At 37.5% G+C, this 144,179-nt stretch overlaps 2 protein-coding genes across 2 annotated transcripts; both read left to right on the plus strand.

Annotated features, from left to right (window-relative positions):
* The first annotated feature begins 271 nt into the window (after nt 1–271).
* dgkb (diacylglycerol kinase, beta) lies at nt 272–63,500 on the plus strand. Its single transcript, XM_088013917.1, has 24 exons — nt 272–439; nt 4,535–4,611; nt 4,919–4,939; nt 5,683–5,830; nt 8,559–8,696; nt 12,064–12,113; nt 14,414–14,488; nt 15,606–15,725; nt 17,562–17,679; nt 18,935–19,023; nt 19,312–19,428; nt 19,701–19,799; nt 21,178–21,279; nt 23,522–23,595; nt 24,116–24,190; nt 26,466–26,551; nt 27,967–28,056; nt 29,237–29,397; nt 37,811–37,875; nt 50,442–50,532; nt 52,224–52,419; nt 58,148–58,268; nt 59,307–59,367; nt 61,515–63,500. The coding sequence occupies exons 1-24, from the start codon at nt 370–372 to the stop codon at nt 61,620–61,622; spliced, it is 2,352 nt and encodes a 783-aa protein (XP_087870043.1). The 5' UTR covers nt 272–369; the 3' UTR covers nt 61,623–63,500.
* Nucleotides 63,501–66,307: 2,807 nt separating this feature from the next.
* On the plus strand, nt 66,308–98,663 carry etv1 (ETS variant transcription factor 1). The gene is made up of 13 exons (XM_015000950.2): nt 66,308–66,802; nt 67,009–67,083; nt 67,777–67,867; nt 68,134–68,181; nt 73,347–73,400; nt 85,029–85,158; nt 86,055–86,231; nt 87,135–87,382; nt 93,129–93,200; nt 93,301–93,369; nt 93,446–93,615; nt 96,187–96,288; nt 97,008–98,663. The coding sequence occupies exons 1-13, from the start codon at nt 66,656–66,658 to the stop codon at nt 97,227–97,229; spliced, it is 1,605 nt and encodes a 534-aa protein (XP_014856436.2). The 5' UTR covers nt 66,308–66,655; the 3' UTR covers nt 97,230–98,663.
* Nucleotides 98,664–144,179: the final 45,516 nt, after the last annotated feature.

Consider the following 144,179-nt stretch of genomic DNA (forward strand, 5'->3'; position numbering starts at 1 on the left):
ATTTAACCTATGATAAAATGTTGTATCTTCTTTGTTTTCTCCTGGCAGAAAAGGTTGATGAATATTAGTAAAATCTGGCAGAAATGGATGCTGCAAAAGGAAATGAATTGCAGGAAAAATGTAGAAAGTATGCTCCTTTAAAATGAGTGAGCCTCCAACTGTTGCTGCCTTCAAACAGAGACAATGAGATTCTCTGTGGGCTGAACAAAGCCAAAGAGATGCTGCATCTGACCTGCTCTGCCATTTTCTCTGACCTTTTCTTCAAAGGAAGCAAAGCAGAAGGGTAAGAAGGTGACTGCAGCCGGTGATGGAGCTGGTCGTCTGACGCGTGACGTCCTGGGAAGGTTTGAAGAACAAGGACCGAGCACAATGAGCGGTCAGGACAAATGGGTCACACTGACCCCGGCAGAGTTTGCCCTGCTGCAGGAATACACTCAATGTGAGTAAATTATGTTCTCATCTTAATTTGTCTGTGTTCAGGACAGTCTTACAGATATAATTCTGACATGTAACTATTGCACGTGACGTCACGGTCTCCAGAACCATAGACGTGATTACGTCCAGAACTCCGACCGATGTCAAGTAAAGCCTGTCAAAAAACGGACATCTTGTAGCCTAACCTAACAACGCTGTTATTGATTTGACTTTTAAACATAGGATGCTGCGCGGTCGGCTGCACAAACCGCAGCTGAAAACCTAACTTGTCATTTTATTTGATAACTTTTAATGAGGAACGATATGGCGGCAATAGCTTAATCATAATGACTGGTAGCCCTCAGTGTAACCGCGGGTTTGCAGCTAACACTTTTTACCAGGTAAGAAAATTAACGTTTATAAGTAAGTTTGATTATAAAGATATCAAATATCGCATTAAGGTACGTAACCATTAGTAACCATGGAGACAAGGCCGAACCGTCATGTAGCCTGGCTAGCAGGTATGGAAAAAACTGGTTAGCATCTCGTGTTTTGTACGGGTTTTAATGCTGCTCCGGTGTAAAGAGAAACGCTATTTATGACTAACATTTAGTGAGTCGGGATGCCTCTGAACAAACATTTCTCTTTTTTATTTGTCACTTTCTGCTCTCTATATAAATATATCACAGTGCCACCTACTGGCAGCACCAAATAATTACATTGTTTTTTCAATATACATCACATCTCCCTTTCTAAAAATTTTTCTTCGTGTTTTTTTTTTTTTTTATAAAGTTCAATTTAGTTTCTATCAGTTAAATAGTTAAATAGCAATAACAACATTTATAAAATACTGATAAGTGGAAATACAACATTGTGTTATTGGTTCTGCATTTCCATTTTAGCATTTGGTTAAAACACACCACTGCTCTCCTGGTGTGGTCTGCTGATTTGCTTTAGTTATGAAATCATGTTGAAACACCAAGGTTGTACTTTGTATTTTTTTCATAACTGTCTGACATATCAGGTTCTTGATCACGAAACATGATCAGTAGTTAAGATTAGAGAAGATTAAGAATAGCTTCTTCTTGAAAGCAACCTTCCTAGCTGACTTATAACGTCATAAATGAACAAAAATGGAACTGCTTAAAGTTGAAAAAGAAATCTCGGTAGGGAAGCAAGGTGTTTGATGGGTGCTTAACTCAATCAGTGTTTTATTAGAGGAAAGTTGGCAGAATTTCTGCTTCGCTAATCCTCCATAGTAAAACAAAACATTTACAGAGGTCGCTGCACCACAAGCATAAACAAAGCTTCTCAGATTGCATCAAAGCGCGGACGTAACTATAACAAAAGTGTTATCTGTAAGCTGACAGTAACATCACTCTGGTAACACCAAAACATAGTGTTTGGTAAAGATTTTGACATGGCTTGCTCCAAAAGGACAGGTTAATTTGTAGATTAATTTGCTGCGCATAATGTTGTTTTCCTTCTCTGGATGTTTATATTATGCTTCGGGGTGTTGGCATAGTTTATTACAGACCATAAAAGATTTCGACAAACGGTCACTGCACACACACTGGGGTTCTGGATTGGCCATCCAGTTTGGTGCTTCAGTCCAAGATCTGCTCTGTATCCTTTATTACGTGAGCGTGCAGTGATTTATTTTAGCTGACAGCCTTAACATTCAGGGTAATATCTGTTAAAATATTTAAATTGTAGCGCTGACTGAAACGTTTCTGTAGAAAGACAAAACAATGTTCTTCGAACAGAAAGAAGGTTGGGTAAATGTCCAGCACTGGACTACAAATCTTTTGTTGCTGCCTCAGGGTTGCATTTCAAATGATTACAATGCACTTTCAATGGTACATAATACAACTCACAGATGTTTGACCCATTATCTTTAGTTACTATTCAGAGCACACACAATGAGTCTGAATAATGAATGTTTGTCACCATAAATGCCTTGTAGCTATTTGTGTTGAAAATAACAACTTTGCTCTCGAATTGAATACAAATCTGGACCAGTAAACAGACGAGGGAACTCAACTCAGACTTTGTACTATAAAATCATTTCCAGTTTCTAGTTGTTTTTATTCATGTTTGTAAAAATTGGTCTAGCACTTGGTTTTACTAACTCTGAATTAAAAGTGCAGTATGTAACTTTTATAAAACATTTTTTTTTCTTTTTTTACATATTTGTTAAATTGCAACCATGTTATGAAGCAGATAATCTGTGAAAAGATCAATTTCCTCCACTTTCTCCCTGAACTCTTGACCAGAAACAAGCAATCAGAGCCAGGAGGAGCGTCTTAGGGCTGTCAATCAAACTGATGTATTCGCTGCTCAACGTGCTAATGGCTAAAAAAATACAGAATATCTGTTTATCTGCCATCATTTGTGACCTTGCTAACTAGCTCTAGCATCCATAACAGGCTACGTCAAAAACATAAAATCTTACTAATTAATTTTGGTCTAGTTTCTAGTGCAAATGTCTTAGCAAACTTAATTTAAGTTTATCTTAGCAAACTTAAAATAAGACAAAACCAACTTACATTAACTTTTTAGCAAGATATATAGGCTTGTTTAAAGTAAATAATTGGCAGATTATTTAACTTATAACAAGACATTTTCCCATTTTATAGGTTAATTTATCTGCTAATGGAACAAGTTCTTTTTCATCAATATTAAGGAATTATTTAGTTAAAACAAGCCTCAATATCTTGCTGAAAAGATACTTTTAAGTTAGTTTGTTGTATTTCAAGTGTACTGAGATATTTGCATTAGAAACTAGACCAAAATTACGTGATAAAAATTTGCATTTTTGCAGTGTATTAGTTGCTAGCAGAGAGCAATGAGGGCAGGGGGAAGAGATGATGAGCAGCACCACTCAGAGGATGATTGACAGCGCTAAGACCCTCCTCTTGGCTCTGATTGGTTGTTTCTAATTAGCACTGTGAGAAGAGGAGTTTGATTTTTTTCTCTCTTTTTTTCCCCCAGATAATCTGCCTCATAACATGTTGACATGACAATTTAAACAAATATTGTGATAAAAGTTACATTCTGCAGCTTAAGTGCAAATATATTGTATGTAATTGTAATGAAGAAGTACAAGTTAAAATAGCAACTATAGTTAGAGGAGAACTAATCTGTGTGGATGTGCATGTGGAGCAAAGATGCACAGCTGACAGATTTCAGATAATCATGTTTCCAGAAGCTCCTGGCTGCTCTGCATGCACTCTGCAGCTCCTGGTTATAAAACCTCCTGTTTGGTAACAATAGGGATTTCATCCTCCATCTCCTCTCCTCTGCATCTCCCTTTCCCCTCATTAAAGTGAGCTGTGCACACTTTCATAACATTTTAATAGCTGTGTGCCTCACCAGGTCTGACAACAATTAGAGTTACCCTTTCAGCAATATAATTGCTTATGTGAACATTCACAATATGCTATTCAATAGAGACGGATTTAGGTTGCTTTTATAGTTGGAGAACATAGCTTGTGTTTATGAACCTAAATCCTGACCATGACTTAATTGTAAATTACTATTTAGTTGTGCCTGGAGAATGTGGCAGACCAGTAATTAGTGGATTTATTATCACTCTGCTCCTAGATGTTTTTTCGTCGATGGTGCATTAATAAAGATGGTCAGTAATAATGACACACAGTCCACCGTGAGGCATTCATTTCTTTTCACTGTTGGTGAAATGGATTTGGATTAAAGAAAAGATTCAGAACAATTAGTGCAGCAGACAAAAAAGAGGCAGCAGAGTTAGAAATCTTAGCTATTGTAATTATAACAACATGAATCTTTAAGAGGCATTTCTTCTATCGTAGCATCAGATTAATAAAAAATTATGTTACAACATGGAGCCCTGTTAATCCATATATATGACCTCTTTTTATGCCATTATATAGCTTATAACCTCTCTTTATTCCTCACAAGTTCTCAGTAGAGACCAAAACATCTGCAGCAATGGCTGCCTGAAATGCAGATTTTCTGGAGTAATTCAAATAATCTGCTAAAAGTCCTCAACACAAAGCTAATGCGGAGTGTGAAAACAGATGTAAGTTTGGCTATAAATGAAGCTGAAAATGGTGACATGTTGTAAACATTTCTCCCTCAGACTCCACCAAGAAGCTGAAGGATGTGTTGCAGGAGTTCCATGGAGACGGAGTGTTGGCTAAATACAACCCAGAGGAGGTGTGTGTTGACTTCACACTGCATTACATAACCAATCCTTTATAGTGTAGTTTCTTCTCCACGTGCTGAAAAAAAATCCTAACATGGGTAAGTTATTTAAGTGAGTGATTTTAAACAAACACTGAAGCGACAGCAATTAAACCGAAGATGGTATGAAGTCAAAACTCTGATGTGTCTCAGGTTTGACTCCAGTTAAAACAATGAAAGTGTCTTTCTGTATGTTTATGTGAATGGTTGCTGTATACAAATGTATTATACAAATATAATTTAAACTTGACTTATCTCTTCCTCATGCTTCCGGTTAAAGAAGCAGGAAATCCTCAGTCAGGTAACAATTTTATATTTTATTCAATTTATATGTAGAATTGAAACCAGATTTTTGCAAAACGCGTTTTTTCTCACTGTCTGAAGTTAAATCAAACCAAACTTTTCTTATTTTAGCTTAGTTGGAATTATTAATTATAATTGTACATTTATGAATTGATATGCTATGTTTTTAATATTATGTTAAGTGTGTGTAATTGTTTATGTAATAAATGCTTTTGTACGACTCGGGACACCAGGAAGAGTAGACATTGTTACGGAAATGGCTTGGCGATCCAAATAAACTAACAAATATCAGATATTCAGATCTGAATCATTTAAGGAATGTGAACAGTCAGCACCAAGTCATAGACCAATCCCCACTGGCTCTACAATGGGGAATACTAAGGAGGTTCATCACTCTGTGGAACCAGAAGCAATCAGCTTCTATGCACTATAAATCTGGAACAAACTTCCAGAAAACTGCAAAACAGCAGAAACACTGAGTTCCTTTAAATCTAGACTAAAAACGCAGCTGTTTAGAGTTTCTTTTGAATTATAATAAATGAAACATTAGTCAACGTTTTGATTGGAATGAGCACTTGGAAAAATACAATGCTTCAGTTGTTAAGTTTTGTATTTTTATGACGAAAAGCACCTTGAACTTCCTTGTTACTGAAATGTGCTGAACAGATAAACTTGACTGATTGATTGAGACTTGATTGTGGGAGGATCCTGACCATTCACCTGTTTCTGTCTCGGCTTTAGGATATTGACTTCGAAGGTTTCAAGGTCTTCATGCAGACGTTCCTGGAGAGTGAACTCCCTGAGGAGTTCTGTCAACATCTCTTCATGTCGTTTAGCAACAAGGGACCCAAACCCAGTCCCTCATCTGCTGACAAGCCCAGAGTCTCTGGTAAGTGTGGAAAGAAACCTCCGTCTCCCTCCCAAGGCAAACAGTCAGTTGTAAACCCAGCAGATGTTGGTGTTACGTAGATACTCGTATATTTGTAATCAGATGTTATAATTCTGCTGCAGCAACCAGCCAGGTGGCATGAAATGTAAATCGTAGAGGCTGCCAATTCCCTTGGCAGGGGCTCTGTTTGTTTTTAGCATTTACGCTAAATCATTGTTGTGTAATAATGCCAAAGACACCAAAATGGAACCATAACTCATTACAGCAGGTACCGGTTGTTTTGTAGTGTCATAACCATCTCACACTGGTTGTAGTGGCTGAATTAGCTGCAAATTTTTATGATGAGTAAAATAGAAGTGAAATCTCAATTGTAATTATAGCAATAATTAGGGTACTAAAGACTAGATGTTAAAGACCAGGGACGACTACTGGATCTAATGTCAGTAATTAATAAAAACAATGCAAAGAATGACTGCTTTCAGTACCATATATCTAGAAAAACAAAGTGAACACCACAAAAACAAAACATACATAGAAGAACTCATAAAATAAACATAAATAATGCAGTTAGCTTTCAAGATAAATGTGCACACTGTATTCAGTCACAGATTTCCCCACTAAAAGGCGCCGGTCAGCACAAAGTCCAACTGACACACATCGAATAAGGAATCCATGATTTTATTTGTCCAACTATTTGAGGGGAAACTGTCTAAGCGCAATTTGTCCTCAAATTGCGCTTGGACAGTTTGAGGACAGATTGTTCCTTCTCATTATTTGGAGAAGGAACAAATAATGATTTGTGTGTCAGCATGGTGCGATGGAGGGACCGTCACAGACTGGCATAAAACTAAGAGAGAATTTTATAAAACGGTCAATTATCATACCAATAATCAAACAGGGTGGTGGCAGGTTGATCTGGGTGAAAACAAGATGGATAGCTTTAACCCTTAATGTATGAAATATTTGTTTGAAATCTGCTCTTTGCATTAACTCAAGCTATATGTGTCCGAACATTTGTTTGATGATCTAAAAACATTTAATTGTGGGGGGGGGGGAAAGCAAAAAACCAAGAAATCTTAGGAGGAAGCAAATCATGTTGGGTTTTTATTACTGGTACTCATTGTCTTCTACACATTGTTTTCATACTCTGACTTTTTAGTATTTCCAAAGTCAGAGATTTTTATTGCCATTTTCTTCATTAGTTTATTACATACATTGCTTTAAGTTTAATTTATTATGCATTTCATTTATTAACATATTGACTGGTATATTTTTTGGGTGACATCTTTGCCACGGTGCTGAAGTGTTACCAAGCAGTTGTGCTCTTGAGATATTTAGCAACATTGTTAAATCCAGTAGCTGCCTTGCCTATTCAAAAGCAACAGTAAAATGTTTTTCTTTGACTTGTGGGAAGTGGAACATTGATCAGCATATTTGATGTACATTAGATTGATAATTGCCATAATGTGATGTTTATTACTTGTTTCACTTTGAACTGCCTTGTTGCTGAAATGTTCTAATAAATTAACTTTGACTTAAAAAAAATAAACAAAAAATATTTGTTTGCACTTTTGAGGATGTTTTTTGCCTTTAATGGGACGTATTATGCAAAATGTACATTTTGAACATTTTGGCACTTTCATTTGGATTTCTACAAAAATCATCAACAACTGCTATTCCTCCTCTTTAACTGTCCAACTTCTCTCACCTTGGACTCTGTGAAATGCAAACATCTGTTATGACCTAAAATCCCTTCAGCTTTTGCATTAAAAAACGTTCTCTAGTATTAATAATGATCCCAATTCTTTGTCAAATCCTTATTGGAAAAAAAAAAAATTCTGCCTCTAACGATTTAGGTTTATTTGTTCTTTTGTGGTAATTTTTTCCATGAATGAGAAATGTTTTTGTAAAACTACATAATGTAGCTTGTACTTTCTCAAAATATAGGGAGCGCTTTGCAGATATTTGGAGAATAATCTCAAAAACTTTCTCAGAACTGTTCTTGAACCTTCAACGAACGTAGAAGGTTCTTTCTTTGCAAAGAATTTTTTTCACAGTTTTTCCCTCAAACTAACAGACTGAGTTGAGTAAAGCTGTTGGATGCAGGTAAAGTTAGTTAAAAGATGACTAGCTAATATCAATACAGAACCTTAAGCTTGTTACCAAGGAGCTTGTAGGCTACTGGTGTTGTTGTCTACATTCAGCTACGAAGTTGATTCCCCCCCTCTGTTAGTCTGGAGCCAGGGCTGAGTATAACAGGGAGTCTCTAAGTATCCGCCCCCACCCCTTTGCTCACACACATCGTTCAACCAGACAGCTATTTGTAAGCCGTAGGGGGGCCCAGAAATAGTTTGGAAACCACTGGGGGCGCCCAGGAGAAGAAGTTTGGGAACCACTGAGTTAGTTTGTCTTTTTTCAAGTGTAATACGATATTTACACTAGAATGTAGACCAAAATTACTTGGTAAGACTTTGTGTTTGTGCAGTGCATAATGTAACTTCCAGGTTCTGAGAAAGTTTAAGAATTTTATTTATTTATTTATTTTTTTTTTACATAATTTCCTCATTTTTTACTCCTATCTCATTAGAAACAATAAGGTAGGAATAACATTAGCCTGTTTCTATCCATGGATCAGTTCTGTGACGATAGGCACCCTCACCAGCAGGTATTTGGGGTAACAGAGGCATTGTGGAGGATGTTTTGACCTTTCGTTTGTGTCCCCCTGCAGGCCTTAAGCTCATCAAAAGCAACTCGACTCCTCTGAAGACCCCCGCCCCGCCCGGTCCTCTGGATACGGTGCAGCTGAAGGATATTGTGTTTTACCTCTCGCTGCTGGAAGGCGGGCGCCCTGAGGACAAACTAGAGTGTTAGTATCATCCTATGTCTGATTCTGTTATCATCATGAAGTCAGAGGCAAAGGTACATTGCATGAACCAGTGACAAATAAGGTTACATGTTCAAGCTGTAGTGGTTCACAGGGAAGCATTTTGACTGATTTAAACTCTATTTTAGGGCTGCTCCTGTAGCTGTGGTTGCTAAGAGATGCTCCCTGTTTTTGTCAAGTTAATTTGTGGGGGAATTTTAGGCTACTTAATACTCTGTAGGTATCACCTAATACTAGGAGGTATTAGTTAGGGGGTTTTGTAGTTAACAAAGCATGCTAACTACAAGTGCTACTCCTGTTAGCATGACTTTTGTTTGGCTAAATTAGCACTAAAGAAGCCCTGACCACTTTAAACGTGTTGCAACATTTTGGTAGAAAATGGGTGCTTCTATTTTAAATGTTAAATGTATGAATTGATTCAAACTGAACTGAATGATTCTCACTTTAAATCAGGTCCTGATTGAAGTTAAAGCTGGACTGAATTATGCTGCAATGATTACAGATGATCTAAAATAGTTTGTGATTTGAAGAAATATATTCTTTTCAGACACAACATGGTTGTGCTAAACAAAAAACGTTTAAATCTAATCTCATTAGCTAATTGTGTTATTGAACTGCTGCTAAAAACACTGATTAAAGTGTTTTATACTGGTTTTGTTGATTCGTTAGTAGGTTCTGATCTTGTAACATTGATTTTCCTATGAGAACTATAACGATTTGTTTTACAAAATGGCAGTCCTTCTAAGCTAGAGTCATGTTTTCGTCAGAAAAGCACTTACTTTGGAATGTGGTTTTTCTATTTCAACACATGACCACCCAAACAGACCACTTCAACTTTTCCTTCTGTAAACAAGGTCAAGCAAACACATTTTTGTCATTTAGTAGACACAGCAAAATCTGAAGAAGTGTACAAACACAATGAAAAACGAAGTAAAAACAGTAAGATTAGATCATCTGCATTAAAACAACTCCGGCAATGACAACCAAAAATGAAAAAATCTGTCAATGATCTATCCTTGTGTCCACAAAACCGGTCCTGTTTCTGAAGAACAAACCTTGTGAGCCAAAACCAGACAGCTGTTTCAGACTCAGAACTATAAACATCTGATAAAAGACAGGAAAAAATAAGGTTCTACATCCATTTAATAAAATCTACCTGAGATAAATTTATGCTGCAGGTTATTTATACAGAATTCACACTTCTTAATTGGGATGAAGTGAGTCTTTATTCAGTGATGTTTCACTGTAATTCTCAGTCGCATGTTGAATAATTGAGAGGAATGACTATCGTTAAGCATAGAGATTACTAAATAATTTAATTCACTCTTCCTTCATGACTATTTCTGAACACTAACACCAAGCGATATCTCATTGAACCTGAGGTTATAGTCTTGTTACTTCATTGGAGGAGGACTCCCTCTGCTGGCTTGCTGATGACTGCTAAGCTGATTTACATAGTTTATGTTATATATGTTTTTATGTATCCGCTTGTCCTGTTGGATTGTGAAGTGTCCTTTCAGTCTTAAGATAATTATTATGTAAAACAGAACACAGTCTTTCACTACATGGTAATCTTACTCTGAGATTTTTTGGGGAAAGTAATGAGCAAAAGATTATTGCCAAATAAGGCACCGTTGGTAAATTCAAAAATATTTTCTAGTTTACTTTCATCTGTCCAAAGGAAGTCTTCTGATTGAGTTATGCAGCTGTCTCCTGAGCATGCAGTCCAGTTACGCAGAGTCCTGCTGATGCAATAAATATTTGATGCAAATGCAAAGCAGAAACATGTAGATTTTACATTGACACCAACAGGCAACCTTTCCAAACCAGCCATTGGTGTTCAGTGTGTTTATAACTTTGCTATCAGTAATCCTAACATTTTACCTAATAGCTATCGTATGCAGAGTGAAATGGAGCTTTGGGGTTTTTTGGTAGCTTCTTTGAAGAGTTTGATCTCAGAGAAAAGTTTTCACTTGACTTTAATGTTTTCTACACGTGAATAATTGTTTCTTACTATTGCATTTCTAACATCCCTGTTGATTTTGTTCCTTGGCAGTGTGTTAACACACACACATCTTTCTTGCTTGTCGGTTTTAGGCTCACATGATGTGCAGCCTTGGGTCTTTCTGCAGCCATCACACATCAGATAAACACATCTTTATCAATCTGACAGGACCTGCACCTGAGTAACAGCAACACCTTCTCTAAAATAAACGTCTCTGACAGATCTGCCTATTCACGCTGTTTTGTTACCATGGTAACAGGGACTTGTTGGTTGTGTAACAGAAAGGCCCAGGTCACAGCATTTAAAGAATAGACGCTACTTCTTCTTGCAAAAATAATAAATATGTGAGATTTTCTTACTCCCTTTTTAAGAGACACAGGAAGGTGCAATCATACGTTGAATATAACTTTACTGTCGATGTTTAATTTAAATGCAAACAGCTTACAAAGGTAATTTTATTTTTATTTGAAGCCACTAGAAAACATCAAAGAGTAAAATTATGTTTTATTCCACAGTTTGTCTGTAAATGTTCACTTTAAAGATTGAGGAGGTTGAGCACAGATCTAGAACAGTCTTTCTGAAACTGTGGTTCCCAAATCACTCGTGGTCCGCGGCCGGCCCCTGGTGGTCATATAGGTACTGCATGTAAACGACCGTTTATTTGTCGTGACGTCAGCTCAAAGTGCGACGCTACAGCTAGCTTAGCAAAGCATCGAGTTTAATAATGAATAAGTGGCTTAAAACCGGGTCACTCAAAAGAAAAACTGAATAGAAAACAAGTCTAGGACAATTTGTACGATCTGAGGAAGCTAAGTTATACCTCCTGGGAGTTTTGATGTGTCGTTTACGAGCGATTCGATTCTTTTGAACGGCTCTAAGCCGTTTACGGTAGGACTCAGTGGGAACTGTTTGTTTATTTATTTATTTATTTTGCTTGCTTATAATGCTCTGCTCACGCCTCAACAGCTATTGTTTTTATTTAATTGAAGATTACTAAATTAAATTAATTAAATACAATATATAAATAAATGGGTGAATATATTTTTTATATTAAATGGTACAGGAGAGGATTTTTGTTTTTGCCAAATAAAATTTTTAATTGTACTTCTAAATTAGGAGCTTAGAAAACCACACTTTTCACAATATGTAAATAACTCAAAATGCACCGAGTGGAATTGTGTTAAGAAACTAATATTTTTATTTCTCAGTTTAAGATGTTATTGCGGTGGAATTTCAAGTTAGGTTGTCTGCGAGTGTTTGTTGAATGTGTAAAGTGGTCCTCAGGCTGAAAACGTTTGAGAATGATCTAGGACTAATATTTGGCTGTGTTTTTCATTTCCACAGTTATGTTTCGTCTCTACGACACAGATGGAAATGGATCGCTGGATAGCTCGGTGATTATTTTTACCTCTTTTCTCTTTCAAGTCGAGCACATAAATCTGTGTGTTTTTATTCCCCACTCAACAAAGAGCTGGTTTGGATCATCCAACATTTGTGCACAGAGAAAGAAAGGCCTGTAAAAATCTCATTAAGTGTGACCCAACATCTGGAATCTTACCAGGAACACAGGTCGTTCAGAGCAAACAAAATCACTAAGATGCCATTATGAAGCTGCAAAAATGCAGTGAAGTAATAAAACACTTGCTAAGAACATATTGGCTTGTAGTCAATTATTGTGCAACCCCCTCAGTTTAGTCCTTACTGCCTGTTACTGCTGCATGCACAACTGTGCTCAGGTGCAAACACCCACACAAACACACCTGATCCTGCCCTCCAGGTGGCGCAATGTGGTCTAAATGCATCTGTGAAGGGACGCCTCACTGAACTGCAACAACCAAATCAAATCTGGTTCATTTAAGGAGAAAGTTGTTTCTGTTTTCTTTTTCCCTCATGCAAAAACAGATGACATTTCATGCTGCTTTTCCAAAATGGTCCAATTATTTGATGAATGAATTAAAAATATATTACACTTATATAAAGCTTTTATTATATGGAATCCTTACACATATAGATAGAAATTTTTTCTTAATAAAATCTGAAATTTAGTTATTTACAATTATGGCCAAAAAATTGTGTCCATATTCTGCAAAGTATATTTCAATCTAAAGTGTAAGAAAAAACTGAAAATGTCCTGGGATTTTTACTGTAACTTAACATTTTATTATGTTAAATTTACTTACATGTCTGTATGTCCAAATTTGTTGTTTTATTTTGTTTTTTTACAGTATATTTTGTCACATTTTCAATTATTTTTTTGTCATCCAAAAACATTTAAGTCTGTGTTATATATTAGATGTGTTAAATATATTGTAGTTATACTGTAAAATATCATATTGTCGCCTTCCTAAAATAATGGCTTAATTTTATTTTATTTTTTTGGCAAAATGTGATGGCAAAAAAACAACAACAGACCACTTTTAGGCAGGTGACAATATATGAAATACAACAATCATTTTCATGCAGCTGATAACTTAGCAGTCTGTTTTCTCCTGACTGGTCATTGTGGTAATAAATATATTGAAAGGTTCAGATATTTTATTGAATGAATTTTATTTTTTATTTTTATTTTATTCATTTTAATGAATCCAATATACTGACAAGGATTTTTCTATCGATCTAACTATATTTAGTCGTGTTAGTTCTTCAACAAAATAGTTTCATAAGTTGAAGTTTCCTCCTGTTAGCTGTCTTATAGACTAACATAATAAATTATAATATTGAAAATCTGCTCATCAAGTCATTTCTGGAAACTATCTGCTTTTTAGAAACATTCTCTGTTTTGATACCTGAATAAGTTTGTTTTTCTATCTTTATTGCTGCGGTTAAAATAATTTAACATGTCTTTAAAAACACTCATTGCTGGAAGTGGGAAAAATTAGAGAGTTTTTCCAGTAAGATCCATATTAACACCAAAACATGAACCCATGATTCTTCTCTACCAGAACATGAACCCATGATTCTTCTCTACCAAAACATGAACCCATGATTCTTCTCTACCAAAACATGAACCCATGATTCTTCTCTACCAAAACATGAACCCATGATTCTTCTCTACCAGAACATGAACCCATGATTCTTCTCTACCAAAACATGAACCCATGATTCTTCTCTACCAAAACATGAACCCATGAATCTTCTCTACCAAAACATGAACCCATGATTCTTCTCTACCAGAACATGAACCCATGATTCTTCTCTACCAAAACATGAACCCATGATTCTTCTCTACCAAAACATGAACCCATGAATCTTCTCTACCAAAACATGAACCCATGATTCTTCTCTACCAAAACATGAACCCATGATTCTTCTCTACCAAAACATGAACTCATGATTCTTCTCTACCAAAACATGAACTCATGATTCTTCTCTACCAAAACATGAACCCATGATTCTTCTCTACCAAAACATGAACTCATGATTCTTCTCTACCAAAACATGAACTCATGATTCTTCTCTCTCCACTTCAAAAATGTCCTTAGCGTCTTGATAATCCAGTGTGGCACCAGACACAAATGTCAGACTCTATGTAATTAAACCATCAGGCGAGGAGCTCTTCCCACGCCGCCTTTGTTTCCCGCTGTGCAGCTCTTCTGCACGTGTTCCCAGCCTGCTATTACCAGCTGTTTATCAGTCTCCATACGGGAGGGTAAATACTGTATTTCTGTGTCTGTAATGACCGTCTGTGATGCAGGAGCTGGAGCACATTATCTCCCAGATGATGCACGTAGCAGAGTACCTGGAATGGGACGTGACGGAGCTCAAACCAGTAAGAACGACATTTTGCCAGGAAATACATTACAAAACATGCTTCATTTTAGAGGTATTCTGATAAAAACTGAGGCACTTCTGGAAAATGCATGCAAAATTGAGCATTTTTGTTATATTTGCAAGAATATACCATTTAATTTCTTGCATATACTCACTGGGAAAAAAATTCCAGAATAAGAATATATTGTATTCTACAAAACATGTACCACAATTACTGCTTTTTCAATTAAATTAGTGTAATCAAAGGAATTTAATAATTTATACTTTAAATTTTTTAAGTTGATCAGTTACTCAGTACCTTAAATTAGTACCATATTTTCTGTATTGATGGATGAATATGATAAATGTGAATATTAAGAACATTTTTACTGGAGCAAAAATGTGAATTATGAGCGTGATGTGTAAGGTTTGTAGCTGCTGTAAATTAAATAATGTGACTCAAAATATTACTCTATTGTATTCTACAAAATTATATAAACACAAAATCATACCAAGTATTTTTTATCTCGTTTCTAGTACCCTTGAAAGAGGACGAAACTAACTTTAAAGTAACTTTTCAGCAAGAAATATGAGCTTCTTTTAAGTAAATAATTCCTTCATATTGATGAAAAAGTCTTAGTTCCATTGGCAGATTATTTCGCTCATAACAAGACATTTTTTCCATGTTGTAAGTGAAAAAATCGGGCAAAGGAACCAGGACATATTCATCAATATTAAGGGAGTTTCTACTTAAAACAAGCTCCTATTTCTTATTAAAAAGTTACTTCTAGGTTAGTTTTGTCTTATTTCAAGTTTACTAGAAACTAGATCAAAAATACTTGGTATGGTTTTGTGTTTTGCAGTGTATGTGCCACAATTATTGGTGTTTTCAATGAAATTAGTGTAACAAATGGATTTCAGTAAGTTATACTTTATTTATTTTTTAAAGTTTATCTGCTTGTTAAACCTTAATCTGTACCATGTTAGTAAATTATTGCATTATCTGTGTTGTTGGATGAATATGAACTATTAAACATAGTTTTAATGGCTGTGCCAAAAGGTGTGGAGCAACAGTGTAAATTACCATTGTGATGCTTCGGTTTGTAACTGAAAATCCAAACTGTTTTATGTCGCAGATCCTCCAGGAAATGATGCAGGAGATCGACTACGATCAGGACGGCACAGTGTCCCTGGGGGAGTGGATCCAAGGAGGCCTGACCACCATCCCGCTGCTGGTCCTGTTGGGCCTGGAGACGGTGAGGTCACACAGAAACCGCCTGTGTCTGCCACTTAGAAAAAAATTAAACAAACCTGAAAGAAATCTGCAAAAGCAGGTAAAAAATACCACTTCTTGGTTACCAGGTGGAAGCTGATATTCAAACATACTGAAGTTTTGCTTCATTTCTTAAATTTTTCGTTTTCATTTGACATCATAAAGGCGCGAAAAGAGAAAATTACCTCCGTGGCGTGTCATCAAACCTTTTAATTGTCAATCAGTGTTTAATTGTTGCTTTTAATTTATTGCCACAGCTACATCAGATATTCTGTTTGTTGCAATAATGTAAAAACTAAAATTAAATAAACAGTGAAACGTTTCACACCGTTGTAAAAACACATTCATAAGACAATTTAACACTTTCCTTAAGAGCTTGTGTATATATAATGTCTTACACCTTACAAGTGTAAATTAGCTTTATTATCCTCACCTCTCCTCTCTGTTTAACCTCAGTTCAGATCCGTCCTGCAAGGTGATTGTTAATTACTCTAAATTTGACACATCCTTTCTCTAATTACATCATGTAAATAGTAGTAATAAAAAGAATAAAGAAAATTAGTCTTAAGCAAATGTTTCTGTTGTAGTAGCTTCGTGTTTGTGGTGTTTTAGTGGGTTTTTCCACATCTTTATGATCTATTACTCTTAAAGTTTTTCCCAGCAACATAGTGGAGTCTATATTTATAGTTTACACACTTCTTTTCTAGTTTCTCTCCAGATCAGATTAGATTTTCTGTGTCTCTGCCTACTTTCTGAACCTTCAGTTCTGCTCTGTCATGCTGTAAAATATTAAATAATCATTGCTGAACCGTTCCAGGATGCCTGATGAAGTTTGAATTTGTTTCTTTCTTTAGACTTCAATCTTCTTGGTGAAGAATTGCAAAGAAATTGACTCTTAAATAAGAAACAAGCCTATAAACTACATTAGGAGGCTTCACTGCTGTGAACTTTTAACTTTGTTTTTCTTCCACTTGTTCCTAACAATAAGGGAAGATTCATCACAGTAGTGCAAAATACATTTGCAGTATACATTGCAATATAAGTCCACCTGCTGCCTTGAAAAAGCAATTTAAGTCACCAAGAAAATTGTTTTGTTTTTAACTCTGAAATTAAAGGTCATGAAGTCCATTTAACAAGAGACAAGTCGTCTAAACTTGTTTTTAAAGTTCATTAATCTTGAATTCTGAGTTTTAACTTAATTAATTTAAACCAATTTAAACCAAATAATTATTTATTAATAATTGTTAAAAGATGGTTCCAGTTCTAGCTGGTGTTTTTTTTTACTGAATCTTCTTTACTGGAGCTGAAACATTTTTGATCATTTGAGAATCTGCAGTATTCTGAGTAACATTTTGCTGCATGAGAGGTCATTTTCATGCTAAACAGATGATGGCTACACACCCTTTTCCTCGTTTGAGTGATTGTCTGCTTGCCATTGCTTTGTTAGCTAACCAGAAAAGCTTTTTATTGAATCTAAGAAAAGAAAAATTGCATTAGAGAACAACTTTCTCATACTAACTCTGAGAGTGTAATTCTTACATCGTCCACTAGATGGCTGCATTTCTCTGTCCCAACCAGCGTTGGTTTTCTATTTATGAATGAATTAATGAATGAAATATTTCTAATAAATGAACTGAAACTGAATTCAGAGTTTCCTACAGAATCCCTCTCATTGTTCCTATAACAAAAATAATAACATAATAATAATTCTTCACTGTCTTCCACTATAAGAAACACATGGAATCGTATGAAGCTCCTAGTTCCTAACGCTCCTAACAAAGTTCATGATAAAAAGTAATGGATGTTTCTGTTTGTTCAGAATGTGAAAGACGATGGGCAGCACGTGTGGAGGCTGAAGCACTTCAACAAACCCGCCTACTGTAACCTGTGTCTCAACATGCTAATTGGGCTGGGGAAGCAGGGACTCTGCTGCTCATGTGAGTCTGACACTCTGCATTTCATCTCTAAATACACAAACAATCATCCACTGTTTGTGTATTATCGACATTTTTATTTGGTTTCTAATGAACCATCTGAAAACAATGTTTAGTAGCGTATTCTCACGCTGATGTTTATTCAGAGGAGAAAGTTTATGTTTGGATTTTTTATTTTTATTACATGAAACCATGCTTTCATTTTGTCAACATTTGTCAAGAATGGATCAAACAGAGAGAAGGATTTCTGGATATTATAATCTGTTTGCAGAGTTCAGGATTCTTACGGATTCTCTCATCTGTTGAGGTTTTCTAATCATTTATGTACAGGAACTAAGGCTGCGTTCACACTGCAGCTTAAACTGACCCAATTCCAATTTTTGTTTTGCTGTAATGCGACCCGTATTTGATATTTTCATGACAGTCTGAACACAGGCCAGATTTTTTTTTGAATGCGACCCAGGCCACTTGGGTATCCGATTCAAATGTGACTTGAATCTGAACGTCCAGGTCGCATTCATCCGACCTAAACGTCATTGATACTCTACAGATGTCACTGTTCTGCGTCCTGATATGCACAAGCAGGAAGAAAATCAACAACATGACGGACTATAATGAGGATTAAGTTGTTAATGTGCTGCTCCGGTTGGACAACAACTTCAAATATGTAAGCTAAGCTCCACCGTTAGCCTCCATGTTTACTTCCGCAAACACTGAGCACTTCTTCTTTTTTATGGCGGTTGGCAAAACACTGAGCATACTCTGTATGTGTGACCTTATTGCGCCCTCTACTGCGCATGCGGGTCACTTTCAGGTCATTTGTTGTTCACTAGATATCACAAACAAGCCTCATATATTTGGAAGTGTGAACAACAACGCCAAAAAAATCAGATTTGATAAAAAATTGGATTTGGGTCACTTTAGGCTGCAGGTGAACGCAGTCTAAGGCGGTTGATTTTGATGCCCAGTTAGCCATTTATGTGTTGATTTAGCAGCGCGTTTGGATTGTTTAAATTTAGTATTTATTTGCAGAAAAATAAGGAAAAGATGCTTTCAGACCTCAAATAATGCAAAGAAAACAAGTTCATATTCATTTAGAAACAACAATACTAATGTTTTAACTCAGGAAGAGTCCGGAAATCAATGTTTGGTGGAATAACCAGGAGGTTTTCCACCACCAGAGTGCAGTGGGCTCTTCATTTTTACCATAGATGTATATATTTTTATGGATCGTTTATTTTATTCTGCCTTTTATCAGTTTGCAAGTATACGGTCCATGAGCGCTGTGTGGCTCGCGCTCCGCTTTCTTGCATCAAAACCTACGTGAAGTCCAAGAAAAACACTGAGGTGAGTCCTGACAATGATCTTCTGCTACAACAAATATTACTGTTATTAAGCATTACTTATTACCAGGATAATATTTGGACTCTAAAACACATGCATCATCACTCGTTTGGCCTCTTGTCTTTCTTTTCTCTCCTTTATTTCTCGTTTCCTCCTGATTGTTTTCTTTCCTTTCTGCTTTCTTTAATTGTCGTGTCACTTCTACCTTTGTATACATCTTGTTTTTCTGCACCGCGTTTCTTTTTCTCGCTGCTTTTCCACCCAGTATGCCGTCTCTCCTCCTCTCTGCAGGTAATGCATCATTTCTGGGTGGAGGGGAACTGCCCCACCAAGTGTGACAAGTGTCACAAAACCATTAAGTGTTACCAGGGCCTGACTGGGCTCCACTGTGTGTGGTGTCAAATCACGGTAAGCCACCCCTCGCTGAGAGGCAGCCACCTCCTCATTATATTCCCACTGCTTCTTGTTGTTTAGGCTTTCATTTTGGCACCTCTGATACCTCACAAGTCATTTCGCCAATTTACACTCAGAAAACACTTGTTTGCAGCTCTAAGATAATAGAAAATAAGACGGAGATGGCGACGCGTGCATTTGCAAATAAACCCTGAAAACGCAGCTGAAATATTTATTTCTGTTGCCACTAGTTTGAGGTTGTTAATAATAGCTTCCACCTCCTCCAGCTCCATAACAAGTGTGCTTCCCACGTCAAACCTGAGTGTGACTGCGGACCCCTGAAGGATCACATCCTGCCCCCAAACTCAATCTGCCCCGTCGTCCTGGTAAGACTTCGCTTGTTCTGGTCAGCGGGCCTCGAGGCAGAGAGAGCCTTCGAGACCTGATGATCCAATCATCAGTCCTGAGTTCTCCTACTGTGCTTCGAAGTGGCAGCAATTTATTTTTTAGAACTTTATTCTGAAAATTGCACAAGTGTGTTTGAAGGGGATAAAAGTGTGCCACCATAACGCAACTTTCTTTCTAATCAGCTGCAGATTTTTCTTTTATTTTGGGGGAAAAATAGTTATTCTTTCAACTTTGAATTGGTTTATAATAGAATAGAATAGAATAGAATAGAATAGAATAGAATAGAATAGACTTCATTGATTCCCAGGGGGACATTGCTTATTCGTTGAAAAGCTACTCCATCTATGGTGTTAAATATTAATAATACAAATACAATCATAAGAGATAAAGTTTGTAAAATATACACATATACCCAAGAGCGATGTAAGTAATTCAACATAAATAATAATAAATAGATAAATAAAAGTTAAATAAAAAAAGTAAAAATTAATAAATAAATACATTTAATTCATCTGTACTAGATTCACAAAGCCAATTGTTCTAAATTCATACAGATTCAACTACAGCAGCAAGAAGGAATTTGACAATAATTTGAATAGAATAAAATATACTTTATTGACCTCCAAGGGAAAATTGCTTGTATGCTGACAGCTACTCCATCCAAAGTGTTGAATATCGGTAAATACAGATATAATATTTTTAATATCAGGCTTCAGTTACCTTTATTGCCACAAGCACAGATGTGACTAACATTAAGGAAATGTATTTGATTGGTGATTATCTGCTAATATAGCTGTGACTCCTTATTGAGGAAAGTATTAAGCCCCTTTGACCTCTGTGGCTATTTTCTATTTAATTTTTTTGAATTCAGGTCTGTTTTTATCCGTTGATCTGCACCAATATTACCACCAGCTTTCAGCAGGGGGTATTTTTTCTGTGTGATCTTGCACAAATTGCTATGGCTTTCAAGCAATGTGTCAGAATTGTTTCTGACACATTGCTTTCCTCAGAATTCTGACTTTAATCTTACAAAATGAAACGTTAGTATTCTGAGAAAAAAAATCCAGATTTAAAATTTTCTTTTTTGTTTTTTAGTGCTCTTAATCCTCTTCCACATCATTGTGTTAAACTCCTTAGAAAGAAAATTTAAAACAGCAGGTCAGAGTTCAAAGAAAGATGGACGTGTCAACTGGCCAGAAAAAGTGTAATTGAAAGCTCAGGAACTAAAACCGTGACAACATAAACGAATAACTACAGTCTGACTCCTCCTGCATCTTGCACTTTTCTGATCTCTGGATCTTGTTTTGTGCTGCTGTTTGGAGTCAAACCTCGAACCGTTTTGCTGTGTCACTTCAGGAACGACAGTCCACTCTGAGGAAGGACTCGCGGTCCAGTCAGTCGAGTCGAGGAAAGATGCAGAGAGCGAACTCGGTCACAGTGGACGGCCAAGGACTGCAGGTTAGCCGCACAGCGGACAAATGTCTTGGCTGTTACTGACATTTCAATACATAAGTACAAAGAAATTCACACTAAAATCACACAGTAAATACGTGGCGATCAATTAGTTTCATTATTGTGTCAAGAATTTGTTATAAAATGGTTGAAAATGAAAAACCATATATTTTACCAAAGGAAATGAGGCTTATTACAACTCAGTACCACCGTATGCATTCATTGGGAGCTCTTGTAAAGATGTGCTTTCTTTCATTGCAGCACCTTAACTGCCTTGTTGCTGAAAAAGTGCTATACAAATAAACCTTCGTCGTCTTCTTCTTCTTCTTCTTCTTCTTCTTCTTCTTCTTCTACTTTTTCTTCTTCTTCTTCTTCTTCTTCTTCTTAATTTTCACATAAAAACATATAGAAAAACCCAACCTTTAATGTGAAAAATGCTCTTTCGGAAGGGAAAAAAGCGCTCTTCTCACTAACTCACTAAAATTCCCACAATTAATCTAAAATAAAGTAACTGAGGCATGTTTTAATATATACTTTACAATTTTTCAGCGGAGTAATTGAAATGATCCCAGTTACTCTTTAAAATGGGAAGGGACATGTTTTATAAGTCAGTCCTACATCTTATTAAATCAGGAAATGGCGACTGGAAAGTAGCTAAGCACAAAATTATTTCTATCATTTTATGCATCTTTACTCAGGTAGCTGATAAAAGTAAAGAGTGTAAAACAGATGACGTCTTTATAACCAACCATATGTCACCCAAACTCATCTGAACTTCTGATCCAGGCAAAGTTTTAAATCAGTTAGTTTGAGAAGCTACAGGTGGTGTAAAGACAGCGATATCGCCTCTCATTATCAGCATATCAGGCCAGTTTCCTGTCGAATCTTAAGATTTGACGTGAGCCTCTGCAGTTGGTGAACACCGCCAGTCCTGCTGGTAATCAGCATCATCCATAATCAACATCCTGATCCTCTGCCAGCACGCCGCCGATGGAAAACCTGCCGCCGTCTGCGGCGAGCGCTCGTCTGCACGCGGCTTTAGGAGAGAGAAATACGATGAATCAAATCCCGGCCACATCCATCTCTGCCTCTCGCTGGCTAACCAGCGTAATAATCAAGATTATTATTTATAATTACAGGAAGTAATGGATCACTCTGGACGGGACAGGGAGCTCATTAATTCACCCTCGGCATGCTGGGATAGCAGACAGGGGGAGTTAAGTGCTTCATCTGTGTCAGGCAGAGCGCTGGGCGAGTTGTTGCAGGACAGTTCAAACGGGGCGCGGGCCTGAGGCTCAAACCGGGTCCAGAACCTCAGGCAAACTGGGAGATTATGTCTGATCATATATTTGAGACAAGGTATCGTCATATTATACCCACGACCTCTCACCTATGACGTGTTATATTTCCTTGATCTGGTCTATTGATCAGGGGTGCCATTTTTGTTGTGGCCCAAATCAAGATCACGAATGCTGTTAAAGGGCCGGTTGTATCAGAATACATTGATAAAACCTGTTCACAAACTGTTGAACAACATCACAGAGACTTAGAAACACAGCAGAGAGCAGATAGATTCTAAAATTATTCCCAAACTCTGAATAAATGAAAGAATTTCAGCCATCATACAAAAATAGAGTATTGCACAAGCAGAAACCTACCAAGTCATATGCATCCACCTAAACTGACAGACTGGACAACCAGGAGGTCCATGGTAACTCTGGAGGAGCTGCAGAGATTCACAACTTCTGCCTGTTACCCAGAATCCACCATTTCCAGGATGAAATGGTCTGAAAAATCTGCAAGAGGCTGACGGGAACTCTTGTAGGTTTTTATGTCCTTTTAATACTATAACAATATTAAACATATAAAGTACAGTAATGTTTGTGGCTCTAATTTAGGGTCAGGGTTTCTCCATTTTCAAAAGGTTTATATTCAGGTTCATTCTTTTGAGCTTAACCTAAAACCCATTGACAACTTTTTAAAACATCCTTCTCTTTTAAATGGACCGTATAAATAAAATTTCAAGGGAAAAGTTTAGGTTTCCACTTAGAAGACTATAGAGCGCTCCCGTTCCCGGCCTGGACCGGTTCACAGGAAATCTGTGCAGATGGCAGGCAGGCAGTGCAGCGCTTGGAAGTGCCATATATACTTGATAAAATGTCTGAGGGATATGGCTTGAAAGTGAATTCCTGTGAAGCATCCTGCAGTCTCCAAACACCGAGGCTTTGTTTTGACATCTTCCACACAGATCACAACAATAGAGGGCACTCATCCTCTGCTGGTGTTTGTCAATCCGAAGAGCGGGGGCAAGCAGGGGGAGAGGTAAGTACACAACCTGTCTCAACATGCTACAAGGGGCCTCTGAAGCCCCGCTCCGCAGCTACAGAGGGGAGGAAGCAGCATGGCCGCTGGGCTGACGGCTGCTTTTTGACTTAGTCAAATAAAAACACAATCTGATTTACCTAAAGCGCCGGCCGCCTCGGAGAGAAACTCCTCTCACTGCCGGCTTCAGTCCCTTTCTGTAACCCAAGGCTAATTGGGTTATTACTGAAACATATTCATTCACTTCTTATTATGCCGGCCCTCATCTGTTTAAATTATGAGATCAAAATATGACTTCAGCCAGTTGATATAATGAAATTGAAATTAAAATGAATTAGTCTTTCTAATGGTTTCTCCTCAAGGGGACTTCAGACATTTTTCCGCCTTGCTGCCCAGTCCGCTGGCGTGTCGGTCTGATCGGAAACGGCTCTGTGTTTCCCCCCATTCACCAAGTGACAGAGTCAGCTATTACACTTTCACTCACTGCTTTGTTTCCTGACTTTTTTTCTTTTTCTATTAGGATTTATAGAAAGTTCCAGTATCTCCTGAACCCGAGACAAGTGTACAACCTGGCCAAGAGTGGACCAATGCCGGGGTACGTTGGAAAAAACCTTGTGCTAAATCAGTTAGCGTTGACATTCATTTCCATTTTGGAAAAAGAAGCCATTGTGGGACTAACTCTGAAGTTAATGCTAATGCAGATTTTAATTGCTTTTGACAACCAATCCAGGAGCGCTATTACTGTCTTTTGGCACTGATTGGCTACATCCCCAACAGAAAGATAAGAAGATGGTGAATGTTAGCTTATGATGTAGTGCTAAGATGATTTTCTCTGTGTGTATTAACAGATATTAAGGTATATTTGATGTTACAACTAACAAAGTAGGCAGATATAGGTGGATTTTTCACTGCAAGAACACAAAATCTGAAGTATTTTTGGTCTAGGTTCTTGGTACACTTGAAACACGACAAACTAGCTTATAAGTAACTTTAAGCAAGATGTTGGAGCTGGACTTAAGTCAACAATAATATTGATGAAAAAGATTTGGTTCCATTGGCAGATTGTTTGACTTAACAAGACATGCTCCTCATGTTGTAAGTTGAATAAACTGCCAGTATTTTTCTTCAATATCAAGGAATTACTGACTTAGAACAAGTTTTCATATCTTGCTTTTTGTCTTATTTCCAGGATACTAAGATATCTGCACTAAAAACTTGGTAACATTTTGTGTTTTTGCAGTATTGTCCTTAAATGTAGATGCAAATACCATTTTAATATTATGAATTACTTTAAAATGGTCTCAAAACAATATTATCGTATATTGCAATAACTTCTGGGATAATTTATCATTTGGTTTGTTATCCTGTCAGGCCTAACTAATTATATTTTGAGAAATGACACATTTTTAAAAAATATATTTGTAATGGCATTTAACTAAAAAAAAAAGCTAAGACAATTCATTTGTCATTCTGTTTACTCTCTGTTGCTCACACATAATGATCCCATCACATGCAAGAGAGGCCTTTAGCATTACAGCCTCCACTTTCTCCTCCCTCACACATCACACACCCAAATGAGGTGAGTTCACATATAACACATCCTGGAGACGACCGCACCGAGCCGGATCCGCAGACAAGTAGCGGCTCTGTATGCATAAGACTATATGAGAGCTCATGACACAAATGACTGACGGATGCAGAGTGGGTGAAGCTCTTGCCACGCAACATGTGATCGCGCATGCAGACAAGCAGATCGCCGCAGCCCGGCGGTGTGGACGGCACCGGGTCCCCCACAGTTCATGGTTGTGATTAAGAAAATGAATGGATCATTTACATGCAAGAGGCTCCTTCAGTTTGCCGCCTGCGTCCAGCAGCGTTCGGGACACGCAGGAATTTCTCGCCGCCGTGCTGCCACGTTGTTTGGCTTTGATTAGACCTGAAAAACAGCATCTTTTAGACTTATAAAAAATAAATAAACAGCAGCACACCCCTGCTTAAAAAAGGATCCAAGAGGTTTGAACTGCATGTATGAGAAGACAGCCGAGCTTTCAGCAGTTTCATTTTGTTAATTTTCCTCTGATGAGAACCAAAAACGTCATCTGGTTCTGGATGCAGAGATCCTGACAGCATACGCGATAACCTTCCCCAGTTATAACCTAGTTAATATTTTGCCAAGTGAACTCACCGCAGCTCACATTAGCAGGGTGAGCAGTCACCATCGGACACTGCAGGCCCAGGCAGCCGCGTACACTGCTGTCAATTAGCTGCCTCTCTAATCAAATTACAGCAAATTAAGTGTTTGTTTCTTGGTATTTAAATATCCCCAAAGTTGCCTTTCATGTTCACGGCCGTCTGTTTTTGTGTCTAATGTGGTTTGCGGCCCCAGTTGGAGAGTAATTGAGCGAGTCATTTACCCGCCATACGAGGCAGCGAGGCTGGCTCATTCAGTTAGGGCTTTGTTATTGTGAAGGAACGGAGGAAGTTGGACTGAACATTGCCTGTCATGATCCAATTAGTCCCTGAACAGACAGTGTACCTCACTGAATGAATAATATCAATGCGACATGTGTTTTCTTTTTTCTTTTTTTTTAGTGAGATTACGTTCAGTTTACAGTAAAGTAAAATGCTATTTTAAAAAATATGTTGTTTAACATCTCAAATACAAGAAACTAAGAAAAACTAAGATATTAATAGGAGAAATCTTAGGAATTTTGAATCATTCTTTAATGTAAAAAAATTGCTTTCCTGCTAATCACCTAAATAAAAAGATTAGGTTCAGTTTACCACTTTGTCTTCTAAAAATTAGAGGACATTTTTTTTAGAGGGCAATATAAATTTCTGTTTCAAAACATTAACTTTTATCATTGCAGTTTGAACTTCTTCCGAGATGTTCCTGATTTTAGAGTATTGACCTGCGGAGGAGACGGCACTGTGGGCTGGATCCTGGACTTTATTGGTACAAATTGCTTATTTTCAAATATTTATTTGAAAATCCACGGAACATTTTCTTTCAAGCATTTTCTGTTATTTGGAGGAACACAAGAAATATTGGTAAATTGTCATTATAGGGGGAAAGGAATGCTTGATCTTTAAATATGTTGTAGTTCAAAAGTTGACCTGATATTCATTTTTCCCTGTCACGTTGTGCTTGTGCAGAGCTCCAAATGAAATGAAAAAGGAAATGAAAACTATTGACTGAATTTTAGCTTTGCACCCTATTTTTCGCAGCATAAGTGTATATTTAACAGTTTTGGACACCGGCAATTAGAACAGTTAGTTGCTCTGACCGTAAAGCACCTTTCATAAACATTATGATATTTAGCCGAAGATGCTAACTGCTAAATTCTAGCGCTAGGCTAAAGTGCTAGCTTCTATTCTGATTTGATTTGTCCTCGAAAGACTACTACCGTCAAGCACCAATTTAGTTTCGACGTAATTTATATGTCATGTAATTCGCTTAGATGTTGTATTTATCTTTACACCTTGTTCTTTTACGGGCAATGTTTTATTTTGTCCCTGCATGGTTCTTGTTTGAAATAAAGTTATTGGTGAAAAAAGAGCACGTAAAGAGAGGAAGCGGAACTGCTGCGGGTACATTCTTCGCCTCCTTCAAAATAAGAGCATGAATATAAACAGAATTCTTACCAGAATTTTTTTCAGAAAAATTTAGTAACATGTAAATGTTCAAGTACAGCACACACTGTATGTTTTTTCTTTGTAATTTTGTGTTTTTATTATTTAAAGCAAATAAACTTAATTGATTGATTAAAAAAACACTTGACAGCAATTATACACAATGAAAACAATGCACCTTATACTTGAATTTGCCTTACATTTCTATAAGAATGTTAGTAACCTATGAAATAATAGCACAACAACTGTCCATTTCCTTTATTAGACACATTTCATTTGTTTTTATTGGTTTTTGAAGTCTCCATCATTCCTGTTGCTCAGCCTTCAATGGTAAAGCATCATTTATTGGTCATATATAAACACCTTGAACAAGCTCTGTGCTGTCAGTGGTGGCCAAATAGGATGATTACGTGAGAGAGGGAAAACAACATATTAGTCATCATTTAGAAAAAAAAATCTCTCCTCTGTTTGGACTTGAAGGTGTGTTACTTCTTCATTCTCTCTAAAAATTGCCTCAATTTTTTTTTATCAATCAAAACAATGGTAGGTAATAACCGTCAGGCAAAATGTGGGTTTTGAAATTGGCTGCACAACTGAAAGTCCATATTGACTTGTTTTTACAAGCAAAGGTGCAAAATGGATTTGATTTGTTCGTTGCAAGTTTGTGTTGTGAATTTGCCCTCTGGGTTTGACCCCCTTGTTTGACACACTGTTGTGATTTTTGTCCCACTGCTCCAGATAAGGCCAACCTGGATAGGAGCCCCCCTGTATGTATACTTCCTCTTGGCACGGGCAATGACTTGGCGAGATGTCTGCGATGGGGAGGAGGTACTGGATACATATCAGGGAATAATTCATTTGGTTTCACCTAATGCACTTTTTTAAATAGAGGAGAGATTTGTACTCTTGATTTATCATATAAAGATGTTAGGAAAAAAAGGTTCAGAGATTGGGAAATACAATCAAAGTTAAAACTTTCTGTCATGCACTGAGCAGTCATAACCTGATAATTATAGATGTGTTTTGTTGATTTATGCAGAAATGTCTGACCATTCAGGTCACTTAAAAATGTAATTATCACTTCAACAATTATCTTGTATGAATATTTTAAATCAGTTTTGCAGTTTGTTAATTAACAATGTGAGTGTTTATGAGGGAGATGCTTTTTTGTCCCTCTTAAACAAAGCACTTCATTTTAGTCATACACTTTGGAAGTTTTCACATTTTCTCACATTAAAATCGCATTTTAATGTATTTTATCTACTTTTTATTTAATAGAGAAACACAAAGTAGTGCAAAAATCTGAACCGGAATTAAACAGATTTTGTTTTTTTATTCCATAATTTATACAGACAAAAATGTAAAAAGTGTGGCACCTATTTGCATTGTGCCCTGTCAGAGCCAATACTTTTTTTACTGTAACCACAGTGGTGAGTCTCTTACAGCCTTGTGCTTCTCGAGACCTGATTTTGTTTTTTTTATTTTTATTTTTTTTCCAAAGTCGTTCAACTTTAGATTCGATGGGCAATGTCTATAAACATCAGTTTTTAAGTCTTGAACTTTGACTGGGCCGTTCTGACACCATTCAGTTGCATTGCTGACTGTATATTTAGGACAGTAACCTTCTTTTAACATTGTCTGCATATTTGTACCTTTCCTATCTGCTGTGTTCCTGAGTGTTTGTTCTCTAATTCTCTCTAACAAACCTCTAAAGCCAACACAGAACAGCTGGACTAAATTACAGAGAGTGTTTTTATTTCTGAAGGCATTTGACTGCACTGGATTTTATTTAGCTGCATCTGATAAAAGGAAGTTAAATACAAATGAGCAGAAAATCTCTCCGAGTTATTTTTGTTAAAAGTTGTGTCTTTTGTTCTTCCATTTCACATTTATGCACTACTATAAGATGCTCTTTCTTTCACATAAGATCCTGATAAAATGCATCCATAACATGTGAAAATGTTCCTTTACCTGTTTTAATCTCTCATCTGTCTTGTGCTTCTCTGAGGCTATGAGGGCGAAAACCTCCTGAAGATCCTTCGGGACATCGAGAACAGCACAGAGGTGATGCTGGATCGCTGGAAGATCGATGTGACATCTGCTGACAAGGAGGAGCGAGGGGACCCGGTGCCTTACAGCATTATGAACAACTACTTCTCCATAGGAGTGGTGAGTCTTGACACTCAGACTGTACATACGTTTTATTTTAACAACTTCCACAAAAAAAGATTAAGATGAAAATCAGAAGATCAGTGGTTTTTGATTGAGATTAATTTTGTTTTTGATGGGTGAGAATGAAAAGTGATGAAGAAAAGGATGAAAAATAAATAATTGATCTCCTAAAAAATTTGTCAAACCTGAAGAAATGTTTTAGACTTGGAAGTTGTTCATATTTACACTAAAACCTGTGTTTTTCATAGGAGTTTGGGACCACAGCTTTATGTGTATCAAATCAAATTGAATTTTAGTAACAAGGAAGGTCAAAGTGCTTTACATCACAAAAGTGTTGTCATTACACATCAACATGTTGGTCAGTGTTTTCATTTATTATGGTTCAAAAGCCACTCTGATCAGGTGGGTTATTAGTCTTGATTTAAAGGAACTCAGTGTTTCAGCTGTTTTGCAGTTTTCTGGAAGCTTGTTTGAGGTTAGTCAATCAATCATGTTTTGTTTGTGTTACACATTTCAGCAATGTTTCAACATTCAGCAGTTCAATGTGTTTTACATCATAAAACACAAAAATACAAAGTCAGAACACACAGTCAACAACTGAAGGATTACATTTTGTTGCCGTTACACATCAGATTGTAACGGCAATAAATGATTAATTTTTCACTTATAATGTTTTAAAAGTTACTCTAAACAACTGGGTTTTCAGTCTAGATTTAAAGAAACTCAGCGTTTCAGCTGTTTTACAGCTTTCTTGAAGTTTGTTCCGGATTTTTGGTGCATAGAAGCTGAATGCTGCTTCTCCACGTTTGGTTTTGGTTCTGGATCTGGATGCAGAGCAGAACCAAAACACATGAAAGATCTAGAACAGGGGTGTCCAAAGTCGGTCCTGGAGGGCCGGCATCCTGCATGTTTTAGTTCTCTCCCTGGTTTTACACACCTGCATCAAATGATGGCTCATTAGAGGCCTAAGGAGAACACTGACTTGCTGAGGAGGTTGTTACTACCACTAGGGAGAGAACTAAAACATGCAGGATGCTGGCCCTCGAGGACCAGCTTTGGACACCCCTGGTCTAGAAGGTTGATACAATAACAGTGGATCTTTAATAGGGAAGCACCAATTTACCAGCGGCGATTTCCTTAATTTTGAGAGATTGGTGATCAGCTGATACTTGAAGCCGATCTTATCTCCCTCTGCAAAAGTCTGAAAATCAACCACTGTCCTCTTCTGCTCTGCTGTGAGAGAAGTTTTACTGACAGACGAGGTCATGTCTGCACATTTGCAGTCACCCCACTCTTACCAATTCAGCAACTTTTTTGCTATAATTAAAAACATTTCAGACAAAAAATTGGTATCGGCCAAAATCGGAATCAGCAGGTCAGGCTTTTTAAAGATCAGTTATTAAGCTGTTTGGTGATTTATAAACTAAGAACAGTATTTTAAAGTCTGTTCTCTGAGCTACAGGGAGCCAGTGTAGGGACTTTAGAACTGGGGTGATATGCTCTATCTTCCTGGTTTAGCTAAAATTTGCAAATATCAGCTTTTCAAGACTGATTCCTATAATTTTATTGCACATCTTTAGGATGATGTGACATTTTTTATATCTGAGAGAGACTAAAAAATGTCAGTATCACTTATAATCAGGGATGTTTAAAAAAATGCAGTCATTTCAACAACAATCAAGGTGATAAAAACACATTAGTTTGTAAAATAGTCTAACATTGAGAATGAGTTTTTGCTAAAAATAAAGTCCAACAATGCTTTTATAGACATCTTATAGGTGAAAGGTCAAGGTGTGTGTGTGTGCGTGTGTGCGTGCATGCGTGTGTGTGTGTGTGTGTATGTGTGTGTGTGTGTGTGTGTGTGTGTGTGTGTATATCTACTTGCTCTGCAGAAGTGTAACTGAAGCAAACATTAGTAAAGTAAAAAATAAAACTGCCTCCATCAATATTTGCATCTGCTATTAAAGATAGAATTTAAAAAGTAATACATCCTAGCGCACACAGCAACAGCATAATCATTTAATTTATTTGTTTTGAGCACATCGTGGTTAGGCCTTTATTGAGATGTGCTCAAGCTGTAACCACCTCTGATCGATAAATAAGCCTTGTTTTGCATCTGCGTGGGGTTACGGAGCCGTCGGCACCTCCTCTGTCCATCTCTGGGATAATGACTCTGATTTCACGTAGCTCATGTTAGCCATTACCCATAAATGTCAGGGGGAAATATGGTAATTGACATTTGCAGGTGTCTGAATGGATCCACTGGGGGTTGTGAGATTTGTACGGACTGTGGCAGGGACATAAGTGATGCATGGCCTCACAAATGTTAGTTGAATAACACCTCCATCCCAGGCCCATTAATGACCGTGTTTGAGGATAATAAAGGACAGGTCTAGTTAACATTGTGATAGAGGAGACCAACGGTTCCAATCTGTCTTAGGAAGAAAACATATGGTAGTGTCTGCAGGGGGGAAGTGTTTACAGCATTTTCTGAGGTTTTATTGCAATAATTTCCTCCTGTAAATGCCAAAAGTTACTCATTTCTGACTGCACTTTACAGTAAATGGTTGACATGAATGAAAAAGGTGGTTCAGCTGGAGAAGAGAAAGGGCATCAAGCCAACTACAGATTGAAAATATTAGATTTAAAAATTTTTAACATTAGAAAATACATACCATAATACAGAGGTTCCCAAACTGTGGGGCGCGACCCCTGGGGGGGCGCCGTGCCATTGCAGGGCGGGCGCAGGAAGTGGTATGCATGAATGGAAACAGAAAATATTTTGAAACCACTGGGGGGATCCAGGAGAAAAAGTTTGGGAACCACTGCCGTAATAGATCATACAAAACACTAAAAGTTCTTTTAAAACAGTATTTCTCAGGCTGAGGTCCACTTAACCCATTTAACAAAAACTCACATACCATCTAACTTTACATTGTCCCTCAGTAACACATATTAGGATGGATTTGGTTAAAATAAAAGAGCTCATGTAGGTTAAAGGTCAAATTAAGTTGGTCTCTCTGGTTCATAAAGGCTTTCTAAACTCTGTGGCTTTAGCTCTGCACTGCAAAAACACAAAATATTGCCAAATAATTTAGTTCTAGTTTCTAGTGTAAATATCTTGGTACACTTGGAATTAGACAAAACTAACTTAGAAGTTGCTTTCCAGCAGTATAGGAGCTTATTTTAAATCAGTAATTTCTTAATATTGATGAAAAAGTCCTAGATCCACTGGCAGATTATGTCTTGTTAGAAGTGAAATAATCTGTACTATTTTATCAATATTTACTCAAAACAAGCTCCTATATATTACTGAAAAGTTGCTTGTAAGTTAGTTTTGTCTTATTTCATGTGTACTGAGATATTTGCACTAAAACTAGATCAGAAATGAGACTTTGTGTTGGTGGGATCAGGACCCAGCAGGCGTAATGATGACAAATGAAGTTGTTTGCGGGGGATTAAGAAGACTTTGAGCTCTCTATGGATTTGGGTGTGATATAATATTTTCTATGCATCAAATTTTCTCCTTTTTATTGAATGTGAAAAAGACTACAATAAAGATTATGAGGCAAGTGAAGCTAATAATTACTTTAGAGATTATGCAGATGAAGAGAGAATTGCTTCTGCTGGATTTCAACACATCAGCAGAACCAGCCAACATGGACGCCGAAGGTTTCCAGTTTGGTGAACTGATTTCAGTCTCACACACTGTAAAACATGGGAAGGCGATTTAACTTAAAAATGCAATTAGAAAATCATTTCAGTTTTAACTCAGAAATTAAAGTTCATGAAGTTGATTTAACAACAAGAGACAAGTTGTTTAAACATTGTTTTTAACTTAATGTCTTAACTTATAGCTACAATTTAACACAAATAATTAAATTTCATAATATGGAAGAAAAAAGACTGTCCTCACCTTGTTAAAGAGCCACATTTCTCCATTATTTTACTCACAATATCAAGTTAAAATAACTACTTATTTTACTTTAGAATAATTAAAATTCTTGTTTCAAAATTTCTGATCTGATAATGAATTTTACTAAAGATCGCAAATAATTCTAAAATTAACATTTGCCTTAATAAAACACAAGAGTCAGGTCAATGTAACGCACTTCCATCTCAGGATACAAAAACATGCCGCAAAGCATTCTGGAAAATAGTTCCCACTCCTCTTTTTCTTCTTTCAGTTTTTTAAGTGCAAACCTAAAAACTCTACTTCATTCAGCTCTAATAAAAAGTTAATGCACCTTACTGCTGTGAGTTTATGAGTTTACCTCTCTCATACTCACACATTCAGGTTCAGAATCTAAAACTCGCTAAATTTAAACTTAGAGTAGAAGGTAGTAGACACAGCTAAATGCAGCTCAAATGTTTTACAGTGCACCACCTTTCTTTCGTACGGAGAACCGTCTTTTTTTTGTCTCCTTTATGTAAATTCCTCCACCCCAACCTGCCACAGCCCAGTGGGACGGGGAATTAATGGCGCCATCCCTTTGGGAGGATGTGGAAGTGACGTGAAGTGTAATGATCTCAATCAGGGCCAGGGGTGAGAGACAGAACTAATCACTGAGCGCGCTCTGCTACCATAATGCAGTCAGGCCCCTAATGACCGCGGCTCTGCTGTCAAAGCCATTACTCTCCACTGTGGTGAAAGGCACATCAAACCGCTGGGGCCCACTCATAATTGGACTAAACTTTGAGCTATGAGAGGACATTACACATGTCCTGTATTAATTTGGGTGCCAGACCTTTACATTGGTAATTATTTGAGTGAATGAGTGAGATTCTGACGTCTCACTACGGCCCTACTGGAGCTGACGTGGAGTCCAGAGCGGATAAATATAACTAAAATAGTTGATAATCTTATAAACTATTTTAAAATTGACTCACTCGACTGTGTTTACGAAGGCTTGGATCAAATTGTATGTTTTCTGTATTTAAATTCTTGATTTATTTATGATCACTTTCTAAGTTTACATTTAATCATTTGAACAGAAAAAAATATTTTGAGTACAACTAAATATATATACTAAAATAGTTCCAAGTTTATCTGTTCATTTACTTACATATTAATTGTCCCATTCTTTAGTAAGGAAATTAATAAATATAACATGTTACAATGTTATAAATTATTTTAAAGTTGACTCACTGGGCTGTGTTTACTATAATGAAGTATTTAAATTCTGGATCATTTTCTGAGTTTAAATTTATTCATTTGAGCTGAACAGAAAAAAATTTATATAATTTATAATTATATAAAAAATATATATTTTCAGTACAGCTATATATATACATTTTCCATGTTTCTGTATTTATTGACATACATATTAATTGTCCCATCACTATGTGTAAGTTAATGCATTGAATTCAACTTAGTTTTGTGTTTTATAAATGTTTTATAAATTTTATGAATTGTATTTTCTGTTGTATTATTTATTTATTAATGTATTGATTGTATATTCCCCAATCTTAATTTGATTAAATTCTGTATTCTTCTTAATGAAGATCTTAAGTTCAAGTCAGTCTAAAATATATTTAGTTAGTTATTAAGTCATTGAGTTATCCACAATTAATTTGATCTATTTTCAGAGGTTTTTTCTCTAATATATATGATGATTCATTTGTATTTATCTTTTTTAATTACATAATCTTTATTTGTCACAGGATGATAAACAAACCTTATATTAATGAAGTTACTACATTAGTAGCTCTTCATAAACTGTATTTGATTGGTGAGCTTTTGTTTTTGGTATCTATTATATTTGTGTCTGAATTTAAAACCAAATTAGCAGAAAACGCAGAAAGGTTATCACTCATTTTTGCAGTTTATTGCATAAACATAAATTTATAAATGCTGTATTTCTAAACGCTACTGTAAATTACAGGTATTCTTTAGCTGTTTTTTTCTGTGTTTATGTGGCATTAAATGTTTATTAATTTACCTCAAAAGCGCAGTGAGATGACAAAATCAGTGGTTAAAATGAGTGAGCGCTGCTGCAGAGCCACAGCTCTGCTTGTACACATCTCAGATAATAGACCTTAAACCAAAGGGGAGACATCCTCTCCAAGCTTTTGCTCTCTTGTTTGCAGCTATTGTCCTGTTTGTAAGAAAATCGAGTTACAATCTCTCAGATACATCCATCACTTCACCCTTCTGGCTCGCGTTGGAAGCGTGAGGCGAGTCTGCAGGGATCTTGAAGAAATCTTTTGGTCTTCTGCTAACAGCGTCTTGAAAAGACATCAAGAGACGCCATTGATTTTTCTCTTTTGGCTTCTCCTGAATTTCTGTACAGAGAGCTAGCAGGGGGTCCTCCCTGTAGGTGCAGTTTCAATAGTGCCACTCAAAACGGAGCGGGTCAAAACAGATTGCTTTAGCAGAGGGGGGAGAGGGAAATAAAAAAAAGACCAAAAAGTTTACAGGAACTTTTTTATTCGCTTTGCCTTGAACAAGTTTGCTCCATTCGTTTTTCCACAAAAGGCTGTGCCAGCGTTTTTCTGCTGACACGGACTTGGAAGTGTGAATTAAAGGAAATTTCTGGTATTACCTCCTTGAAGCTAATTATATTTGGTTTCACACCGTCGAGGGCTTCTTATGAATTAAATAAACTGGAGTTTTTCCATCTTATGTGACTGACTCCTTGTTTCCACTCACAGAAGCTGTTTGTACAAACTTTTTAAGGCTCATAAGAAGTGTTTGTGTGTTTACAGTCTTAAAATCTGCTTTAGTGGATCTGTTTTCTGGTCCAGCCTCACACCTGAGACTCGTTTCTACATGAATTAAGTCAGTTATTAGTTCCTCAGAGTTCAGGTTTTGACCCTTTGCAACTATGTCACTTAATCGTTTCAGGCGCCATGATGGACGTCAGAAGTGAGACACAGGAATACTGAACAGAGCTACTGAAGTTGTTTTCCAAAGATGTTTTTGTCAGTTTATTCGTGGTTTCTACTTGTTCGAGTCAATCTAATTCATCTCTGAATGCAACACACCTGGTTGGGGCTCATAGACGGTGGTATTTATAAAAGTTGGAATAAATACCATCATTTATTCCAATGATGTGTTTCTAAGCTAGCTTTCTTCTCTCACGTGTTCCAGAGTAATATCAGTAGTTCATGTTTATATATAATTTTTTTTTATTTTGGTAAGAAGTATACCATTTATTTTACAGTCAATTTTGTCCTTTATCTGCTTTTTGCTCCTCCATCAACTATCAAAACTCAGAAAACTGTTTGCAAACATGTTAAGTGGAAGGAAAATGTGCTTTAGGAAAACTACACAAGCAGCAAGGATCGAGAAGTTTGATCAGCAAAGTGTCATTGTAGATATTCTACATATTTATACATTGTTTATTTTTTACAGTGCCATGCTGAAGCATTTATCCTTCCTGAATATTTCATTTTTTATTTTTACATTAGTACCACAAACATCAATGTATTTGTTTGGGATTTGATGTGAGCCTTAAAGAAGATGGAAAATGAAACTTAACTCTCATTTTTATGGATGAAAATCTGTGTTTGTATTAATACCAAACTAGCTGCAGGTATTTTAGAGTACATTTCTAGAAAGTGAAATTTTTGTTTTTTTTTCCCAAGATGCCAGAAGCTCATTCAGATTGGTTGGACTGATTCTGATCCATTTTACTTTTCTGTTGAAGAGAAACATCAGGCAAATCAAAACTTGAATATGACAACCTTTACAATACTTATGGTCTTTTCACCCCAAAATAAATATAACAGAAAATATCTGAACCTCCAACATATGAAATGTCTCTGATTGCATTTATTGCCCCAGGTTACAGAGAACGAGAAGCGGAGGATGGGGGAGGTGGAGAGTGACTTACAGGAAGAAGGATGGTAAACAATTTGGTCGCCAGGGTGATAACAGCATCCTGTAAGCTTAGTTGGGAGCTGTGATTACTCACAACATGTGTTAAATTAATTAACCCATATGGAGACAATGTGCTGTCTATAATGGATCCTCAGACCCAACCCTTCATCCTATAGAAGCACAAACAATGAAAACCTGGTTAGTTAGGATGCTACTCAACCCGTCACCCCTTGGTGACTTTTTGTTGTCACCAAGCAACATTTGATACTTTTTGAACTAGTCCTGAATAAAAGAAGTAATATTTCCACATATAGTGATATGAATGTTTTCTTGTTTCTTTTGTTTAAATATTTTGGATACCCACACAAATGCTTATTATCAAAGAGAAATGTTTTTTTTTTTTTTTTTTTTTCAGATTGGCTCCATTAGAAACTCATGTCTATTTCAGTTAATTAGATCTGTTGTAACAAAGTTAAACCAAAATATGTGGTAATTTACTGTTAATTAATTTTACTAGGTCATTATTTCATATAAGTCCAGGTTTGTTTAAAGTATTATCACCAAATTCTTATGTCTCTTTTTCAGGATGCATCTATTGCACATCGTTTCCATGTGATGAGAGAAAAGCACCCAGAGAAATTTAACAGCAGGTATGTTGATGCCCTTTGACCTTGTAAACACTTTTCAACTAAATTACAATAGTGAAGACACAAGATAAGAAGCATAATGACAAAAGGTTGAAATTAAGCTTCTTAGAGTAACCTTGCTTCTTTAAAAGTTGTAAAAAACAATTTTTTAGTTTATTGAGCGATAACTTGGATGTTGGCATGTTACTTGTCATATTGACCATTTGCACGTGACGTCACGTTCTCCAGAACTCTGCCCCCTCCGCCATGAAGGACGTCAAAACAATCAATGGGCTCCTTTAAAGCTAGTCTAAAAACAGACATCTGTAACCTTTCTTTTTTTTAATTTGTGTTATATAGTTAACATCCCGTCTCACATTCCATTCCACTAGATGGCGGTAATGCATATCTAAACGTTGCTTGCCAACCGCCACAAAAAAAAAAAGAAAAAAAAAAAAAAAGAAAGGCGTCTGTAGCCTAATATCGCTTTTATTTAGTTGATTTCCCTTTAAAAACGGTCATAGGGTTCTGCGCGGTCGGCTGCACAACAGGCAAGGATGAAAACCAAACTTCATTGTATAACTTTTAATGAGGAAAGATCCTGCGGTGATGGATAGCAGCCGAAAGCTGAATGACTGTCACCCCTTGGTGTAATGGCGGATTTGCAGTAAACACTTTTTACAAGGTAAGAATATTAACATTCGTATACTTTATAAGCAAGTATGATTAGAAAGATATAAAATATCGCATTATGGGGAAGGTTCGCGTCGAACCGTTAGTAACCATGGAGACAACGCTGCGCCATCATGTAGCCTAGCATGTGCGGAAAAAACTGGTTAGCATCTCGTCTTTTATACGTTTTTAATGCTGCTCCGGTTTAAGGAGAAACGTTGTTTATGACATAGTGACATAAGTCATGCACTGTTAATTCAGGTAAAGTCGGTAATTTGATCAACACGTCATGAGGGAGGAGGTATAGGTCGGTTTCTAAGCTAGCTGTTCAAGGCATTTCTATATACCGTCGTCTATAAGCCCCAACCAGGTGTGTTGCGTTCACAGACAAATTAACTCGACTCCCAACAAGTAGGAGCCATGAATAAACTGGCAAAACCACGTTGGAAAATAATTTCAGTTGCTTTGTTCAATACTCCCATCCCTCACTTCCGACGTCCATTATGGTGCCTCAAATTATTTATTGACGTAGTTGCAAAGAGTCAATAGATTGAAGAATTATAAAGTCATTCAAAGTTAACATTTGCTTATCTACCTGCAGTCCCAGTAAACAAGGACTAGCTCATTTTCTTCAGCTGCAGATTATTTTTAGATTGAAATGAAGCTTTTTCAATAACTCGCATGCAAGATTGACAATTTCAAACTGAAAGTTTTCATTTAAATCAAACTAAAAATAAAATGTCTCAGCAACCAGGTATGGTCTAAATATACCTGCAGTTCATTTGCAGGTCGTGTTCGTGACAACATGCTTCATATTTGCTCTTTGTGGACAGGCAATGTATTTAGCATTTGTGATTATCTCGAGGAGATGTGTTCACCTTTTGGAGATGAACAAATGTGGCGTCTGTGTTTCCATCAATATTTAACATCATCCAATACGTCTCCACTTACGCCAGGGAGTAATTGCAGGCCTAATTGAATTTGCTTGGCTAGTTTGACGTCGTGGATCAGTCAGACTGATGACACACAGGCTCCTAATAATCCCATTTGTACTCATTATCATATTTTACTCTGGTCTTAGTACAACATTCATATAACCAGCTTTTCCTCTCCATTTTGAACATGATGATGAGCCTGAGAAATGGTTTAAATGGAAGAGAAAGCCGCTTGGAATAAACACTGGAGTGTCCTTTAATGCAGAGGTGTCCAAACTTTTTGGCACAGGGGCCAAAAATATAAAATTGCAACTACTCTGGGGGTCACAAAATTTGTAGTATTTTTAAATATAAATGCAAAAACTATTTAATTGTATTTTTACTTGCTAAATAAATAAAATAAAATATTTTAATTAAAAAAGCAGAGCAGTCAGTTTGTTGTTTTTGTAGAAGGGAAATCATGTCCTAAATGTTTAATCTTTTTTTGATTTTTGATTTTTTTTATTTATTTATTTATTTATTTGGTCTTTTTAGCAAAAAAACAGCTTATGGCTCACTCTTACCTTTTTTTTTTTTTTTTGAACGCCCCGGCATCAATGAAAATTTTACCAACATTGATTTTAAATGTGGATCTGCATCAAATGCCTGAACCAGAAAACAAATTTTTAGGTTATTTTTGTTCTGTGATCAAGACAAAGGGCCACAAGGGGGCTGCAAATGGCTCCGGGGCCACAGCTTGGACACCCCTGCTTTAATGATTACCAATGGTTGGATTAAAAAAAGACAACAAGCAGGAAATGAAAAATCAGCTAAAATGTTCTGATTAAAACAAGGCGTTGCAACTGTTATGGAGTTTACTTTACAGTACAGATGTTGGTAAATACAGTTCTTGGTGTCTGGATCCAGGCGCTCTGCATCCCGGTTGGCCCAATGTGAAAAATGATTGAGATATTTTAAGAAAATTATTCTGTCTGTTATTTGAATTCAATTAATAATTCACGCAGGGGGAATGAGTTTAGGATCTCTCTATTACACACTATCCTTGCCAATTCAATAATGCATGATTATAGTTTTTCAAGGTAGCAGAGATTTTGTTCGATTTGTCCAAAGGGCTTTATGTCCATTGCAAGTTTAATCAAACTTATCAGAGTCATTTTCCTGCAGCTGGAAGCTCTGCCTCAGAAAACTCTCTGACAATTTCAGAATGGCGTTGGCAGGTGTGTTAGCTAGAAATTAGTGCAGGTGGACTGCAAAATTAAATAAATCCCTATAGATATCTGTTTAACATAATAAACATAAGAAACTTTTCTGGAGTTCCTATATGCTGAATTTAAAATCTGCAGCAACACAAGCAAAACTAATTGACGTTATGCCAAGTGGACCGGAGCCCGCTCCAAAAGCAGGGAGTGAACAATAGCACAAGGCATTCTGGGTAAACACAACCAAAACAAATGTGCTAGAGGGAGAAATGCCTCGTTGTTTCTTACAGAAGACAAAAGAAGAATCCTACAGCCTCTAAAATCAGTTGTTACTCCATTTTTATTGACATTTTGTGAAGAAGGAAATTGTACTCATGTCTTCTTCTGAGGTCTTTGTGTTGATTCCTTCTGTAGTTGTTGATGCATAGCCTCCACAGGCGAGAAGGGGACCAGGTTTTTCAAACAATTTAGTTAGTTTGATAGTGCAGTGTGAAAACAAATCTCTCCAGCTGAAAATGTAACAAATCAAACCAAGTCCACCAGATTATCGGGTGTGACAATACCTTCAGTCTTTTCCTTTGGTATTTCTCTCTGAGAGAATAATATTTCAGCATTCTTCTACACACAATCTCTCTTAACCGTCAACATTCTTGGGTCTCTCCTTTTTCGCTCTGCATACAAGTTTTCGATAGGATTTAGCTCTAAGAACTGAGAGGGTGATGGATGTGTGTCTGACCAATTCTGTGTTGAATTTTTCCATTTAATTTGGATCGTTATGCTGCTAAAAGACCAGGTTGTGACTCCATATTATCAGCACACGCCACCAGAGTTTTAAAGAAGGTTCATGTTATTATACAGTTTAGAAACAGGCCCACATCATCATGGATTCTCTACTGTACCTAAAGGCAGGTATTATGTGTTTTCCAGCCAATGAAGTAACTATGTTACCTTATAAGAATGCTGTTTACATCAAAAATAGCTTGAAACAAATTTGACTTTACATAACATCTGACTCCTTGAAATTAGCCTCCGTTTCCTCTGAGCAAAATATTTGATCATCTTAAATTACAGAGTAGCAAAATTAAACAACAACCCTCAACGTGAAGGTGGAGTGTTGTTGATGAAACGAAAGGGTCGCATGCATTTTCTCTCTCGGCCTCACTTCATTTCTCCTATTCTATCCATCTTCTGTATTTGCACCTTGGGGTGATTACCAGGGTGAAGGTGTGAAGATTTGACACTCGGCAGATAGATTCATTTACTGCCACTGCCGGACCTGGAGGTGATAATGAGGTCGAGGATTAAAAGTAGACAATCAGTCGGGCCGTGACGAAGGCTGCGCCCTCTTCCCTCCCTGCACGCCGCTCCTCCTCCTCGACCGGCATGTTGAAATACTCCGTTCCCACCCATCCACCCCACTCTTTTTATCATCTCCCGTGTAATTACATGCTAATCTCTGGCTCAGAGGGAAATAGTGAGATAAACAGGGAAAGAGAAAAGCAAGAGAAAGAGTTGTTCAAGAAAATTAAGACGCACTTTGATGTTGTTTTTCTCTACCTGGCTGTATTTATTGGAATTCACTTAATATTACAGGTTAAAGTCCAGGTAGTACGCATAAAAGTGAGTTAAGTTATGATCTTTATTTGACTCTGAATTAAACTCAAACCTTCAAAATGAAGCGTTATATTTACATTTTATATTTTTACAGTTGCATTGTAATTTAATTCAAGTTTATTTGTATAGCACATTTCAGCAACAAGGCAGTTCAAAGTGCTTTACATCATAGAAACACAAAAGTCATAGAACACACAGTCAACAATTGTAGCATTTCATTTTGCCGTCATTACACTTCACATTGTTGATGTTTAATTTATAATGTTTCAAAAGCAACTCTAAACAGGTGGGTTTTTAGACTAGATTTAAAGGCCCTCAATGTTTAGCTGTTTTGGGTTGTTAAATGGGACCCATCACATTTTTGTACTTCCATTTGGGTCTCAAATGTTTCTAATAACAACCCAAGATCGTATGTGCTGTACAATGGCTGCTGGAAAAGACAAGTGTTTTATTATTGACTTACTGTTCAGAAACCACTTACTGGATGCTAGTTGATTGTGCAGGAGGCTCTACTACTGCTTTTCAGAGAGTAGGGTTGTGTAATTCCACATCTGTTTGCAACTATTTTCATGTGTGAATATAAACATTGAGCAGCTTATTTGGATTTAAAGTGACAACACTCCTTGAAACAGATGCCAGATTCTAAACCCAACTGGAGAATTATCCAAACCTGAAACAGAATGGCTGTAAAATAAAAGAATCTCACTGTTTTAATGGCCTAGTCAAAGGCCAGACTTCAACCTAATTTTTGTTGTCTCAACCTCAGTGAGTTGAACCAGTGTTTGAAAGAAAAGCAGGCCAAACATTCTCCAATCAAAAAGTCTTTAAGGAAATGACTGCTGCTTACGATTCTTTAGGCTGTTGAATCAAGAGGTGTACTTGGTTTTTCCACACACAATATTTCCCTTTCTGCTTTCAGTGTTTGATAAATAATCATGTTATTTCAACCACAACCCTTAAAATATGTGACTTTATCCGTCAGTGGCTCCAGTGTTACACTCTATTTTATATATGTTTACTTCTCTGCTACTTGTGTAATTTTTAATTCAGCATCTGTGAAATACTTTTCTGCGATGGTACTGGTAATAACATGTTGGAAAAACTTAATTGTCGCAATTACATTCATCTTCCTCCAAAATAAGGTTCTTTCTGATGAGATGACGGAGGTTTCAAAGCGTCCCGAATGACTGTAATTTGGCTGGGCAGGACTGATGTGAAGCGATTAATTTGTTCGTACCGCATAACTCAGCCCACCTGTAGATGAGCTCAAAGACCAGAATGACAACTATAAGTAGGTAATAATTAACCAGATTTCTCTCAGAATGCTTCATTTTTGCCCTCCTGGGATCTGAATCATTTCTAGTTTTGTTTGAAAACAAACCTGGCTGCATATTTCACACTAATTAAACAATATCAGATCTGATTTGATTTGTGATTCAGCTGAGGTGTGGCTTCACCTGAAGCGTTTGTTTATTCTGTGGCATCCATCGCCGCGCCTTGATGTTCCCCTGATATTTGCTATGCATACCCAGGTCTATTTTTGGTCCTGAGACTTCTAACACCGTCAGCGCTCTCCTCTGGAGCCTCTCCACCCCCGTGCGCCCACAGCCTCTCGCTGTGCTGTGTAACCATCCTGCGTTAACCTTTCCTGGAGGCACAGGGAAGCCCAGGCATGAAGCTCTCTTTAGCATAATGAGTATGTTCATCAAAGCCCCGCCATGTGCTGGTTGGGGCCACCCGATCCACCAACACACACAAACACGCCCATGCAAATGTGTGTGTATTTCGTGCTGAGCTGAGAACAGGGCCACAGGTGATAGCACTTTATATTACACATGCACACACACACCAACACACACACCCTCACACAGGGAGAGGTTTGCATGGTGGACCTCTGCAGCCGCCACCCTCAGACCTCATTTGAGGATGAAATCGTTTATGTGACCAAAGTGTCATTTATAATTAATGACCACTTGTGTGTAATTTAGAGGGATCTCACCTGTGGCCCTGTCCCCAGCTCAGTGGGAGCACACACATGCGCACGCACGCACGCACGCACGCACACACACACACACACACACACACACACACAAACATAAATGAGCCCAAGAGAGAACTGGTACAGACAAGACTACACTGTAAAACATTTGAAGGTGGTTTAACTTGAAAATGAAAGTCCACTTGCTGCCTTGAAAATGCAACTTAAGTCAACAAGAAAATCGTTTTGGTTTTAACTCAGAAATTAAACTTCATGAAGTAAATTTAACAACAAGAGACAAGTTGTCTAAACTTTTTTTCAACATCCATTAATCTTGAATTGTGAGTTTTAACTTAATGCTGTGACTTAAACCAAATAATTAAATTTCACAATAAGCAAGAAAAAAAAGCTGCCCTCACCTCGTTAAAGAGTCACATTTTTCTATTTACTCACATGATCAAGTTAAAACTTATTTTACTTTAGAATAATTTAAATTCTGCTCAAAAACATTCAGTGTGAACAGGACATTATCCTCAAGCTTTAAAATAAACATTTGCATTAATAAAACACACAGAGTCAGATCAATGTAACGCACTTCCATCAGGATACAAAAACATGCTGTGAAGCATTCTGGGAAATAGTTCCCACTCCTGTCTCTTTTTTCTTTCAGGTTTTTAAGTGCTAGTTTATTCAACTCTTGGAGGTTTGACAAAATTAGTAAAAAGTTAACAGAACTTAATGCTTTAAATTTATCTTCCACAAACTCACATTTAGGTTCAAAATCTAAAACTGGCTGAATTTATTCGACGTAGAGTAGAAAATAGTAGACATAACTAAATGTGGCTCAACTGTTTTACAGTATTTGTGCAACGTTCAAAGATAAAATGAAAAACAGAATACAATCAGTAACATAAGCTAAGTTTTACACCTGACTTTTTGTTTGTTTTTTTGTTTACATGCAGACCAGTGAAAGATGTGTTGAATATTTGTTATGCATGAAGACGGCCGGTCTGGAACGACCACCAGAGGGCACTAGTGGTCATATCACATGGAAAGCGAGAGTTATCAGGCAGTGACCGGAGCATCTGACGATCACTGAAAACAGTGATCGACACATTGAATCTGAAGTGTGTTTACTAGCATATATAGCTGAAGCCAAAAGTTTATACACACAGTACAGAAAAATAACTTTTTTCTATTTACTGTCTGACATTAAATTACATTTAGAATTCTCCTTTTGCACATTTTTTATATTTCCATTTGGTTCTCAAACAGTCCAAGCGCCTAAAAATACATCACCCAGTTGCTTTTTGGATTTTTGGTGTCTTGAAAATGAGCTATTTCAAAAGCCTTCTGAATGTAGAATCACAAACCAGCAGGCACTGCACCTCACCTAGCAACCCCAGCGAAGCCCAGTCTGTTACTTAGCAACCCCAGCAGAGCTCCCCGTCACCTAGCTACCTAAGCTGAGCTCCAGCATGTTTGCTCAGCTGGTTTTAATGCTGCATGCGCTGTACAATGGCTGCTGGAAAAGACGTGTGTTTTGATGTCGATGTACCATCCAGAAACCACTTGCTGCATTCTTGTTAGTTGTGCAGGAGGCTCTATTAATGCTTTTCAAAAACAAACACTTGTATAATTGTGCATCTGTTTGAAGCCATTTTCACGTGAGGGTGAAAACAATGAGTCGGGGCCATGACCAACAGCAACTTATTTGGATTTTAAGTGACAAGACGCCCTGTCAGTTTTATTAATGTTGGGATTATGAGAAGGAGAATTGTTTACTTCTTCAAAATCAAAAGTTTACATATATTTCCTCAGTATTTGGTCACTTTGCCTTTGAACATATCTTTGACTTTTTGTTTTTTCTTCGACAAATTTCTCACAACAGTTTGCTAGGTTTCTGGCCCATTCCTCCTGACTGAACTGGTGAAACTGGGTCAGGTTTCAACCCTTTTTTTGTTGGAGTTGGATCAGAGCTTTGTGATGGATCCCAAACGTTGACCTTGTCTAACCTGGCCAATTTGGTTGTAATGATTATCGTCATTGTTGTTAATTTGGAAGATCAGTTTGTGTCCAACACTTAACTTGTTTTTTTTTTTTTTGTGAAACAATCTATTCCATGATACTAAAGTTTCTCCCTTTTTTCAGCCAGTGTTGAAACTGTCATTACGTCCAAATACTTCAGTTTTTGTTTCACCAAACCACCAGACAATTACCGTATTTTCCGCACTATAAGGCGCATCTAAAAACCTTCAATTTCCTCAAAAGCCGACAGTTCGCCTTATAATCCGGTGCGCCTTATAGTGCGGAAAATACGGTATGTTCACAGTGATCAGCATCAACCTCAACCAGCATCTTCAAAAGATGTTTTGCTGTTGTTCTGACTTAAACTGTTTATTGCCCAAGAAAATTCTTCCTGGGCTGATTTTTCAAAGACAAAGAAGTTCCCTAAGCCTTCTTAGCAATTTATGTATTGTTTGTTTAAGAAACCAGCGTGTTGTAATCATTGCAGTGCAACAGCGAGAACTACATTTTTCAGGATGTTTGCTGAATCTCTTTAGGCAAGACAACACAGCTCAAGTCATTTCTCAAACTGCCATTCGAGTCAGAGAGCTCTAGGCGGTGTCATGTTAAACAAAACAGTGCATTGATGCAATGCACAAAGACTTGGTTATGTCAATGCGATATTTATCACCTCTGATCAAGAAGAAATTAGTGTGAAAATAAGGTCGTAGATCACTGTGGGTTAGATTAAGTGTCAGAGGGGGAAATAAATCAATGGGTATGTCCTGCTCGGTTGGAGTGGCCAGTGGAAAGTGCATCTGAAGGTGCTGTGGCCGCAGGAAAGCGATGCTACACTGGAGTTCATCGTCTCTGACATCCTTTAATATGGTGACCAAGCAGCGTAAGCTTGAACAACAGTGAGTTACACCGTTTGTTCTTCCTTCTCTTAAACAGCTCTTCTGTTTCTTGTATGCTGCCGTTTCCCCTAAAGCTTGATGTGCACTTAAGAGCTCTGCTGTTGTTTTATCCGAGCCACAAAGTTTGAATTTATCCCTCTCTTTTTCGGTTTTGTTTTACAAATTTGTTTGTGCAAATAAATAACACCTCACTGTCGCTGGAAACCCGAGTCACTGTTGTGTTTGGGGCCGACTCCATCTGATCTCGCATGGAGACCGCTAAAGTTATTACTGTGGCATGCTTTGCATCGATACTCTGGAGATACAATCACAACAAAGACGCAGAAGCCACTCTGATGACTGGAAACACACGTTACGCTTCTCATGTCTTCACTCAGTTGTTCTCAGAAAGCAAAATAACAAAACTTCTGAAATGTCCTGGGAAGATGCAGGACTCTAATGTCTGCCAGCGGTTTAAGTAAATGGACACTTTATGTTCACCTTCATTACACCTACCATAAAATAGTGGCCTCCTAATCCACCTTAAAAGTATCATCTGACTCTAATGGGCTCCCTATTAATCTGTCCCACAAAGACAAGCCGGCCTCTGTCGAAGACTCTCCTCTCTCAAATCAGATGAGACCGGTGTTTGGCATCAGTCGGCAGAAAACAAACGACAATCTGATCCAGCCAATGAGATGCTCCTAATTACCTAATGAACATGCTCATGGAGTGATTTGTTGCCATGGTGTCCTTGTTAGGTTAAGTGGTGAGAATCGATAGGATGGTCAGTTGTTGTCTTTCACTGCATTTCTTCTTACACCGAGATTTGGCTCAAATTTGTACCAACATTTGAGAGTCATGAGATGATCTTTATATTATTCTGATTTGTTAAAATAAAATAGTTTAACTGCAAATAAACATTTCTAATGCCCCCTGTGTTAAATTTACAGTGTGGTCATGCACTTTATGGATATTTTGTCCTATTTAACAATTTCAAACTCAATTTGTTTATTTGGGACTAATTTGCAACCAATGTCGTCTTAGGACAATTTACCAGACAAACAGACCCAATTCATACCAGAAGCATTAAATTAAATTAATCTGTGCAATCCAATTATAGGAACAGATTGGAACATTCCAAGTTATAATACAACACAGTCTCATCTAGTTTATTAAATTAATTGGTCAAAATATGTGTTGCTCAAGAGATGCAGCAATCTCTCATCCCAACCCAGTTTCTTCTCATACAGGTTTTCATATAAATAAAAACAGCCTATAAATAGAGATGCAGCAGTCAGACTTTTACTGGTTGACATGAAGTTAGTTTTATTTTAGCTCTGAAAACGAAGCACATCGGAGAACCTGTGGCAGCCTTTGCTAACTGCATTGTTTTTTTTTGTTGTTGTTTTTTTGCTAACTTATAATGGTTGGAGAAAAGTGTTATAAGGGTTAGAAAGTATTAAGGATTTGCTTAAATCTTCTAGTTTACACTTGCAAACTCCCTGCCAGCAGCAGGTTGTGCAGGGAGGAACAAAGAAAATGTTTTATGCTTAACCTAATACATCAGCCTTCACTTGATATTGTAAAGGATAACGTGATGGAATATCCAGAAAGGCTAAATGTCAATGTCAAATTATAGCACTTTTAGAAGCAGGTTTAAAACTGCACCAAAGTGCTGGTCACAAACGATGGCACAATAGAATAAGCTGATGAAAAGAGAAAAACATATATATATAAAGTAGATAAAATACTTATTTTTAAATGGTTAATTAAAGTATAATTTATCATTTTATTATCATTGTCATTTTAACCCAAGTTAATTTTGTTTCCATGAATAAACAATTTTGGACCCACATTGGCTACTTAACCATAATACCTCAGTTTTTTTCACATTGAAATGTTTTGAGAAGTGAAAAAGTTTAGATCTTGTGTAATTGAAATGAATTATGACTAAGATTTTCATCGACTTGTGTTCTGAAGCTTGTTTTTGTGAAAAATAATAGAGCGTAGCCTGTAATCAAACCCAAAAATTATAATGCGCTGACAGGTCATATGAAGAGTGTTTCTGTTTGAAGAACAGATAATCACCACTTGCTTTGAACTCCACCAGAAATTAAAGACTATTGAATTTACCACAATCATCATATCTTCATTCATCAGCCCTTAAAAGCATCGGGTTGGCTTCAACCGAAGCCAAAAAGTGCTTGTAATGTGTCCGCCTTTCTTCTTGCTGTTAACCACAAGCTTTGAATATGCTTTTCAGAGTAGTCATCCTCATTTGCTTATTTGCAAACCTGCTCCAGCCCGAGTTCCTGCCTCTCTTGGCTTTCTTTTGATTGTTGAGATTATACGGGTGGTACAATGACGTCCATCGTCACTCTCTGGCTTTTAGCCACTTCAGTTTGTGTCCCCCCACCTCCACTGATATTGACCATGTTGCACGTTATAAATCAACCCAGAGTGGGGCTACCTTGCAAGTACCCTAATGAAAGCTCATTTATAAAGTGGCTAAATGGTCCTGACAAAAGTCCTAATGAGGAAATCAATAGTTCAATGATTGTTACTCTGCGTATACTAATACGTTTTGCTTGTAGTGCTTTAAATCCAACTAAGAGAAAGCCATTTTTTACTGTTGAGTCCTGCATGTCTGGGCTGTTGTAGATTTTTTGGAGATAATGTACATCAAACTTATGTCAAAAGATAACAAAGGTAGCATTAAAATTTTTTTATGGAGTGGAGTAAGTTGTGTATAAGAAAATAAATATCTGACGTTTGATTGGTGTCATGAGAAAGCGTCATGGCAGCATGCAGACAGATGGTGGCTCACCCCTGCAAGGTCATTGATCATCAGCATTAGCAGCTGGGAGTGTGTGCTGCAGGAAGCCCGGGGTGCAGCACCCCAGTCCTCTGTTAATTGCAGGAGCAGGTAGATTAAACTCTCATGCTCCACCCTGTGCCTCATTGTTGGGCCTGCATCTCTAGGTTTGCATAATGTGTCCTGTCAAAGGCCCCCTTAACCACAGATTACCATTATGATTCAATATGTAATTACTGAAACACATTATGCATCCTCTAGAACGATGAGTCAGTGGTTTAAAGGTAAAAATCTGTTTAAAGTTGGAGTCAAACATTGATGCGCCGGTATGTATTTGTCTTCATATATAGTAGACTTGAGACAGTAAAGTGCATAAGGTTGAGATTTTGATGTGAAGAAAACACCCCCATGTTTCCGCTTACCTTTTATTCCTGGTCCCTTTACAGTTCCTGCTTCTTTTCTTTTCTTCAGAACAAAGAATAAGCTGTGGTACTTTGAGTTCGGCACTTCGGAGACGTTTTCGGCCACGTGTAAGAAGCTCCATGACTTCTTGGAGGTGGAGGTAAATCAAACTATTCTTTTTGCACAGAGCCATGCGAGAAAAGGAACAAAAGCAAAGAAAAACATCATAAAAGTGCCTGCTTTTATCTTCCTTTCTTATGAACTCTCTGAATTGAAAAACTAATCTTTTCTCTGCATTAATGGGAATATTAAACTGGCCTTAAGGTAAGAATGATTGCACAGCTAAAGAATATTCTGGTCATCCTCTTTTCCATAAATATGGTAGTTTCAGCTTCAGAAAATGTGTTGACGTGTGAGGGCTATCTCTGCAACTCCCCGCCTGCTTTTCATAGATCCCCAGTTCAACACTCAGGTAATTAGCCCAACATGACCCTGCTGTGTGCGATATTGAGTGATAATGAAGCTGGTGTCTATACAATTCATCTTCCATCTTCACAGAGCTATCCACACAGTGTAGAGGTCTTCATCAATTAGCGCTCTATAAGTAACTGCAATACTATTGAGCTGCAAGTAAGTAGATGAGCCGATCAGATGTTAAAATCCACTCTGCTTTTTAGACTTAACAGAGGACACTTACAATGGTCTTTTCTTAGCTTAAACTAGTTTATAATCTGGCTTTAAATGGTAAATTAAATTTATGTAACACTTTTCTAGCTATCCTGACCACTCAAAGCACTTTACCGTATAGCCACATTAGCTATCCGGTAGCTAATGTATAGCTACCTCTATGAGTAGGTTAGCATAACCAAAAAAGCTTATTAACTGTAAATGCTAACCGTAGTAAGCTAATATTTACATTAGCAAGTTAACTGGTTAACACAGTTGTTAGCTTGGTGAACGCTAGTGAGGTTTGTCAGCATTGCTAAAGTTTTGAAGCGGCATGATGACAAACTGGACATCAGTGTCACATAACAGGAATTATAGAGTCGTACTTGGCAGCCACTGAAACTATTTGATCTACAGCTGATCGCATTCATTGATTGACTCGTGATTTACACCACTGAAAACTACAAAAACCAACATTTAGTTTTATCATGAGAATAATCAGGAGCAGCGCAGGAACACATGCGCTAACTTTTGCTGCAGAATGACCGTGAATTAGCATCGCTGCTAGCAGCTAACCGCTCTGACATGCAGACAGTAATAAAGAAGAGAGAAACCATCCTGCTGTGGTCAGTTTTCTGAGGGAGCTGCTGTTTGCACCGACTGTGTGAAACACCGGAACTACATATTAACTTGTGATGTGAATTTTATTTTTTTCATTTGGATTAAAAAATAATAATGATGTTTATGCATGGCTATTGGTTTATGTTGTTTAAAAAATAAAGTGCTGGAATGTAATTAATGTAATTATAGTGAAATAATCAGCTGATTTGAACCTTTATCATTGTGTTTGGGCCAGCAGTGGATTTCTATAGAACCGAACCGCACATTAACCCGTTAGAGCGCAACTTGCCAGTGAAAAAGCACCAGTAGTTACTCATTAGCTTCCTAAAGTTAGCATTAGCAATCTCACTATTCTGGGTGTTAGCATGCTGACATTAGCATTAGCATTCCTAAACACTGGATGAACTAGATCAAACTTTGCTGCATCAGCCACTTTTCATAAGTGGAAAAAAATATACAACAGTAAGAAACCTTTTCCTTATTGCTCCATTAATAAGAGGTTAACAGTTATACTTAACATGCTAATTTCATCTTCCCCTCTGTTTTCCTTCTCATCTGTGACAGTGTGATGGCGTCACTCTGGACCTTAGCAGTATCTCCTTAGAAGGCATTGCTATCCTCAACATTCCCAGCATGCATGGCGGCTCCAATCTTTGGGGCGAGAGCAAGAAGAGGCGAGGTCAGCGCAAGGCGGGGAAGAAGAGTCGAGAAAAACGGACACCAGTGGTCGACCCTAAAGAGCTCATGTTTGCTGTTCAAGGTAGCTTTTCAACATCATACATTTATTTGTCTCAGAGGTTTCTAAGTTAAATTCTGCAAATAAAAAGCTCACTGTGGCACAAAATCACACACTAATCTGGAAAAATAAAACTGTCTGCCACTTCTTTTTGTGGTAGAGGAGCTGCTCGTCTTTTCCCAGAATCCTCCTTCAGACTCGGTCAGTTTGTGTCCTTGCTCCTTTCAAATAGATCAAAGACTAAACTTTTAGCTAAACTTTTCCATTGTACATTAATATTTCACCCATGACAAGTTGAATCACAGCCAGCAGGTTTTGTTTGCAAAGAAAAGGTACAATCATGTCACTGTGTGGAACTGTCACTTGGGTATTAATGGCCTGTGTAGGCGGCAGTGGACAGGCGCAGCTAATGGGAGCGGACTGAGTAAGGTGTTGGGCAAACCCTTGAATCCATTTACGTCAAAAGGAAACCCATCAACGATAACATATGAATGAACAAAACAGAATGAGTCAGCCACTCCGTGGTAGACGGACAAATGGTTGCAATCACCAAAGGGAGTTATTGGGGAAGAGATAAGTAGGAATATATGTATTTTATTGCAAAAACACAAAATCTTACCAAGTATTTGTGGTCTGGTTTCTAGAGCTGTGGTCTCATGGAAAATGCCTCGTTTCAAGCAAGATTTGAATTCAGTTCATTTAAGTTCAAAAGTGAAGTCAAACATTTGCGCATGGTGACTTTAAAGCTCATTATAAACTTTAAACTTCAACATATTTCCTTCTAAGAGCTCATTCCTGGCCTGCGTCTGTCCTCATCGGTATTCTGGGTGCCTAACTTAGTATTTTAGCTTTTCCACCTTTGGATTATCTGTGGACATTTTCCCATCCTGTCCAATACAAGGAGACAATGATGATATCCAACTCTAGTTTCAAAAGCAAAAAAATGAAGTTTGAGTGATTTCTCAGCAGGATTTTGACTTGAATTATGTCCTGGCTTCTGGAACGGGTAACAAATTGATCTCTTACTTTTTATTACCATTTTAACATTTTCCTTCTTTTACTCTTTTGTTTAAATGTGAGTTTTATTACTGTGTAAATTATATTTGATGGGCAGTTACTGAACATACTGATAATAAAATTAAAATGTAGTCAAGCAGAGAGGAGGAGAATAAAATGTGCTTAATACTAAGAAAGTAGGGATGAACTGTTTATTTCAATGCTTTATCAGTGGAACAAATCCTGCATATAATCCCAGAGTTCATACATTTGATTAATTTTTCCACCACTCATCACTTATGGAGGTTTTTCTTTTTAATTTACCAGTTTAATACAGTTTGGTTGTTTTGTGTTCATGTCTGACTGCTGTGTGAAAGTGATGTGCAGTATGTTGCGAAGGCTTCCTGCTGTGCTGGGTGTGTCTGGTTGTGGATGTTAAAATCGGCGCTGACGAGCCGGCGAGGCTCTGCAAACATGGCTGCAGGTGATCCCCAGTGAGACTTCACCGGTCCGAACATGATTGGTAGAGAAACTGATCTCTGTGAGGACGCCTACAAACCTTTACTCTCATGTTTTGGTTTGTTTTCTGTTGAGTTTTTGGATTATTATCTTTTATTCCTCCGGTGATATTGTGGCTTTAGAGCTTGATAAAATCTGTGCATTTCAGCAAATGTCAACAAACAGCTTACAGAAAAATGTAAAATGCTCTAAATCATCGCAGAAACTGATGAAACAGGGAAACATGTAAAGAACTATTTATAACCTTGGAGTTTTTCCACTTTTTGTGCCAAAAATTTTATTTTAATGAGATTTTAAATGATAAATCAACACAAGTTAAACACAGGTAAATGTAACAATTTAAAGCAGGGGTGTCAAATTCCAGTCCTCAAGGCCTGCTGTCCTGCAGATTTTAGATGTGCCACAGGTACAAACACTGGAATGAAATGGCTTAATTGCCTCCTTCTTGTGTAGATAAGTTCTCCAGCGCCTTGCTAACAACCTAATTACTCTATTCAGGTGTGGTGCAGCAGAGGCACATCTAAATGTTGCAGGGCAGCGGCGCTTGAGGACTGGAGTTTGACACCTGTGATTTAAAGCTTCTGTTTTAGTCTAATCTGATCTTCTTCCAGATGTTTTCTGTCATGTTTGTGGCAAACAGCTAAAAGTCTGAAAATTATATATTCTTTCAATTGTTCTAAATCCCAATTAAAATACATTAAAGACAAAATATGACAAACATTTATGGGTTTGATCAGTTTTTCAAGGCAGTTTTTCGGGCTGTAATTCGCGAATAGTAGAGCTAATTTTTCATCTAGCACTTATGCTAACTTTGGAAACATTTGGCACACTTGGCTTCCCCACATAAATACAACAAGCACACATTAACTTGGCTGTTTTGTAAAATTTCAGTTTAATTCTAACAAATAAAACTTAAAAACATGAAAAAAACCCAGTTGACATGTAATTTTACATGGTGTTCGAGAAGGAGCAGGTAGAAGAAACACGATCTTATGATTTCCTGCCCTTCTCATACTCATCAACCCACAAACATTTAAATCTACAGATATACTTTCATTATTTCCACATTTTATGACACTTAAATCTCACATTGTCATCGTTTCATGTATAATTTGTACATCAAGCATTCATCAAACATGTAAGTTATTAATGTATAAATTAAATTTGTGCTCAATGTTTATAGACTCTAAAGTGCAGATATAATTTGACCTGGAGTTAGCGTGTTAGCATTAGCTTCCATGCATTAGCAACAAAGTGTTAGGTTGCTTCTTTTTTATTTAATATGTTTAGTTTTTTTCTGTAAGTTTGATCAGTTCAAGGCCAAACCTGCAACAATGAACACTCCATTAAATCTTGAATAAAAATCAATCATTGCAGCGTTGGAGGAGTCCAAACCTGGGAAGGCTCTTAGCGTGAGCGAGGAGTGTGTGTATTTGCTCTGCGTTCAAAGCTGCGTTTGTTTCGCTCTGTCTGAGTCTATTGATGTGTGTGTTTATCCACTTGTGCTTCATATGTGAGAATGGATGCCCTTGTGTAAGGTGCCCTCAAGGAGAGCGGCCTAACTTGTCAGATCAAGAGAACGCCGTATTTATAGGTAAACAAAGGAGCGGCTCGGCCCACGGGGGCCCCGCCATCCACAGATCAAACTGTAGGGAGGGATTTTATCTGGTGAAACTGTGAGTGTGTGTGTGTGTGTGGACTGGCGACTGGTGGGTGGCTAAAAATAAATAAATAAATAAATAAAACGTGACCTTTCGTGTGCTGTTAAATCGTCCCGCTGGTGACGCCAGGAGACAAGCCCCTCAGGTGGAAGGGAATGGCTGCAGAGTGAATTATTTAGAATGGGACTGAGGTTTCGCGAAAAGGGAGGGAGGGCTCATGTGTGGGTGGAAGGGGGTTGACGTCGAGGACTGATCCCCCCTGACAACCCTCATGAAGCTTTCGTCGGAGGATCGCCCCCTCCCTCCTCATCCCGCCACTCCTCTTTAGTTTTACGTTCAGCTGATCTGGTCGAGTGCCGCTCCACCGCTGCCCCCAGCCCGTCGCTCCACATGTGTCAAAGCCGCCCGCCACTGACAAGAACGCCGTCTCTACTCTCACCAAATCTGTTTTATTTCTGCCCTTGCAGACATTCAGGAGTTGAATGACGCATATAATGTAAGATCTGATTACATTCGTATTCAGCAAATGTTAAAAAAAAAAATAGCACTTCTTATTTATTAAAAGGGAAAACAACACTGCAAAAATACAAAATATTCTGGTACAAATACCTTAAATCACTTAAAATAAGACAAAACTAAAACTACAAATAACTTCTAAGCAAGATGTAGGCACTTGTTTCAAGTTAATAATTCCTTAATATTGGTTAAAAAGTACTTGTTCCTCTGGCAGATTATTTCCCTTATTTCATAATCGTTACCTAGCAACGCCAGCCAAGCCCAGTCCGTCGCCTAGCAACCCAGTTCTAGTTCCACTGGCAAATTATTTCTCTTATAACAAAGCATTTTTCCCATGTTATAAGCTATTTTTTTCTGCTAATGAAACAAGTACTTTTTCATAAATATCTTGCTAAAATTTACTTTCAAGTTATTTTTGTCTTATTTTAAGTGTAAAAAAATATTTGCACTAAAAACTAGACCAAACATACTTGGTAAGATTTTGTGTTTTTGCAGTGAGTCCAACCAGGTTCAATGTGAAAAAGTAATTGGAGTTTTTATCATGTCATAGTCTGCATTGTTTTGGATCCATTTAATTTGGCCTGATTACTGCCTGACCTGTGGAGTCAAGAAACATCTTAAAGGGACAGTACTCTGTATTTTCCAGGCACACAATGCCATTTTATAGCACAATCAAGTAACTATGTTACCTTCAGATGTTATAAAGTGCTTTATATCTCAAATGTGGCTTAAAAGAAATTTTACTTTGTAATTTAACACCTTGAAGTTAGGTCTGTCTCTTTAAAAGCTCGTCTTTCTGAAGGTCCACAGTCAGGCATGAAGTTATCATAACATGCCTCCTATGTTAACCCTAACAGTGTTTTCATCAGCGCTCCACTGAGAAGTGGCTCCTATAATCAGCTCAGTAGATGCACAGTTCCATCAGGTGTTTACTAATTGCTGCTGGCTAGTCTGAAGGAGCTGAATGGAGAGGTGCAAACCTGTCTGACAACATGAAGTAAAAGAAACTAAAACATTTAAAAACACAACAAATCATGCACTGATCTAACAGAAATTTAAGAACAGATGAAAAGAAAAGTCTTTGCGATGTTTGACATCTATCAGTCTGAGACTTTGGGAGTTTATTGGGGAAAAGATCAGAACTGGGCCGTTCACACTGCCACGAAAAAACAGATAACATGTCGCATTTGGAAGGAAGGGAAAGCGGATCTGGGTCAAATTTGCGTGTTTTGTGACCGTATGGCGATGCTTTCCATCCTACGCTTTGAGTTTGAGTTTCAGTGGGAGGATCGGCCGTAAAGCCCAGAGACTGGAGGTCAACCTGCCGTGGACTGTGTGTACACAAACTCTTCCACTCTGACCCTAGAAAGCTCCGCACTCACCGCTGCACTCTCGGATCGGGGCAGACGCCTGTCCATCACCATGGTGACAGCTGGACACCGGAGCTCGGCAGCAGCATCAACATCTCACCCCGAGCAGCAACATCGGCTGCGACACTCTTCCAGGAAACCAACCCGACTCCCACGAACACGACAGCCACCGAGCTCCGCGGCGTGACAGCGAGCTAACGCGCTCTCACGCGCCTGCAAACGGCTCTTTGTTTCAATTAGTATGTGGATCCTCCCAGCCGCGTTGCAGCGGCTTCCTAATCTGTGGAGGGACGAGTCGACGGAGCGGGCCCCTGGAACAGATGGGCCCTGCGTGACGCTGAGCTTCCAGCAGGGTCAAAATCAATGCTCATAACTGAAAAACAGCACAGAAATTAATAATTATATTATCACAAGATTGCTCTGCATTGCCGGTGCAATCTAATTAATTGCTGTTTAGTTTGTAGCTTGTTGCCTCTTTTCCTTTTTTCTTTTTTTTCATGGGAAACTGTGAATGTTGGGCATTTCGGAAGCACAGACCTGAAGTGAGGAACAACGACGTCTCTTTTATTAGCCTTCACCTGCTTCCTCTTTCGTCTTCATTCCTACATTCTCTGCTCTGTATTTGTTTGTAGAAAACGGTTTGCAGGATATCCCCATTACCTTTTTGAGCTCTTCCTTTTTGTGTGTCAGACCTGTCTGACCAGCTTCTGGAGGTGGTGGGGCTTGAAGGAGCCATGGAAATGGGTCAGATCTACACGGGCCTGAAGAGCGCCGGTAGACGGCTGGCCCAGTGCTCCTCTGTAACCATCAGGTCAGTATTTCACACACTCCACTTACTAGAAACCTTGTAAAAAGCCTAAAATATACAACTTTTATTTGTTATTAAAGTGATCCAATCGCAGTTTTTCAATCAAACCAAAGCCAGTTCACCAGTGGAAACTCTGGTCTCCAGAAAAATGTTTAGTTTTTGTCAGCAGTAACGCTGAGAAAGACCACATGAAAGAACCACTTTGACAGGAATTGGAGAATAACATTCACAGTCCTGAGAGCGATGTGTTTATATTCCCAGTTACAGTAGAGAAAGTAAAGCAGTTGCTGACTTTCTGGTTTACTTTCAAATGGAATATATTTGTTGACACATGGACAAAATTGTTGGCACGGCTAATGTTGACCAAAAACCCACAATGGCCACCAAAATAACTCAAAACTGTCAAAAGCAATGATAAAAATTTACTTAAAATTGAACAATGAAAACCAGAAATTGCTTTTGAATTTTGGTTCAAGCTAATAATTTAAGAAAACAAACTGTTTTTTTAAACAATAGTTTCAGAATTCTTTCTCAGAATTTTGAGAAAAAGTCACATATTTTTTAATTCAAAATTCTGAAGTCAGTATTTTGAGATTAAATTAAGATTTTCTTTACTTTAAATGCGTAACTGAGAAAAAACTCAAAATTCTACAATTTAAAGCAGAATTCTGAGAAAAATTCAGAATTTTGAGATTAAACCTTTTCTTTTTTTTTTTACTTTGAACTCTGAATTCTAAAATGAAATTCAGGTTTTTTTTCAGTGTCCCTAATCCTCCTCCTTATTTTAAACTGTGAAAGAAACACTAAGGTGGTTATAATATAATTACATTTTATATTATTTTACTTTGTGGTGTAAAAAGTAGACTTATTATTGTTTTTTACTGTTACTTGAGTATTTTCCTGGATGTTGAAGTAGTGAAACTCTGGAGCTTTTGGATACTCTACCCACCTCTGTTAGATTTACTGCATAAATTATGTGTTGATTTAAAAGCCTCTCTGGTGCAACGGGACGTTTTACAGTGTTGTGTTTGCAACCTGCAGAACCACCAAGTCCCTACCGATGCAGATTGATGGTGAGCCGTGGATGCAGACTCCCTGCACTGTAAGTCATGACATGCATTCACTGTTTCTAAAGCACAAACATTTCGCTACGTTCCACCTTAATTAGTGGTGCTTCCCAAATAAACAGCAGCTTTTCCATCCTGCTAGAGGTGACTTCAACCCTTCCACCTGTGAAATACTTTTAAAAACATCAGTTTAGATGGAATCTCACTAATTATTAACAACAACAGCATGTATGCAAACACACCTCAGTTCCTCTGCATGTCTGATATATTTACACCATCGGTTCATTTGCATTTTGACGCCACATACTACATGTATCACTGATAACTAGCTCTGAAATAACCGTCATAAATGTAAATTGCTGCTTTATTTCCGGTGTTTGTTTCTGGTGGGAGTTTTGATTCCAGTCATTTCTTATCCATCAATGCTGTGATATTTTCTAAACTTTAATGTTGCATCTTTAATTCAATATGACTTTATTTGAGGTCTTCCTTCTGATCCTCTCTTCCTTTTGTGGCCAGTGTCTTGCATCAAAAGGTTACCTTGTGCATCGTAAGGAAAATCAGAAGCGCTGAGTTCTTGTTTAACGATGAAAGTGAGTCTATAAAAGCCGGTAACGGCCACAAAGTCAGAGTTCAACTCTAATAAATGGCAGCTTCCCCTTGAAGGTGACGCGCTCCTTTAAATGCAGATGGGAGCTTCGCATCGAGACTCTAATGATGCCGACAACCCTTGATGGTTGATGCGAGTTGCTCCATCACAAATTTCAGAAGATCATGTAGCATCATTGCTAATTCAGACTTTGTTGGTCTGTGAAGCCAAAATTGTATTATAAATTATGATGCACATATGTTACCATTGGATGTCAGAGTCATGCACCCGAGCGATTCTCAAACTGTGTCGTATTAAAGCTCATAGATGTGCATTTATAAACCATTTGACAAGAACCCATATGGGAGATTGCTTCTGTCGGTGATGCATTGCTGAATTCAAATCTGCATGTAGATGACAGTGTATGAAATGAAGCATAGGTTGTTATATATCAAGATAAGTGATACGTTTAAAAGAAAAGTAGAAATTCACTCTAACGTATTATTTCTCTGCTTCGAAAACATTGTAAGATCTTCTGCAAACTGGTGTGAATATTGATATTAAAATATTTGAGACTTTTGTTGCCAGTAAAGGTTTTAAACTGTGACTGTGGGAAAAAATAGGAAAATGTGGCATTTTAGGCTACAGATTCTTTTCCTGTGCAGAAGAATGGAAGTTTGTCTGCTGAACTATTTTTGGGTAAAATCCGGTATATCTCAGGAGGTTTGTGTTTTTCTGCTGCAACAAATCTCTGCTTACACTGCCAACAAAATTGTACTTAAATCTTACAACCCCCAGTTTTGTTTAATAATCCAAATTAAACAAATCTGGTGTCAAACATTTGTGCAGTAGAAATTATTGTTTGTGCCGCTATCATTTTAAAGGCGCCTTCAGAGGTCGTCAAAGGTCAACTAGGTCTCCACACATTTAGAAAACCGTGTCAAACAACCATGGTGCTAAAATTCTAACTACACTAACATCATTTATGTTTTGTTAATGGGGGCAGGTTGAATTCAGTTTTTTATTAAATGTTGTTTTTTTTTTTTTTTTTCAATCTTAAAATGATAGCGGCACAAAGTATCATTTTTGCTGCACAAATGTATCACAGTTTGACACTATATTTAGTTTCATTTTGTAAATGTGGACTCTCCTCTTGACCTTTGAAACATTTTTTAATGTTTGAACAAAACAGTAAGTAACAAAGGATTTTACTGCACAAACAGCACATTTGATTGATGCCACATTTTGTTTGATTTTGTAAACTTGGACTGGCTGATTGACCTTTGACCTGCTGGAATATTTAGTAATATCTTTGAAATGATTGCAGCATCAGCAAAAAAGTGTTGCTGCACAAACGTTGACACCAGTTTCGTTTAGTTTAAGCCAGACTGCACGCAGTTTTTGCGTTGCTATGTGACGTCTGCGTTCTTCTTCTGCAGTCGCTTTGGTGTCGTAAACCGTTGACACTGAAATCTGAAAACATCAGATTGAGCCTCTCATCTAGACCTGCTGCCTGAACGTAGATTTAAAATTAATTTCTGTGTTTTAGAGGCTCCCCAAACGAGCTTTCTCTCTGCTTTCCTCTGCTTCCAGATTCAGATCGTCCATAAGAACCAGGCTCACATGCTGATGGGAGCGCCGCAAGGCCGCAGCTTCCTCTCTTCAATCCTCAGACGAACGCGCTCTGAAAGCAAAGACTAAACCGTCATCGGATCCGAGTCGTTTCGAGCTGCTGCAGAAGCAGCTGTGGGAAAGTTTCATGAAGACCCAGTGGTCCAGCTGAGGAAGGGACTCTGACGCCTGTTTGATAGCCCAGCGGCCCGTAGCGCGCTGTAGCTTCGGTTTGTGTTGCCTGCAGCATGAAGATGTCTCTGAGATTGAATCCAAAATAAGCTGTGATCGGAACAGAGTTTGATCTTCAGTGAGCTCCAAAAATACCCCAGTTATTTCTGGAAGTCCACCTCTGTTCTTGTTCTATTTTCTGTAAAAATGTATTTTTTTTTTTTTTTTTTGCTGTTGTCCTCTGTGCCAATTTGAACAACCAAATGGATAAATTATGCATTTATTAATGTAATATTTTTTATTTATGCTTATTTTGTATGTATTTCTGCATTCACCTGATGCACAATGGAAAGTAAAAAAGGTTGCTGCTGTTTCAGATTATTGTAAGGTGTAAAATCTGTATTTCACTCATGAATGCTTCAGATTAATTTGCAATATTTTCCTTATGACTTGTCCAGTTTTTATGCTGCTCTTTAAGTGGGAAACACTTATTGGTTATTCATAAAACATGCATGCTCCTTTTTGTTATGCTGGGAGATTTCTGACAAGTTTCACCAATTCTGTGTACATTCGCTGTTGCATGAGAAAAGCTACTGGGTTGAAAATATAGTGGACATTTTTAAATCTAGGCTTTGAAGCACTCATCTTTAGTTTTATCACTGAGATGGATGAATTTTGGTAGAAAAGTGCCATAAATTTTAGAGCAAACACAGAAGCCAAGTGTGTAAAATCACAACATGTTTGGTTTTCTTGGAAGCATGAATCAAACACCAAGGTCTCAAAATAAGATTACTTGCTGTGTTTATAGTGCAATACGTTCGTACAGCCAACATTTACAGTCCTACAGAGGCTTTTTTATTGTCTTTCATCCAAAAACACAAAATCCTACCAAGTATTATGGCTCTAGTTTCTAATACGAATACTTAGTACAGTTTAAATGAGACCAAATTAACTCATAAGTAATTCATCAGCTGGAATTATGAGCTTATTTAAGTCAGTAATTCCTTAATATTTTTTTTATAAATGTACTAGTTCCAATGGCAGATCATTTCACTTACAATATGACATTTTCACCAAGTTATAAGTGAAATAATCTGCCAGTGTATCTAAAACTGGATTACTAGGTAACGGGCTGGGGTTGCTAGGTAACGGGCTGGGCTTGGCTGGGGTTGCTAGGTAACGGTGCAATGCCCGTTGATTATGAAGTAAACAGTAGTAGAACTTTTTCATCAATGTTGAAGGAATTATTTACTCTAATCAAGCTGCTATATCTTTCTGAAAAGTTACTTATAAGTTAGTTTTGTCTTATTTTAAGTTTAGTAAAATATTTGCACTGGAAACTAAACCAAAAATACTTGGCATGGTTTTGTGTTTTTTCCATGTTTGAGCCATTTAACCCTTAAAAGCACTCTTGTTGGCACTGGTAGTTGTTAATTTCTGCGTATTGCCTTCACTTGCACCTACAGAATAAACTGTTCTGGATGTTTTGCTGATTTATTGTAAGAGCAGTGTTTTCTAAAAATGCATGTTTTTCTGAGAATGACCGTTGGACTGGCTGTTCCTCTAAAAGTGCCATCCGTGATGTGGAGACCGAGATCCGAGTCTCACTACTTTCTTGTGCTTTGTAAAGTGCAGCATTTGTACAGTGAGGTTGTATTTTTGTACACAGTATGATTTATTTTTCCGCTTCCTGCTTCACTCTGGCTCTCGCTCTGTTGTTGTTGCCCACAAACAACTTACGTCTGCTGCACTGACCGAGAAAAGCGATAGAAACAATTAAAGGCTTTAGCTGTTTGATACAGTCTTCTGTTTGTCTTGTATTTTACAGTAAAAGCACCATTTCTACTCTTTTATGTTCTGCAAAACAATATGGCAATTTGATTGTTGACAGTTAAAATTTTTATTTTGTAAAACGTTTTAGAGATCTTGAGACAAACATTGTTACACTCAGAAGGAATGCAGTGGAACCTGTTCAGAGTTCATTGAATCTAACAAATTACTCTTAGAAAAGTTGCATTTTTGCACATTTTATGGAATATTTTAGCAAATACCTAAAATATTCCAAAGGAATACCTAGTCAGTGCAATGCTAGTCAGGCACACTACTGACTGGCGTTTGCACAGCAGCCAATCCAGGCGCACCATTCATTTTAATGCACTGATTGGCTGTACTCCTAATGGTGCCAAATGGTTTCCACTGGACATTTTAATGCATATTAGGATACATTTGGTGTTTGAACTATTAGATTAGACAGTCATAAGGGAGTCTTGCATATTGTAGATGTTCCTTGGTGGCTGTCCATACGCCATAAAAACAAAAAAAAGTTCTTAAAGCTGCAGTGTTTGACTTTGATACAAATATATTTACATATTTGTTGAAACTGCCACTATGTCATCACAATATGGTATGAGACTGATAATATGAAAAAAATCTGCCTTCTCCCAGAGCGAAGAAGAAACAACCAATAAGAGCCAGGAGGTGGGTCTTGGCGCTGTCAATCACGCTCTGTGTGGTGCTTCCCTCTCTGCTACTCTGAAGCTAGCACAGCCTGTTATGATTGTTCAGGCTAGTTAGCATTAGGTCATAAATAGTTTTCCTTTAACCACACGTTGTTTTTCTGTCATTAGTGCATTTAGCAGCGAGAACATGAGGATGATTGACAACGCTAAGACCCTCCTCCTGGCTCTGATTGGTTGTCTTTGGTCGGGAGTGGCGTATTTCTTCTGACAGCAATAATCGATCAGAAAAGAGGCAGAGGAGATGGATGTTTTCAAATTATCTCATATTTTACTATCATTTTTAAAATAAAAGTTACAAACTGCACCTTTAACTTTTATAGGAGGCCATACACAACTAAAATATATAATAAAATGTGTTCCTGTTCCTGTACAAATATGTCAAAATGCAGCACAGCTAGCATCAACAGGAAGATAGAAAAGCAGCAGCACAGCGTAGTATTTATTTTTTTATTATTATTATTTCTGAAAACTGGTGATGAAAATTGCATTAAAGACTAAAAACATTTAACAGCTGCTGAGTTTTGAAAGTTGGTATCTGATTTTATCTGGGCTGCAGGATTTCCCTTGTTTGTAAAACTCATCAGTTATTCCCAGGTGTCACGGACTTTATTGTTTTGTTTCTGGTCATTTTGCTCTAATCTGCATCCCCCCCAGCGTTTTCTCACAGATATGAGCCGCTTCTGACCAGCCGGGTGGGCAGCAGCACTTGACCTGCGTTTCTCCGTCGTCGGTGGAGTTCAGCAGGAGTGGCACCGCGCTTCACTTCACATCAGCTTCACCTGCCCGGTAATGGATCCAAGATGGCAGCGGCGTGACCGCTGCCGACACGTCCGTCTTTCAGTCAAGAGTTTCCCTCAATGGTAAACTTTACTTCCAGGGATTTCACCTCAAACTATTCTGTTAGTTCAACTGGAAGTTTACAGGCAAAATGAACTGAAATAAAATGTTTCTATTAGATTGTTTTCAACGTCTGAACTTTGAATGCTGGGAGGTAAGGCAGTAATATATTAAATATTGATCATTTATTTTAGTTCATACTGGAAACCAAGCAACATATTTCTTAAGTCAGTTCAAATAAGCATAAAAATAACAAAAATTAAACATATTTACCAACAGAAAAAACGTGCCCTTATAGAAAAGCTACAGTAAATTTTTCCTTTTGTTTTCAAAACACTGAATTAACTGTAGCATTTTTACAGGAAAATTTATATAAATAAAATATATTAACATAAAATGTGTTGATGTTTATGTACCAATATGTTAAAAATCCAGCACAACTAGAGTCAACAGGAAGATGGAAAAGCCGCTGCACAGAATATGCTAAATGATATTTTTTTGCATTTTGATTGTCTCATCGAGGGCGACGATCAAAACGCAAACTTGGCTCCGGGCGCCATTTTTAGTATCACCACTAACTATTAAAGTCACCCACAAACATTTGTTTTCCATTAGATTAGTACTACAATTGGAGCCATTGTAGAAAAAGAAGAAGTAAATTTCCTAGAAAAAACTCAGAAATTCTCAGATTAATCTCATAATTTCTGGGGAGTGGCGGGTTTTCTTTCAGAAATGTGTTTAACGCGACAATTTCAGCGATAATTTCCAAGAAAAAAAAACTTGAAAGCTTTTTCTCATAAATTTTTAAATTTTCAAAGTGAGAAATTTGACTTTTTTTCTGAAAAATGTCTGACATTAACCTCAGACTTTCTAAGTTAGTATTTCCTCAGAAATTTAACAGGAGATATGTGGGTAAAATTCAGCAATGATATATTAGCAAATTCGGCCTTTTTTCTTGGAAATTTTCTACTTTTCACATTCAGAACTTGGATTTTATGTTTGTTTTTTAGACATTGTCTGACTTTCTGAGGTCCTGTAATCCACGCCGTGGTGGATCAGACTTACTAAATAAGCAGATTAAATGTTAAAAACCTGCAGAACATCGTTGCTGAATAAATAAATGGAAATAAAATGGTCCCGCTGAGTTCCTGGAGCAGCTTTTCCCGGTGACCTGTGCATCACTTCCAGGTCAGCGCCTCCTGAGTCTGCGGCGCTCTCAACAATGTATCCCTTTACAGGAGAGGGAAGCGCTGGCGCTAAGGCGAGTCCCTCTGGAGGCTCTTCAAAACACCGTTACCATGGCCACGAACTGGACCGGGCAGAGCAGTGAGTGGCGTGTTTGTGTGTACGCACTGTATGTGAATGGAGCCCAGGAGGGATGAAAACTGAGTGAGACGAGAGGAGAGGTGCAGGATGTCTGGTTTTGAAATATTATCCAACTCTGGAGCGAAGTTATCCCAGATAATCTGAAAAAAGGCCAAACTTACTTACTGCTGATACCGGAGCCGCGTACGCGCCGTTTGCCTGCCAGCAGCGATCTGATCCACTGAAAGGCTTTGACAGCCAATAGGAGGCGGAGGAGCGCGGCTCGTTTCCATGGGAGGCCCCGGGAGGCGATGCCAAGCCGCCAGGAAGAAGCCCAGTGCGCGGGGAGAGGCGCAGACAGTAGCCGGGGCTGAAGCCGATCCTGCCGGCCGCTGCGTGGCTTTCTGTGCGCGGATGAACACGACGCGAAGGGGAAAGGTGAGCAGATCTCCCCTCCGTCTCCTCCTGCTTTTTGGTGCGCCCTCTAGCTCCGTGCGCTCCCTTTTCCTGCTCTCTGATTGTTAACTTTACTTTCTATTAACACCGAATATTCGATTATTCTTTAGAGAAGCTGCGTTTTAGAAAGAGGCTGAAGCAGGAATGCAATTAACTTCTTTCTGTCTTTCTGTCTCTTTTATTTCAAGCGACACTTTGCAGACTGGAGATCGTGGAGAATGGATGGAAATCACGACCAGCAAGTCCCTTACTGTAACTCTGCAGTAAGTAACCAGAACTGAAAAAGTTCATTTAAAACTAGTTCTTCTCTCCAGCTGGCCCAAACTGCTACGTTAGTAAATGCAGTTTTATCTCGATTTCAGCAGCTTTCAAATTAGATCTAGGATTTGTTTCTTTTCAAACTTTTCACTCTTGAGAAATTACAAATTATGCACCTAACTGCGGTTGTGCAAGTAATCAAATGTGTATTTTTGTTTTAATTTCAGCTGTATAAAAAAAAATTTATTCACATTATTGTTTGCCACTTTCCTTGTTCGACTTCTGTAATCTGTTAATCTAAACCTGGAATTTTGTTGAATATATTTACAAATATTTGGGTATTCTCTTAGAAATTAGTGTTTTCCAAAACAAACTAGAAGCTTTTGCGACAGAGAGACTGTGTTGGTCGCTGCAGCTTTGTTTCAGTCTGCTTGATGTGATGCTATTTGTTGAATTTTCATTTAAATTTCAGACACATTTTGTACATAAACGATGCTTAACAAATACATTATTGCTGAGACAATTTTAGATGGAAAAGTTGCCCAGAAAATTACTTGAGAGTTGAGAATTTCCAGTAATACAAGTGTTTTAAATCAGTAATCAAAATATTTCTCCCTGTTGAGCAGCAGTGAGAGAATGACCAGTTCAGCTGCTTTTACTCAGAAAATAAATAAATAAAAATCTCTTTTTTCCACCAGACGCTGCAGAAGAAGACATCTTGCCATGAGAGTCCAGCAGACGACAGAAAAAGAAAATTCATTAAGTCCGACCTGGCTCTGGACACTGAAGGTGGGTGCAGGACGGAGGGAGAAGTTAATTTCACGGCTTCTAAACATTTAGCAAAATTCAATTGGCTCGCGGCCACCTGCGCCGCCGCTAACTACAGAATCTCAATTACAGCACAGCGGCCTGTGATGATCCTCACAAGCCTCTGTCAGCGGTCAGACTCACAAATTGACTCGTTATTAGCTGCACACTCTGAGCTGCAGCCAGTCACTATGAACTCGGTTGTTTCTGACACTTTGTTTGGTCTTTTCTGCTTTTTGTGCCCTCAGAGCTTTTCCAGGACCTCCGTCAGCTGCAGGAGGCATGGCTGGCAGAAGGTGAGTGCTTCAGCCCTCAAGCAGGGAGGCAGGAGAGGTTGTGGTGGTGATGCAGTGAAGAGAAAGAAAGGAAGGAAGCAGGCTGGAGTTGCATGCCTTGCGTCGCAGTCCAATTAAAAGCCTGTGTGGAAGAGGCACCTTGTGTGTCATGCATACATTAGAGACTGTGAGCGAGCGAGGGGTCTGGAGGGAGACCGAGGAGGCTCTACCCAGAGAGTGTCATCACAGATTACCAGGAGAAGGAGACGCTCACTGTCTCTCCTGCTTTTGGCAGCAGCCAACACGCTGCGCGCCAGCCGCCACCGCCGTCGCTGCAGCCCACCAGCTCTCTCTCTCTCCCTCTCTCTCTCTCTCTCTTTTTCTCTCCCCGTTGCTTCCTCTCAGCACTCGTCTCTTTATCTTCTACAGCTGTACTTTACTATCACCTTGTCTTCTTGAATTTCACTTCTTGGTGGCATAGAAAAAGAAAAAAATGGATCTATAATTTTTTTTCTCAAACTTCCCAAACAGACCCGTCTCTCAGAGAGGCAATAAGTTTTTTTGTTTTTTTAATCGTCTTTTTGCATATTTTTATTATTTTTTCTAATGGCAACCCTTGCTCATGGTGGTCTAACTGAGACGGGATGCTTCAGGATTTAAGCGCGAGCGTCCTCTTTCCGTCGTGTCTGCAGCACCGAACTTTTGGTAAAAAATTTATTTCTATTTTGCATGTTGGACTTTAAGATGAAACCTAATAATTTTATCTCAGTTTTTGTCGTAGTTTGAGAAAAAGTTGAATTATAGAAAATGTTGTACAACTTAAGAGTTGCTGTAGTTTCAGATTTATTCCAAAACTAAACTAAATGTATTTTAAAATGTATATAAATTTAGTGTAAAAATGCCACATTTCTAAACGGCAGTTCTGCCATAAAATAACATAAAAAAGCACAAATATTTGAGAGATTGCAGCAAATCGTGTAATGCATTGTTTAATAATTTTTTTTATTTAAATATTGTTTAAAAGTGTATTTAAGGTTCAAATTAATTACTAAAGTGTTTTATTTAAGAGCATAAAATAGAATATGGTTATATAATTATCATATTTTGGGTTAAAAATCTAAAAGTTTGAGATTTCTGCTCCAATATTTTTCTAAGTTGCGTAGACTTCACTCCCATTGCGACCTGCGTTTACTCCAAGTCTTTTTTTAAATCCGATCGAGTCGTAGAAAAGTAAATTCTCCCGACAAAATGGACTCAATCATTTATAGACTCCCATTTATTCTTCAACCCGAATCTTTTAAAAAATGGGAAGTATTCTTTGTTACGGATCCTGAGATATTTAAACGACTGTGAGGCAGAATTAGCAGTAAAAGAGTAAAAGACGTGTTTTTAATATTTAATAACCAAAGTGATGGAATGAAACGGCGGCCGGAGAAAAAAGGTGTTTGAGTTCAGGATTACGGTTCTGCCTGTCATGGGTCGATGTGATGATGTACGGTTCAGGATTGTGGACTTAATGAATGACTTCCTGTCCATTAAGATGAAAAGGAATACCTTCCCATTTCTAAGATTTATCGGTTCAGGTAATTGGAAGAAGACGAGGAATTATGAGGGACGGGTTAAATTTCCGACTCCAAAGACGGAGAAGTTGAAGGTTTGTCAAATGACGGGTAAACGTCTGACCCCCTCCGCCACCTCCACCTACTTCCTCTCTAACTCAAGACGCTTTTTATTTTAAAAAAAAAAGTATACATTTTTGTAGTTTTTTTCAAATTTCCCCTCCTCTTCACCTCATGTTTAGCTTTAGTAAATCCGCGCCCGTTTTAAAATCCCTTTAAATGGTTTGTGGGTTCAGTTTTGCAGCCTGTTTTTTGTGAATGGTTTCCAGCTCTGCCGATCTCCCCGGGAGCTTGTTGGCCCATTCAGACTGACTCACCCATCCTCTACTTCCTCTCACTCCACCACATGCTGCTGCCCTTTTTCATGCTACAATCCAACTTTTTTTAACGTGGCATTTAATGTTTTGCTTAGTTTTACTTGGTTTTTAAGATTTTATTGCATGTGCGTTTTTTCCTCCCTATCTGTTAATTGTTTACTCTCCTCTGTTCACACTTCTGATGAGAGGGAATAACAGACCTCTGACCACATCAAGAGTGATAAAAGTGGAAAAACCTCTCGTTTTTTTCATTTCAAAGACCTCCAGACACGTCGAGACACGCTACTGGTCGTGTGATAATGAGGATTCACCTCTTTGTGGGTATAAATAGAAGTGCTAATGACACATTTAATATGTCTTTTTGCTGCAGAGAGTCAAACTTGAGGGATGTGGGGAAGCTGTCAGCGAGTGTAAACACTCTGGAGATAAATATGTGCATGCCTAATTGGAGCTGGAGCGGAGCAGGCTTCATTATTTTAGCATTAGCTGGGTGCAGGTGAGGCGTTCGCTGGGTTTGGGTCGGAACAGACCTGACTCGGTAGGTACAGGTGGACCCACCAGTGGGGGAGGAAGCCAATTAGATACTGGTAGCAATGGGTGATTGGCTGCTGGCAAACGGGGGAAAGCCGAGGATGCGGCGCAGTCAATGGACGGGGCGTCCTCCGGAAGTGGATCTGGGAGGCGGAGAGGGAGCCAGACGGAAAAAAAGGGAAAATCTGCAGCAAGCGAGTCACTGCAAGTCAGCCAGGGTCGATTTATATCTTAATTTTAATCAAAAATCATTTTATGTACAACTATGGAAAAATGAGGAGCTACTCCATTGAAAACCTCCTGGTTATTTAACCAAATACTGATTGAACTCTTCTGAGTTAAAACATTAATATTGTTGTTTCTAAATTAACATAAACTTGTTTTCTTTGCCTTAGTGCATCTTTTCCCTTATTCTGACCATTTTTCTGCAAATAAATACTCAATTTTGCTTTGAATTTCAGAGACATGTTGTCAGTAGAATAAAAGAACTGCGTTCATTTTACTCAAAAATATTCCTATAAACAGTAAAATCAGAGAATCTGATCATTTTAAGTGGCCTCTTAATTTTTTCCAGAGCTGCATATACAGGTGCTGGTCATAAAATTAGAATATTGTGATAAAGTTCATTATTTTCCATAATGTCATGATAAAAATTAAATTGTCATATATTTTAGATTCATTGCACACCAACTGAAATATTTCAGGTCTTTTATTGTTTTAATTTTGATGATTTTGGCAAACAGCTCATGAAAACCCAAAATCCCTGTCTCAAAAAATTAGAATATTATGAAAAGGTTCTCTGAATGAGCAATAAAAATAATCATCTGAATCAACAAAGTAACTCTAAACACCTGAAAAAGATTCCTGAGGCCTTTAAAAACTCCCAGCCTGGTTCATTACTCAAAACCGCAATCATGGGTCAGACTGCTGACCTGACTGCTGTCCAGAAGGCCATCACTGACATCCTCAAGCAAGAGGGTGAGAAACAGAAAGAAATTTCTGAACGAATCGGCTGTTTGCAGAGTGTTATATCAAGGCACCTCAGTGGGAAGTCAGTAGGAAGGAAAAAGTGTGGCAGAAAACGCTACACAACGAGAAGAGGTGACCGGACCCTGAGGAAGATTGTGGAGAAGGGCCGATTCCAGACCAAATTAAATTTTCATCTCCATAAAACTTTTCAGCAGATGGAAGCATGAAGTGCTCCAAAATCTTCTGATAGCTGCTGCATTGATCCTGCCCTTGATAAAACCCAGTGGACCAACACCAGCAGCTGACATGGCACCCAGACCATCACTGACTGTGGGTACTTGACACTGGACTTCTGGCATTTTGGCATTTCCTTCTCCCCAGTCTTCCTCCAGAGTCTGGCACTTTGATTTCCGAATGACATGCAAAGTTTGCTTTCATCCGAAAAAAGTACTTTGGACCACTGAACAACAGTGGTCCAAAGTGCTGCTTCTCTGTAGCCCAGGTCAGGCGCTTCTGCCGCTGTTTCTGGTTCAAAAGTGGCTTGACCTTTGACCTGGGGAATGCGGCACCTGTAGCCCATTTCCTGCACACGCCTGTGCACAGTGGCTCTGGATGTTTCTACTCCAGACTCAGTCCACTGCTTCCCCCAAGGTCTGGAATCGGCCCTTCTCCACAATCTTCTTCAGGGTCCGGTCACCTCTTCTCGTTGTGTAGCGTTTTCTGCCACACTTTTTCCTTCCTACTGACTTCCCACTGAGGTGCCTTGATATAACACTCTGCAAACAGCCGATTCGTTCAGAAATGTCTTTCTGTTTCTCACCCTCTTGCTTGAGGATGTCAGTGATGGCCTTCTGGACAGCAGTCAGGTCAGCAATCTGACCCATGATTGCGGTTTTGAGTAATGAACCAGGCTGGGAGTTTTTAAAGGCCTCAGGAATCTTTTTCAGGTGTTTAGAGTTACTTTGTTGATTCAGATGATTATTTTTATTGCTCGTTCAGAGAACCTTTTCATAATATTCTAATTTTTTGAGACAGGGATTTTGGGTTTTCATGAGCTGTTTGCCAAAATCATCAAAATTAAAACAATAAAAGACCTGAAATATTTCAGTTGGTGTGCAATGAATCTAAAATATATGACAATTTAATTTTTATCATGACATTATGGAAAATAATGAACTTTATCACAATATTCTAATTTTATGACCAGCACCTGTATGCATAAATTTAGATTTGATTCAACAATCATCAAAATGAGAACAGATTTCTTTAAAAACAATTCAGGTTTGATAATAAATGCAACCGAACTATCATTTAAAAATGTAAAATGCGAAAAACATAAAAAAGTAATTTTTTTAAAATCACATTATCGCCTCAGTTTTATAATTTTTCTTTTGCAAATAAACTGCAATTGAGATTTAGGGAAAACAGATGCATGACGATGTAATCAGAGTTTTTAGAACATCAATAACATAAAACAAGTTTAGGTTGGAAAATGTAAATTTAAGAGTAAAATTACTGCAGTTCAATTATATGCTAACATTTTTTTAAAAAGAATCATGCAGATTTTACATAACTTGGTTTAATGGTTGTTACATTTTTTTTAAAAATGCCTAAGGATGAGGATTAAAACATATTTCAGATTTTCTTCATGAATTTGAAGAAGACAAAGCGACTCGGTTCTGCAGAGATCGGTCTGAGCGTGAGAGAAAAATCCTCTGCTTCGTTTTTTCTCTTCTCTTTGTGTCTTTAGCTCAAGTTCCCGACAATGACGAGCAGTTTGTTCCAGACTTCCAGGCAGAAAACTGTGAGTAAGAAACATCGCCGCTCCGTCTCGTAGTTATCCACCTCTTCTTTTAAATTTATTTTAAATATTGTGTGTGTCTCTCGGTTCGTTCATCTTTGCTTCCTATCTGCAGCAGATAGACGTACGGAAACTAGAGTTTATCACGATCTGTTTACCTCTTTCTCTTGGTGGTTTATTTGCATAAGGAAAACATCAAAATCTTGAGGCAGACTTTTTTTAAGCTGATATTTTTATCTCCCAATGCCTTTTAAGTGACGCTTTCTTTTTTTAAATCTCCCACGGTAACCTTTTCTCAAAGGGCTCCTGCATAAACCATCCAGTGTGGTTACGTTTTCTAAATAAGGCACAGTAAAATTAGTGACTACATTTATCTTTTTTACTGGAGGGTCGGCTCGTCTTGCAGAATAAAAACAGCTGCAACTCTTTTTTTTTACACAATTTATCCCATTGAATATTAAATTAAGTTTCTAATAATACTTGCAGAAGTGTTGCTGATGTCTGATTTCGTGCACTCAGCGATAAGGAGAGCGCACAAACATCACCTGGTTGTGAACGTTGGTGGCTCACGGAGGCTTGGCACGCTCCGTCTCTGGAGGAAATGAAGCCAAGGTGGGGACAGAAATTGAGAGAGTGGAGCGCAGTGGGACTCGGATCGAGCACATGTCTTTCAGATGAGCCAAAATACGCATGAAACTGTGAGAAAAAGCACAAAAGTGGGCGCCCACGCCATGATTTCCATCATCCTTTAACCCCAAGAGCAACAGCTGAACAATGATTGTAGGTTTAAAGGTTTTAAATATGGTTGAGTCGGACATTCAATCATCAATTTTGATAATAAATATCTTTTGTATAATAAGTTGCATAGAAAATCATTCCTGTCACCTAATTTGTGAATAGTGTGAGCAGCTACACTGCAAAAACACAAAATGTTACCAAGTAATTTTAGTCTAGTTTTTAGTGTAAATGTCTTATTTCACAAAACGAACTTTCAAGTAACTTTTCAGCAATAAATAAGAGCTTTTTTTTACGTAAATAATTAGATCTGTCACAATAACAAATGATCCTGGATGATAAATTGTCCCAGAAGTTATCGCGATAAACGATAATAATGTTGATTTTTAGACACTTTTCAAGTAATATCACAATAATGTTGCAAAAAGGACACTGTCAAAGATCAATAAACTTCAAATTCTAATGAACATGTAACACTGGATTTTAAATTTCCAAAATAAACAGAAACAACAAATAAATTAATTATAAAGTTTCTGTAAACCAAATCCTCCAGTTGAGACTAAAGATTTTTATCCTCATTTTAGATGTTTATAAACATTAAATTTTCCAGTTTTTGGTAAATTTAATGTTTCAATTGTTGCTCTATGTGAAATGCCTTGTTGCTGAAATGTGCTGCACAAATAAACAATAAAACTAGAAAAATGATCAGTAGAAATTATTGAGCTCGTTCTAATTTATCATGTGATTAATTGTTTATTTTACAGGCCCATAAATAATGTACTACCTCTACTGGCAGATTATTTCACTTACAATAAGGCGTTTTTCCCATATTATAAGTGAAATAATCTGCACAATGTATCCAATACTGCGTTGCTAGGTAACGGGCTGGGCTTAGCTGGGGTTGCTAGGTAACGGCTCAACGCCCCATGATTGTGAAGTAAAAGGAACTAGAAGTTTTTCATCAATTTTAAAGGAATTATTGAGTCGTATTTTAAGTGAACTAATATATTTCCACTAGAATCTTTTTTGATTTTGTGTTTTTGCGTTGAAAAAATAAAAAATTCAAAGTAGCATCTCTAAATTACCCAATGATGAGTTCAGAAGCAGAGGTCACCAAGACTGTCCCGTTGTCCTTCAGAGGTAGCCGGGGTGGGCGGCCATGATGGCAGGAGGCTGCTGACCATCTGAATTGTCCTGTTGGCAAACCTGCCGCAGACTGGAGGGGCGCTAACAGATGGCGGGGGGGTGAGGGCGCCGCGCCGCGCGGGGCTGGGCGCTTGAGCAGGCATCCCAGCCGGCAGCGATCCCATATGGGTTTCACCGGGCCGAGAGACGGAGGCGCGGCCGCTGAGGTGGAGGTGGAAACACTGAGCAGAATGAACTGGAGGAAAAGCGGGCATTTTGTTTATGAAAATACCCAGTAGATGTTTTTGTTGGGCGTCCAGAAACACTCAGTGGGACTGAATAGTCCAGATTTTTTATTCCACTGCAAAAACAAACTTTTACCAAGTATTTTTGGTCTAGTTTCTTCTCTTAGTTCACTTGAAACAAGTCAAATTAACTTAAAAGTAACTTTTCTGCAAAATACAGGAGCTTGTTTAAATAATTCCTTAATATTGACGAAAAGGTTCCACTTCCATTGGCAGATTATTTTACTTATAACAACATTTTTCCTATATTACAGGTCAATTTATCTACCAATTGAGCAAGTTCTTTATCATCAATATTAAGGAATTATTCACTTAAAACAAGCTCCTATATCTTGCTGAAAAGTTAGTTTTATGTTAATTTGTCTTATTTTAAGTGTAACAAGAAATTTGCACTGGAAACTGGACCAAAAATACTTGGTAAGATTTTGTGTTTCTGCTGTGAAATCAAATTTTAGTTATTTATTTTTTCAATAATCCAATATATTCTATGTATTTTAGAAAATATGTTCTAAAATACATAGAAAAGATGTGTTGATGTGGTTTAGTCGTCCATAAAAAGCCTTTAAATGTTTTGACTCAGTTAAAACTCAATATTAACTATTTACTTGGGTCAGTTTATAAAGAAAGACGTTCAGTGTTTTAAAGGAGCTTTTTATGAGCTGAATGTCTATTAAACCATCCATCTTTTAAAAATAATGGTGCAGGCCACAAAAAAACACAAAGCTAAAGTTTTATGTGTCATGAATCTGAAGACCATTAGCGACAGTTTATTTGCCGTCTTGTCAATCTGTCCTTTATAACAGACCATTTCGACTCAAAACATGTTTTTGGTTTAAAGTACAAATAAATATATCAGATTCCATAAATCCAAATGACAGCGACACATTTATTCTGAAAATATTCATGTTTGGATAACTACTAAATTAGCTAGCTAACTACATTTCTAGCTCATTGCTAAACATTGTTAGCTTTTCTAAGGGGAACATTTGTTTTATGGTATAAAAATATGATCTACTCATTAATTTTGTCTAAAATTTAGATTGTGACAGGATTGTTTAACATTTCTTTTGTTAGCTTGCCACGTGTCAAATTAGTAGCTAATGCTAATCATTTTTGATAGTATGAAACATTAACATTAGCAAAATCTGTGTATTATAGATCGATGCATAAAATAAGTAAATGTGTTTGTCTGAAAATATAAGATGAATTTAGCTAGCATGCTACATGGCTAGCTTCATATTTGCTTATGCAAACCAGTTAGGATTAGCAAAGAGCAAATGAGTTTATAAAAGTATTTTGTATAGAAGAGTTGATATAATTTTACACAATTTGATGTTTTTTATCATAAGAAGCGTTCATTTAAATTTTATTTTTGGATATTTGGCAATAATGGTAAAACTCCAGTCTACTGCAGTTCATTGGCCTCCCTTTTCTTTTGAAGAATGTATTAAAATAACAATGAATAATTAACATTTTCATCATCTGAAAGTGTTGTCGTACATGGTAATTTGGGAAAAAATCAGAATTGAGCATTATTAGATTGATAGAGCAGCCATTGATACTTAAGTTTGGTCTCAAGGTTTTGGGGCTTATAAGAAATAATCAATCACTGATTCTCATCATCAGACTTTAAGAAAATTATTCATTTTTACTCAGTTTTTAAAAGGTTATCATTAATGTTAGATCACTAAATATGGGCTAAAATCCACAACAATTGGATTACAGTTTGGGTTTTTGATCATATTAATAAGCCTTGAGAATTTTGACAATCAGTGATTTTTGATTCAACTGATAAAAGAAAAAAATCATATTATTTCAAAATTAAACTGTTTTTTGATTCCTGTAAATGTCAAATATCACCTGGCTTTCTGTTGTTTGTGTTTGTATCATATTTGACACATCAACCTTTTTCAGTTAGACAACCAAAAATATGAGTTAAAAAATCACATTTAAACAGCGTTTACAACTTTTATTATTTTTCACAAATATCTAGATTTCTTACCTGGATTTCGTTTTTCTGTAGAGAAAAATTAATAAAAATACAAATAAGCCAGTTAGAGAAACAAATTTTGCTGGATGATAAATTGTTCCAGAAGATATTGCGATAAACGATAATATTGTTTTGAGACCATTTTCAAGTAATCCAAAGGTAATGGCGTAAATAATGAAAGAACACATTCTCAAAATTTATTTTCTAATGAACATTTCACACTAAATATCCAAAATAAACAAACAAAACAACAGAAACAACAAAAAAAGAATTACAAACAAAACTGTCCTTCAAAAGAAGGGATAGTTCAAAACAAAAGATCGAAGATCAGCTTTGGTAGAAAGAGAGAAAGAAAAGAGGAAAAACTATAAGTCAAAATATAAATATAATTACTGAGCTTGATTTAATTTGTCTCTGTGATCAACTGAATTGATAGATTGATTGTTTATTGCAACATAATTTATTTTATTTCCCATCAAAACCGAAAGTAAAAGAATGAAATCCAGTTTTAATTTGATGTAAACTGTAAAAATGAACTAAATGATCCAGTAAACTTTTGGCTCATTTTGTGTTTTTTCCACCTTAAATTTCATGACCTTTTCATGTTGAGCAAGCAGGACAGCCGTCCTCAATGTCAACTTTCTGCTCTCCGCCGACCAACCAGCATGCAAAGCAAAAGTGTCACAAAGCTGAAGGAGAATCGGGAGAAATTTCTTTGTCTCAAACTCCAACACAGATGCTTACCATTAGCATAACTTAGCAGGGAACGAAGGAGGAGCGGAGGTGTAAAATGAGGCCACACGTTGCCGGCACATCCGAGCCGCCATCATTTAGCAGCAGAGCCGAGCGCCTGCAGCAGGTGAAAATGGAATGGGAGGTTTTTCACCGCTGCCAAAAGACCTGAACTTTTTTATGAATGGACCGGAGAAATATCTGCCAAACGTCGGCTCCGGTTCTGCCAAAATTCACAATTTGCTCCTAAGAGTTCACAGCAGTTTGGGCCAACAGATCCGTCACCAAGAGGTGGTTGACTAAAACGAGCTCCGTAGCTTCTGTCTGTCGTTTTCCGTCTTTGTGGCGGATTACTTGTGTTTTTATGTAAACATTCTCCACAGAAAAGAAAGATGCAGGTTAAGAAATGCAGGTAGTTGTGAAAAATAAACAATAAATCAATGAGTTCAATTAAAACAAACTCAATAATTTCTATTTGCATTAATTAGAGTTTTTCTTTCTACCAAAACTGATCTTCAGTTTGGTGTTTTGGTCCCTTTTTCACTCATTTTTCTTTGTTTTTTCTGTTGTTAATTTATTTTGGATGTTTTCTGTCAGACGTTTGTCAGAATTTAAAGTTTATTGATCTGTCAGAATGTGTCCTTGCATTATTTATGCCATTGTATTACTTGAAAATGGTCTCAAAACAACAATGTTATAATTTATTGCAGTAATTTCTGGGACAATTTATCGTCCAGCAAAATTTGGTTTTGTGTTTTTATTTAAACATTCTCTATAGAAAAGCAAAATTCAGGTCAAGAAATGTAGATAGCTGTGAAAAATAATAAAAGTGATAAAAGCTTTTTAAATGGGATTTTGTAACTCATACGTTTTATCTAACTGTTAGAATGTCAAGTTTATTTGGTAATAATGTGTATTTTACTACCAATATATTTTACTATTATTACCAAATATTCAAAAGGAAAACATAAATGAATGCTTCTTATGATAATAAAATTATATCTACTAATTGGTACAAAATACTTTTAAGAACAACATGAACTGGATTGAAGAGCCCTAAAGGTTTTTGACAATAAATATTTTTTACTATCCGCACAGCAAAGACCTGAGAAAACTAATAAATGTTTAAGAGAATGGCACAAAAACATTAGCATTAAAAATGGGCCTGATAATTGCTCTAACTACCTCTCTCCTTTCCATCTTGATTAATCAATATGTAGATAATGAGAGCAATCAAGCCATGATGGGCATGACATTCTGGACTGGATAGGAAGTCTCTACTTCAGTCAGAGGCGATGCCCTCGCTATTGATTTGTGTACCTTGGCACCCTGCTGACGAAATCTATTGTGACATTTCCATTTCTAATTTAAGACCCTGTGCTGCTGCATTGTTACGACCCGATGCGACGCTCAGCCGAGTCTTTCTGAGGGTCTCACACAAACCGAGGAATTTCACCTCTTAACTTTAATTAAATTAAGAAATTAAAACTAAAGTTTTGGCATCTGCTAGCTTGGAAATTGCTAAGTTGTTGATTTTTTGTGTTTGTTCCTATTTTGGGAAAATCCGCTTATGGTTTCAACTTCTGGGGAGTTTGATACAATAAAAGCATAAAAGAAGCAAATGACAACAGACAAGGTAAACGATCATATCAAAAGATTTTAGATCACAAGAAATATAAGATCTTATTAAATTTACGTCGTTTTCTGTTACTTTTTAAATTTTAGTACATACACTGCAAAAACACAAATCTTAATAAATATTTTTGGTGGAAATATCTCAGTACACTTATAAAAAAACAAAACTAACTTATTAACTTTTCAGTAAGATATAGCAGCTTGTTTAGAGTCAATAAATTCTTAATATTGATGAAAAAGTTCTTGTTCCATTTATTTCATAATCAACGGGTGTTGTGCCATTACCTAGCAACCCCAAGCCCAGCCTGTTACCTAGCAACCCCAGCCAAGCCAAGCCTGTTACCTAGCGACCCCAGCCAAGCCAAGCCTGTTACCTAGCAACAAAGTATATGTTAGATATATTATTTTATTTGTAACATGGTGAAAATGTTTTGTTATAAGTGAAATAATCTGTCAATGGAACTAGTACATTTTCAGTAATATTAAGTATTTTTCAGTTAAAACAAACTCCTGCAGGGAGTTTGTCTTAACTTTTCAGCAAAACTTACAAGTAAAAGTTACTTGCAAAAAAAAGTAACTTACAAGTAGCTTTTCAGCTACTTGTAAGTTAATTTTATCTTATTTTAAGTGAGCTAAGATATTTGCACTAAACTAGATCTAAAATACTAGAATATTAGAAACACTAGATTAAAATACTAGAAATATTTTGTGTGTTTTTTGGCAACTGAAAAAAACCCTAAATGTGACTTTAATCTTAGATTTTTATATCAGACTCTTTATCAGAGTTAGATTTCTTTGTTTTTAAGTGGTTGTAATCTTCTCCTGTATCGGTTGATAATCAAACCGATGACGGTTTTGAAGCTCAGACGTCATTCTGACTCTGTGCCGTCTAAACGAGCCCCGTCAAAAGGTCTCCCCTCAGGAAGTGTCTTTTTGACCTCCGATCGATGACCTGGAAAGGTCAGGCCCCCAGCGAGGGCTGCGAACGACCCCTGGGGCCCGGCATGCGGGGCCGTGCGGCCGGGCCCCCAGGCGCTCGGCGGACAGACCCCTGCACACCCAGCAGATGTCAGGCAGATTAGAGAAAAACCCAAAACAGCTGCTGGATCTCAATGTTTGTTCTGCAGCTTCACTGACAGTTCGTCAAGTTTCCATCTCTCTTTCTGCTCATGCATTCTGCACTGCAAAGATATCACCACGCACTTTTGTCTAGTTTAAATGTTTTTTTCTTAATATCCCAATTTAAAATCCACTGAAACCAAATAGCTTTTTAAGGCACTTAATTAGTTAATAAACTCCACCTTCGTGCCAATATAACACTGCAAAAACTCAAAATCTCAGACAGTTTTATCTTTACCAACTGAACCTTCCAGAATGTTCTCAGTAATCAAACAAAACTTTTAATTTTCTTCACTAAAATCTGTTAATGCTGCAAAAATATAAAATCTCACCAAGTATTTTCTGTCTAGTTTGTAGTTAAAATATCCAAGTGCACTTGAAATAAGACAAAACAAACTACAAGTAACTTTTCACCAAGATATACAAGATTATAAAGTCAATAATTCCTTAATATTGATAACTAAGTACTTGTTACATTATAACATAGGGATCAATCAATCAACTTTATTAATAACGTTGTGTAGATTTGGTTGCAGTGTCAGCTTTGTATTCAGGCAGGAAACTTTAGATTGAAACAATAAATATAAATAAAACGTGATTTAAAATGACCCAGTTTCCAACACTTGGATCTTTAAATACGGCATCCTTACTAGGACATTTTAAAAATATATAGAAAATAAAATAAAATACTTTGCTAAATTGGAAGCTTATGGCAACTTTATAAGGAGCGGCCCTTATAATTCTGGTTATTTTTACGTTTTTGGATGAAATATCTTCATCCAGATGGGAGGAGCCTGAACGGATTGAGGCAGGTAACCTGGAATACCTGGATTATTGGGATTAACTGGAAAAATGTTTTGTAATAAATAAAATAATCTGCTAATAGAATTAGTACTTTAAAAAAATCTATAAAATCAATATTAAAACTTTCTCTCAGTTAGTTTTTCTTTATTTCAGGTGTATTATTTATACTGTGTCCAAAGTGTGGCTTGGGGGCCATTTGCGGCCCTCGGAACAATTCTGTGCGGCCCTGGATCAGGCTGTTGATGCAGATTTAAAAACAACAGGGAATTTTTCACTGAAAACACAAAAAATTCATCCAGGTTTTTGCTTTGAGTTTAATTTATTTTAATAATAAAGATCAGTTAAAACAGAGTTTAGTGCATGGTTTGCTGCTTTTGGCAAACCTGCAGGACTTTTTCCGTTTTTTGTTTTAAATATACAATTTACATAAATCTGACTGCTTTGTTGTGTGTTTAGTTTATTTAACAGATAAGAATAAAAAAATAAAATAGCGTGCTGTTAAAATTTTGTGGTTCTTTCAACTTGACGTTTTTGACCCCATGCAAAACGTTTGGACCACTGACGAAGACCGAAATACCAAAACACGTTAGGATTCTGAATTTAATCTCAAAACACTAAAAAATACTTAGTATGACAGAGTGTGTTTTAAAGTGTGTTGTGTTTGCTTCCACCTCGAGTCGGAACCGATTCCCTTTCTCATAATTCTCAGTTTAATCTCAGAATTTTGACTTTTTTCAGAGAACTCTGAGGTTTAATCTCAGATTATTTTCTCTGAGGTCTAACTTTAATATCAGAAATATGATTATTTTCAGAGAATTTTGACTTTAATCTCCAATTTCTCAGAATTCTGATCTTAATCTTAGAATTCTGACATTTTTCCTCATAATTTCAACTTTAGTCTTAAAATACTTGGTATGATTTTGTGTCTTTTTTTTAGTGTGGGATCGCTTCAACTCACGAGTCAGAACCGACCCCCTTTCTCATAATTCTCAGCTTAATCTCAGAATTTTGACTATTTTCTGAGAATTCTGAGGTTTAATCTCAGATAATTTTCTTGAGATTAAAGCCGAGCCCGGCTTTAATCTCAGATCTCTTTACTCCTTTACTCTGACTTTACTATCAGAATTCCGACTTTTTCTTGTAATTCTGATTTTAATCTCAAAATACCAAAATGCTTGGTATGATTTGTGTTATTTTTTGAAGCGTGTTGCCATTGCTTCCAGAACCGATCCGCTGTCAGCGAGACGCGGCCAGGCAACCCGAGCCCGGCTTCATTCTGACCGACTGACTGGGCTTTCCTTCAGAGACGCAGTCGATTAGATTAGCGTTGATCATGACTCGAGATGATGGGATGTTAATCAGGACTGATCAGGCACTTAACAGCCTCTCAGATGGACCGGGCTCACGGCGGGGGCCGCAGGGCCCCCGGCCCCGCCCGGCCCGGCGGATCAATGCGCCCGTTGTTGTCGTCTGGAACGTATTGACAGCCTGCTGAAAGCAGATAAAGTATTTATAGGAGCCCGTTTTATGATTGTCATATTTCACCAGCAGAGAACCGGCAGGAGAAACAAACGAGATTTGAAGTGAGTTGTTTGTGTCGGTGACGTCCTGAGACGTCAAAATGGAGGACAGGTGGAGTCTGTGTTTCACTGCAAAAACACAAAATCTTACCTGACTACACACAAAATAAGACAAAACTAACTCAGAAGTATCTTTTTATGTATTTCCCAGTAACTGTCTTATACACTGCAAACACAGGTCCAACTTTGTCCCAATTTATTAACATCTCATTCATAAAAACCTTCATTTAAACTACGATAAGCATAGATGTTGTTTAAATCTGGAGACGACCGATGTCAAATTTATTCATATATCATTTCAAAAACAGGTTTAAAGTGCGCCAAAGTGCTACACAAAAACACTAACAATAATAAATTACCGTAAATTGGTGAGGAGATGTTTACTTTTCCGATGAAGGAAAAAGAAAACAAAAATACATTTCTCAAAAAAAATTAAACCCATTAAGAAAGGCTACACTGTAAAAAAAAATCTGTAAAATATACTGGCATCTGTCACAACTATCAGTGTTTTACCGTAAATTTTACAGATATTTTTTACAGTGTAATATTCATCAAATACGTCCATAAACTTGTAAATCCACGATAATTAGAGTGAGAATAACAACAACAAACAACAACAAAATAAATTGAAAATATATATAGAGGTATTTCAACATGGATCCAGTTACTGGTTTCCATTTAGATTTAAATTTAAGTTGTTTTTTCCATAATGTTAATCTTTATTTAATTCTGTCTCTCCAGTCCATAAAACTGGGAGTTTATGTTCCTAACCAAGAAGAACTAAAACATTTCTTTGCAATCAGAATTAAGACTTTAGTCAATCATTTATTGTCCTTGTTCAAGGAGCTTGTTTTAAGGTAAATAATTCTTTAATACTGATTAAAAAGTTCTGGTTCCATTGGCAGATAAATTTATTTACAACCAGATATTTTCCCCATGTTATAAGTGAAATAATCAACCAGTGGAACCAGAACTTTTTCACCAACATAAATGAATTATTTACGTAAAACAAGCTCTTACATCTTGCTGATCTCATCTTACTTTCACATTAGTTTTGTCTTAATCAGATGTTTGCACTAGGAAAAAAAACCTTAATGATTATTTGTTTTTGTTGTTTTCTGTGTGTAAATTACACTGCAAAAACATTAAATCTTACCAAGTAATTTAGGTCTAGTTTTTGTGCAAATAAGACAAAACTAACTTACAGGTAACTTTTTTGTAAGATGTAGAAGCTTGTTTAAATAAATAATTCTTTAATATTGATGAAAAAGTTCTAGTTTTATTGGCAGATTATTTAACTTATAACAAGATAAGTTCATTTAACTGCCAAAAGAACAAACTCATCAATATTAAAGAATTACTGAATTAAAACAAGTTTCTATATCTTGCTGAAAAGTTATTTTTAAGTTCATTTGTCTTATTTTAAGGGAAATAATACATTTTCACTAGAAGCTAGACCAAAATTACTTGGTAAGATCTTGTGTTTTTGCAGTGTATGAGTTTATTTTTCCTCCTGAGCTCCTTAGAAATGTTTTAACTTTTAATATTAAACTTGATGGACGCCGTTGTGATTCAGGTGTGTTTGTCTCTTTGTCTCGCGCTGCAGTGGCTTTCCACGGACTGCAGCTGAAGATCAAGCGGGAGCTGCACAGCCCGTGCTCAGAGCTGAGCTCCAACTGCAGTCAGGAGCGGCCCTTCAAGCTCCAGTATGGGGAGAAGTGTCCGTACAGCATCAGGTGGCCCGCCGCGCACTTCACCTGTTAAAACATGGCTGGCGCTTCATCTGAAGGGCTGTGCACAAGACACTCAGATGAAACTTGTTACTAACATGAAGGAGTGTTCATGAACGTCTGTGTTTGAATGTTTATCAAGTGTTATTTGGTAAACAAATGAAATAAAGTATTTATTTGGCAAATTTACTAAGTCAGTGTTAATATAAATAATAACACTTATTTATTTGGTAAATTTGGTAAATTTACCAAATACATTATTATTTGGTGAATAATGACACTCGTAATGCGAAGTTTACACTTTTAATTTACTTTTAATCAGAGTTGGGTAGTAATCACAATAATCAATAAATCAATTAATCGTATGATAAATTAAGATTAGCTCAATAATTTCTATTTGCATGTTTTTCTCTCTTTCTACCAAAACCTTTTTGACTAAAGTCTTCAGTCTGATGTTTTGGTCTGAACTAGCCACTTTTGTTTACTTTATTTATTTGTTGTTTCTGCTGTTTTGTTTATTTATTTCAGATAATTAAAATGTCTTCCAGTTCCAGTGTTAAATGTTCATTAGAATTTGAAGTTTTATTCTTACATTATTATCGCTAATAATATTACCTGAAAATGGCACCAAAACAACAACATTATCATTTATCAATAAATGATAATGTTGTTTTGTGACCAACAGTCATAAACATAAAGACTCCTTCATGTTTATTACAGGTGTTATGTCTTTTGCACATCTTTTCAAATAACCAAAACTTGCATTGTTGTAACATGTCCAGCTTGGCTACAGTAACTTATTTCACCTCATCTGTGTCGTTCTGGACTCGGTACCAGAACGTTCTGGACTCGGTACCAGAGCGCCACAGTTCCCTGACATCTGGGTCGTTTTGTTGCCGCAGTGCCTATGAGCAGAAGCACCACACAGGAATGAAGCCCTCCAGCCCAGTGACGCCCCCCTGCAGCACCCCGGTGTCCCCCCTGCACCATGGCTCGCCCACGCCCAAACCGGACCGGACTTACGCCCACATCCCGCCCTCGCAGCCTCTCCCGGACAGCGCCTACTCCATGGACCACAGGTACCGCCGCAACGTCACCATTAACCCGCTGGTTGCCCTGACAACGGACCGTAATGGTGCCCCAGTGTTTATTAACTGGCCAGAGGGGAAAACAACTTTGGCAGAACATTATTGTCCTATTAGCTCTACATAATAGCAAAACACACAATCTGAGAGTATTTTTTTCTAGTTTCTACTGCAAACATCTTCTTACACTGAATTAAGACGAAACTAACGTAAAAGTAACTTATCAGGAAAATATAGAACCTTGTTTTACGTAAATAATTCCTTGGTTTTCATGAAAAAGTACTAGATCTGTTTATTGCACCGTTACCTAGCAACCCCAGCCAAGCCCAGGCCGTTACCTAGCAACCCAGTATTGAGTCCATTGGCAGATTATTTCACTTACATTGAAATTGTCTTGTTTTGTAATGTGTTTTTGAAGTGTAAAAAGATACTTTAAAACGCCACCATATGGCTATGAAAAAAAGCCCTTAAAAATAGGATTATTTACCTTTTTTGTCTTTTACCAGCAGCATTTTAGAGTTGCTCTACTTTTATTGAGATTTTTTCTTTTACAAACTTTCATTCCTGCCTTTCTGAGGGGAAAAATTTGCTTTTTTTTTGGACAAACTTCCAACAGTGTCTTCAGTCAGACTTCTTCAAATTTGCTGCAATACAGGCAGCTACAAGAGATCTCTCCTGCCAACAGCCATCACTTTAACTAAGAATTTGAGTTAATTTGAGTTTAGTATCTTTGAATTTGAGTTTTCTTACCCCTCCTACAACTTAACAGTGTTGAAAAATACTTAAAACAATTAATTGCTTATAGAAAAAGTGTTATTTTTCTATCTTTTTTTATTATTTCTCCCATTTTTTATTGTGTTATTGTGTGCCTAATGTGTCTGGTGACTGTTTTCCCAGATTTCGACGCCAGCTCTCTGAGCCGTGCCACTCGTTTCCCTCCCCGCCGACGATGGCCCGGGACAGCCGGCCCATCTACCACCGGCAGCTGTCGGAGCCCAGCATCCCCTTCCCCCCTCAGGGTTTCAAGCAGGAGTACCCGGACCCCCTGTTCGAGCACCCGGCCATGATGGGCGCACCGCTGCCCCACGCCTACCCAGCCAGCATGATGATCAAGCAGGAGCCCAGGGACTTCACCTATGACTCAGGTGAGAGGCTGACGGCTTGATTTCACTTTTTTCACCCGCAGAAGATTCATTTCATCAGCGAGAGGCAATAAGCAATAAATCAGTTAATTTGCTTTTCTCATTTTTTGTCTAATTAAGTTAGCTTTAATTAGTTCTTAGAGTGGGTTTGCTAGTTTTTAAATGTTTAGTTTCAGTTTAGTTTGTAGCAGTTATAGTGGTAGCTTCAGTTTTTCACACCTAGCTTGATTTAAAATTTTCAAAAAAGCTAAAGCAAGTTTATTTAGACATTATTATGTTATCACCTTTATAATACTTGAAAATGGTCTTAAAAAACAATTTTATCGTTTATTGCCATAACTTTTGGGAAAATATATCGTCCAGCAAAATTTGTTATCGTGACAAAGAGGGAAGGTTATTATCGTTAACTAAAACTAAAGAAATGACAAAAGCTGAAACTGAGAAAACATTTCCGTTTAAATAAATGAATTAATAATAAATAATTAATGGGGAGAAACTACAGCTAACTGGAATTATATCTAATGTTTATTCAACATTACATATAAGCTCATTTCAATTGCGATTAATTCATTTCTTACCTAAATCCAATACTTAGACCTGTTTGAACACCTATAAATCAACCGAAGTATGAAAAACTAAAACCACCACAGTAACTACTAAAAACTAAAACCATAACTGTAACTACTAAAAACTAAAACCACCACTGTAACAACTAAAAACTAAAACCACCACTGTAACTACTAAAAACTAAAACCACCACTGTAAAAACTAAAAACTAAAACCACTACTGTAACTACTAAAAACTAAAACCACAACTGTAACAACTAAAAACTAAAACCATAACTGTAACAACTAAAAACTAAAACCACTACTGTAACTACTAAAAACTAAAACCACTACTGTAACTACTAAAAACTAAAACCACTACTGTAACTACTAAAAACTAAAACCACTACTGTAACTACTAAAAACTAAAACCACCACTGTAAAAACTAAAAACTAAAACCACTACTGTAACTACTAAAAACTAAAACCATAACTGTAACAACTAAAAACTAAAACTACAACTGTAAAAACTAAAAACTAAAACCACTACTGTAACTACTAAAAACTAAAACCACCACTGTAAAAACTAAAAACTAAAACCATAACTGTAACAACTAAAAACTAAAACCACCACTGTAGCAACTAAAAACTAAAACCACAACTGTAACTACTAAAAAAACTAAACTGAAACTAAACATTTAACATTTAAAATTAGACAATTAAAACCAACCTGTAATGAAAAAGCTGTCATAACCCTGCTGAGAGGAGACATTATGAGAGGGGGCGTCGTTATTGAGTTTGCCTGTGATTAGAGCCAGGGTTCTGGTCGGGCGTCTGCGTTGTTTGCCACTTCCTGTGGAGCTTTAATGGAGAAAAGGAAAGGAGAAGAAGAAGAAGGGATGGTTTCAGTCCTCCCACTCATGCTAGCTCCCTCTGGTTGGACACTAAAGGGAGCTAATCAGGAGGCCCGAAGCGGCGCCGTGGCATGAATGAACATCCGCCGGACCGCTGGCTTCATTCACAAGCAGAGCCAGAGCTGCGTCCAGTCAGGAGAGAAAACATCGATGAGTTCAGGAAAAGAAACTCATGTCTCCTCACTGCGACTCCATCTGTGTGCCAACCAGCCGCAGTAGCTGTTTTTTTTTATTATTGAAAAACCAGATAACTGTGAATTTTTGGTGTTTTCTCGCTCACCATAGATGCGCTCACCAGGTTTCACAACTGTGTGGCTTCTAAATACCAATTAACACCACTGGATGATGCCAGAAGAAACACATGGCTGCTCTGCTCAGACGTCTTACAGACACGCTCTGCTAAAATTTAACAACATAATGAAGGAAGTCTGGGTCTCATATAAAAACTTAAAAAAACAAACAAAAACATTTAATTATAATCAAATACCAATTATGAATTGATCTGATATTGATAGCTGTATCGGTCCTGATATTGATCTATACAGTCTAGTTCTATGCTCTGAGTGGCGTCATTCTTTATTATTTATTTTACATTATATTTAGGATTTCTAATTACAGTCTGAACCATTTGAAAGAAGGTTTATTTTTAGACGTTTGACCAATTGTCTGAGTTTCACTTTCTTTATTGAACAAATTAAAGTTGTTTTTACAGGTTTCACCAGGTTTGTGAAGCTATTGGTGAGTTTAAGTGAGGTGAACTGGTGCAGAGTTAACAAATTCAGAATATTTATGACTGTGTTTAAAAAAAGGAAACATTTTAAATCTATTCAGCGATGTTTTTCTGTATCGAATCAGTTCTGGCCGATACTAAACCTCAGACATCTGTATCGGTATCAGAAATTTAAAAAGTGGATCCTTCATTACCTAAAACTGATTTTAGGGTCACGATTCAATTCTTGATTCAGAAAATGTTTTCCAATTAGAAACCATTTTTTTCTATTCTAGCAGTTTACAGATTCTGTTTAAATTAAAAAAGGAAAATAAACTATATTTAAAGAAAAAATAGGTTGTGCATAAAATAAAATTACCAGTATTAGGTTAGTTTAGCTGCCTGCCTTTTTCTTAAATTAAAATTTTTTTTTTTTAAATTCAAACACGTTTTTAAAAACAAGAAAAAAAAATCAATCAGAACAGAGAAAACGTGCATACATAATTATTTATCACCACTTTTCTGTTTAAAAGGAGCAGGAAGAAGTGAAAACTTATTTAATCCTACTCCTTACCTCAGTTTAATTAAATATATAACCTACTGACTCAATAATTATCAAAACTTTGTAATTAAAACCTTGTTATAATATTAGCGTGCCTGTTTAATACACGGGGCAAAAAGCCAACAAATAAATTATCTTACATTGAAAAAAAGGTTTAAAAATACACACCCTGGGTGATTGGATGACGCAAAAACAAAATGTAAACATGTTTTAAACTTGATTTTTGAGCATCTATTCCCAGGACTACAAATTGTTTTTTTTTTTCAACAACTTTCTACATTTCTTTTACATTGTAAATGGTAAAAACAATCAACAACATGTACTAGTCCAGTCAAACAGCATCAAACATGACATTATGAATAAAACTAAACCACATAAAGCACATTTTTGGTTTGAAAGCGAGTCCAGCTGCAGAGCAGAGACAGGATGGAGGATGAGGGTGTTTATTAGCTGCATGTCGACAGGAGCAGGCCTGTCGGAGAGGATGGGAGGGGAATCCTAATTTCATTAGCAGCAATTTCCTCTACAGGCCCATTACTTTGATGAAGCTCAGAGAAATGTTTATGGGCCTAAATGAAGGGCCTCAGTGTGTTTATTGAACATTCGCTCTGTTGCGTTCGTTCGGCTGCTTTCTTCAGCGCTGCAACTTTACACTTTGTCAGGAAATGGATAAAACATTTCCAAAGTGTTTGATGTAGAAAAATTATGTGATTACATTGTTGTTGTTTGGAATATTTGTTTTTTGTTGAGGATATCAAATGTAAAATTTCTGAATTTCTTTTTCATGCTCTGCTTTTATTTTACAACATATTAAAAGTTTGTTTGAAACTTAAACAACAGCTTCGCTGCAAAAACACAAAATTTTACTAAATGTTTTTGCTCTAATTTCTGCTGCAAAGATCTTTTCCTTGAAATAAGACAAAATTAACTTACAAGTAACTTTTCACCAAGAAACAGGAGCTTGTTTTTAGTAAATAGTTTTGTAATATTGATGAAAACGTACTATTTCCTCTGACAAATAATTTCACTTATAACAGTTTTCCTGCGTTTTTGATCAATATTAAGGAATTATTGACTTAAAAATAAGCTTAGATTTCTTTCTGAAAAGTTACTTGTAAGTTAGTTTTGTCTTATTTCAAGTGTACTAAGATATTTTCACAAGAAACTAGACAAAATACTACTAAACATACTAAATATTAAACACAAAGAGTATTGTGTTATGGCCCAGTAATTCCATCTGAATGTTTACGTAATTTTTTTATTTCAAAGTTTTGTTATATTTTCCTTCTCGTGTTGAAAGCAGGAGCATTAAAGTTATTGATTAGGTTAATTTTTATTATTAATGCAGATCAGAGAAGCCATAGTTGACAGCTTCAGCTAACATGTGAGTGTTTCATTATTCACTATTTAGCCTTTTGGCATTTATTTCAAATCACTAAAATACACTAAAAACATGAGTTTGGTTTGGAAACTAAAGAGGATCATAGATATTTTTTAGTTTAAATGAAAATGCTGGTTTAATTTTGTGGTTTTATATATATAAAAAAGGATAATTATAAGTCTTTTCTGGGTAGTAATTTATCTTGAAACATTCTTTAACGTTAGCTTCTGCTAGCATGCTATCAAAACCTTAAATAGATGCCAAACCTCTGCTGGTCTGATTAGTTTAATTTTTAAAAAATGGCTTTAACTTTTACATTTAGAATTCAAGATTTTAATAAAATAAATGTTTCTTTAAAATTTTAGGTACAATATTCAAGAAAATTAAAAGCTAATCTGCTTCAAGATCTTGTCTGGGTTTGATGTGTAATAACTAGAAAATTATTGCAACAGTGCAATCTTAACTTGGACCAGCTTTAGAACATCTTCTCAATAGGACAGTAGAATAATAAATGTGTTAAACTGAATAAATAGAAATGTAATCTATCCATGTTGTGTAATGGCAGATTTAGCTACATTCATCTTTAGCTAGTGTAGCGCTTTAGCTAACATGCTGCATTAGGAAACGACAGATAATAATACCCTGTGGTCTGATAGCTTATTTTGTCCAATTAAAACTGTGGAATGGCATTAATAATTAATTAATTAGTAATTTCACACATTTCATTTTTTTTATTTAGCCTAAAAATATCACTCTATTAGCTTTAGCAAAGAAGTGCTAAAATGATTTTCTGTAAAAGAAATGAACTATCTTGTACCAATCAAATTTGATTAAACTGGTTAGAAACAATATTAGAAAAAATATTAATTATATCTAAATTTCAAATATTTTTGAAATGGCCACTCCTGGTCTGGTGAGTTAGCCGTTAGCTCAAACTTTAGCTTATCTGCTACCACAGTACAATGTTTTGCAAAATACGACCTCATCACCAGCAGGTCATCTTACTTTATGTTTTTTTATGAGGTGAAGGTGTTTGTGAGAGGGAATTACATTGATATAAAAACAATTTATATCAATTTGAAATGATTTTCAGGAGGTATGTGACCAACAAATATCATACTAGCTTTCGCTTACATGGTACAATTTTTGTTAAAGAAAGAAACACCTGCAGTCCTGATAAGTGGTTATAAAGTAAAAAGTGGAAACAATGTCAGCTTATGATATGAAGTGGCTTTTCTTAAACCATTTTCTACGGTTAATTTCCACCATTGCACAGGTTTCTTTTTGTAAAAAACCGACGCTAGCACCAGCAGGTTTGTTCCAAATCAAAATAAAATAAAACTGTAGCGGCATTTCATGTCCCCACGTTATGAAAATCTTACATCATATCAACACGTGTTTGGGTATTGTGTGACGAACCAGTGGAGAGGCCCAGGGCCAGCATCGCAGTGAGATACAGTTCGCTCGCCTGTGGCTACAAGGCGTTACAATGCCGCTGCTGGAGGGCATTTTCTTTAATCAGCGCCGCTGGTGCATTGATTGAACAGGCTGTGGCTGCTCTCAGAGAGCTGAGATCGTGTTCTTAATGCCGCCTTTGGGCCCTTTAACACCCACTCTCGTTCTTGCCTGGCTTTCAGCAGAAGTGCCTAGCTGCCATTCTGTCTACTTACGGCAAGACGGCTATCTGGCTCACACTAACAGGACTGAAGGTACTAACGAAGACGCCTGCTGATGTCGTAATGCTGCTTCATGTGACTTTTCCTCTCTCAATGTGACATTAAATTGATCTAATGTCTGTTTTTGTTTAAGGTTGCATGTTTGACAAAGTGGCGAGGCACTTCTACGATGACACCTGCGTCGTACCTGAAAAAGTCGAAGGTGAGTCAGCGAACATTTCTGAGCATATGCGATCTGTTTTTAGTGTAAAATGATTAATTTATTCTGTTTTCTGTAGGTGACATCAAGCAGGAGGCGGCCCTGTACCGCGAGGGCCCGTCTTATCAGCGCCGAGGCTCGCTGCAGCTCTGGCAGTTCCTGGTGGCTCTTCTTGACGATCCGGCCAACTCACATTTCATCGCCTGGACCGGCCGCGGCATGGAGTTCAAACTCATCGAGCCAGAAGAGGTAAAAACCTCAGAAAAACCAAATATTTATGTCATATTTGACAGGAAATTGTTTCTTTATACGGTTTTTAGTAGTTTTTACTTAACATTATGGTTGAAAACTGAGATTTTTGCCACTAATATTTATTTACCCCTTGTGGCAGGAAGCACGCTCTGATTTGGGGCTGAAATGATTACTGTATGTGCTGTACAATGGCTGCTGGAAAAGACAAGTGTTTTGTTGTTGACTTTACGTTCAGAAACCACTGGCTGTGTTCTTGTTGGTTGTGCAGGAGGCTCCACTTCTGCTTTTCAGTGATGTATGGTTGCAGCCATTTTCATATGCAAGTGTAAACATTGAGTTGGGACTCTGACCAGAAGCAGCTTATTTGGACTTATAGTGACAGGAATTCATGGTAGTTTAAGTTAAATCTCACTCAATATGCAGGTTTTTAAATGTCTATGTCTAAACATAGACAATAAAGTCTGTCTACGTTTATGTAAACCTCTTTATTCTAATTTCCATTTGCATGATTTATTATTTTTCTCTTTTTTTAAAAACTGGATGTCAAAAGTCTTCAGTATTTTGGTCTCAACTAGGCCAGTTCTGCTTACAGAGACTTCATAGTTAATGTTATTTGTTGTTTCTGTTGGTTTGTTTATTTGTTTTGGATATTTAAAATGCCTTCCAGTTCCAGTGTTCAATGTTCATTTGAATTTAAAGTTTATTGATCTTTGTTCTTACATTATTATGCCATTATTGCCATTATTTTACCTGAAAATTGTCTCAAAACAGCAATATTATCATTTATCACAATAACTTTTGGGACAATTTATCATCTAGCAAAATTTGTTATCGGGACAGACCTATTCACTGGTTTCTCTTCTTTTGTGTAACAAAAGGAAGTGGAATAGAATAAAAGCTGCCTATGGTGGGTTTTTTGTAATATCATGAGGTCAAAATGAGAATTTAAAAGCAAAATCAGACAATGTTAAATTATAAATCAGTCAAAAGACGTTTTCCTAAAAGCGGTTAAGTCTGGATCTGTGCATGCCCACTCCACCCACAGTGGGCCTCAGTTACTGCTGTGGGGGTCCGGTCAGCGGGGGGGGGAGAGTAGGAAGCAGGAGACAGATGAGCAGGTGGCAGCGGTCCATGGAGCCCGGCGGTGTGTGGCGGTGCCGGCCAGCCGCAGCCACCAGGGGGTCCATTCATACCATCAGGTGACGCAGCAGACAAACGCGAGCTAACGGCACCTGGCTTTACAGGTGTAGGATATAAACAGATACGTGGAGCAGTGCAGAAATCCTACCAAGGATTTTTGGTGTAGTTTCTAAATCAAATATCTTAGTCCACTTGAAATAAGACAAAGCTGACTTACAAGTAACTTTTCTGCAAGCAAAGTAAATAATTCCTTAACAAGACATTTTTCCCATGTTAAAAGTAAAATAAAATGAGAACTTTTTCATCAATATTAAGGAATTATTTACTTTAATCAAGCGCCTATGTATTGCTGGAAAGTCACTTATAAGTTATTTTTTAATTATGTGATATCTACAACTAGTGTAATACTTGGAATATTTTGTGTTTTGTAGTGTAGTAAATTTGCCTAGACTTTGATAATACAGTTGCTTGCTAAAGTAATCACACCCTGTAAACGTTTATCTTTCACATACAGACAAAAACTGCAACTATGTCTTTGTAAAATAAAATCTTTAATATTATCAAGTACCAAGATTACCAAGATACTTGTGGTACTTAATACTTGGTACTTGGTAAGGTGTTGTTGGTACAAAGAACCAATAATACTTGGTAAGATTTTTATGATTTTTGTGCAAAACACAAAAATCTAGTGTGAATTCTTAGTACAGTTTAAATAAAATAAAATTAACTCATAAGTAACTCTTCAGTGAGAACTATGAGCTTATTTTAAGTCAGTAATTCCTTAATATTTATTTTATAAATGTAAAAATGTTCACCAAGTTATAAACTGCTAGTGGAACTAATACTGGGTTGCTAGGTAACGGGTTGGGCTTGGCTGGGGTTGCTAGGTAACGGGTTGGCTTGGCTGGGGTTGCTAAGAAACGGCCAGTGCAGTTGATTGTGAAGTAAATGGACCTATTAGTTTTTCATCAATATTAAAGGAATTATTGGCTCTGAACAAGCTGCTACATCTTGCTGAAAAGTTACTTATAAGTCAGTTTTATTTTATTTTAAGTGCATTAAGACATTTCCACTAGAAACTGGACCAAAACTACTTGGTAATATTTTGAGAGAGAGCAATGAAGCTGGAATGAGAGAAGATGGCGCGAGCGGTGTTGTGAGTTTGGACGCGGTGCCGGATGGTGGGTGGTCTGCTAGACAGGTGCTGTAACATCTGCTGCCGCCTCAGCTGGCCGCGTTGACAGGCTGCTAATGAACACATCCCTGGTCAGGTCTGCTCAGGCTGGACGCAGAATAATTACCGTTATTAGGACAATACAGATTAATAAGTTTGTTTAACATCTCAGCTGCTGCTGCATGAGAGGGAAACCACCTCTGAATGTCTGGGATTGTTTTCATTTTGTTTGTTTTTGTTTTTTCTTGGTAAAGGTGGCGCGTCGGTGGGGGATCCAGAAGAACCGGCCAGCGATGAATTATGACAAACTCAGCCGGTCGCTTCGCTATTACTACGAAAAGGGAATCATGCAAAAGGTAAAAGAAGTCTTCATATGCAGAGAATATATATATATGGGGGTTTTTTTATGATAATCTGCAGAATGTTTTTACCTTTAATTTACCTATCAAACTCATTGATACCCAACTGATTATGTGTAAATTCCACTATTTTTATTTTAAAATTTTTTGTAACTTTTTCATGACATACATTGATATCAACACTCAGTTGGCATGTACTCTTGTTATTCCCATTTTGAAGAGAACTGGGTGAGTGAGTATTAAAGAAAATGAAAATAATGTCTCAGTTATAATTATTTATTGTAAAATCGTAATCTGACCAAAGCAGATAGCCATAGCAGATTTTAGTCGACTCCCCGTGTTTACATTTGTTATGGTGGCAGAAATGGACATATCTTTTATTATTTTGTAATAATAAAACTTATACAACCTGCAAGTAACTTTTCAGCAACACATTATTTCTCTTATAACAAAATATTTTTCCCATAAGTGAAATAATCTGTCAGTAAACCAAGACTTTTTAAATCAATGTTGAGGATTTATTGATTTAAAACAAGCTGCTATATCGTGCCAAGTAAGTTACATTTAAGTTAGTTTTTATCTTATTTCAAGTGTGCTAAAATATTAGCTCTAGGGACGAGACAAAAATAATTGGTAGGATTTTGTGTTTTTGCCGTGTAAGACAAGCATTTGTCTCGACATCAAACAGGGAAAAACTCGTGTTTTTTATCGACCAGGTTGCCGGGGAGAGATACGTCTACAAGTTCGTGTGCGACCCGGAGGCCTTGTTCTCGATGGCGTTCCCCGACAACCAGCGGCCGGTGCTGAAGACGGACATGGAGCGCCAGATCAACGAGGAGGACACTGTGCCGCTGTCGCACTTTGACGAAAACATGGCGTACGTTCAGGAGGGGCCCTACTGCCAGCCGCACCCCTACAGCGAAGGCTACGTTTACTAGCGACACACACACCTTCACTCTGCCGTGCCACCCGCCTCCTCCGTACACCTGAGACCATCATGTCCTCTGATTCACAGTCGCTCCGGGAAAAAGACTGAACACACACACACACACACACACACACACACACACACACACACACACACACACACACACAGAGTGGCACTTCCCTCAATCTGCCCAACATCAACACACTCACTCATCTTTGCTCTTGTCTTTCTGGCGTCCAGAGAGTGCACTTTATGGACAGGAACAGCACCAGAGTCTGTGTGTTTGGCGTTTTACCCGTTTATGTTTGTACATTACAGCTGAACGCATTCTGTTTATCTTTATTTTTTATTATCATTTTGAGCATGAGGCTGGAACTTCGGTTTCCTGCAAAAGGAACTCGTCTCTGCACACGTGAAGCAAATAGAAGAAGGAAAAACTTGTTTTGTCCTAATGCAAACATCTTCTACTGGAAATCTAACAATGCTTCCACGGTGACGAGATTGTTCTTTGAAAGACTGACGCGATGGTGGAAAAAAAGGACATTTTTAGCCGTTTAGGTGGGAACTTCCTCGCCTCCAGGCTGACCCAGCTCTCTGCCATGACTCCAACCAAACTGTAGATCTTCATCATGTAGATGTTTTTGCTGTAACAACATCATTTCCTCATCAACTAAAAAAAAAAACCTTGTGGGTCACAGCTACGAGGATGCACTGGAATCTTTTAGGATAATCATCAGAGAAATAACTCAGTTGCTGTGTAAAAAAAAAAAAAAAAAGATTTGTATTCATTTTTCATTCAGGTGTTCAGTTTTTCAGTGAAAAACAGGTGACTTCTATGTACAGTTAAAATTAACTCAGAATACCTATTGCATCCCCAAATTCCAGTAAGTGGATTTAATCAGCAAAAGAAAAAAAAATTAAAATATTTTTCTTTACATTTTTTCAGTTCAGTTCCAGGTGAACGCAATGTCTTTGTTTCTGGGAAAAATAAAAAAATAAAAGTTGCTTTGCCATCATTAGTTTGCTTTTTGGTAAAACAAAAAGAGCTATTTAGAAGTTTATAATGTGGTGAAATAAAGGAAGTCGTGTTATATTATAATGTTGTATAATCAGGTACTTGCACATTTTGTTGCTGCTTCAAATTGTAAGTGTATTTTCTAGTCAAGATAAAAGGAAATCAAAAAACTGAAAGCGTTTAGCAACTTTGGCCTGCTGCTCTGGATTTCTGTTAATTTTGTTTTTTTTAATTTTTTAATTTTTTTTCATCCATGCATCCAGAAAAAAAAAACGTCTGGTCTGTCTGTTTTTGGAGGTTTACATGTGTGGGATGAGATTGGCAATAGGAACGTTCTGTAATAAAATAGTAAAAAAAAAAAAAAACTAAATTATGTCCACTTGTTAATGCTTACATAATTAAACAATCACATGAAAGGTTTTGTCAAAAGATTTTTGTGCTTTGTTTGACAAAGGCATCATTTGTTTTCTGGTTTTAAAATATGTCACAGGTTTAAAGGGTATGATTTAAAACTAAATTTTTCCATCACACTTTTCTGTGGTTTGAATTCCTACAAAACTTTACTGACCAAATCAAGGAAATTTACCTGCCTGCCCTCCCCACGTCATTAAAAATCAGTTGAGGGGGAAAACTGGATAAATTATTGCTTAAAATTCGCTTTTAGATAAGGACAAGGCCTTCTGAAAACAAATATTAGCAAATGCTAATTAGCTAATGCGATAACGGTTTTTTGCTAACTTTGAAAACTTTTAGTGCAGTTACTTTCTCTTAAATAACTTTAAAACATTCTGGAAAAACTAAAAGTATTTAAAGAAATAACTTACTTGGCTGTTTTGTAAACATTCAGTCAAATAAAGTTCGGCATCTCTGTTGAAGTTTCGGTTGTCAAGTAGTTAGACGTTTATGTTCATGCTCTTATTTTGAAGTGGCGATTTACACACCGGTTCCGTTTCCTCACCTCACGTTCTCTCCGTTTCTTTTTCCCGAACAACTTTATTTCAAACAATAAAAATACAAGAACAAAATAAAACATGCACAATAGAACAACATATAAACATTAATACCGTAGAAAAGATTAATTATGTTAAAATAAATTAATGTAGTCTTTCAACGGCATAATTTGAATTGAAGTTAGCGCTTTAGCATTAGCTTCTGTGCTTTAAAGTTAGTAGCAACTAACTTTTTATTTACATGTAAGCTTTACACATGGGAAATGATGAAAACACAAAGTCGTGCTTACTTGAATGTTAAATGTTTTGGATTTAATATTTAATTAAATCACATTAGATAACATGGAGTAACACAAAATGTTTCAGAGATTAAAAACAGAAGGATTATATATATATATATATATATATATATATATATATATATATATATATATATATATATATATATATATATATATATATATATATATATATATATATGGTGTATATACACCAGATACAATTAAGGGGTTTGTGAAGACATTTTCACAAAGACATTTTATCTCTCACTAACAATTATTAATTGACTTATAAAATAAAGTTTGGGTTTCTGAGTTTCATTCTGAAGGAAACTAAAATGTGACGACTAACAGATCACAGCTTCTTTCCTAATTTCTAATTTAGTCTGGGAGAAAAAAAAGCACAAAGCATTTAACCAAAATGACACCTGAAGAAAATCAATGCCTAATTTAAGACACCACTTTTTCATGTAGGTGAATTGTTTCTGTCTTTTGTTTCTCACACACACAAAAACACTGCCTTAAAGTTATTATTTCCTTCTTGAAAGTGTCACTATTGCTAAAAATCAATGACTAATTTAAGGAAGCATTGTTTAATTGCTTCCACTGATGGAAAAAATGAAAACGGATGTGTAAGTAATGAAAAAAACCTACTTGCCTTAATTTGTCAGAGCAGGTTACAAGCCAACCCCATTACAGTCTCTTCTCTTGGACTTATTTATTGATTGTCTGTAGTGTTGGGAATTGGCCTTAACTTAAACACCTGATTGCTTCCCTCAGGATATTTAACAACATCTAATCTGACATATACACAAGAAAACAGCTGAGCAGCTTTTAATATGATCAATGTGATTTTTCCCCCCTTAAAAGTTACAATAGCTTTTTAAAAAACTCTAATGTGAAAAATAACAGCATAAATGTGTTATATAAAAACAAAAACTAGAATATTGTAATAACTGATAATTAACAGATAACACTTGTTTAAGAAGTAACAATGCAGTGTAATTTTTCTGCCATTTTTCAAGATGCATTAAATTAAATCACACATTTATTTTAGTTTTACATTACCTCTGTGAGTCCAACCACAAAACGAATATTTTCATGGATTAAAATAAAATAAAAAACCCTCCAAATGCAAAGTTTTTATTTTAAATGAGACTATATTGAGTAAAAAAAATAATTTTGTAGGTAGTTTGTGTTATATTTCAAAACATGGGATTTCTTTTTCTGGACTTTTTGCTGTTTTAGATGCTTTTAAAGTTGTGCGAAAAGGAATTGTAAAACATTTAGAGGAAGAATATTTTAGTGACTTTGAACTAAAATGTTTTAAAACCTAAACTGCAACATAAAATTAAGAATTTAAACCTCCATCTAACTGTAAATGGAGTACACGTCATGCAAATCTGTAGCTTATTTTTCCCATTTTTATTTTCTTTGATTATTTTTAAGCCTACTTTAATACTACCTAATACAGTAAATAATTAGTTTCAAAATGTTTATTCAAAATGTTTATCCGTGAATTGACCCATATAGAGAGATTTTCCTGATGTGTTTTCAAATATCAGTGGTTTTTATGTGTCCTGTTTTTGTTAGAAATGTTTTACTGGAGGATCTTTTGCTGTTTGCCTCGGAGGCTTGCCTGCGGTTTGACGTCTGCTGTTTAAATGAGCTTCACGGTTTCGGACCAGACACAAATGACTGTGGTATAAATTCAAATGCCCATCATTGAAATCTGATGCAAATATGTCGGTGCTTTAAATATGCGGTGGCTTTCCGTGTGAGCTGCCGCCCCGTCCACCTCTGCAGCGCGCCGAACAGCCTGAAGGTCACTCGCAGGATTACTTGTCTTACACCTTTTAAAGGCGATCTGTCGCCGAGGCCGAAAATCACCATGCAAATCCTGTTATCTGGCCCCCGCTCAGGAAATCAGGGCCTCGGCCTTCAACATATTCACCATTTATGGACATATGTTTTACATCCTGCGCCACCGGCCAAACCCTTCCCACCTCTTCTGCACTCCCAGCTAATATTGTGTGTATCTGTAGCTGTGAATTGTGGTCCTCCCCCACTGTAGCAAACAGATGGCCACTCGATTCTTGAGTCATCACAAACCCATTACGAGACCGACTCGTCCTCAGCCAGGCCGCCCTGATTCGTGCCCGATGGCCCTCGCCAGTGTTTGCTCAGGCTCTTAAGTCATCCTCGGGCTTTGTGACACACTGTGTTTGCTCGGGTTAAATGGCTTGTGTTGCCCACGGTGTCCCCTGATTGGCTGTGACACGGCGGTGTTTGACAGGCGAAACCACACCGAGCCGTCCGCTCTGCCCCAAATGTGTTTGGCTGTTTGAAATAAGTCGCCTTTTTTGAGCGCCATGTTTACTCACCAGAAAGCCCTGAGTGTGTTTCTATCTGCGTTGCCGGGGTTTATCAGTGGCCGGGCCAGTGGGCATAAATCATTCAGAGGTAATTCAGAGAAACAACATGGCTTCCAGGAGGCAAAAGCAGGGAAATTATAACGCTGCGATAATGGAGGCGCCTATTACTGCTGCTGCTGCTCCAGTTTAAGATGGAGAGGGGAATGATTTTTATAATTTACAACGCTCTATGTTTGCGAAATCTGACAAAATGCACCTCTGTAATGACAAACTTCCAGACCTATGCCTATTTTAAACACGTTTCCCTTTTTCACCTCTTCTTTTTGATGGTTAGACTGCCATTTCAAAGCTAGCTCAGGTCAGCCTACTGCTGCAAAAACTGATTAAAGTTCACATAGTAGTTAAGCCCATAAGTTTATTAAAACATTGTTTTAATAATCTTTAATCTTTTTTTCTTCTGACTTGAGGTAGTATTAATGTTTCTCTGTGGAAGGAGCTAAAGATTAAAGTAGTTTGCATGTTTTGCAGATTTAAGAAAAAACTAAATTAACTGCAGAAACACAAATCCTCTCCAAGCAGTGCAAATATCTGAGTTCACTTAAAATAAAACTAAGCTAACTCATAAGTAACTTTACAGCATGATCCAGGAGCTTGTCTTAAGTAAATTATTCCTTAATACTGTTCAAAACGCACTTATTCAATTGGTTCATTATTTCACTTATAACATGGGAAAAGTGAAATAATCTACCAATGAAACAAGCACTTGTTAATCAATATTGAGGAATTATTGACTTTAAACAAGCTCCAATATCTTGTTGAAAAGTTACTTGTAAGCTAGTTTTGACTGATTTCAAGTGTAGTAAGATATTTGTACCAGAAACTGGACCAAAATTACTTGTTTACTCATCTTTTTATATCTACCTGCCTCTTCTTTCTTGAACTAAATAAATTTTCCACCTAAATCTGCCAGTGTATGAATAACTTTGGTTTTTTTTAAGGTTTAAAGTGGTACCAGTTGTTCTGAATCATACTTTATTTTGCTTTCCCTCCTTCTCAACACAGACAGTGACAGTAATAAATAGCCTCTCTGGTCCAGGTTTAGAAAGCTGTGAAATTGGATATTGAGATGCTCTCTGGAGCTGCGGGTCGGGAGTAGCTTCAGACTAGACTGTGGGAATCGTCTAATCCGATCACCGGGAATGTTAGATGGGCTAATCGCCTAACAGGCTGCGTCTCTTTTACCCATGGGCCGGCGTAGGAACTGATGCCAGGCTCTTGTATGAACGGGTCCTTAGTTACACCCAGACTCACTGGAACACATTAATACATCATCCTTCTCCAAATATTAATATATCTAGGTCATAATAGCACAATTAGGTCTGTCATGATAACAAACTTTGCTGGACAATAAACTGTCCCAGAAGTTACTGCAATAAACAATAACTTTGTTGTTTTGAGACCATTTTCAAGTTATGCTAATAGTAATGCAAGAACACATTCTCAAAGATGAATAAACTTTAAATACTAACAAATATTTAACACTGGAGATGGAAGGCATTTTAAATATCAAACATAAATAATCAAAGCAACAAATAAAATTAATTATTGTACAGTGTATACAGAGGTAAAACGAGCCAACATGCTGGAATTCAGCTTGGGTTGCTAGGTATCGGATGGAACTCCACTGGGGTTGCTAGGTAACGGATGGAACTCCACTGGGGTTGCTAGGTATCAGATGGAATTCCACTGGGGTTGCTAGGTAACGGCACAGGCTAGAGGTTTTTGAAACAGCTAATTTTCCAGACAGCAAAAAACATGAACTCGTAACCTAAATAACATCAAGGTGTCTGTTTTTAGAAGCAGCAGAGATCCAAATGGAAATATAAAAACGTGCAAAATGTGAATTTAGTATAAAAGGTTCTCTTCAATCGTTAGTTGTTTGGGGATATTTAGGTGCGTCAGTTCATTTTATTTTTTAACAATATTTTCTGCATGGTAAATGTCATTCTTTTCATAGAAAACATTTTGAAGTGATTCACCGTGCTGTAAAAACATCATTTTTAAGCATTAAGCTATCGTCCGAGCTCCAGTTCTGCTCCTGGACTTCTGGTTTGGCACGCCACCACACCACCCGTCTCTTCACCTTCCACAATGTCGTTTGATCTCGCCGATTGCTGTCAGCGCCACGGATCAGCCTCACCACAGACCTCATAGCCACAGCCACCCAGAGAGCTGGCCAGCCATCTGTCGCCAGGGCCCAGAGTCCTTGTGCGGCGAAAGAGGGCCCAACCCCGCCCCACCCAGCCGCCCCTTCAACCCCCTCCTGGAGCCCATTAGCTCTCCCTAATGTAGCCAGCGTCGCTCCAAACGGGTCCTTCACAGGCACAAAATGGACCCCTACTTATCCTACTTAATTCCCAAATGACTTCTCTTTAGCATATATACATAATTTATCTCTCACTATTTGTCCCTTACAGCTTAGCAAATACTCAAGTTTATGTCCTTTAAGGTTTGCTGCTATATTAGATTATTCTAGATAAGAAGAAAAATGTGCAAAATGGAGGGAAAGGAAAGCAAATGAGGTTTAAATAAGAAGAATACCAATGTAGATGAAGACAGATATCACAGGGTAAATTTAGACTACCTCACATTCATAATACCTAATGCCCTTTAAATAGGCTTAAGAAGAAGACTAGAAATAGTCTCTAATAATTAATTACTCGCAGAAGATCCTCTTTTCCTTGCTTTCCTTTCTACAGGCATATTAATTCCTTCTCTGCGAATATGTGGCAGCCATGTCAAATCTACTAAATAATGCACCTGTTACTGCACACCTTAATTTCATAAGGAAAGAGAAATTCACCAAGTTCTTGCTGGTTTATTTAAATCAGGCACTTATATATATATATATATATATATACAGGTGCTGGTCATAAAATTAGAATATTGTGATAAAGTTCATTATTTTCCATAATGTCATGATAAAAATTAAATTGTCATATATTTTAGATTCATTGCACACCAACTGAAATATTTCAGGTCTTTTATTGTTTTAATTTTGATGATTTTGGCAAACAGCTCATGAAAACCCAAAATCCCTGTCTCAAAAAATTAGAATATTATGAAAAGGTTCTCTGAACGAGCAATAAAAATAATCATCTGAATCAACAAAGTAACTCTAAACACCTGAAAAAGATTCCTGAGGCCTTTAAAAACTCCCAGCCTGGTTCATTACTCAAAACCGCAATCATGGGTCAGACTGCTGACCTGACTGCTGTCCAGAAGGCCATCACTGACATCCTCAAGCAAGAGGGTGAGAAACAGAAAGAAATTTCTGAACGAATCGGCTGTTTGCAGAGTGTTATATCAAGGCACCTCAGTGGGAAGTCAGTAGGAAGGAAAAAGTGTGGCAGAAAACGCTACACAACGAGAAGAGGTGACCGGACCCTGAGGAAGATTGTGGAGAAGGGCCGATTCCAGACCAAATTAAATTTTCATCTCCATAAAACTTTTCAGCAGATGGAAGCATGAAGTGCTCCAAAATCTTCTGATAGCTGCTGCATTGATCCTGCCCTTGATAAAACCCAGTGGACCAACACCAGCAGCTGACATGGCACCCAGACCATCACTGACTGTGGGTACTTGACACTGGACTTCTGGCATTTTGGCATTTCCTTCTCCCCAGTCTTCCTCCAGAGTCTGGCACTTTGATTTCCGAATGACATGCAAAGTTTGCTTTCATCCGAAAAAAGTACTTTGGACCACTGAACAACAGTGGTCCAAAGTGCTGCTTCTCTGTAGCCCAGGTCAGGCGCTTCTGCCGCTGTTTCTGGTTCAAAAGTGGCTTGACCTTTGACCTGGGGAATGCGGCACCTGTAGCCCATTTCCTGCACACGCCTGTGCACAGTGGCTCTGGATGTTTCTACTCCAGACTCAGTCCACTGCTTCCCCCAAGGTCTGGAATCGGCCCTTCTCCACAATCTTCTTCAGGGTCCGGTCACCTCTTCTCGTTGTGTAGCGTTTTCTGCCACACTTTTTCCTTCCTACTGACTTCCCACTGAGGTGCCTTGATATAACACTCTGCAAACAGCCGATTCGTTCAGAAATTTCTTTCTGTTTCTCACCCTCTTGCTTGAGGATGTCAGTGATGGCCTTCTGGACAGCAGTCAGGTCAGCAGTCTGACCCATGATTGCGGTTTTGAGTAATGAACCAGGCTGGGAGTTTTTAAAGGCCTCAGGAATCTTTTTCAGGTGTTTAGAGTTACTTTGTTGATTCAGATGATTATTTTTATTGCTCGTTCAGAGAACCTTTTCATAATATTCTAATTTTTTGAGACAGGGATTTTGGGTTTTCATGAGCTGTTTGCCAAAATCATCAAAATTAAAACAATAAAAGACCTGAAATATTTCAGTTGGTGTGCAATGAATCTAAAATATATGACAATTTAATTTTTATCATGACATTATGGAAAATAATGAACTTTATCACAATATTCTAATTTTATGACCAGCACCTGTATATATATATATATATATATATATATATATATATATATATATATATATATATATATATATATATATATATATATATATATATATATATATATATATATATATATATATATATATATATATATATATATATATATATATATATATATATATATATATATATATATATATATATATATATATATATATATATATATATATATATATATATATATATATATATATATATATATATATATATATATATATATATATATATATATATATATATATATATATATATATATATATATATACATATATACACTGCTCAAAAAAATAAAGGGAACACTCAAATAACACATCCTAGATCTGAATGAATGAAATATTCTCATTGAATACTTTGTTCTGTACAAAGTTGAATGTGCTGACAACAAAATCACACAAAAATCATCAATGGAAATCAAATTTATTAACCAATGGAGGCCTGGATTTGGAGCCACACACAAAATTAAAGTGAAATGTTCCCCCTTTATTTTTTTGAGCAGTATATATATATATATATATATATATATATATATATATATATATATATATATATATATATATATATATATATATATATATATATATATATCCTTTATTCCTGTTATAGTTTGTTTTGTGGTATTGTGTAAAGTTAATAAAGGTTGAACGTCTGCAGATGAGATGTTTGTGTGATTATATGAGATTAGAAGGAATTGTTTTGGATGCAACTATTCACTCATTTATTCTGAAATGTTTTGGGTGTTTTTGATTATAAATTGTACCTTGACTTCTGCTCTTGAAGTCAGAATAATAAACTGAGGAGCTTAAGTTTCTCACAAACCCTGACTTAGAAATCCAATATGGCTGCCGGAGGGACAGAATCAGATAACACGTTAAACTGGATGACACAACACTAATTTTTACACGTTTTTGTTCTGTACTCATGTACACATTTATGGCCTGCAGCAGTAATTATATTAAATCAGCTTATTCCCCTAAAAGTTATTCAATATCAAAGGCTTACTGTCAGTTTTCTTCATGTGTCATCTTTCACTGCCTTTGAATTGCTTGAAGATTAGACTTAAAGAATGCTAAAATATGGGAATAGTTGTTTGAAACACATCAGTATGTTTTTAATAATACTGGAAAAGCAGCAAATCTATAACTTTTATAAAAATATGTTTTTTGCATATTAAAACTGATTTCATGTTGTGACAGTTTGGTATGAGGCAGATAATCTGTGAAAAGATTGAGATCCTCCACATCCCACTGCTGTTATTTCAGTCTGCAGAAATGGTTAAAAACAACCAATCAGATCCAGGAGGGGGGTCTTATTAGTTCTGTCAATCAAGATAGTGTACGCACTGATCAACTTACTGTTGCAGGAAAACTTTATCCGCCATCATTGGTGGTCATGCTAACTAGCTTGATGCTAGCTGTAGCGTAGCAGAAAGAACGGAGGAGGCTGGATTAGACGAACGTTAGCAACTTTACCCCTGGAGAGACTAACGTACAAAAAACAGAAGTTTGAGGAAGTTTCATCTTCATTTTATTCATTTGTTGAAGAAGAAAACCACGTAGATGAAGGTAATTAATTAGATAGATGAGGCCCTGGTAAATAAGACTAAAGAAAATTGTTGGTGTTTGGAAATTTAATCGTTTTTTCTTATTGTACCATCTGAGAGCCTTTATGTGTGTTTTTTATTTCTCTTTGTTTTGTCTGGTTGGTTTACCTGTTTGGTCATTTGTTCCTGACTAAATATTTAGATCATACGTTTATTTATGTACAAATATGTGTGTGTCATGTGTCTGCTTTGTATCTCAATCATTAAGAATATAACAAATGTATGAAAATTAAAATAAAAATAATGTTTTTTAAAAAAGGAGGAAGCTGTACAAGAGCATGATTGACAGTGCTAAGCTCCTCCTCCTGGCTCTGACTGTTTCTGACAGAGCTGAGTATTTGTTCATAAAGGACCAAAGGGAAAAGGCACAGGTTGATTTTCTCTCTATCACGACATTGTGATAATTTTAAGTTACATACCGCAGCTTTCAATCAAACCAAACAACCAAAAGAAAACTGTTTTCCAGAAAGAAAAAAATAGACCTTGCTGCAGTAAACAGACATATTTAGGACTCCCTTCCCAAACATGTAATAAATAGGAGTGACAAAGATATCTCTGTCACTCCACGAAACCTGCAAAACAAGCGCTCCTTTCTCCTCATAAGCCTCCTGAGAAACAAAGGCGTAGTGTGATAGCGCAGGTGGCTCGCTTCCAGCATCGCCTGCAAGGACGAGTCGAGGAAATGCGCTACAATCTGAGCGAATGCAGAGACACAAAGGCTGCAGGGTCAGGCCGCGGCAGCAAGCTGACCACCACCAAACCGGTCATGTGCGAGGAGATTCACTCCGGACCCCCGGCGTCTTGCTTTGGCAAACAGAGTGCAGGGGGAGCGAGCGCTGAGCCAGGACAATATGTTTTTTCAAACGTCCCTCCGCCAATTTTTATTTAGCTACAAGCTGGCACGTCTGAGGAGCCCGGCGCAGCCAAGACGGTGCATGCAAGCGTGATTTTCAAGATGTTGCAAACATCAGGCTCCAATATGACGCTGACCTTGCTAATATCCAATAAATCACAAATGAGTTGTGTGTCTCTGTAATGACTGCTCCAGTGCCGCTTCTGATGAAGCATTAAGAGCTGGTAGTCAGAGCAGAAAACAAATCAACAGGTTTATTATTTACCAGGAAAACTGATGAAATAAAATAGTTTTCTGAAATAAGAAATTGGTTACTTTTCCATTTTGACTCAATTTGAGAGGCCAATAAAGCCTAGTAGAGATTGAGTGTAGACACAGCAGTAATTTTGCTGGCTAGCTGTAGATTGCAAATCACGGCGAGTAAGGTGAAAGATAATAGTGGAGCTCTATATTGAAGACCTGCGGTACAAAGAGTAAGGGGGGAGAGGAAAACGGCGAGAGCAAAAAAGAGAGGGGGCTCTTTATTTATTTATTTTTGGCTTTTTAAAACAGATGGTTCCTTATGTGCTGAGCGGAAGTGTCTGTTAACTCAGTTGGCTCGCGACTGGTGGCTGCCGGCCAATGACAACAACGGGATCGGGGAGTGTGAGCAACAGTGCAGTTTGCTTTCTTCAGATGCTCTGCGAACAGAAGGATGGCAGCCTGTAAATACTGTTGCACGGCCACCAGAACGCGCCGGCGCCCATCGCACTGCCGGCGCCCATCGCACTGCCGCGGCGACGGAGGCCCGCCTGCCTCGCTCTGCCTCGCTGCAGCAAAGTGTCACTCAGATAATATAATAAGGTTATTTTTGAAGTTATGAACTTTTAAGTGGTTGTTGTTTCTGTTGTCTTGTTTGTTTGTTTTGGATATTTTTAAATCTCCTCCAGTTCCAGTGCTTAATGTTCATTAGAGTTTGAAGTTTAGTGATCGTTGAGAATGTGTTCTCACATCATATTATTACCATTATATTACTTTAAATTGGTCTTAAAACAATATTATCGTTTATCGTAATAACTTCTGGGACAATTTGTTATCGTGACAGATTTACTTCTTCCTTTGTGTCCTCTCCCATTTTATGTGTTTACGTTACACGCTCTTTCCATCCTTCCAGCTTCTACCACCATCTCCCAGTCCTACTGTCACCAATCTGCAGAAATGCACCGCTCACGGTCAGAAACAACCAATCACAGGCAAGAAAAAAGGTCTTAGTGTGCTGTCAATCAAGCTCATGTATGCGCTGCTCAATATGGTTAACGGTGGAGAAACAACTTATCTTTACAGAAAAACCATTTATCTCTTGTCTATGCTAACTACTTTAGCATTCATGACAAGATCTACTGCAGCATGGCCGAGAGAAACAGCATACACAAGCATGATTGACAGCACTAAGACCCTCCTCCTGGCTCTGATTCGTTGTTTCTGACTGAGCGGCAAATCTCTGAATGGAAGCACAGGATGAAGAGTTTGACTTTCTTATAAAATACTGTCACAGCATATAGACAATTTTAACAAATATGTAAAAAACATATTTTTAATAAAAATCACATGCTGCACCTTTAAAAGAGATACAAAAATGAGATTAGAAGGAATATTTATATGTCTGAATTTACTTCTAAATCAGAGAAAACATAGCTTTGCCTCTCTTTCAGTTGATTTCTATGACTCACTAACAGTTAATAATAGAAATTTCTCTCCAGGTAAAACCAAACAGGATTGGTTGCATAGACTGAGCCTGAAGGAAAAAGAGTTTTAAATGTAGAGTAAGAAATAAGTGTGCATGTCCATATTTCCTTCATGCAGGATAAAAAATTTATTTTATTCAGTAATAGTAAGCCCACTCTGTCCAAGCGCTCAAATTTTGTTCTTCTTTGTTTGTTGCCAGGCCTCTCCAAAGCTTTCCAGATGGTTCTGCGATACAAACCATCTGGAAAGTCCACAAAGAAACCAGCGATAAAAAAATAAAATCCATAAAGAAACCAGCGATAACCAACAAAAAAATAAAATAAAGTCCACAAAGAAAATGTAAAGTTAAAAAACACTTCGAAGACAATTGGATCAAAGTGAATCTTCTTGGGTCATCTGTAAGTTTTTAGTAACCCCTGAGTTGGTTGTTGTTACATCTTAAATGTATTGTAAAGTATTCCAGCCATGACTAAAAAAATACTGTTAAAACTGAAGTCAAGATTATTTGTGCAGCACATTTTAGCAACAAAGCCTAGGAACATAATAAAGTTATCAGATGAAATGATATAAAGGTTCATCCTGGCAGGTATCTTCATTACTTTATAGTCAATCAGTCCCTCCAGTTTCTTGTAAATTATCATGGAAATGCTCACAAAATCAATAAAACCCAGCACTTTTTTCCACTAATACATAATTGGGAGTTTATTGCAGATTTTTAATCAAAAATTGTCAAAAACTTTACTTGTCCTAAACAGCTGCTTCAGCTTTAACTCATGTCAGATTATAGTCCATGATTTATACAGTGAGTAGTAAAAAGTCGCATTTACCGACATAAATAAGCACAAATATTTCCAAATTAGTACCACAAACACTTTGATTATTATTGCAAAAAAATCACAAAACAATCGCAAAATCCTGGAGGGATTGAAAAGATGCTCAATAATATTTAATGTTATAAATTCATTGATACTTTAACAGTTTGTGAACAGGTTTTATCAGTACATTTGGCACAACTGACCCTTTAAGAGCATTGATGATGTTGATTTGGCCCAAAACAAAAATGAGTTTTGACACCCCTGCTGTAAAGTATGTACCTTCAATATGAAAACCGAGAGCCAAACATATGAATCTGTAAGTCTGACGCATGTAATGAGCGCTGGTGAAGGTGACATGCAGAGGAAGGTGGCAGTGCTAATAAAAACCCTCGGCTGTGTGACGCCTGTGAACCACAGATCAGGCTGCAGGTGGAGACGACTCCTTAATTCATATCAACACCAGACTCTCAGCTAAAAGGTGCCACTTACAGGACAAAATCTGAACTTATTGGAGTGTTCACAAACATTAGTTTGGATTTTACTGGGCCAAACTCTGCCAAATTTCAAATATATATCTGGTCTGATACTAGTGTGGAAGAAAAATCGATAAATACAAGTTTTCACTAATTTTGGTCCAAAAAGGGCCAAATTTTATACAGTTTTGTTCGGTTTAAACAGAGTTGCAGAGAGGCAGAGGTGGATATGATACACATGCACTTCACTCAAGTAAAAGTAAAAAGTAGCCAAGAAATTACTCAAGTAAGAATAAAAAAGTACTTGAAAAAGTCTGATCAAATGCAGAGTAACTGATCAAATCATGAATCATTTAATATTTCAAAATTAGATAATCAGACAGACCAAAGTTTTAGTGTATACATTTGGTAGAGGATGAAAATTAGAAAAATTCATACAGGTAGCAAAAAAAAAACAAAAAAAACAAAAACAAACAAAATCAGGCAAAATACTTTTTTGTACAAATCAAATCAGTTTCTTTTAATAAAAAACTTTTGACCAACCTGAAAGAAACATAATTTTTCTAAAACAGATGTCATTTCATATTATTTGACATCAGTAATTATTGATTTTGTTTGTTTTAAATAAATAAAATAAGTCAAAGATGGTGACATGACCTTTCCTCTTATCCAGTTTTTATTTTTAAGCAGTTCTGAGTCTCAGTGGCAAAACCTGAAACTGCTGCTGCGCAAGTTACTCACCACTTTGTTGCTAGGTAACCACAGAATGAATGGGTTGCTAGGTAACCGAAGGTTGGTAGAGAACCCAAAAATTGCATTCAAGTAAGAGTAGCACTACTTCAACATATTTTTACTCAAGTAAAAGTAAAAAGTACAGCGTAGTAAAATTACTAACAGTAAATTTTTTCAACAAGTTACTCAAGTAAATGTAGTTGAGTAAATATAACTAGTCATTACCTAACTTTATATAAAAGCTAATCTAAGATTAGAGTAAGGAAAGGTGCCGCTCTTTTTCTGGAGAAATTATAATGTACTGCTGCTGTACATAAAAACACTAATTAAACTCAGACCAATGACACATCAGGATCACACAGAGATGAAGACGAAAGGTTCGCCGTCGGGTTGTGACAAGAAGAGACGGACGACATGAGGCTGAAGACAAATGACAACAAAATGTCACAGCTGCAGCATCGAGGGCTGGTTCAGGCAGTTTAGCCATCCACAGCCCTTTGAGCCCCGATGTGCTTCATTCGAAGAGCTGAGATCGGTTCTCATTGACACGTGACGAAAATGGCATCATTTTGTTCTCAGAGAGGGATCCGCCTGCCGGACTCGACACCGGTCGGTCTCTAAAGCTTAGTTATGTCTGTAACTTGTTAGGGACAATTTTCATGTCTTACCTGTTAGTTAGCTTAGCATTGGTCGCTCCAGCACAAACACTAAAATCCTTCCCTCAGCCTTGGTGGGCGGCCATGTTTGTCTGATTGGTCCAGAGTTTGTTACTGTTCTTCATGCAGATATGGCCTCAGACATTTCTCTTTAACAAACCTTCAGTTTTTGTATCTGCAGGAGACAAAAACATGTATTAATATTACATGTATTTGAACTATTCTTCACTAAATAAGTTCTATAACAATAAGGCGAATGGTTAATAACTCCTGGATGGAAACTGTAACGTTGTTGTTCACGGAGGCCGTTTGCATAAAAGTGTGGCTCTGTGAACGCTTCGTAAAAGCAAAACAGATGTTTTTTGTTCCCTTTTCCCTGTATGCACATTTCTAAACAGTTTGACTTTGGTTGAATAATATGAAAAAAAACAAACTTAAAACCCGCCTTGTATGAAGGAATAATTAAATTACTAATGCACTCTATACGTCTTCACACCAAGAGGTCCAGGAGGCATAATCAGTCTATAGGAAATTTGTCTAATTAACCAGCTGATGAATCAGTATGCTAATGAAACCATATTGATACAGTTCCGCGGATCTGATTTGGGTCTGGTGTGTAAATGAGATCAAATCAGAGCAGTGGGACAGTTGCTGTGCTAAAATGATGTCTGGCAATATGTTCCTCCACACAGAAATAAATAAAAAACACACAAACACTTCCCTGTCTACCCATATGGCTGCATGTGTAGTGCATCTGGCTCAGCGTGCCGTATACAGTTACCAACTTATATTTCCAGTTGTATTCGCACCTCACGATGCCGTGTGCAAAGTGAAAATTAAAGGCAGAAGGCTTGTGTGACGGGATTAATTAGACGGAGGCCAAGTGAAGTCACACTCCTCGTGGCAAACGTGCTCCAACCCTCAATTACTCACAGCGAACAAAGCAATTAAAAGGTCTGTCCTACGGAGTTACCTGGGACTGGATTGTGAGCCGTCTCCAGTGAAACCCCCAGGGGCAACCGAAGCTCCACTGGCCAAGTCCACAGGTAGGTAATTACTATTGATCAACTGGCATTAGAGCATGTGGAACGACATTGTTATTTTTGCCAGCGCTCTATTTTAGGTGGCCACTTCAACAGCAGGATGGGTTTTTGTGCATAGATGGAAAGATAGTCTTTTTATCGCTTTTTATTTACATTATTTTACACTGACCCATGGGATTTTTTTAAAGGGGCAGTATTATGTAAAATCTGCTTTTTTTATGCTTTACATCATGTTATAATGTTATTCCCTCATCAAAAACAAACCTGGAGTGTTGCCTCTATTCTTTCATGCATGTTTGAGTAATCTGTTAATCTCCATGTCAACCATTCAGCTGCCCAAAACAACTGGGTGGACCTAGCTCCGCCTTCAGTGACGAAGCTCCTCCTTCAAGCTGCAGTTTATTAACTTTGTAGCTTGACTGACCAAACGCCCCTCTGAGCTCCTTCAGACTAGCTAGTAGCAGTTAGCAAACACATGGTAGAGCTGAGATCATTATGCGAGCCACTTCTCAGTAAAAACGTTGCTAAAGGGTTAATAGAGGAACAATGTTGAGATGGCTTCCTTTCAGAAACAGTAGGAGTTTTATAAATATAAAATGGCACTATGTGCCTGGAAAATAATGTTCATATGTTGAAGATATTATTGAACTTCACAAATCATCAGTATTTTATAAAACTGGAAAAAAGACCAGACTTTGTGTTTTCCTGGTGAGTTTCCACCACTCACTGATGACCTTATGAAGAAAATATTCTGGATTACCACTGAAACTGGTCACTTTGTGCTCACCAACTTAGCTCTGTGGTGTAACAAGGGCATCACAAATGGCTTAAAACCAGGATACACTATGGACAATTAAACTTTTTCTTGGTTCAATAAAAATGTTTCACCAATAGATTCTTCAGTTATTGGTTTGCAGTAAAAGACTTGTAATGGTCACACCCATAGTCAGAACCATTAAAATCCCAAATGGGGAAATAACACCGTGTTTTATTTCCAATGTGTTCATACATTTAATTCTTTAAGCTCTTAAGATGTTTTCACACCTGAAGACTCGGTTTGATTTGGGACCAAAGCTGCAACATTTGTAACATTTTCAGCTGGTGTGGTTCACTTTCATACTGCACTGTGTCAAATGAACCAAACCCTTAGAAAAACTGTTCCCATCCTCGCCTGCGGTGGCGCTGCACCAAGAACCATTGAGTGAAACGACACAAAAACATTAAAAAAAAAAAAAACATGAGCACAACTTCCTTCTTCACAAAATGTGAACAGAAATGAAGTGGCGTTAGCGGATTTAGGATTTCTCATTTGTCTTTGGTGAAAGATTACGACCCATTTCTCCTGCTAACGCTAAACCTGTGCTTTGTTTTGGTTGTATTTACCCAAAATGCCCTGCTTCATAGTCCACTTCCTGAGTTTGGAGAGTCTTGTTTGCTTTTCATTCACATACAGATTCAAACCTCAGTAGTTTATTTCAACCTTGGTTTGTAGGCGGTCCAGAGTTCATAGTTTTTGCGTATTCACACCTCCCCACACAAACCGAACTTTCTAGATAAATGAATTAGAGTTCGGTTAAAGCGGACTGGTGTGAATGCACCTTTTAAAACCTGTACAGAAACAAATCGATCGATGTCATGGTGATCTTACTATACGTAGGCTTTGTCAGTTGAACTCCAGTCCAATTTAGATTCAATGTACACAGACTGTCCATCAATACATTCATTGGGTGTTTAACATCTAAACAATGCTCATTCACTAACTCTCCGGCACGCCACCCTTCAATGGACTCATTCACACCCACTAATATATATACATGTCTGACCAGGGCAGAGACCTCGGGGCAGGGTACACCCAGTCACTGCACTGCCACTCACACCACTGTCCACGCAGCCACACACACATTCATCTGCTGCCGCCTTCGGACGCCCAGTGGATTTAGATTGATGGCCCCAGAGTCGTTTTTCGTTTCGAGCCAGAACGAGTCGCCACCGCATTGAACTGAAGATGTTTATTTGGTGTGACTCTTTCACAGAGCCATTGTCTTATTCAAACTCCCTCCTGTTTCATCACTGCCATCAGATTTCCCCTTTTCGTATCTTTTGCCACACTTTCTCTTTTCTCCAGCAGCTTTTTCTTGGACGGGACTTTGCCTCAAAAAGCAAAAATCCTTGAGGGATCAGTAATTAGAAGACAGGTTACTGCCTCAAAGCGGCGAAGTCCTGTTGAGAGTTTAGAAGTCCATCCAAAAAAGCATCTATTCTTGAGGTTCTTGGCTTGATTTCAAAGTCCAGTGTGCCTGAGACTCCAACAGATGAACCAAAGAGACTTCTGAGAAATTATTATCCTCCTGCATTTATTTTTCTTTTGGTATGTTTTAATTCCAAAAACAATGTTTTGAACTTAAATACAAAGTTTTATTAGAAATGAGTTTCTTATAAAAGTGGATCATCTCTGTGTGGAGTCTGACTTGTTTTCCCGTCAGTGTTTGGGTTTTCTCCAGATCTGGGTTGAGGAGTAGAAAGCAAAATGTTCAGTAGTTTGATCTTCAGTCTGGCAATTCTGTGTGGAAATACCTATACACGAGTTTTTGTCCATATTGTACATGTAATATATATTTAAATATTTTCACTTAAAATCAAAACTTAATAATTCTGTATGATTTATTCCTGTCTTCCCAATCTCTCTGTTCCCAAAAAACAAAAACATGGAGATAGAAGTCCAACTATAAACCTTCTTAGTAAATGTTTTAAAGTAATCTGCTATACAAAATTCACATTTTGCATGTTTTTGTGCTTCCATTTGGGTTTCTACTGCTTCTGAAAACAACCCAGGCACTTAAGAAACGCCTATTGCCACTTCCTATGGTAATAAGTTAATGTTTTTTGGTGTCTTGGAAATGAGTTTGAAAAATCTCTGGAATTAAATGTCACAAATCAGCAGGCACTACCCGTTACCTAGCAACCTCGGCCTGTCACCTAGCAACCCAAGCTGAGCTCCAGCACATTTGTTGCGTTAGTTTCACTGCTGTATGCGCTGCACAATGGCTGCTGGAAAAGACAAGTGTTTTGTTGTTGACTTACAATCCAGAACCCACTTCGTTGTGCTTTTCGAAAACATAACGAAAAGCTATGTTTTCGTTGGTTGTGCATGAGGCTCTACTTCTGCTTTTCAAAGAGATTACAAACGTAAACGTTGAGCTGAGGGGTGTGGCCAGCGGCGGCAAAAAAGGTGGTCGAAATAGTCAGAACTGAGCAAACTAAAATCTCATTATCTAAGAAAGAGTTTGTGCAAAAAATGTATTTAACCCGTAAACATATCCTACCCTGTTCAATGACGCATAACAGGCCACCTTTAAGTTTTGAAAATGTTTAAATTAGTTTACATATAGCTCACCATGCACCTAACAGTTGTTTTTTTGCGTGTGAAACGGTTTGTTTGTTTCCTTTAAGTGATTAATCTTTCTGAATAGAATCTCATGGCTTGAATGTAAAATATGTGCTTGGAGAATGTTGGCGCTAGCAACATTTACCCCTGCTTCTTTCCGGTTCAGCATCAACACATCAATCAGAGATTAGAAATTAATTACTCGGATATCAGATTGACTGAGAAACAGCTCTGGTTCTGCTGTGCTGCTGCTGCTGTGTGAGGACACGGCTAACGAAATCAGGCCTCTCCAGGAAAGAAAAAACAGGCTCAACTTCGGCAATCCTTGGCTTAATTCTCATTGAAGCCCCCAAATTGACATGTCTCCCTTATGATCTTGACATATTATTAAGATTTAATGGTGGAATTATGATCATTAAAACAACATGACTGATACAGGGGGCAGATGATGAGCTATTCATTTAACCTACTCTTCCTGTAATAATATTGAAACAGACAGTCTGCCAGTTATTAGATCATAATTAGCCGGTGCAATCTGTACGGAATCCGAGGAAATGACGCCAAGTTAGCGGCACGGCGCGGCTTCGCTCTGCGTTTCCACATGCAGACGTCGACAGCTTCTCTGTGCGTTAAGGCAGGCTTTCTCAGATAATTTCATGAAAGAAACAAAGTGTACAGAGCATGGGCCCATGTCTGAATAGGGAGGAATATAATGAGCCAGATGGTAGTTAATGAAAATAACTGGCACTGTTGTCATTGTTGCCACCCAAACACGAGGCTTTGTTTGTGTTGGTGCTTTCAGCGGCCCACTGAAACCAGAAAAATATACTTTATCTCTCGCTAATTTTCCAGCATAGCCACCCACCACACCCTGGCTCTTCTTATTTCCATACAGCGCATGTGAGCACTTCAGTGTGTGCCAGTTTAGCAATGAAAAATCTGCACCCTCAGCTGTTTTATCCTGTTCTCAGAGAAACAGTGAGAGAGGAGAGAAAACACACCACCACACTGTCGGCGTCCCTCTCTCTTCTAGCTCCCCCCTCCGGCATTTCTGCAGGTAGCGTTCGCCAAAGTCGCCCCATTAATAAGCAACATATTTGATTTGCAATGTGAAACGTATTATCTCAGGGCCTGCAAAGACATAAAAAAAAAGACACAAGACGTATGGTTGGGGCAGAATTATTCAGGAGAGTGTGGGAGAGGTGTCGTGCTGCCCCGGGGCGCCCAACATGCTGTGGATGGGTGAGAACGCCGAGCTGTGAACACGGAGCCCGCCATCTCAGACGCCCCAGGTGAGCACGGAGCGCAGATCCCGCAGATAGACTTCATCTTCCTCGTCACAACAACGACTGTTTATCACATGCGAGGAGCTCAAACCGCTGAGCAAAACGATAAAAAAAGTCTAAAATTCAATGCAGTTGTGGCCTTTAAAAGTCACCGATGTGTCGTTTAATCTCCCTGAAGGCCTCAGATGATTTTAACCACAAAATTCAGAGAGAAAGTTTAAAACCAGGGCTTCCTGAAGTATAAGTGTAAAATAACACACCCAAACCTAATTTAGTTCCTCTCAGAAATTACAAACTACAATTCTATAATCTTGGTACTGGAATGAAGCTAACAATCCATCAGAAGTGTAAATATCAGAGAAAACGAGGATGGAACATGAAATAATTTGGATTTTTATCTTTACCAGCTGTGGCGGGTCGGATTCACAGGCCTTGAGTTTGATGGTCTAGTCAAAGGCTTTTAACTTTAAGGTTAAGTTTTCTTAGCAGCTGTTCAAAAACCCATCTGGTATCTCCTCTAAAGCAGGTCGATAAATGTTTGTACTTGATTCTACGTCAGTGAAAATATCAACTCAGTTTTACTTCAACTCTAAATAAATTACAGAGAACACAGCAACGTATTTTTAAACAAGTTTGACTGATTATTGGTGTTTGTAAATAAATTTGATCTTCTAAATTATTGATCAAAAACTTTGTCTAATATAAAATGAACATAAAAGACTTTAAAATATATTAAAGTTTACGCCTCACTTTGGTCCATGTCCATCTGGTTCTGCTGTGACGCTTCTTAGGTTCCACATTTACAGCCTGTCTGCTGTACCTACAATAAATTATGAACGTTTTACATTCATAGCTAAAGAAATGAGATGTAATGGTGCATGAAGTTTCTGAATATGAAAAACAAAGTGATTTCCCCTTAAAATTCCAGTTCCAACAATATTGGGAAATTGCTGGAACTGAAATTAAGTTTGTCTTGTTTTTAATTTATCATTTTTTAAAAATATTTATTGCTTTTTTTTGATCAAATTTAATTTTCTTTCTTGTTTTATCATTTGTCTAGCTGTTATGTTGAACTGTGTGTTGTAAATATGCTATAAAAATAAACTTTAATGCTGAATTGTTTAACCAGGATTCAATAAGTTGAATAAATGACCAGAGTGAGGAGTTTATACTTTAATGCACAAAGGAATCTGATGATTTATGAGCATTTAGATTATTTATACTGTATCCTCTGGTTTATTTTTGGGGGATTTTTCATGGCACAGTCATTTATCTTAATTAACCTAATGAGGATTGACTTGAATCTGCTTCCGCTGCTGATCGTTCCCCTTCACTAAATCTCTTGTGGCTCAATAATCGAGTCGCTCATGACCCAGAAGTTGCACTTTCTTCATCTGTGGATCTTTGCTCTTTCAAGTCCTCCTGCCAAACTCTTCATACTAAGAGCCTCAAACCTGATATGGTCTGAGTTGTAAAGTTCAGAGAGTATTTTTCCAGGCGTAACAGGACAATCTGGCCCCTCTGTCAGGGAGTGGCTAGCAGCGGTGACTGTGTCCTACGCTGATTACCCAGCTGATGGTTCTCCGTTTGTCACCGCTCCTGCTAGCTCCAGCGCGCAGCAGCAGGGCTTCTTGATTACTTAATTGCTTGTAAGAGCTCATTAAAGCTTCCTATCCATCATAAGTCGTATGGCGAGTATCAATTTCAGAGTGAGAGATGGAGGGAGAAAGAAGACAGAGAGACGCTAGGAAACTCTGATGAGCAATTAGTGACGTGCGATGCTTTTGAATTGTCTGTATTTTTTAGGGAGTGTGTGGGATTCATCACATGGATGGATGCTGCTGCATTACCAAGTGATAAACATGTCCTTATTCTCAAAGTTTTAACGCAAAGGGGCATTAAAAAGTGGATTTTTGTTTTAGAGAAGGTGTAAAATCAAACATTTTGAGTCAAAAACTTCATGTTTCAAACAGCTGAGCACCTTTCTGACTCTTCCCTTTTTGATTCCCAGTTATGGACTTTTGCCATTATTTTTATTTTTTTCCCCAAAAGGGAGTCATTTATATCGATAGCTTAGAAGAGCTTTAGAAGACACTCACAATCTTACCAGGTGCAAAATTAGAATTGGATGCTGTTCGTATTAATTGGTGATCATTTGCAAAGCGGGTGGAAAAAAACGTCCTGTGCCAAGAGCAAGTCTTACAAGCCCCCAGCTGGGGTTGTCAGGGGCAGGCTTGTTGGCATTGTGGCAGCATATGTTTGGTGCCAAGAACACCATTGATTTGCATTTCTTTTATATGAATTTTACAAAGCAGAAATGCTCTTTTGTGCAGAAGTGATCCCAAAAGTGAGCGTTGCAATTAATCACAAGTGAAATTTATCGGCTGATGAAAAGCCATAATTCTACTTGCAATCTTTTTTTTTTTTTCCTAAAAAGAAAAAGTGGCAGCATCTGCAGCGCACTCGCTTTTTGATGAATGTGCCTTTAAAGCCGTGCAGTTTGGCTCCATTTAAAACTGGCTTGAAGGAAGAAAAACAGCAGCTCGATCTTTGAGATTCTGCAAATGCCATAACTCATGAAAATAGTTCTTCTGTCTCCGAAAACAAGCACTGCATAATGCCGTCGAGTGACGCAAACGTGAAAAATTGCCCGCATGATTTAAGTTAGACGAATTTTAAATAACATTTAGAATTTGTCAGAAATTGCCCCAATAACACATAATGAAGATGCAAATACCTCTCAACATTCGACAACCTGCTTACAACAACCACACAGTCGTTTCAAATATTGACTTGCACCCATTTGATTCGCCTACCGCACATCATCAGAACCTATTGGGACATCTAATTGATCCAATTAACCAATTAATTCTTTGGTAGGATTAGAGACAATCGCACTTGTATGTACGGAGAAGGGCCGGCTCTGCCAAGAGATGGACACGCTCCAGGTTTTTTGCTTCATCTCCAAGGTGGCTCCAGATGGGTTGGGGGCTTGAGACTCATCTGTGGCCAACTGGTCCAAACCTCACACTGAGACTCGCCTAGAGGATCACAAACCGGCACTCCTTAAACACAGCAAACATCTTCTTATTAATGTGAAACCCTAATTAGATCAATTTTAATCTGTATTTTACCTGCAGCCTTCATGGACTCCTTACATGTTATTGTTTACATCAGTGATGGAGGGCAAAAAAGACTATTTCTACGCTCTGACGCAGCAGATTGTTCTGCCGTTACAAAAATCAAACCTGGAGACACGGGCGTTATTAATTTAGCGCAGTGCTGCACTACACTCAGACTCGTTGCCATGACAACTGGCAACAAGGCCATTAAATGTTTCAAGAGTCAACACCAAAAAAAAAAAAAACTCAAACATTTCCAACACAAAAAACAGAATAACATTTTGTGATTATTAATAAGTGATGGCTGTGGTAGATTAGCTACAGCTGCTATTAGCTAATTAGCTAATTTAAACACCTGATCTGATCTGAGTGAGTTGGTTTTTAGGTCACCTTTTTTATTATTTTTCAATTGAACCAAAACAGCAAATTCCACATTACATCTACATGTCAAGGTCATCAAAGTCAAGCTAGCATAACTGAGCTACTTCCCTCTCACTTTTTTCTTAATTAAAACTTTTTCCTAACATTCTGAGGTAGTTTAGCTCGTGTTAACAGTTAGTAGCAACGCACTGCATCCCTTTTCCTTTTATACATCAGGCATACATTTAAGATTTAGCGTGTCTTATTGATCATTTAAACCAGAGGCAGTAATTGTCAGCCAGCAGCTTTTTGCCCCCCAGCAGGGAGTTTGGGGTGGCAGTTTGCAAACGGGACGTCGCGCTGCTAAGGGATCCATAGATGCTTCATATCTGATTGCTTTTATTTCCTTTTTCCTCAATATGCTCATTATAAAAACAGCTGTTAGATTTTTTTTTTATTTTGATGCATGTCCAGATGAGCAAAAAGAGAAATCAATAGATAATTATTGATTAGGTTTTTGTTTTAAGTATCTGAAATAATGCCCAACTGGCTTTTCGTCTTTTATCCAGTTTTCACTTTACGCCATTGTTGTTGTTTTATATTTTTAAGCAGTTGAGCGACAGAGGCAAAACCTTAAACTGCTGCTGTACCAGTTACTCATCAAGTTGTTGCTAGGTAACCACAGGATAAGTGAGTTGCTAGGTAACCAGTGAGTGAGAGTTGGTTCCACTAACCTAGCTTAGCTGGATGTGACAAACTGAGCGACTAGTCTTCTCATCTGCCTACATCCCCCAGAATGCTGTGCGGTTCTGGATCAGAGTTCAGTGAATACTCTACTTATTGAATATTGAATATTCTAGCAGACATATAGCCTATTGATAATGATCACATGTCTATCCCTACATATATTGTTATTGATTTATTGTCCAGCTCTAGATGTAAGCAGTGAAAAAAGACCAAAGATACTGACTATTATCACCATTATGAAAATGAAAGGCCCAGGTGGTAATTGTATGTAATTTTTACAATATAAATGTAATAATATTGCTAGATTAAAGCAGCTGTGACAAAACTGCCAGTACAAACTTCCCTTGTTTATCTGTCTACCTCATGTCCTCCACAGAGATCCCCAGTGATGAGGAAGGAAAGGACGGAGTCCCACAGAGGGCTGTGTGGATGAAACTGCGTCCGTCCTCCCCACTTCAACGACTCCCTGAAAGCCTCGAGTTATATTCTTGCAATTAGCTAAGTATCCACAGAGGCTCCTTGTCCCTGTCGACTTTACGGCTCATCCCTGTAGATACGACGCAACAACAAAAAACAGCAACAAGACGAACCAACAGGGGGAAAAGAAAAATCAACGCATCAAAAAACAAACTTTACACAATGACCCCGCTTCTTGTTCGTAACTTTTTTCCCCTTACACCTTGCATCTTTTCTTCTGTCACGAGCATAAAGGGTAACGGCAATCCATCCCTTTTTTTCCTCTTCCAAGGATAATGATTTACAAAATGCCTCTCATCAAAGAATTCATTAACAACGAGCGTTAATTAAAAAATAAATGAGTAAACATCAATATCAAATCTCAGCACTGTGGAAGGGAATGCATTATGCAGAGTAATGATGTTTGAAAGGGGCTTTAGCACCTCTGTGGGACTCTTTTAAACCCCTTACCTCTTAGGCAGTTGCTTATTTTGCAACCCTTTGTTGTTTAACAACAAAGAGAATGGGCCCTCATAATGTTATATTAATCAGCGGATTAATATTTCAATTTGATTTGCTTTATAGTTGAGGTGCTGTTGGCATTTCCATTTTCCCTCCATATGTGCAGCGATGTTAAGTGGTATCATTACCATTTTCTACCTGGGGGTTCGGGGAGATAACAGGCACCAGTGATAGCTCTATTCTGAGGGGGGAGAGGGAGGTTTTCACGTGGGGAGGGGGGCACTCATGCATTTTTTAAAGGTCCTTGTTTGGTGTGCCTTCACATCCATTATTCTCAAATGTTTCAGGCAAACAGCTGAGTCACAGGCTTCCTGTCCACCACAGAAACACCCCGATGGTCTGAATTAGGGTCAGTAGTTAAGAAACGAGGCTCCATATTTGTTTTATTTACATTCTGTTTGACAACCATGAGCTGAATTAAGGTCTGTGGTTCACCAGCTCATATCGGCTATAAGAGTATAAATGAAAATGACAGACATAATGCTAACTTGTGACTGTGTTTAATCCATCGATATTCAAAAACAAAATGCCAATAGCTGGAAAGGAATGGTCCAATTTATACATCTGGTCCACATTTAACTACTAATTTGTGGCACTAACCCAAATCATAAACATTGGTTCTGCTGATGCTAAACCGCTATGGTAGCAGAAGCTAATGCTAATGCTTGACATTTTAGACTCATGTCACATTCACTATAGACGAGCCGTTGTTTTCCGCTGACGATCTCTTTGTACTAAGGTGGACGAAACACCAAAATATTATGTTTCTGAAATCATAACGGAGGCTCGGTTGTCTTTGCTGAACATTTTGTGTTCAGTTATTGAACAAACGAAGGTGGCGGCTGATAACGGGACAACGCTCGTTAGAGCCTCTTTCCTTTTTTTCCTCTCCCGTTTACTTTTGAACAATAGCAGATGAAATACAGAGTTTCTGGGTTTTATTCACTGAAATCAACAGAATGTTGCCGTCATGGCGTGTTTGAATTTACCAGATAATTCAGATGTTTTGTGAGTTTCACAAGCTAGCTGTGCAGAGACGACGGTCGCTATCAGCGCTGTTTTCATCTCAACTGAGTCCAGTTTGATGACCTGCTGACGCGCATCAGGACACCAACCACAGGCCGCTACGTCACACAGCAGAGTCTCTCTGATTGGTTGACGCTCCACGTCCAGCGGAAAAAGTTCAGATTTTCTAACTCCAGCGTCGGACGCGTTGGACAAAACGCTTCAATCGCAAAGAGACGCATGAAACGTGCCGCGATGCGCCTTCGACTGACGTCCACATAGACTTTGAATATAAACCAGATGCTCAAATTGTGCAGCATAAAGCTCTAATATTAACCATGATGTGTCACAACACGCCCTCAGTGGGGTCAGGAAGTGATTCTTTGGAGCAAATCTTTCACTCGTGGTTTCAGTTTTAAAGATGAGTATTGCTAACTCTTGACTTTGCCTGGTGAGGCTTTGGCCCCAAAGCACGTAGATTTTAATTGAAGCATTTTGGGTACAGAAGAAACGTAATTTGGGGAACCAAGAGTAAACTGAACTCTTGTGTAAAAGGTGATTTACAACGAAGAAGACTTGAATAAGTCTAATCATTATACAACAATTTGTTTAAAAGAGACTCACTTTTGTTCCTTAGAAGATAAAGTTTATAAAGAAAAAATATGTAAATATTGACCTCCCTCCAAAACTTAGCTTCATTGTTTATTAGCCAACTACAAAAGGAATCCTTTGCAAATAAACATAACCAGTCAACTTTATCTTAACTTTCTTACCTGAGTCTTCAGCTCATCACATCTAATCATGAGTACACTTCAGTCTTAAGGAAAACAGATAAGCAATTAAGACATAGATTATTTGTCATAAACATCATTGACTACCATGCAAATGCAACATAATTGCCCAACAGACCTTGAGTGACAAGTCATTAGATGATTGTTCACAACGCCTGATTGCAATAAGACAGGCGTGTCTTACTCGATACATAAACGAAGTTAAGTGTTGATGACTTTATGATTCCTGCTCCACACATGAAAAGTGACTATAAAGAGCAGTTCTGCTGCAGCACAAATGCTGCTGTTTGTTGTTTCACCTAAAGCTCTGAAGAGCGGACTTGAGAAAGAGAAAGATCTGGGACGGTAGAGGAAGTGTAGATTGGGCATCACAACAAACACGTCTACTGATGTTAGTAGGTCAAACTCAGAGTTTGTTGAAAAAGAAACTAAAAAAAATATGAAGAGAAGAAGTTTTGGTTTCTTCCACAGCAAAGTGTCCACCTATGCATGAGAAAAGATTTGTTTCCTTTTGCTTCACAGATGGTTCCAGTGTAACCAGGAGACGATATTATGGTGACCATGAAGTGAAACATAACCGCCACAACTTGGTTTTTTAATGTCTAAACCCAAGCAGGTGATTTTCATGGTCTTAATCTCATTATTTTACAGGCAATCAATTTGAACAGATGCTAGAGAGCAATTACGTACCTGAATTAATTTTTAAATGACAAATAATGAATTAAAAAGCTCTGAAATACCCTCAGATATTTATACATTTTCACTAACATCCTAAGGTACAAATTGCTTATGAAAATGTCCAGTTTTCTGTCTTACTTCTGGAGAAACAAAGAAGAAAATTGTGAGAAAATTGCCAATCTTCCCAAGAGTGAACATTGCATTTGTGAGAGCAAGCAAACCCTTCGAATCCTGAGCCAAGAAGTAGAAATGATTGACCAATATACCAATTGGACGTAACAAAACAAAGGATTTCTGGTATAATACTTTTGCAGCCACTGGACCTCAAAACCCTGCAGTTACTAGACTCCACTGTAAACCAAAATATTCCAGACTGAAATGTGAGGACAGCCACCCAAACACAGCTGTGAATGCTTCAAAATGCAACAGAATGCATTTAGTGGTATAGTCAAAGTCTAGCTAGCTAGTTCAGAAAGAAAATGTGAATTGAATTTGTCCTCAAAATTAACTCACCAAGATCAATATTTGTATTTTTGTTTTTACTGTGGATGCTGGTCACGTTGTTTTAGAAACATGTCCACCAAAGCAGAGCATCTGTGTAAAAATAGATGTAAAGTTGTTGTTAGAACATATTACCAGTCTGAAAGAGCAGTTTAAAAATTTGAATCTCTTTTGGGCTTCCATTGTAATCGTTCATTTACATTATTATCAAATCTCCATTTAGTTAAAGTCTGTTGTGTTTAAATAGATTTCCATTAAAAACCAATAAATGGTTACTGTGTGACCCACCTGGAGTTATCCCCAGTGCATCTCTTTTTCCAGATGATTTAAACTGTTCAGAGATGCAACCATTTGCATGTGAGGAGTTCTGAAACAAACATGCACTGCTGGACTTTTAAAAACAAAGCTCAAATGGCAGTTAGCTTAGAGGAAAATCTGCTACATGCCTTTAGGTGGCAGGTTGAATACGTTCACAAAATGATAGACTAGTTTGTGTTTAAACCTATTATGCTTCTTTTCACAGGTTAGGATGAGTCTGTGGGATAAACAAAACATGTTCACTACATTTTTTGCTCTAGATCATTTTTAGACGACATTTTATTTGATCAGTTTCTAGCTCCTTTCAGAATGAGCCATTTTAGGGCCTCTTGTAACTTTAAATCCAAATAAGCTGCTGTTGGCATGTGAAAAACGTTGCAAACAGATGCGCAATTACACAACCGTACATCTTTGAAAAATAGAAGTGAAGCCTCCTGCGCAACCAACAAGAATGCAGCAAGTGGTTTCCGGATGGTAAGTCAACAACAAAATATTTGTCTTTTCCAGCAGCCATTGTACAGCTCATAGAGTGGTAAAACCAGCTGACCAAACATCCTGGAGCTCAGCTTGGGTTGCTAGGTAACGAGCTAGGCTTTGCTCTGGTTGCTAGGTAACGGCGTCTATTCTGGAGGTTTGTGTAATGGCTCATTTTCCAGACACTGAAAAATATTAACTTACTGTCAAAATTTTATTTTTTTAAGCTCTTGGTCTGTATTTAGAAGCAGTAGAAACCAAAATGGAAGTACAAAAAGAATTGGAATTTTGCATAATGCTCCTCTTCGAGCCTTACTTTTCAATCAGTTAGTCCACTTGCCAAGTTTTCCCTTAATTGTTACCTGTTTTCTTAAGGAATTTTTTTATTAAAAGACAAATGTTTGCCTAATTGTTGCAGTGACCTCAGTCTCTACATCTGTGGCGATGTGGACGTCTGTGTTTGTGTGTGTGTGTGTGTGTTTGCGTGTGGACGTGTGTGTGTGCGTGTGTCGGCACACATGAATGCCTGGTAATGTGTGTATGTGAATGAGCACGTGCACCGCTGCCCTTCATAATCAGAGGTCTTAAAGAGCCCCCTCTCTGCACGGTGAATTGCTCACAGCTGTGGGCCCCTTGTCGCGCTGGCAGCCGTGGCTCTGTCATCGCGCGTCCGCCTATCTGACCTGCTAATTTGGAGCATATGTAAGTGCTCTTAAAGTGGCGGGCCTTTTGACATGCCACAAACAGCAGCTGTGGCAGCTGCCCCGAAGGAAAGCTTTATTTAATTCAATTACATCTTTTGGAGATATGTAAACGAGGAGCTTCGGGGCTGGGAAAGGCGGAGCAGGAGGAGGGAAAGGTGGGTGACAGGGAGGGGAGAAGATGACAGGCGGGGTGGTCTTTTTGCCCCTCACCACCCTGCCGAAACTCATAACACCCCTCTTGCTTTCGCTCCCAGAAGACCCTCAACCCAGTTTCATCATCAGCGGCCTCCGACTTGAAGCCCCAAAATGTCAAGGCCCAGGTGGCTCAATAGGCAAATGATTGGCCCCTAAACACCTTCATGCCCCCCACCACCCTGAACCCCTGACTGTCTCCCCAGTCTGAGGGGATAATCAGGGTCAGAATCCTCTGCCACACTGATCAGTACGTCTCAACCCCCGGGCAGCCCTGCAATTAATGCTCTGCTGAAAGGGAGCGAAAATATTCACCATCTGGCAATTAGGGGCTCATCGGTTCCTCGTTTCTGCCTCTTTGGGCTCAAAATGCAATTGTGATCTTATTCTTTCTCCACCCTCAGCACCTCGCACTGGCCCAAGGCCCATTCTGCCGCTCCAAGGGTCTTACATAGGAATGAAGGAGCACAGGATCGCAATCCAGGGCAATTCAGAAACCCCTCTCGTTCCTTAAATGGAGCCGTAATAACGGCTCTTCTTGTTATTTACGCCCCCTCCACCTTCTCCTCTCCATCTATCAGTGCTGAGGATTCATCCCATCGCCTGCTCTTTCCAGCCCCAGCTGCTGCGGCTGGCCTGAAAAGGGCCTTTAGAGAGAAACTGGTGTCATCATGATCAAATTAACTCTTTCTCTCATGATGGGAGCAAAGGTTGTCAATGGTACTGTCGTCTGTAGGCAGTTTAAAAAAAAAACACGTCAATGATGTTATGATTAGTCATTTTGCTGCCAACAATGGCCGCCAAATGCATGTGAATGCCCTTTGGCGTCAAAGAGGATCGTGAAGCTGTTGAAAGACAGATTCTGAGAGACGTCTGACATCTTTCCAGGGTTTTTTTCCCTTTTCCTCCCTACCTCTCTGCTCCACACAGACATTGTGAAATTCAAATCTTAGGATGACAAACAGGCGTGATTACATATGCCATTGATCCGACTAGTTTTGAGTTGCAAATGTGAAACCTCGACATTTGGCTGGAGTAACTCAAGGTCTCTGGGACAATAGGGAGGCAGATTTGAGGAAGTGGTAGGTCGCAGATTCCTCCGCAGACAGAGACCTCGTGGATGCAACATAAAGAAAATGTGAGGTTTTAACAGATCGGGACACAGCAGATGTTTTTTGATCAGTTTGCTCCTGGTGGATTTTGGCCCAGCCGTCTTTCAAAATGTTAAATTCGGTTTGCAGACTTTTTTTTCAGGTCAGTTTCAGGTCTGAACCTCGATTACACTGAAAAAACACAAAACCTTACCAAGTCTTCTGCTATAGTTTCTATTGCAAATACTTTGATAAATTTAAAATAAAACTAACTTAAAGTATTTTTTAAGCCAGATAGTGGCGCTTCTTTTAACTCAGTAATTCCTTAATACTGATGTACTAGTTAAACTGGCAGATTAAAAATGTCATATTATATCTGAAAAGATCTGAAAGTGGAACTAGTACTTTATCATCAACATTAAGGAGTTCATATTAAGTTAAAACAAGCTCTTAAATCTTGATGCAAAGATACTTATATGTTAGTTTAGTTTGCTGATGTGTTTCGGTTCATTGACAACACATTGGTCCAAGCTCCAACTGTGACTCGGATGTCCCCACATTTGACTCTAGAAAACTTTGGTAAACAGAGGAATTCCTAGTATTTTCATTAAACTTAAGGTGCAAAGGTCGCAGACGTCTTACGTTCTGTCAGATTCAGCTTTGCTGACCTAAAACTTTCTGCCAAACTCGTTTTAGAGAGACGAGGTTTTATCATTCACTCCTTCCAACAAAAAACTATACATGTTCAGTTTCTTTTACCAATTGTCGAGCTCTGGGTTTTTTAAAAACAATCTCTAAGCATCCACATCTGACCTGGGGTGAATTTTCTGGGAAGCCCACTTCTAAGATTGACAGATGTCTTAAATGGTTTCTACTTGAGAATAAGACTTAAAGCTGTTTGGAAATGACCTCATAACTCTTCCAAGATTAACGGATATTACTGATGTCTGCACATCAGAGCATCTCAGTAGCACTTTATGCAATACTGCAGACAAAATGACTGCTTGGATGCAAAAGGACAGTCAGTGTCTTTCAAATGTCATGTGTTCAGGCGATAAAGTTAGACTGTAGCTGCTCTTTGTACAAACACTGAATGTAAAGGCTGTAAGATAGATGGCTAAAGCACAAGCATTTGTCAGATCTTTTGCAATACAATCCCAATTTTATATTTTCTGGTACCGTCCAGACCTGTTTTGCACAACACCTACTACTACTTCTACTGCTACTTTTCCTTTTATGAAAAACTTTTTCACATCCAGCTCCTTTATTTTGGCTTCATAATCAAGAATCTACTGCACATTTCTTTCAAGATATTAAAAGTCCATCTGTCTAATCTTTCACCAGATCTCGTAAGGCCATCGTCTGCTTTCTCAACACAATCCCCTGCTTTGCCTCTCCTTGATCCGTTGACCCTGATCTCTCTCATCTTTAATTGCCACCATCCCTACAGCAAGCTGCCGCCATCGTGCTTTCCTGTAAAGCGATAATTACACACTCTGAATTATTAACAGTCATTATCAAAGCTTTGTGCTTAACTTGTTTTGTTGTAGTGTTAGGTTCCTGTGATCTCGGGCAGTCATTACTTATTCACAAACTGGATGCTTTTCCCCGAGTCGCCGCCTGTTGATGATGTGCGGCTTTAATGACGCGCTCATCCTGTTTGCCCCCGTCTCAACGCCAAAAAAAATAATATTGGGGTTTCACTTAGGGGGATGAAATGCACTGCAAAAATTACTATTTATTGGCCTAAGATTAAATCATTATCATAAAGGGAAATTAATTAATCCAGTATTTTTCTGCAGAGTGTTTACATAGCCAAAAAGTGGATTTGTTTTTCCATTTATGGGTGAGAATAGTTGGATGTGTCCAAATACATCCAGGAAGAAGAAGTGCAGCAACTGGCCTGGTAGCGCAGGCAGGTTTTCCTGTATGGTGGCAAGTTTGAGACAAAAAAAAGTATAATTAATCAATTAATTGATTTCACAACCATTTTATTGAAGATTATTCTAGAAAACAGTAGAATAATAAAGCAGCCAATCCAGATGCATCAGTCATTTTCCTTGGCACTGATTGGTTGTTCCTCAAAGATCAAAGAGTTAAAGCTAACATTTACCACCTCTAAGAGGCAAATGTTTAGACGGTTTCCACTGTGAGCATTAAAGAGTGTTAAGGTATGTTTGGTGTTTAAAGTATTAAAACAAGCAGTTTGAAGCTTTTTTAGAGGTGATTTCAGGTGGTTTCAGGTGATTTCAGGTGATTTCAGGTGATTTCAGGTGGTTCCAGGTGATTTTAGCTACTTGCAGGTGGCTCTGGTCCCTAACTCCTTCAATACCAGATGAAAGCTGAAAGTAAAAACTTAAAACAAAACTTCAGAGATCAATTCTCCGTTATGTATTTCTACTTCATGCAATATTCAGTTCATTGTGTTGTCACATTAAAAAACAGCTGATAGCACCAGAATTAAATACATCTGTTTTTGTACCACACTTTGTCAAGCTTCAAAATTATAACAGCGAGTTAGAGCAGCTGTAGATAAAGAAAAAATGGAAAAACTTTCCACCAGCAAGAATTTCAGAAAATCTGGGATTAATCTGTGAAATTTTCTAGAAAAAAACGTTGAAATTTTCCAGGCTTGTAAAGTCAAAAATGTTTGACTTTTTCAAAATCAAAAACTTTCATCTTTGAGCTCAAAAAGTTTCTTTAGGAAATTTTTTAATTGAATCTAAAGAGTTTTTTTCTCACGTTTTCAACTTTCCGAACTTAAACGGCCTTAAATCCATATGAAATGGAGTTATCTTACTGGAACTATTGTCTTACATTGTGTATTATATTATATACTGTGTATTATATATTGTGTATTATATTGTGTATTATATATTATGTATTATATACTGTGTATTATATATTGTGTATTATATACTGTGTATTATATTGTGTATTATATATTATGTATTATATACTGTGTATTATAGTATGTACTGCTGTCACTGGGAAAATGCTTATTCAACAATTCAGTTAATTTATTGTTTTCAGCTTTTAGATCGTCACTGTGATTTTAGCACACAGTACAATAATTCACTACATTCAGCAGTGGTGGTGTATGAAAAAAACAAATGCTCTCAGTTTCTGTTAGTTTTAGCTATAACTTGAAGATGATAAAGATAAACCTTCCCTTTCACACATCTGTTATTCAGATCCTCAAATTCTCTTCACAACATTAGAAACAGCTGAAAAACTGTTAGCTGCTAAACATTTTTTACAGCTTCCTCTAAATTTAGACTTTCAGATGAATGCTTCCAGTCACATAGTCCATAAATATCTGCAGTGACCTTCAGAAACAACCGCCTGACTCTAAACTCGACCCTATCCAAATGGGATTAGGGTATGGAAATAGTAAGACAAACATTGAGGGCAGAAACCGTGTCAGACAACTGTGACCACCGCGCCCTCCTCTAACCCCGCCCTGCACCACCAGACAAACAGCAAGGGAGAAAGAAAAACAGCAGATATCGCACAACAACAAAAAATGTCTGAGGAGCTTCAATATGCACTTAAGCAAATCGCTGAAGGGTTGAAGAGGCCGCAGCTCTTCAACTCGGGACACTTTTTTGCACATGCAAATGCAGCGTTTGTGTTGTGGGTTGACAAACTGGAGCCAGACACAGACTGAGTCTTCACCTGCAGGACCTCCACCCGACCGAAACCCCGACACGAGCCGACTCTGTTCTCCTTTCATCCAGCTTTCCGCTCCGTTGTTGCTCAACAGCTTTGTGCTTTCACCTGCCATCTCTCTCTGTGGCAGCACAATGTGTCTGTCAAGTTTGGATCGTTAAAGAGAAATAAATACTACAAAATGAAGAGTCAGGCCTGTCACAATAAGGAATAAATCAATTAATCAAATAATAAATTAAAATTTCCAGATGCATGATTTATTGTTTTTCTCTTTTTTTTCTCCTTGTTTTTACCAAAGACTGAGTGACAAAAGTCTTCAGTCCAATGCTTTGGTCTCAACATGTCAAATGACAACTAGTTTTGTCATTTCTCTTGTTTTGTTTGTTTATTTTGGATATTTTAAATGTCTTCCAGTTTCTGTGTTAAATATTAAAAGTTACTGATCCTTGAGAATGTTTCCTTGAATTATTATGCCATTACGCAAATATTATAAATTACTTGAACATTTTCTCAATAAAACAATATTATCATTAATTGCGATAACTTCTGGGACTATTTGATACCGTGACCGGCTTGTATGTTCAAGAAATTCTTGTTATTAGAGCTGTAACATCAATCAAAAACACAGAATCTTACCAGGTATTTCTGGTCTGGTTTCTAGTTCAAATATCTTAGTACGCTTGAAATAAGACAAAACTAAGAAGCAAATTTTCAGTGAGGAGCTGAGAGGATAACTCATCATTGCAGGAAGAGGCTATAATTACATTGGTTTTGACTCATCTCTTCACTTGAGTTTGAAACTCGGCGTTGATGTGAAGTAACCCTGTTAGAGAGAAGCTCAGAGTAGGGAGTGTGTTAAGCATTTAGATTAATCTCATGTTAATGTTGACAGTTTTAATGTGAAACCTTTTCTGACGTGGGCGGCTGCGGTAGAGGTGGGTCAGATTTGCCCTGTGCGTTGTCTTGAAGGCACGTCGCCAGGCAAAACTGTGGAACAAATTGGTTTCTCCCACACCAGCAGAAGTTTGTGAAGCTGTTGTGTGTTTTATTCAGTGTGACAACTAATTGCAAAGAAATAAGTGTTAAGAAAAAGTATTTTGCAAATCATGTTCACTTGTCTGAGGTTAATCATTTAAGTTCAGGTTTGCATTTTCCAGAGTGAAAGTAAAACCAATATTTAAGTGCTGAAGCCCTTAGACATTACAATTTATTAAATTGTTAATATTTAGTACAGTTTGAGTCTATTGTAACTTATCCTCTGTCAGCATGGCAGTCTAATTTATTTTATATTTAATGTTTGATTGCTATTAAAGCTCTATTGGAGAGAATGTGGTACACGAAAGAAAATGATGTTCGCCCAGGGCGCCAAACAGGCTAGGAGCGCCTCTGTGTGTACGAACCATCGTCTACCAATGGTGGCCTTCCCAACAGAAGTAAAGCAGGTATTAGAAATGGACTAATGAAGTTTCACCATCTTCATCTGATGTTTTAGTCCCTTTTTATGTCAAACCTCTTGATCCCTCCACATTCTCGCTCCATCCCGTCCCACTTCCCTTCATGCCTTTTTTAGACCGTCCTCCAGCCACCGATCTACTCCACTCCCCCTTCTTCTCTCCATCCCTGCGTCGAACAAATGGGTAATAAGCACCGCTTTGTACGTGGCTCCTTCCTCAGATCCAGAGTGAAGAGTCTGATTAAATAATCATTGGAGGAGCGGTGTGCGTGCGGCGTCCCTCCTCCCCGCTCCTCACCTTGGGGACATATTGTCCCCTGTCACTGAAACCTCGGGGACAGAAGGCTCCGCCGCGGGGAGGCGCAGTGGGAGTGCGGGGAGCTGATGAAATGAAGATCGGGTAATGAAGGCATGGCCCATGGCTTCCGCGGCTCCGCCATATGTTTCACCAAATGCAAATTGCCCCCTATTCAAACAACTTTTTCATCTTGATATATGCAAATGTGTTTATAAATACTGCCTTATAAATATAGCATTACAGTTTGTGCGCTCGGAGTCGTTTTCTGCTGTTGCGAAGCGCAGCAAGACGAGATTTAACGAACACGCTCGGACTTGGCAGCGGCTAATGGAGTCCTGGGGGATGAGATGCAGGGTGGTCACTCTGACCAATCAAAATGAACCTCCGCTAACACCTCGTCCAATTAAAATAACCAAGCAATCACAGCAACCAATGAAGACAAACCAGAGCTGCAGCCTTTGACATTTCAGTAATGAGGGCCATTATTTTTCACTCCACAATCTGGGAAGCACAGTTTGGGGTTTTCCCCAAAACCAAATCTATAATCTATAAAAAAAAAATAAAAAAAATAAAAATAAGTGCAATAACAAACAAAAAGTTCAGAGTGTTTACATGAGTTCAGCTCCTGTGGGGTAACGTCAGCTAAACGCTAAAAGCTCAGATGTTTGTGTCTGCTCCGCTCAGAGCGATGAATCCAAAGCGTCAACATCAAAGAGGCAAAATGTTAAATAATCATAAAGCCTTGATTGCACCCTAATTAGCTTGATTGAGCTAAACAGCTAATATATTTCTCTTCTGACCTGGAAAAAAGTTTGCAACACATCTTTATTCTTCTGACTGAGAAGAAACAATAAAGTCAAGCATGTTTTATCTCAATAGATTATAACCTACATTGTTATTGGGCAAACTCATACATCATGCAGGCGCCTGCAGGACGCAGTGGGGGTGCTGTCACGTGTCGATCAGATTGTAAAACTGCTGCTACACTGCTTGGCTGTTGACTGTCTAAACCTTCATCAATGCAGCAGCAGCAGCAGCAGCAGCGGACAGGACCGGTTCATGTCTGACACGGCCAAATGGGTCAAACCTGCTGAGAATGTGCTGCATGATGTGTTGTGGAAAGCTGTACTAGTCTCTTTTTAGCATATTTTAATATAAAATACATTATTTTACTCTGTTAGCAGTCATTTTATCCCTTTATATTCCCATTTTTGCACCGGTCAGGAAACCATTTCATATCTATGCTTAAAGCTGAAGCATTTGTTAAAGTTATCGTAGCCTGACATGAATGCTAAGGCTAGTTAGCGTAGCTACCAATGACTGTGGATAAACTGTTTCCTTGAAAGAGTAAGTTGTTTCTCCGCCATCAACACATTGAACAGCATGTACACTAAGTTGATTGACAGCGCTAAGACCCTCCTCCTGGCTCCGATTGGCTGTTGCTCAAACAGCAATGGTAGCTCAAAATCTTTCAAGTGGTCCAGTTTCTCTTAGTCCACTTGAAATACGGCAAAACTAAATTACAAGTAACTTTTAGCAAAATATAGGAACTTGTTTAGTCATTATTTCCTTAATATCCATGAAAAAGTATTTGTTGGGTAGCAATTAGTTACATTTACTAAATTACATTTACTTGAGTAACTTTTTTGAAAATAATTTTAAGATTTTTTTTTTTACCACGCTGTACTTTTTTATTTTTATTTTTATTTTACGTGAGTAATTTTATTATGAAGCATTTCTACTATTGAGTAAAATTTTTGGATTTTCTACCCACTGAATGAAAAACAAACATGTTTCAACCAGACAGACACACTCCTGCAGTTTTTGTTAAAGTTTCACAATTTGTTTAAAGAATGAAACTCATTTGGAAATTTTTTTCTTGCCACTTTTTGTTATTTTTTTGTAACTCATATGAATTATTGTAAATTTGGTCCTTAAAATACCAAAATTTCTACTCAACTTTACATTTTGGTCCATCTGATGATGTAATTTTAAATATTAAATGACTGATAATTTGATCAGTTACTCAGTACTTGAGTAAACTTTTTACCAAATACTTTTTTACTCTTACTTGAGTAAAAATGTCTAGAAGTAATACTACTATTTCTTGAGTACATTTTTGGGTACTATGTCTGCCTCTGGTTATAAATGAAATAATCTGCCAGTGTAACTAGTACTTTTTCATCAATATAAAGAAGTATTTATTAATATTATAGAACGTTATGAATTACAAATAAAATGACAGTAATACAGTAAATGATTGAAAGAAGTGGATAGAAGCATAAACTTATTAAAACACACCGGTTCTCAAGTCGCATCACAATTATGCATTTGTAGCAATAAACCAGATTAAATCAGATTCATTCAATGATGTGCTTTCAATTTACACATAGGTAAAATTATTACTAAGAGTAGCTGTAATAGTATTAACATTAATAATGTTAATATTGGTGCTAATAATGCTTCAACAACAACAATAACATATCAAGATGGTTTCTCATATTTAGACCATTTCTTCATACAGAAGCTTTAATTGTTTAATGTGTTTAATTTGTTGCCTTATTTCCAGTTAAACTGTTCCAGAGTTTCACACCACAGACACAAAAGAGCTTCTCTTTGTGGTTTCAATCTTACAAGTTTTGAATATGAGTATATAAAGTCCTTCTTTTTTATTGACTTAATAAAACAACCTCCTATGCCTTGCTGAAAAGTTTTGTCTTATTTCTTAAGATATTTTCAGTAGAAACTAGAGTAAAACTACTTAGTAAAATTTTGTGTTTTTGCAGTGTATTTATCCAGATGCATATCTAGAACCAGATTAGACATGTTTAGAAATATTTTTAAGCTGGTTTTGAGGAGATTTGGATCATGAAAACGGTCATCTCGACTCAGAATCCCACCACCAGTTCATGTGAGTCCAGCAGCCTTCAGATCCTGACGGATGAGCTGCGTTTGTTTCTGTAAGCTGCTAGCTCGCTGTCGGCTCATTAGCCCGAGTGCTCCTCTGCCAATTGAGAAGGGTTAACAAACTGGATGCTAATTAATCACAGGCAGAGGCGACCTGACGTGTAACAGCAGACAAAGCAGCGGCGAACACGGCTGCCGTGCAGGCGTGATGCTCAGGTGTAGTTTGCGAGCGAACGCAAGCAGCACACAGGCCACCGAGTGTGTGCACTGCTGTGCAAAAAATGACAAAGTAAGCAAAGAAAGCAGTGAAACAACTGTGTGATCACAGGGAGTTTAGAGGCAGACTAGATAGGAAAGGGTGTGACCGAAGCCTTTAATTGGCCTTATGAGAAAGTGAACCTGTGAAGTGGATCCAGTAATGAAGATGTTTTCACGGTATGTTAACTTCTGGGGCGCATGTTTCACTTTTTGCAGAAAAATGTCTTCCCATAGAACCGGAAAATATGGAAAATAAAGCAGCTCTGTGTTTTATTACTATCAAATTGTCGCTTTGTATAAAATATTTTAGTGGTGTTGATCAACAGCAGAAGTGGAAAAGGTGAACATTTTCACACCTGAGATACTTAAAGTGTGCAAACATTTTACGTCCAGTAGGCTAAAGCAGTGTCAGGTTTTATTGCTACCATCTTCCCATCTCGTATTTAAAACCAATATTTACCCTGCTTTCTATCTATTACCTACCTGTTAAATGCATCTTTATCTTTTTAAGTTTACTTTTTCTCCCATGTACGTGTGCAGGCAGGGTGATAATGAAGTATTAGATAAGAAAATGCTGCTGTGAGCCAAAGATCAGTGACTTTTCATCAGACTTCTATTTACATTACTGCAACTCCAGCCTAAATTATTATTATTATGGAATTATAAAACTTGACTAGATCACTATTCTAATCTTTTTCCATCACTGACAAAAAATTAATCACATTTTTAGACCCAATTTGAGGAATTTTTCCTGTTTAAAGCCTCAGAATCCCTCATTTTATGAGCGAACATAAAGATATTGTGGTAAATATACTTTTATAATTATATTATTAAGGGTGAAGTGAGTGTACTGTATGTGTCAATCACAAGTCATCTCCGCATTTAAAGCAACAATAGCGACCTCTACTGGCTTTATGAGGCTAAGACAAGAAAAAGATACTTTTAAACCCTTCGTTTCAAGAAACCGATATTATAAAGAAAAAAATGTGGATTGTTATTTAAATGTTGTTTTATTTTCTTTTAGTATTTTTTGTAATGTCTTGTTTTAGAATGATTTTTTCCCAGTACATCTACCGCTGTTTGACATGAGGAATAATTTGAAATAAAGTGGATTTTAGAGCATTTGAAAGAGTGAAAATAATTTTTACTGGGACAGAATAAAACCAGTAAAAGACTAACAAGAAGAAACCTGTCTGAACAAATAAACTGTTCCTGTTTGCGTCTTTTTCCGCTTTTTTAACACCCAGCATACCCAGTGCAGTTCAAATTAAACATCACCGTGAAATATAAATGTATATATTATGTAATATTCACATTTTTCCTGTTTTGATTACATCCAAATTCATGAAGAAAATAGAAAGCATAGTAGATATGCAGCTTCTCACATGTGCCCACCAGAGGGCAGAAGAGGACGATCTGATTCAACACAGAAGATGTAAAAATTTATTTCGACAAAAAAGTTTACCTTCTGTTTCCAGATGGCTACCTCTTCTAAGTCATATTATTTTAATCCCGTCTCCGTTTATTTGGCATTTTTCTTCCAGAGAGACATTTATTGAATTGACCAGAGGTTTTCATTCTTCCAGGTCTTAAGTTGTATCCTACATGAACTCCAATTGATTTTTCTCCCACTTTCCGTTTAGTTCTCCTACCTGAAGTATGTTTTTCATAGATTTACAAAATATTCATTTTGATGATACAGGATTATTTAGTCCTTGTGACAGAGTGAGGCTGAAAAAGGTACTTTTTAGAGAAATTTGAAGAAATATTTTCAGAAAAGTTGCCACATGCTCCCACCAGAGGGCGCTAGAGGACAACTTGATCCAACAGACTCAAGTTGACATGAAAACGTAAATTACGTCTCTATAACGTAAACAAAACCTTTCCTTCCTTTTCTAAATCACTATTCAACCAACAAGTTTGACTTATATCAGTGTACACAATTTTCAACCAACTCTTACATCTTTATATTTTCCCTTCTAGCAGCCTATTGGTGTAAAAGTATTTCTTGATCAGTACTTTTAATAAGTCTTTTGGTGTTTTTTTTTATGTCTGTTTTCATTCACTTTGAGACGCCGTCCTGTCCAGTGTGAGCTTAAAACATGAGAAATCTGGTCAACTGTAGGAGAACAAATAATGACCATGGCTACAAATAAAACTATCTGCAGCAGATAAAACTAACTGGAAGCCACATCTTTAAGACATAGAATAAAAAAAATCAAGCACAGACTTGTTAAAGGTCCATCATCTTTTAACAAATCATCTTCTACATGCCCCATGTTCAGCTAAAACCTCTTTGAAAAACACCTTTTTGGTGTTGAAATGCAATTTATTCTATATCAAACTGTCTTATTTTGGCATTTTTCATTTTAAAAAATGGAAATAAATCATCTTGATGACAGACTGGGGGTAACGAAGAGGCTAGAGGAGTTTGTTACATGTTTATATAATACTGGTTTAAACTTTGAATTTAAGACAACAGAGAATCTATGTGACTCATTATTCTACCTTGAACAGGTCATGGACTATACAAAACATGTTTTTCATTACATTAATTACATAATTCATTCTTAGATAATGACATTTTAAGCTCCATTCAGTATTTATAGCTTTTTATTGCATAATAACACATTTACATAGTTAATCATGCTTCCTTGAACATGTCAGAATATATTTATGGGCTATACAAAACATGTTCAAGACATTCTTTTGCTCATAATCATCTTTAGATAATTACATTTTAGTCAAGCTGCTGCTGGCCACACCCCCCACCCCAAAATATACACTCACACATAAAAACAGCTGCAAACAGATGCGCAATTATGCAACCGTACATCTTTGAAAAGCAGAAGTGGAGCCTCCTGCACAGCAAACAAGAATGCAGCACGTAGTTCGTGGACAGTGAGTCAACAACAAAACACTTGTCTTTAACAGCAGCCATTGTACAGCACATACAGCGGTAAAACCAGCTGACCAAACATCCTGGGGCTCAGTTTAGGTTGCTAAGCAACAGTCAGAGCTTTGTGGGGGTTGCTAGGTAATGGATAGTGCCTGCTGATTTGTGACATTACATTCTGGAGAATTTTGAAATGAGTGATTTTCCAGACACCAAAAAACATTAACTTATTGTCAAAACCTGACGGGTATGTTTTTAAGAGCTTGTGGTGTTTTTAGAAGCAGCTGAGGCCCAATTGGAAGTTAAAAAACAAAACAAGTGAATTTTGCCCAACACATCCCCTTTAAAAACAATGGATTGATGAGAGAAAAGGCAGCCAAAGAACAAAGAAGAAGAAGTTGACATGATTTTCTTGACAAGTGACAGGAAAAGTGATTATGAAATCATGAAAAGGATGGGTGAGGCCTCATCAGTGATCCACTTCTTCTGCGGTGCTGCTGGAGTTGAGCCATGAGGCAAATCTCAGGATTTATCTGTACAACCTGATCCACTGCTGTCACCTATCGGGCCGTGAACTCTGCATACTCAGAGTCAGAACAGTGACACGTCCGCAGGCCCAGAGCGCTCAACAAGAGGAGCCACTTGTGCTGCAGGCACCTTGTAAGCCTTTGCTTCTCTCTTAAAGAGTATGTCAAGAAAATCCAGATGGGTGGGGCCTGCAGAGATTACATCTTCCAACTGGTCCCGTCTGGTGGGAATCCTCAAAGAGGATCAGGAGAAGGAAGATGAGGACGCAAAACTCACTCCTCCAGCAGTTGGAGAGCAGAACGCTACAGATGTTTTAATTTATTACTGAAAATATATGGAAATAAACATGTCAGCAACAAATATTTTTAAACGGTCACCAACTGTGAAACGAGTAACAGACATTACATTTTGTCAAGTGCCATGATCAAAATCGTCAATATTTTGATCAATATTCCAGTTATTATGTTTCTAAAGCAACTTTAAACGGGTGCGGTTTTTAGTCTGGACTTAAAGAAACTCAGTGTTTCGGCTGTTTTGCAGTTTTCTGGAAGTTTGTTCCAAATTTGTGGAGAGTAAAAACTGAATTCTGCTGATTCTCTATGGTTGAGGGGAAGCAGAGCAGAACCAGAAGACCTGAGAGGTTTGGAACAACAAAAACAGATTTTCAGTGCATTTCGCTGCTACACTGTAAAACCACAAAACCTTACCAAGTGATTTTGGTCTAGTTTCTAGTGCAAATACCTTAGTACACTTGAAATAAGACAAAACTTCCTTAAAAGTAATGTTTCAGCAAGGAATATGAACTTTTTAAAAGTAAATAATTCCTTCATACTGATGAAAAAGCTCTAGTTTCACTGGTAGATCATTTCACTTATAAAATGGGAAAAATGTCGTGTTATAAAAATGTCATGTTGAAAAATGTCATGTTCTGCTGGCAGAAATAATCTGCCAGCAGAACTAGAGCTTTTTCGTAAACATTAAGGAATTATTTTCTTTAAAAAGCTCTTACATCTTGCTAACTAATTAAACCAAAACTACTTCGTAAGGTTTTTTGTTTTTGCAGTGTAAGTTGTTCAGTGATTTATAAACTAAGAGAAGTATTTCAAAGTCTTTTCTTTGACATACAGGAAGCCGGAGTAATGACTTTAAAACTGCTTTTTGTTTTTTAATCTGAATAAATCAGCGTTTCTACGTGTGTGAGGTTCAATTTCCAGAGATTTCTACTGCCACTGCTCAAGGGAATAACAATGTCACATATAATCATGTCTAATTATACAGGATAATATTCTCTCAGTTTTTATATTTAGTGTACAAAGAGTAAAACCCTGAAGCTCCTGACAGAAACATTCATTACTGAGAAACACCCACAGGTGCCTGCTGTTTGTATGCAACCCCACAAGGTGATTTTTTTACAAATTAAAATGTTTTCTGAAAAAACAAAAGGCACTGAGACACAGAGAGCTGCTTCCACTCACCAGAAACATCGTCTTGACTACCAACATCCACCCGGTGCTCGATACAGATAACCCCCCACGGACTGTAAGGCAAAGCTAGCAGCGCGCGCACACACACACACACACATGCACACACACACACACACGCGCACACAGAGACACATGAAGCTCTGTTCCTCACACCGCTCTCTGTGCTCACATTAGGAGCGCTCCCTGCAGACATTCATTGCATTAAACAGTCAGGGAGTTGCATGTATGCATGGGCCATAATTGGTGGATTAAAAATTCCTACACAGTTGTGGCACTGTTGATTTTGCCGTCTCTGATCCCCCAGTGTATTCGTTTCAAAGGCCTGTTTGGTGAAAAAAATAAAACACAGTTAAATGTGCAGCCTGAGTGTGGTGAAACACACACACGGTATAATTGGGGCCTTTTACATCCAGATAAATTATGCATGAACTAAATGATGAGGGTTTGTGGCCCCTGCTGATGTGAAAACTGCAAAGGATTTTGCAACACTAAGGGGAAAAATACTGTAAAAGAAAATATGAAAAACAGATGAGCAGGTTTGCTTTTACATTAAATAATCATTTGTACACAATTTGTTGTTTTTTTATAGGCATATATGATATTTTGTAGCACAGTCCAGCAACTGTATCACCTTCAGTTGCCATAAAGCTGCTGTATACATCAAATATGACTTATAAATTTATTACTTCATAAATTAACGCCATGAAAGAGCAGGAAAGAGCAGGCTCCTCTATTAACCCTTTAACAAAATATGTATATTTTTTACCAGTG

This window comes from Poecilia mexicana, unplaced genomic scaffold (assembly GCF_051168715.1).
Source record: "Poecilia mexicana isolate PSO_F unplaced genomic scaffold, ASM5116871v1 scaffold_16, whole genome shotgun sequence".
NCBI classification, from domain to species: domain Eukaryota; kingdom Metazoa; phylum Chordata; class Actinopteri; order Cyprinodontiformes; family Poeciliidae; genus Poecilia; species Poecilia mexicana.

Excerpts from the sequence above, each read along its gene's own strand:
- dgkb (XM_088013917.1), top strand. The coding sequence starts at position 370 with ATGAGCGGTCAGGACAAATGGGTCACACTGACCCCGGCAGAGTTTGCC. Across the intron at positions 14,489-15,605 it reads ACGTGACGGAGCTCAAACCA|ATCCTCCAGGAAATGATGCA; the intron begins GTAAGAACGACA and ends TTTATGTCGCAG. Across the intron at positions 24,191-26,465 it reads AAGAGTGGACCAATGCCGGG|TTTGAACTTCTTCCGAGATG; the intron begins GTACGTTGGAAA and ends TTATCATTGCAG.
- etv1 (XM_015000950.2), top strand. The coding sequence starts at position 66,656 with ATGGGAGGCCCCGGGAGGCGATGCCAAGCCGCCAGGAAGAAGCCCAGT. Across the intron at positions 93,201-93,300 it reads TCACACTAACAGGACTGAAG|GTTGCATGTTTGACAAAGTG; the intron begins GTACTAACGAAG and ends TTTTTGTTTAAG. Across the intron at positions 93,616-96,186 it reads AACTCATCGAGCCAGAAGAG|GTGGCGCGTCGGTGGGGGAT; the intron begins GTAAAAACCTCA and ends TTCTTGGTAAAG.